The 125460-nt window shown below is 31.6% G+C and overlaps 1 protein-coding gene across 16 annotated transcripts; it reads right to left on the reverse strand.

The window, feature by feature from the left end:
* Nucleotides 1-1205: 1205 nt before the first annotated feature.
* LOC139498081 (protein argonaute-2-like) lies at nt 1206-52282 on the reverse strand. Of its 16 annotated transcripts, none has more exons than XM_071286407.1 (22): nt 52111-52282; nt 45817-45849; nt 43886-43933; nt 43093-43300; nt 41961-42081; nt 39305-39486; nt 38391-38527; nt 37694-37837; nt 34975-35062; nt 34391-34474; nt 28768-28831; nt 25517-25588; nt 23875-23922; nt 21758-21880; nt 15789-15922; nt 14662-14846; nt 13858-14017; nt 13094-13184; nt 11793-11987; nt 10901-11137; nt 9066-9265; nt 1206-8015 (listed from the first exon to the last, which is right to left on the reverse strand). In XM_071286407.1, the coding sequence occupies exons 1-22, from the start codon at nt 52124-52126 to the stop codon at nt 7907-7909; spliced, it is 2679 nt and encodes an 892-aa protein (XP_071142508.1). In that variant the 5' UTR covers nt 52127-52282; the 3' UTR covers nt 1206-7906. The 16 variants fall into 16 exon arrangements, with proteins under 16 accessions (XP_071142508.1, XP_071142510.1, XP_071142506.1 ...); XM_071286409.1 differs by lacking the exon at nt 15789-15922 and adding an exon at nt 15958-16091; XM_071286405.1 differs by lacking the exon at nt 21758-21880 and adding an exon at nt 22270-22392.
* Nucleotides 52283-125460: the final 73178 nt, after the last annotated feature.

Genomic DNA, 125460 nt, shown 5'->3' on the forward strand with positions numbered 1-125460 from the left:
ATTCAATTAAAGTTTGGAAGTATTTGGCCCAGTAGTTTCAGAGGAGAAGATTTTTGTAAAAGATTACTAAGATTTACGAAAAATGGTTAAAAATTGACTATAAAGGGCAATAACTCCAAAAGGGATCAACTGATCATTTCCGTCATGTTGACTTATTTGTAAATCTTACTTTGCTGAACATTATTCCTGTTTACAGTTTATCTCTATCTATAATAATATTCAAGATAATAACCAAAAACAGCAAAATTTCCTTAAAATTACCAATTCAGGGGCAGCAACCCAACAACAGGTTGTCTGATTCATCTGAAAATTTCAGGGCAGATAGAACTTGACCTGATAAACAATATTACCCCATGTCAGATTTGCTCTAAATGCTTTGGTTTTTGAGTTATAAGCCAAAAACTGCATTTGACCCCTATGTTCTATTTTTAGCAATGGCGACCATGTTTGTTGATAGATCAAAACTTCGGATACAATTTATAAATTAGATACCCTAAGGAACATTCAGTTAAAGTTTGAAAGTATTTGGCCCAGTAGTTTCAGAGGAGAAGATTCTTGAAATAGTTTACGACGACGACAGACGCCAAGTGATGGCATAAGCTCACTTGTCCCTTCGGGACAGGTGAGCTAAAAACTAACTTGACCTAAAACTTTAACCTGAACTTTGCACTATCATTTTCTATGTCCAGGGGACCATGAAATTGGGGTAAAACTATAATTTGGCATTAAAATTAGAAAGATCATATCATGGGGAACATGTGTATTAAGTTTCAAGTTGATTGGACTTCAGCTTCATCAAAAACTACCTCGACCAAAAACTTTAACCGGACGGACGAACGGAGGCACAGACCAGAAAACATAATGCCCCTCTTCTATCGTAGGTGGGGCATAAAAATTTCAATTTTTGCGGTCGTATAAAATTAATTGACGGTAAAGTGTGGGACATGGAAATTAGTCTTTTTCAGATATTATCTCATATACAGGATTAACAGATCAACTATGCCCATCAATTCTGTTTGCTGATGTCAACTACAATGATTGAGCTAGTATTTATACAAAGGAAGCAAGCAAGCCAACAAAGTCATACTCTACAAGAATTAGGAAATTAGCTCTAAGCCTGGAAACTTCATGAAGAGAAAACAAAAATGACGATAATGTTGAATGGCTTTTTCACATTCTAAAAGAAAATTGAAAACAAAGGCAAATTCATACGTAATATACACTTTATTAAATTAAAATACTATAGACTCTGTAAAAAGCAACAGGTACCACAAATATACATACAAAGGTGGAGCGTATCTAACGGGGGTTTATCATGGACTTGTCAAAAATAATGTGCAAGTCTCATTACAGTGGTGGTGGCATGTGACACAATTAAAAATGGTTGCATAATATGTCGTCATTCACAAGGTCAAAGGTCATGATAGTTATCAGGAATGTTAAATATTTAGAACTGCTGCTTAATACCCTTTAAGTTCTTCCAAAAACTTACTTCAACAATGAGTGACCTCCATAATTTTAATCTATTTGTTTCTTTATTATAATCCTTCTCACAAATGAACAGTTGAAACTTAGAAGATAGTTGCCTTATAAAATGAAGATTTGGAACTATTCTACAGCAGTTATATTTTTAGTTGAGGGTAGTTTCAATTTACATATCTTTTAACAATGATTAACCATGAACATAAATAGAAATATTCACTATATTTATCTAATTACAAAATTTGATTTTTTTTTTAATAAAACTGCATTGTATTCCAGTTCGTTACATACCATAAATTGTTGGTGTGCTGCACAATAAATGAATTGAATTTGATCCATGAGCAAACTATTTAACGATTGATGTAATGTTATGAATGCTTCATGAAAAATTCGTTAAACCTTTAAGAGGTTAAATTAAAATTTAAAGAATCCAGTCCAACCAATCATATAACGGCTAGCAGTTTTGTTTATTTGACTTTTAACCTTTTCAGGCCATTTGTAGGGAATAACCTTACAAAGAGTTTGTTCAACATTCTGAATGCCATACACTCCTTGAATTCTTTACATGACTACATGCAGCAGCTAGAATTCTATTTATTATCTACTTTTATGACAATTGAACTTTAAGCTATTACTCTGAAACCGAACTTTGTTCTCATATTTTGTTGTTTTTGATTTTATTGAAGTTGATCTTTACAGCTTGTTGTTCATCATATTAGCATTGATGATGATGTAAAAAAAAAAGTCTTTGTATTTTGCAGTGAATCTTCCCTTCACATTGATCAGGAAACATGTGATTAATTATTTTATTACATCTATGACCCAGAAAATGTCCTTTTCAATATCAGGTTACAACATGGGCCATAATTTTTGTAACAGGAATACCTTTACCAACTTATCCTTTCAATCAATAACTACATACATTAAGTCAATACCTAAATGTTGAAAAATTGATATTAAAACTTATAATTTCCAAGTTATTTCCAAATCTGAAAATCATTCAATATTTAATTATCTCAATCAATTTGGTGGGAGCCATAATAAGACCCTTATATTGTTTATAAAACAAAAGTAAAGTCCTAACTACTTTTTAATCAAGATAGTTACAAATAATTAGAAATCATAATATAATTTTTGTAAACATAAGTTTTGCTGCCTAATTTTGTGTGTTGGTCCTTTTAAATAAGATTTTTTTAGCAACAAACATCCAAATTTCAATCTGGTTATTTTTAGATTTCATATTTAAATTAAAAGCACAACAACTTTTTCATTGATAATTAAGGTACAAATTTTAATCATAAATCATTAGTCGTGTACAATGCAGCTAGCTGCTATAAAAAGATATGTTTACCGACTAAATAGAGAATTTTATTGATATATTTTATATGGTCATTTACTCCATTATTTACTCTCTTAGAGTGGTCAAAAATAAAATGTTCACAAGAAATGATTGTGTTAAAAGCATTCACTCAAACATTCAATTACCCTTTTAGATTATTCTGAAATGTTTTTGATGATAAGACATGGTTGGGATATGACTATTTTCTGCAGACTAGAGTTTGGTGTTTTGAGATTACATCACAGATCTTTAACCATCAGATTCAATTCATGTCATTATGATCAAAAGAAACCTAAATCAAGCATACACTTTTCAAGACTTAATTTTAAACAGATCCACAAAGTAATCTTAATAAAATCAGTAAAATATATGCACTTTTCCTTAGTAAATATGGTTTGTTTTCACCTCCAAAATTTAATAAATGCATATTGGTATATGAAACTTATCGGTTACGATTTTGAGATTTATTTTCTGTTATTGGAAATTCCAGAAAGAATTGCAATGAAGCTAAAGTACTTTTTCACATTTCCATTTGCGGAAGATCTAACCTGGATTATTTAATATCAAATTCTATAAATACTGCACGCTAAAAACTTGTGAAGCTAAACCCAAAAACATTTTTTTTCTGAAATAGTCCCTATTTTGTCTTATTTTATTTCCACCAAACTCTGTCTGATGAGATTCAATGCTGGCAAGTTTTGACACTGCTAGAGGAGGAAGCCTTACTATGGCAGCATGCATAATGCAAACTTTACAGGTCTAAAGGTCACATATTTTTAGTCGTTAAAAATCTTTGGAAATCATGTCAATTTATGAACATAAATACACAAAAAAATCCATTTTGATAAAGAGCATGATACTATGAAATATTCATGATAAACAAAATCAATATTATCAAAAATTACTCCATTGTTTTGTTTATTTTCACACAGAAAACGACTGTTTGGTACCCTTCATAATATTATTTGTTTACACACTTTAATCATTATGGAAAATATAATGAAATTTGATTATTATATACAAATACATTTATACAAAGCACCCACACAATAACATTAAATAAAACAAATATATAAAATATGCAAATCAATAGTCCTGTAGACTTGTCTTCATGCTATTGCAACCATGGAAACTCTGAAATGGTGTGATTGGTCTAAGATATGTCACATGACATGATATGTACCAATCAGATTGGACCATGGAGTTGCATGTGACAAGTTCACAAAATACCACAATTAATTACCACATTATTTTATGCTGAACAGAAAGGTTGTCATAGTTATAGCCAGCAATCTTTAATGGGACTTCCTCTGATATACTTTTGGATTTCTAATCAAACAGAATATCATGGATTATTGAAGTTCAACTTCTGATCAAAATTTGAATAGAAATTAATATTTGCGAAGAAGATTGCCTTATTTATAGACTGAAACCTTCTGCATAAACAAACTCATATGCAGGGTTTGTGAATTACTCTATCAATCAGTGAATAATTCTACCAATCTTCAAATATTGAAACAATGGGGTTAAACATGAAGAAATGTGTCAAACTTTCTGTTCAGCAGACCCTGGAATCTCAACCATGACAACAAGACTAGTTAACATTGTATCATCTTACATTATCTTAAGGGATGGTTGGTGGAATGAAACAACAAAAACATCACACATTATTTAGTGACTTAAAAAAAAACATTATTGTCATGATAAATATTTAATTTGTAATTTTTTGCTTTTTTCATGTTTGAGCAATTTTTCTTGTTCATAAACTTGTCATGCCAGGATTTTCATGAATTTGTCAAAGTTCAATAGTAGAAAAAAAAATTCAAATATAATTTCATATAGCACTCCATTATATGTGAATAAATTTTGAAGAAAAAACATTTGTCATATTTTACTCAAAAGTTAATTTATCACAATTTAAGTCTAAAAATTCTTAAAACAACCATGTAAAATTAAAAAGTTTTACATCCCTTAAAATCATGATTGCATTTTAATCACAGCCATCACATCAAAAGATTGAATTTCTTAAAACACTGGAATGCAGCTGACCTTGTATCATGACTAGACAAAAAAAACATCTCCATATATGGCACTTAAGATTATTTTTTCACCAATCAGATTCTCTGTACCATTCAACTTTTTTCAAATAAACCAATCAAAAACATATGTATAATTTTCTTTGGTGATTAGACAAGCTGAGTTTGTATGCTTTTAATTTGCAATGAAAAATAATATCAGAACATTTTACATTTTAAGTCCTGAACAAAAAAAACATAAGTACTATAAATTTTAATCTCAGTAAATTTGATGATATGATTTTTTTTTGCAATATGACCTGTAAAAAATATGAATGATCGTCTGCCATTATTCAACTATTATTGCTGATAAGAACAGGTTACTTGGCGTTATAGATTAATTTGGTGTAAATTAAGGCTTGGTAAATATTAGGCTGCTTCTAATGACTAGCTTACTTGACATTTAAATGGTATTGCATACAAGTTATAATGGTATATATCTGAATTTGGAAATTTTTGATGATTTATAATAATTTTGCAATTTATACATGCATAACTATTTTCTATTTACAAAAATTGAACATTGAGGCTCATTGGTGATACTTGCAATTCTAAGTAACTCTTGTTTTTCTTTAAACACACACAAGTTTCCAAAAAGTCAGTTATCAAACTTTTTGTCAATTCCAACTTCTATTAAATATAATTACAAATTCTGTATTCTAATCAAATTCTTTTTGTTTTTATATGCATGTCAAAATTTAAATGATTCAAGGCACAATCTACAAGATGGAAGACATCTTTGAAACCTTATAATGACTTTTTCAAAGAATGATTTTTTTAGGTTGTATGAATGACAATGTAATGCATGAAGAATGCTGGATTTTCCTAACCGCTCAAATGCATATTTAATTGAATTGATTTTTCACTGTTTCTGATACCATCTTTGAGCCTCAATGTACAATCTCCAGAGAAAATTTAGCGGGACTACAAAATGATTGGATAAAGGAAGACATACCTCCCCTGCTGGTGGTTAAATATTTGGTGGATAAAAGAATAACGACGACAAGAGGTGGGACTAAAGAACAAAATATATCTAAAAAAAACAGAATCCAATAAACGATTTAAGCAGGAAGAAATTGTCCGCAGTTTTATACTTTTATGGTTAAGACAACATGGTGGTGACATAATAACACGTAGAAACTTTTACTTTTGTTTAGTTAAAGAAATGTTTTATATTTTTCATAGAAGTTAATTTGGTGTATTTTAGAGGGGGGACTAAAAAATATTGATTGATGTTTAATTAACACCACATATTAGTTATACATAAAAAAAAACATTCAACAAAAAGATCAAAGTGGGGATAACTCTGAACTAATTTTTATAAGCTCAGTAAAAAGCAATTTTTTACTTTTTTTTTTTTACTTTTCATAGAGATTGGAAGATTTCTTAAAAGACAAAAGTAGAAAGGATAAAATCTAAAAAAAAAAAATATTATGTTCAATGAATAATAATTTCCACAAATATGATAGGAATGATTAAAATACTCTGATATGAATTCTCCATACAAACCTATAAGTCTTGTAAAAATAATTGTTAGTTTTACAAAATTTCTTCAATTTTTAATTGCAAATTTTTGCATGTAATCCAAGAATTTAAAAAAAAAAAATTTATTCTAATTTTAGTTTGAATTTTCCCAAATTACTTAACTGGTATAAAAACCAAAACTTGAATTCATATTGCAACCTATTTACTATTTCAAACAAGTTTGTGTAAAAAGACAAACATCAATTTTCTTTCTACTGAAAAAAATTCACAACAGAGTTACTATATTGAAACTAAAGTACAACAAAAATATTAAATTTTAAACATAAAAGTCAAAGGTCAATGTCAAAGGTCAATAAACTAACAATTATCTTTTTCTTACGAGTATATACAAATATATAAAATTACCACAATGATCAATCAAGATAATACATCACTATTGCTGTTTATATCAATTTTGTTAATTACAGCACCATGATATAATTAACTCAAAATTATATTTCTCAAAATCAAATATTTAAATGGTGACGAAAAATCATTTTCTAAACTTATATATGATCTCATTTTGAACCAAATTAAAAGTTAATAATTTCAAAAAGTACCTCAGCGATGTTGAAAAAAAATCTGAAGTTCATTATTTCATGATCACATCAAAAGAAAAAGAAAATCTGTCTTACAGGCAAATTTCACCTGAGGCACAAGAAAATTCTATCAACGTAATAATTTCAATACACGATTTTAAAATTTGATTCCAGGCAAAAAGTTAAACAAAATTACAACTTCAAGAAAAAGTTTAAAATCATTTGTACATTGTAATTATAATAACATTAGGTTTCCTCTAGACCATGAAGATACAACAAAAACATGTTGTCGTGTCTTTATCTTGGTCAATAATTAAATAAAAGATAAAATATAACGGGTGATTCGGTCATTATACAGACTAACATTTTCCTTAGCTAACATTTCTTTCTTTCTCAAGAAGTAATTTTTTCCATAAATTTTTTATTAGAATTGTCAACTAAGAAATAATGAAATACTGCAATAAAATCAATAAATAATTTACTAATTACAGTCAACCTTCGTTCTCTTCCTCTAAATTTATCACTTCTGTTTTCTCTTCAAAATGATAAAAACTGGGATAAAATTGTCAAAAGTAAGGAAATCAAAATGGATGCAAAAATTGACAAAATTAGAGGAATTCTACATACAACTTACAAAGAGGCTCAACCTTATATAGAAATAACATATGCACAAAATAAAATACTATATACATTCCCGGCCTTATATATGAATAACGCTAACAATATCCAACAATTAAGAGCATTTGTTCATAGGATGACAATTTCCAAAATGGCTTAGCTCCCTTTTTTGACACATAAATATAATGTGTTTATGACAATTTTCAAAATGGCATAGTTCCCATGTTTGACACATAATTATAATGTATTTAAGCACTTGTGTTGAACAATGATTCTACAACTGGGTTTGAGATCGGAATGCCCTGTGAAAACTTTAGATCTTTCTTGTTCTAGGCAAAGTACATGACTTTTGTGGTGTCTGGATGAACTGTGACTGCTCTTGCCATTGCAGATGGTGTTCTGTCTTCACTGTTATCAGAATGTCGACTGCCTTCACCGCTACAATAAGCAAATGAAAAGATATTTCATTTCCTAAACTTTAATTGTGATAATAACCTATTAAAGTAACCTATAACTTGATTTTCTCACCCAAATATTTCCAGAATAAACAAGAATGTGTCCCAAAGTACACGATTGCACCATCCACATTATCATTTTCTATGTTCAGTGGACCATGAAAATCGGATAAAATCTCTAATTTGGCATTAAAATTAAAAAGATCAAATAATATGGGAACATGTTTACTAAGTTTCAAGTAGATTGGACTTTAACTTCATCAAAAACTAACTCGACCAAAAACTTTAACCTGAAGCGGACAGATGGACAGACGAATGAACGCAGACCAGAAAACATAATGCCCATAAATGGGGTATAAAATGGGGCATAATTTTTTTTTTTTTTTTTATTGAAATTGCATTACGGAAAACAATAATCCAATAAATTCTTGATGCACAGAAGAAAATCTTCAACTTTATTCCCATTGCATACCAAGACCTAAATCCTTATTGTAGCAATTCCAATAGTTCTGAAAACTACATTTGAAAGGAAATTTCTATATGTTAATTTGTTGGTTGGAGTTTACTGCCACTTTCAAGGCCCTTGATTTTATCAAGGTGGCCATTTTTTGTAAGTTGAGTTAGCTTGAGTAAATGTAGAAAACATGGCTCAGGAAAACTGGCAATGCTGTCAATTGAGATAAAAGTAATCTCCCCACATTAAGGTTTGACCTCACAGTAGACTTATTGTTTTACCTTGTCATTTCAGGTCCTTTTGTAGGCGACTATGCAGTATGTGCTTTGCTCATTGTTGAAGGCCGTTCAGTGACCTACAGTTGTTAATTTCTGTGTCATTTTAGTCTGTTGTGGAGAGTTGTCTCATTGGCAATCATACCACATCTTCTTTTTTTATATTTATAGTATTAAAACATTGTGAAGAGACCACTAAATTATTGAAATCCCAGGCAAAGAGTTGGTACTTACACCAGTCAAACAGGGGAATAACATATTACATCCTTCAGCTACAAATGGACAAAAAAACTGAATGCCTTACCTATCGTGTTCTTTCTCGACTAGATGATAACGTGCTCTGAAGGCCACAAGATGTGCATAATAAGCAGGTGCTGGAATGGACACACTCCTTGTACATCTAACATAGGTGTGACATAACTGATAAGTTAACATCTGAAGTTCATCTGCATTGAACCTGTTGTCATCCCACAATACATGGTAATGTGAAGGTCGACTGGTACCCTGTTACGTAGAAAGAATAAAATTGTGTACCAGTAATTCAATTATAATTCAAATGTTGTATAGAAACAATACAATACAGTTGTACCTAACTGAGTTTGCTTTAAGTTGCAGTAAACATACATGTTACACCACTGTCCAAAGTTAGGGGAGAGCTTGTGCCTGCAAACTAGTTTACCCCCTGCCACATTCTGTATGTGCCTGTCCCATGACAGGAGCATTTTATTCAGTGGTTGTCATTTATTGCTGTACATTATATTTGTTTTTTAATTATTATTTTGTACATTAATTTGGCTGTTATTTTCTACTGTAAATTGTTATACATTTGTCATTTCGATGCATATTATAGCTGACTATGCTGTATGGATTTTGATTACTGTTTAACGCCATATGATTACCAATAGCTGTTAATGTTAATTTGTCTAGTCTAATTGGCAATTTGACATCTTATTTTTATATGGCGCCCAGGAATAGAAATTTAACTTAAAACTAATGATCAGAAAGAAAAGAGTAGAGAAATGTTAAAACTGATTTTAGATGGCTACTTCAATTTTAGAGACATAGAAACCAAGAACGAAAAAGAATTATATTTTCTGTAAATTTATTTCCTAGACAGCTGTAGTTTAAATCATCACAATTTGCCAGTTTATGCAGCAGTCATTTGTTTTATCTACTTTTCCAAAGAAGTGACTTTTAATCCACAACATATCAACACAATTGCTATTTTCTACATAGAGAAACTCAGTGATACTCATTTTAAGATTATATTTTTCCTTTCTAAACAGAGGAATTGTATTAGGTGATTGTGACAATTGACAGTGATGTGGAAATAAAACATGTTTGCAGCATCACAGAATATGAACTTGGAGAGTGTACTAAGTGTGAAAGGATTACAGCTTATTTCCTAATGTGTGTAGAGTAAAACTTTGGTTGGCTTGCTTGCTTTGTTTGTATAAATGTCAATTCAAGCTTTGTAATTAAAATTGTCATCTTCAAACAGTATAAATAGACATAGGTAAACCTGTATATATTATATTTAAATTTAATTGGAGGTTATCCCAATATAATTGTACAATATACAAACAAAGCAGGCAAGCTAACCAAAGTCTTGCTCTACATGCATTAGGAAACAAGTGAAACTGCGAGCTACTGCTCACTGACGATACCCCCGCCGCAAGTGGATAATATTAATAGTGTAAAAATATGCAAGTGTTCAAAAACAGGAAGTTGTCGAGTGATGAAAACGCATCACACGGTATAGCTGACTTATATAAATCCTGAAACCAAATTTCAGAAATCCTTGTATTGTAGTTCCTGAGAAAAATGTGACGAAAATTTTTAACTTGGCTATCATGTGTAAAATCATACAATGTTCGGTAAACAGGAAGTTGTCAAGTGATCAATCTGAAAACGCATCACACGGTTTATACTATATACTTAGATAAACCCTGAAACCAAATTTCAGAAATCCTTGTATTGTAGTTCCTGAAAAAAAATGCGACGAAAAATATTCATAGGACGGACGGACTGACTGACGGAAGGACAGACAGAGGTAAAACAGTTTACCCCCTCTTTTTTAAAGCGGGGGTATAATAAGCTGTAAATACCATGAATCTCTCATTTTGTTTGAAACTTTACCTGGATTCCAGCATGACTACATAAGTAGAAGTCAAACTCTGTAGGATGTGTGATGCCTACATCCACAGTGGTACCGGCTGGAATGTTCCCACTTCGTCCAATCTGATCCTTCCTGTCAGCACAGAACAATCTGGTGTGATGTCTCTTCTGTACAACAATGAAGGTAATTCCAGGCTGGTAGCCCATCTCAAGCTTCATACAGGCTTCTCTCACAGCTCGTAACTCGTGGTACAGCACCTGAAGAGGAAACACATTTTGTAGTTCAATGTCAAATATCAAATGAAGATTCAACACATTTTGATGCTAAAACTATGAAATAACTAAGTTGTTTTTTGATTTTTTGCAACATTAATGATAAAATTATTATAAAATTCAAAAACAAACAATGATACAAACTGAACATATATTAAACTGACCTCATACCCACTCCATTACTGGTATATATGTTCAAGTCCTTGTTATGCTATAGAAAATCCCAAAATTCGGTACATTTCAAAATAAAATATTTGAAAAATGAAATTAGGTAATACACAGTCTCTGAAATTCTAACTGAAATATAATCACTGATTTAGCATACAAAGAATGGACATACAATCACAGATTTAGCTAATAAAGTGTGGACAAACAAAACTGAACACATACAATAATAACTTTATAGTCCTTGTTTAGTATGGCGGGTCTACAGATATTGTAAATTCAGAAATTATTGCTATGTTTTTATTATTGCGAAAAAATTCAACAGGGTTATAATCACAATATTTTTTATATGAATTAAACAGGATTTTTCTCAATATGGCAAATATTAAAATCATATTTTGTCTAAAATGACAAAATCGCAATTATAAATGAAGGCAATAATTTCTGAATTTACAGTAATATGACAGTGCCTTACTTGTTGAAATTGTCCTTCACTGACGCCATCTCTGTAGAAGATAATTCTCGTTGGTTTGAATCGGGTTGCCTTGTAAAACTGTATGAGCAATTCTCTAACCATGGAAGACAACTCTTGGATAATTTCCTGTCTATGTTGCTGAACACGGACGGTGGCTGAGTATCGACTAGGATGGGCATCCATACTACCCACAACCTACAAATATAGTAAATTTAGAGAGTTATCATGTAACACTGGATTATAAGTTGTCAAGAGGTAAAAACAAAATTTCTTATCCTGTGTGGGACCAATAAATTATGAATCATTACCAAATAGTGCCTAATTAAGCTTTTATATAGATATAAGATATTGTATAGGTGTCAATGAGACAACTCTCTATCCTAGTCACAATTTGTAAAAGAATAACCAATCTTTTTATCTAAAAAAAAAAAAAAAAAAAGAATTGCGGAGTGCTTGGAAAATTGAATGGTTTAAATTTTAAGAAAAACTAGGATTTTTGAATCCTCCAACTCAGCGCTTAAACCCATTGGAATCAATATTTTGAAATTTCAGTACACCACTCACTCTATTTTCTACTTTGTTTAAAAGGATTTTTTATCTAATTTGCAGTGCAAACAGGTCTTAATACAACTTCTGTTAGAAATCCAACCAAAACAAGAGGCTCTCAAGAGCCTAAATCGCTCACCTGTATTTCAGAGGAGAAGATTTTTAAATGTTAGCAAACTTGATAAACAAATTGTGTAGAATTGTCTTCAAGGGCAATAACTCCTGATTGGCTGAAGGGGTCAACTGACAACTTTGGTCATTAACTTTTTTGTAGATCTTAATTTGCTGAACATTATTGCTGTTTATAGTTTATATCTATCTATAATGATATTCAAAATAATAACGAAATACTGCAAAATTTCATTTAAACTACCAATTTAGTAGCAGCAATCTAACAATGGGTTGTTCAATTGGTCTGAAAATTTCAGGGCTGATACATTTACACCTATTGAACAATTAAACCCCACAACAGATTTGCTCTTAAAGCTTTAGTTTTTGAGATATAAGCCAAAAAAAAAAAAACAGTTCTATTTTTAGCCAATGCGGCTATGTTTGTCAATGGATCAAAACTTTGGATAAAATTTATAAACTAGATACCCTAAGGAACATTTAGTTTCAGAGGAGAAGATTTTTGAAATAGTTTACCATGACAAACAACTGACACCAAGTGATAGTATAACCTCACATGGAGCCTGAAGGGCCCTCCCTGGTGAGCTAAAAAGTAATCTTATTTAAATTCCTACTAAAGAACTTACAGCTGCAATTGATGGTTTGCTGGCATCACCAGCTGGTGGGTGTGTCACATCAGCACCAAGAAATATCACAGGTTCTCTGAATACTGCTGGCCTGAAAAATTCCATCAATTATACAGAAAAAAGTTGATGATAATGATGATAATTTAGCATTTAATGTCAAATTACATGTATATCAGGATGAGAGCATATGAATTTTTCTACTATGAGTATGAAGCCTGCTTTATAATAGGCTAACATGAGCAAGATTTTTAACTAGACAACTCGTAATTTAACAATCTACTGGAAATTATGTCTTCCTACAGTAACCCAGACATTATTCTCAAATCTGAGGAGACCAGGCATTGCTCTTAATCCAAAGGCTGCTTGATTAGCAAATAAACAGCCAATACAACTTTCATGTCTCAAGTTAGATACCTGCTCTAGTAAGGACACCTACGGGTGTGGGAATTCTCGCTACTTAAAGGTAGACACTCACCTAATACTGGGCAGCAATATATTGTTGATTCCACCAAGTTTAACATTGATTTTAAGACACAGATTTGACAAGGTCTGTGGTGTGGTTTTATTTACATTCTTTGCCTGTACACACTGCGTTGCCAAACCAAACAAAAAATCTGAGCGGACCAGTCATTGCTCTTAATCCAAATGCTGCTTGCTTAGGAAATAAACAGACAATACAACTTTCATGTCTCAAGTTAGATACCTGCTCTAGTAAGGACACCTACGGGTGCGGGAATTTTCGCTACTTAAAGGTAGACACTCACCTAATACTGGGCAGCAATATATTGTTGATTCCACCGAGTTTAACATTGATTTTAAGACACAGATTTGACAAGGTCTGTGGTGTGGTTTTATTTACATTCTTTGCCTGTACACACTGGGTTGCCAAACCAAACAAAATATCACCAACTCTTTTGACTTCAGCTGTAATAATATTACTCATTAATTATGAACAGAAGGAATATCAATGTTTGTTATATAATTGTATAAATTAAATTGTGTTGGCATGGTTTTCAGGAACAATAAATTTTCTTATTCATTTTTCAAGATGAAAAAGATACATTTAAAGCATTAAAATTTCTAATGTTAATGAAGATGTTGAAGACCTCACTGTGACTTTAAGATGAAGAACAGAAATTAAAACGTGTTTCCTTAGCTTTTTCTATGTTTTACTGTACATGTATTGATTTAGTGTCATGTGTGGATACCCCATGTCAAAAAAATTTCAATTAGGATAAATGAAAGTTAAACCAAAAATAAAATTACATATATAATTTTTTGACGTTTCCTACCTAAAAACCAACCTTCCTGTAAAATTTTAAAACAAATAATTTCAATTTTTTTATATATATATTTGTTTGTGCTCTCATGTCGTTTTCTAATCTAGTGCTGTTGGTCATAAAAAAATCCCTTCCTAGTCAACCCTACAAAACATGGTAGACAACATCATACAACGAATTTGATAAAGCAGCCTAAGTATTCTACTATTTTTAAAGGGCAGATAATATATCATACAAAATTAAACTTCACAATGCAATAGTGTGCTATCCTCCATCACAAACACTTACCATAGACTGGTGTTTTACCGGGTAATACCACAACAATCAGCTGTAATCCTTGGTATGTGTTCTTCAGGTAACGGAACATTGGTTCTACTTGGTCTGGTCCTGTAGCGTATTTACAGAAACAAGGCTGACCAAGAATTGGCATGCCAGCATCGTTTGATATCCTCTGTAGTTGCTGGGTGAAATTTCTAAAAAAAAAATAAAATATACCAATGTCCACAACATTAATGAACAATTATATATACATGAGGGTGAACTGGGGATAAAATAATACTCTTCATAGTGACTGATTCAACTCCACCTTAAATATTGATTGATTGATTGTTGGTTGCTTAACGTCCAGAGGCAAATATTTCATGCATATTCAGGAAGAGAACAAGTTCACAATAAACAAAATAGGTAGGTTGATACAATTCAGGTCATCTGGGATGATGGTCGGGGAAATTTGGACAGCCACTGGAAAATGAGGTTATATTGGATAGGGACAGAAATTTTGCCTTGCAACAGGCCACCTACGGACCCCTCAAAGACTTGTTGTAAGGGTTCTTAACGTGAAGAGAGAGTGGCACTCTCTTTACACGAGGCATCAGATTTAACGTCCCCCTTCTGACCGGACGTGACTGTGAACTTGATACATCCCGCACAGCCGAACGGACGCCCTACTTCGGCAAGCGTTTTACTGTCGGTTGGGAGAAGACCAAGTGACCATATTTTTATACCCCAGTACCCTTGTGGTTCTTTAAATATTGAAAGTCTTATTACACCAGTACAAATACACTTTACTCAAATCCTTTGTGGATAGTAGCGTATTCCGTATTCAGGGGAATTCACAAATTTGAAATCCAAGTCAATTCTATAGTTTCATATGGCCACATGCAGGGTTCTTATGACCTCTCCCTAAACTTAAACCACGTTAACGTCATTTCAACAGTGTTCTATATATAAATCTCAGATAGCATGTTTCAAGATGCTATGATTTATAGATATTGAGAAACTTCTTGGGACTGACAGACTGGGCTTAAACAGTATACTTCTTTTGGAGCAGCAATATATTGAACTTTTTTTTAATAATACACAACATCGAAACATGTACAATACTCTAAATGATTTTTGTAACAATGACTGCTTACCTTAATGCATCCTCACGAACCGTCCTCTGAGGTGCAAAACAGGCTATGGCCCAAACCTTAATCTCCATACCGGAGTAGAACTGCTTGCCCCTCATATCCCAGACTCCCTGGTTGGGGACCGCAGCAGACTTAATCTATAGGTACAAAAGGGAGATAATTAAATACGTACCTCAAGCTATCTTCCCGTACTGTTCTCTGGGGAGCATAACAGGCGATGGCCCACACCTTAACCTCTATTCCTGAGAAAAACTGTTTTCCCCTCATGTCCCAAACACCTTGATTTGGCATTGCCTGGGATTTACTCTAGAAAAAGACGCAGTGAGAATGTCCAATGGTTGACAAAAAAAATATATCATTTTCTTCTGATACTAACTCTTTCCTATTTGTGACTTTTGATACTTTTGGTTGAAACATTATGGACAACAGACCATAGGCTTTGCCATTCCTTTATCATATTGTTTAATAGTTAACCATGTTAAAAGTATTGTGAATCTTGCAAAATCAAAAAAAAAATAATAACAATATCCCTGAAAATTGAATTAACACCAAACTTTTCTCATTTTCAACAAATTTTCAACAATTTTTAAAAAGTTTTTTTTAAGTTGTTACAGTGACAAATGAGTGAATTAAGATATGACTGGTTTTACACAAAATATTTCTGTAAGACATAATTGTTGTTCAAGTTGAGAGATCATCTGTTTTCCTAAAGATGACTTCATTTGGTCAGCATGTAAGCATGCACAATAATGTAACATCAGTATAAAACAGTTAATGTGACCATATTGAAGAAATTTCCTACATTGAAGATCAATGCATTTATTTCTACTGATCAAGGAAAACAGAAATAGAAAATTTATAAAGAAATCACAGTACTATATCTCTTAAAAATCATTTGCCATAAAATATTCAACCTAAAATTTGTAAGTCACAAATTAGAAAGTCGGAAAAGTATTTTAAAAGAAGAAAAATTGAATTAATTTTCCACACATAATGGTTTAATTGGTTAGAGGAAAGAAAGAATTTTAGCACTATCACTTTCCTACAGCATTAGACCAAGCAAGAAGTCAGAAATTGATCTAAATTGCCTCTAATTTTGTCTTACATAGTATCGCTTCCAATTTTGTCTTACATAGTATCAAGTAATAGTTTCGTCAGCTTCTCAAAGTAACGGCAAAAAGGAGGTAACTATTTATATTCATATTTGTAAAAAAATTTGAAGAAAAAGAACAAGGAAAATAGTCATTTTAAAATCTTTTCAGCTTTATTTTTGAAAATACTGATACTTATATAATAAGAAAAAGTTCTAGCTAAAAAGAATGGAAATCGAGAAAGTTAGTGTACTCCACAGAAGCCAACAAAAAGCTTTTGCTGAATAAGGTAAATAAAAGCAGGTGGTGGCCATTAGCACTGTGATGTTCCACACACAACTCAACAATAAACATAATATATCCTTAGATTGGGTATTCTTATTACATAGATCTTCAGTAACCAACGGTAATCATCGCCTGAGTTATTGACTATTCCACAAATAAATGTGAAGAGCTGGAAGGCACACAATGTCCATAATTTAGTGTGGACACAAAGTAATGTCTGAGCAATGGTTATTAACACCAACACCAGAAACAACATGTCTTGCTTAAGATACTTTAATCAAAAGCATGCAAGTCAAAAGTGTTCTGACAAAAATATAGAATAATCACATTAGTTTTAAAGGAAACAAATTCAACCCCTTACACCTGTACTGGTGTGCCTTCTAACCTCTTTCACAATGATTTGCAAATAAACTATTCTATTTCATTTCATTTGAAACACATTTTTATACAATGGCATTGCACATAACATTATATTCATTCTATTGACAATCAAATTGTTTAGTTCTCTGATAAATAATACTTTGACAAAATACAAAATACTTACTTCGGATAGATTATAATGTGTGGAATACCAATCTTAATGGATTTTATTGGTAAAAGTATACCACATATTTAAAAGCACACATTTTCTAACAGGTTGTGCTCAGATTTTGGCAAAACCTTGAAATCCAAAATTACGAAATTGAAATTATTCCTCAATCCACTAAAATTGGTATCTATGGAAACAATAAATCCACAGTATATATGTTTTAATAGAGGAGAGCTGTTCCTTTTTGCAAATTTCACTTACGTATGTCATATTAAAGGGTTATGGCATGAATATTGGGGAATATTGTCCAGAGTAGAATTTTCTATTGCACGAGCTTGCGAGTGCAATATGTGTTCTACGAGGGACAATATTCCCCAATATTCATGCCATAACCCTTGTATTGTATAGCAATATAATATTTGAAAGTAAAAATTGGTTTAAACTAAGATTTTGTCATTGATGACGTCATGAATTTTGAAGATTTATTGCACTAGTGCAATATTAGAATTTATTGCATGCTAACTTTTGGTTACTTTCTGTTGGAAATATTATATTGCTATACAATAAATAATAATTATTCAGTGACAAATTCATATAAGTTATGTATATATATTGTAAATACAGTAAATAAGTTTTAGTAAATTTGTGTGGTACATCCTTATTGACATCAACACACACAAGAAACACATCATGCACACATATATTGGGCTTCACTCTGACATAAAAGTAGAAAATTTGTTTCATAACTAACTTTAGTAGCTCCAATTAAAACAAAATTTATTGTTTTCATTATTAAATGTGACATTTTACTTTAAAATTCTTTAACTTCCCTATTCATAAAGGCATACAAAAAGTTTATATTAAAAATCCTCTATATGCTGGAAACTTATTAAACTGTTTAATATATAAAAATAGTCTTATAATCATCAATACATATTTTGAAATTGAAATAAAAATCATTTATATATATCAATTATAACCATAAAAGCCAAATTAAGATTTTTAAAATTTTCAAAATTTTTAGAAGAACCGCAGAACAAAGAAGTAAAATCGATACTTCTTTCTCATGCATAGCATAGTTATGAAACAAGTTTCAGCTTGACATTTTGGAAAGGAGGAGACAATATACATCACACATTTATTTATAGTTGTGACGTCCTATAAGATCAAGGCAGATAACATGATACTTCTCGGCCAATCAGAACCTTAATATTGACATGCAGTGCACAGGCCACAACTGGTTTCCTCCAGAAGAGAGACTGGTTCCCTCAATAAGTTATCACAAGGTGTTAGTCATGCAGTCACACAGCAGACATGATTACAAATTATTGGAAGCTTCAGCCACATTATTTACTATGAATATCTCATGATTTTATTCAAATCTATGTTACAGCCAATTGCATTGAGTGTGTAGGTAAAGGTAGTATCTTTGGTTAGCTTGCTTGCTTGCTGAACCGTGAAGTCATTACTAGGTTAGGTAAACTACCCTCCTTTAAGAGTTGACTAGACAGACAGATAACCAATATATCTGTCTGTAGGACTAGAGTACTTCCAAAGGACGGCATTTCACCGTAATAGACAGACAGATAACCAATATATCTGTCTGTAGGACTAGAGTACTTCCAAAGGACGGCATTTCACCGTACTAGACAGACAGATAACCAATATATCTGTCTAGGACTAGAGTACTTCCAAAGGACGGCATTTCACCGTACCTAATAATAACTTCACGGTTCAGCTAGCAACCAAGCTAACCAAAGATATTATCTTTAAAGTCATAAGAAACGAGTGACCGGTGAAAAATAATGTTCTTCCAATTCTTGAACCAATGCATACAAACATCATAAACTAAGTCTTCTGTGCTCGAATTTATCATTTTGTTCGTGTAAATTTCGTATAATTGTCAAGTTTTTTTTCAATCGGTCAGTGTTGTTGTGAAAATATGGCAGGTAATTAAAGTTCGTGTTTTGATGCCGAAGTTTAACGATTGTCACCTGTTTGTCAACAATTGACGAAAAGTAAACAAAAAAGCATGGAAATTGAGCACGTGTTTAACATGTAAATTCAGATAATAGTTTCTTTTAAGGACATTCATGCGTATTGTGGTCACCGGATTTTTACGAGATGGGTCACACTGAGGTCACCTTGCATACGGAAAATATGTCGGGGGAATTGCTTGCTGGAAGGAAGCTATTTAAATAAAGTAAACTTCTTCTAAATATGAATAAATTAAAGAATTTTCTTCAGAAAAAAGTATATGTACATAAGTTTTATAATGAAAACTATCCATTGAGTTATAAAAATCATATGCATTATTTTTTTTGATTTGAGGTTTCTTATGACTTTAACTACACTCTCAATGCAATCGGCTGTCAAGAAAAGTATTGGTAAATATAAAAAGTTAACGACAGATTTAGGATTTTACTTTTCTAAACAATGGATTCATGCATTGTTTCAAGACAGGAGGATGCATCAATCAAGTTCAAAAATGTCAGAATAATAAATTTGTTAGAAAGATTTTTACTGAACGGTACATGTTATATTTTATAGATTAAGTACACTGGTTGTAAACAAATTTGTAAGGGGTTCCGCATAACCCTGTGTTTGGCCTGCAACTACTACAAATCTTTGATGGTGATCTATAGCACTTATAATTTAAGAATCACTTAAATGAATTGTGTTTGAATAATTGAAGACGTATATCAATCTTTTACTGCTCGAAATTATTTTTCCTGTTAGATATCACTTAAATGAATTGTGTTTGAATAATTGAAGACATATATCAATCTTTTACTGCTCAAAATTAGTTTTCCTGTTAGATATTCAAACTGTATCACAACTTAATAAAATATAGTTACTTAGTAGTATCATTATATTTTTCTTTCAAAACATACAAATTATTTTTATCAATCAAGTCAGCAATTTTCATTTCATTTGAAAATGGAGTATTCATACTTCTATTCAGATGTGATTGAAACAAAGGTGTTTGAAAAATACAAGAACACAACATTAAATCCCTGCAGAAATGGATCCCTTACAAGGAACACATACATATTTTATTCTTAACTAACTATTATTCAGTTTTCTAACTAACTGTTTAAATGACAAACTTGATAAAATCATAAGATATTCATGACCCTAGACTTAGAGACATCAAAACAGAAAAGGTAATAAAAAAAAAAACAATCACTGAAAAAAATAACTTTTAAAGAAAACCAAAGTATTGCAAATTTAATTTCCTCTTTTACTATTTTTATAAGGAAGCCGTGCACATCAGCCATGACTTGTATTGCACTTTACAAGCTGTTTCTCAATTTTCTCTACAAACTTAATTACTATAAAAAATTAAAGTGTAAGTAGAATTTTTAGAAACTGAAACGAAAGTCTGTCACATTGAAATTTAAAAAAATTCTCTGATGTTTAGGAATTTAAAAAAAGTCTGAGTCTTTTTTCAAATTCATTTCAATAACACTTAACACTGAATGGAAAGTTATACTATGTTGAATTTACTGAAATGTAATTTGATTTAAAAAAATCAGATCTTTGCACTATTTTAAAATTCATTTAATTATATCTCAAAAATTCAATTTAATTGAAAAGATCATATTTAAAAGAAATAATCAAATTAACATTCTAAGGAATAGCAGATAATTTATAAAACATATTTTGTTGTATATAAAATATCGTTGTATATTCAATCAAGAAACAGCTATGGTACCATGGATACAAGTAAGAATTTAGCAGCATTATAAACTTAGGCAGTTTGTGTAAGGGTACGAGTGCAAGTCATCATTCCCACAGTTCAAAACTTCTCTGGTCACATTTACCAATAACTTGACATATTAATTATTCCAAAAACAAAATAAAATCTAAGCAATTCCAGTATAAAACTGTTTTGAAGTATCTCAAAATCATAAACTATTGTTCTTCTTTTTTCTTTATAATTTCAACCTATACCTATTACTTTCAAATTTCTTTCAAATTATTTTTCAAATTTCACTGTTTTGAACTGCAAGAATATTTCAAGTCAAGGACATCTTTTTTAGAAAAACCTGTTTTTCTCTTACCCTACCCCCATACTGGATTTTTGGGGGGTTTAATACACGACCGTGCACCTCGACCATCACTGGGTTGATCTGAACACCGAACGTTTGCAGGAAGGGATCCGCATTGAAATTTGCCTTTCGGACCTAGGTTAATGACAGACGGGCACAAAATACAAGAATTAGCACAACAAAATCTGACAAGATGCCACACAAAGTACTAGATGTACCTTTGTTGTTAATGTTAATTAATGTGCAAAATTAAAAATAATGATTACGAGAGTGTGTGTATTCAGAATTTACCTCAAAGCATCAAATGTCTACTTTCTATCATATTTGATGTTTTTATGAATCTAATAAACATTTTGTTAAAACCTTTGATCGAAGCAAAGGAATAATGCGTAGATCATTTAATAAATTATTTTTATGAAAAATAGAAGAAAGAAGGAAAACGAATTATTCTCTAAACAGCTTTGACAGCAAATTGTAATACACACATTCCCGTATTTTCTAGTGATTGATAAATATTGGCATACCCTGCCTCCATATTCGATTCTTGGTGGGGGCAGCACACGCCCTCTGACCTCGGTCATTTGGTAGGAAACACTGATACCAAACGTTTGTAGGTAAGGGTCTTTGTTGAAGTCAGCTTTTTGTACCTGGTGATAGGTGATAGTGATATGACGATAATGATATGACTAGGCAATAATGGTTAGCTTATTACATGTGCTGATATACAAACTTTTTTTCAATCTCTTAAGCAATACAATGTTCTTATCAATCTATTATTATTAACACGAGGTATATATACAAGTGAAACTTTTAAATTATTAGTCATGAATATTTAATTTATTATCAAAATTGATATAACAGTAGTAAATGACATTTTGAATTATAAACTTAAATATTGTTGATATTTGATTTTTTTTCTCTTTAAATTAAATCAGCACATGCACAAGTTAGCCACACAAACCAATTCTCACTGACAATACTGTTTTCATCAATAGTGATAACTTAGGCATTTTAAAATTATACACTAAATATTTTTTTTCTTTTTTAGAGTTCATTTTCCATTGTAAATTATGCTGGTCTCTTCAATTCATCATAGCAGTCTTTCCAATTTACAAATTGTAGGTGTTAAATATATATATATACTATTCACCCTGATACTGAGTCTGTTCTACATGATGTAAGAAATGTGAACAGCTCTTGCAATGAAGTTAATTTTCATTCAGTTTTTTTTATTAAAGAGTACAGATCATGCAAATGTAACATGTGTAAAATGCCCTCTTACTTCAGTTATGATTTTAGTATTGAACCTTTTCACAAACAGATATCTGTAGTTATGTTTGTTTACTAATGTGGTTGGATTTTATTTCAAAAATAAATATGTAAAAGATTGATTTTAATGAGAGAAATCTATATTGGATGGATGGATGAATTGGTATTAAAATTATAACATGCATTTCAGAGTCAGAGTATGTAAATGACTATGAAATAAATATGAACCCTGTTTTGTACTAGATAAACAGGCTAATCATTTAGACCTAATTTAGGTCACAAGGTAATAATTAGCAGGACTCCTAGCCCAAAAAATCTTTTCTCTTACTTTTTTATGTTGTGAGTTTGGCAGAGAAGCCTATTTTGGTAGTTTATACTTTTTTATAACAATAATCAGTAGAAACGTATGCTGTTGTCTCTATGACGCATTCCCCATTTCCATTCTCAATTTTATAAAAAAATTTGTTCCCATTTAGCTCCTTCTTTCTTTCTTTTTTTTCTGTAATATACTTTCTTTGTTGGTGTTGGTATAACATGTCATTATCTGTAAATCAATTAACATCAACAATGTTGGAAATGTTCCTTATATAAACATTGTACATGTATTTTAATTGTCAGAAAAGACATAATGATCTTGTGTCTTGTATTCCATAACTTCCTCCAATAAAAGAGCACCTCAATACGAAATAAACATCAATTAATCAATCATAATGGACGGACTTATATGTAAACAGCATTAGTATATTATTTTAAATTGAGATATGGTGCTTAAAAACTTATTCCAGCTTATTATGTCCAGATCTTATTTTTTACAACTTTTACAGTTAATAGGCCATAAGATATAAATCTTAAAAACTTACCAGGTTGTTGATTTCTTTCTCTCTGTCTGGAGCTGATCTAGCGGTGGCCTTAAAACAAACAATTTATTGGTTTAAAAATTTTGTACAAACTTTTTTCCTGGAAATTGTCTTCCATACTTACCTAATACATATGATAAACCATTTACCAGAAACAGTATCATCTTGGCAGATATGTCAGATTAAGAAATTAATGTATTAATGTTGTTATGTAACAAACTGATGTCATAACTATTCAAGTTCAATATACTGTCAGACTTTTCTTAATAATTAACCATGTTTTTTCATTTCTATCTATCATGTCTATTCATGGTTATTTAACTGTTCTTTTATAAAAAAAAAAATTTTTTTTTTAATTAAACATGAAATGAAAACAGAAGTGATATCTTAGAACTTCATAATTTTTACCCACTACTTATTCAGAGGAAAAAAATTATTTTTTACTCAGTGCTAATTCAGGAGAGCACTGATTAAAAATTAATTATCAGAGGGTTTGAAAAATAATTCAATTTTTTTTAAGAAATGATAATAATTTCAATAGGCAAAGGAAAAAACGATGCTTTTTACAAAATTCTTTAAACATATTTTTCCAAATCCCTCTGAAAATATTTCTTGAAAAAGCCTGAAATTAATAATATACATCTCATTAATTTTAAAGCTAACAGCTAGTTCTGCAAAGCAACATGAGGCAACACCACACAGCTTACACACTGACAATTCGCAAATTTAATATCTTACTGGCTTTCTACTAATTTTACTTTCAAAAAACCACAAAATTTAGCATTTTACCACAAAAATCCAAACAGTTTTGTTTTACCCTTGTACTACTAAACTCAAGTAAGTTGCATCTATCATCAGCATTGCCATGAGACATGGTTCAATCTTACAAACTGGGAGTAATTATAATTTACATCAAAAATAAAATAGCACAAAAAATAAACTTTCTAGATCTTTCATTTAACAATTACCTTTTTTATATTACTGATTTAGTTAATATTTTTTTGACAGGTTACCTACTTTGTGGTAGGACATTCCAGTACTTGATCAATTAAAAACAAACTCTGTGATATAAAAGTGACCTAGTTTAAAAAATAAATACCCTTCTTGTTTACCATCTAATTCAATTGGAATTGTCATTGGCGATTTGGCAAGGCTAAATATTTATCCCTGCTATTTTTTTTATGTACTGACTTTAAAAGGAACAGCTTAAAACATTTCAAGGAAATAACATATATATATTTTGTTTATATGTTGTATTTTTTTAAAGTATTTAATATTAAATTTTTTTTTTCCTACAATCTGTAACTTTCTATTAATTATACAAAATCATAAAAAAAATCAACGAGGTCTTAAAAAATCTTTTTCATGAAACGGTATGCAAAAAGGACTAACAATTTGAGAATCTGCAAAAAGTACTTAAAAATTTAAAAACAGAAGTACTATTCCATAAAAATGTTCTAATTTCCAGTTGTAAGTTGTTAAGTCACAAGCCATTATAAATCTAGCTGGGACCACCATGTTACCATGGTAACTACCACCTGGCAATGCTAACCCACACCCCTTAATCAACAGCTTGTGCGCCTGTGTGTATTATGTCTGCCTCATGTAAATGCTGCAGAAATAGATGTCAACTTATTTGAGAAACCTTGATCATAGTCGATGTCTGCATATCTGTCAATTTCTTTATACATCTTTGTCCTCCCACAATGTTGCACACCTGTAACAGAACAAAACATTTCACTATGTAAAAACCAGATGCTCCGCAGGGCGTAGCTTTATACGACCGCAGAGGTTGAACCCTGAACGGTTAGGGCAAGTATGGACACAACATTCAAGCTGGATTCAGCTCTAAATTTGGATTGTGATTAAATAGTTGACACAGCATAGGTTTCTGACACAGAATGAATGTGTTCTAATGAACTTAAAATTTTTGTTTCTCTTAGAGCAATTCACTATGCTGTTGAATATTAATCCTCTCAAAAAAATGTTTGAAGAAATTTTCTTTTTTATTTATGAAATTTCAAATGAGAAAAATTGAACCCAATTTTTTTAATCACATCCCCCTTTCCCTTATTCCAAAACTAATCTCAATTAAAATTTCTAATGGAGTTTGCAACAATAACTACTCATTTAAATACATCATAAAATATTAAGATGTAAAAAAACTGCTTGTTATCACTGAATGGTAAAGATTATTTTAATTTATCAGTTGGTAGTAAAAAGTGAATATACATTGTATATTGTATATAACAAAGATTTAAGTTGATTCTGGACAAAGAAAGATAACTCCAATTAAAAAAAAATCTTGCTATTGCACAATATTTTGCAATTAGATATTTCTTGCTTACTATTCTGGACAAAGAAAGATAACTCTAATTAATTTTTTTTTTGATATTTCACAATATTGTGCAATTAGATATTTCTTGCCATTGCGCAATACTGTGCAATTGAAAAGACTTGCTATTGCACAATACTTAATATAATAATTTTAGATCCTGATTTGGACCAACTTGAAAACTGGGCCCATAATAAAAAATCTAAGTACATTTTTGGATTCAGCTTATCAAAGAACCCCAAGATTTCAATTTTTGTTAAAATCAGACTAAGTTTAATTTTGGACCCTTTGGACTTTAGTGTAGACCAATTTGAAAACAGGACCAAAAATGAAGAATCTACATACACAGTTAGATTTGGTATATCAAAGAACCCCATTTATTCAATTTTTGATGAAATCAAACAAAGTTTAATTTTGGACCCCGATTTGGACCAACGTGAAAACTGGGCCAATAATCAAGAATCTAAGTACATTTTTAGATTCAGCATATCAAAGAACCGAACTGATTCATTTTTTGTCAAAATCAAACTAAGTTTAATTTTGGACCCTTTGGACCTTAATGTAGACCAATTTGAAAACGGGACCAAAAGTTAAGAATCTACATACACAGTCATGACAGTTAGATTCAGCATATCAAAGAACCCCAATTATTCAATTTTGATGAAATCAAACAAAAGTTTAATTTTGGACCCTTTGGGCCCCTTATTCTGTTGGGACCAAAACTCCCAAAATCAAACCCAACCTTTCTTTTATGGTCATAAACCTTGTGTTTAAATTTCATAGATTTCTATTTACTTATACTAACGTTATGGTGCGAAAACCAAGAAAAATGCTTATTTGGGTCCCTTTTTGGCCCCTAATTCCTAAACTGTTGGGACCTAAACTCCCAAAATCAATACCAACCTTCCTTTTGTAGTCATTAACATTGTGTTTAAATTTCATTGATTTCTATTTACTTAAACTAATGTTATTGTGCGAAAACCAAGAATAATGCTTATTTGGGCCCTTTTTTGGCCCCTAATTCCTAAACTGTTGAGACCAAAACTCCCAAAATCAATCCCAACTGTTCTTTTGTGGTCATAAACCTTGTGTCAAAATTTCATAGATTTCTATTTACTTAAACTAAAGTTATAGTGCGAAAACCAAGAAAATGCTTATTTGGGCCCTTTTTGGCCCCTAATTCCTAAAATGTTGGGACCAAAACTCCCAAAATCAATACCAACCTTCCTTTTGTGGTCATAAACCTTGTGTTAAAATTTCATAGATTTCCATTCACTTTTACTAAAGTTAGAGTGCGAAAACTAAAAGTATTCGGACGCCGGACGACGACGACGCCGACGCCAACGTGATAGCAATATACGACGAAAATTTTTTCAAAATTTGCGGTCGTATAAAAATTGTAAGGCATTTGCATCATTTTCAAATACGGATTTAACTAGAATGAATTACTGTTAGTTCAATTTTTATTTTAGGGAAATTGAGATGCCTTATAGGTTTAAAAAAATATGAAACGGACTATTCAAAATGTATTTCTGCATTGCCATAAAGCTATGGTTAACCTAAAGTATAATTATAAATATTCTACATCTGCTTAATTCTTCTATACATCTTTTTCTTGGTTTAAATCTGACTTGTTTGTGTTACTTATGTACTGTAGATTCATTATTATTTGTAGGATATTATTTTTCATGGGTAAAGTTAAACCACAAATTAAATAATTAACTAATAAAGTTTTAATTTCTGATAGGCTTGTAAAATTCCAGTGGCAAATTAAATGCATATTCAGGATAAGAACATGTTTATTTGCTATGAATATACTCTGTTTTGTACAAGACAAACACCCTGAGCCAGATTTCTTATATTCCAGTTCAGTTCACAGAAAGACATGTCACTCTACGCTGACACGTTATTCCAACTTGGAGCCAGATACTGTGGATTCATTATTATTTGTTGGATACCAATTTTCGTAGATTTCGTGGGTAAAAAGTGAACCACGAATTTAAGGAAGCTGGCTTTTAGATTTTTTGTCAGATTTTCGGAATCTTCTGGTTTTATCAATTTGAATCCCTTGAAAAAATTTGTCCAGTGACCCCCATTTTTCTTTTTGTAAATCTTTTACATGTATAATGTTTAGCCATCTGTCAACGTCTTATAAAATTTTTAACAGTTTTTGAGAACTTCAACTTGTCAATGATAAAGCTATGAAAAGTCGAGAGAAAATTTTCCCGCCAAAATTTCAATTGCTAATATCTCGAAAACAAGCACAGTGACCTATATATTTTGTTTTCTTTTTGGATTCCTTTATTAATCCCCTATCTATATAAACTAGTGTTTTGAAAAGTTAATTACTGTGCAACTGAGAAGCGAAATCCCTTAAATGTTCAACAAATGACAAATTTTCTATAGGTTGTATGTATGCAAACTTCTGTAAAAACCACGAAATTAAATATCCTCGAACATGTAAGTTTTCCTTCATACACAAAAAATTGGTGCCCACGCAAATAGATGAATCCACAGTATATAGGGTGTTCTATTCATCAGATTAATATAAAACAACCTACCTCTAATGGTAAGTATGTGTGTTTCTGTTCTTGACCTACTTGTAGACATGGTAAATGTGGATACCTGGAAATATACAATTTACAAATCAATAAAAAGAAAAAAAATTTACATTATGTCCATTCAATCTTTCTCTGTCTGACTGACAAAATGTCAGACCAAAAATCATTCGGACAGACTGAATTTTTAGGATATTTTGGTTGAATATATAGTAGAAAAATTCAAATTTCTATTTCGGTCAGACAACCCCGAAAACAGTTTGACACAGTCTGTCCTCAGTAGATAAAAGCATCAATAACAATATGTTTTTAGTGCATGGACACCTTGTATAGAAAGTGACCATTATGTTATCAAATTAAACTATTTTACCTGGTAAACCATCCTGAACAAACAAAAAGTAGTCAGTACAAGACATAACCAGGTGCTCCGCAGGGCGCAGCTTTATACGACCGCAGAGGTCGAACCCTGAACAGTTGGGGCAAGTATGGACAAAACATTCAAGCATGATACAGCTCTGAATTTGGATTGTGATCAAATTTTTGACATTACATGTTTTTTTTTTACACAAAACAAATGCCAAGATTTTACAAATCAATTAAAGATTTCTTCTTCAAACTTTTTAAATCTAAAATTAAATAGTTGACACAGCATAGGTTTCTGACACAGAATGAATGTGGTCTAATGAACTTAAAAGGTTTTTTTTTTGCCTTTGAGCAATTCACTATGCTGTTGAATATTAATCCTCTCAAAAAAATGTTTGAAGAAATTTTCTTTTTATTTATGAAATCTGAAATGAGAAAAATTTAACCCCCCCCCCCCCCCTTTTTTTTCACATCCCCGTTTCCCTTTTTCAAAACTGATATCAATTCAAATTTCTAATGGAGTTTGCAACAATAACTACTCATTTAAATACATCATAAAATATTAAGATGTAAAAAAACTGCTTGTTATCACTGAATGGTAAAGATTATTTAAATTTATCAGTTGGTAGTAAAAAGTGTATATACATTGTATATTGTATATAACAAAGATTTAAGTTGATTCTGGACAAAGAAAGATAACTCCAATTAAAAAAAATTCTTGCTATTGCACAATATTGTGCAATAGGATATTTCTTGCTTACTATTCTGGACAAAGAAAGATAACTCTAATTAAAAAAAAATTTGCTATTTCACAATATTGTGCAATTAGATATTTCTTGCCATTGCACAATACTGTGCAATTGAAAAGACTTGCTATTGCACAATACTTAATATAATAATTTTAGATCCTGATTTGGACCAACTTGAAAACTGGGCCAATAATCAAAAATCTAAGTACATGTTTAGATTCAGCATATCAAAGAGGCCCAAGAATTCAATTTTTGTTAAAATCAAACTTAGTTTAATTTTGGACCCTTTGGACTTTAATGTAGAATTTGAAATTTGAAAACAGGACCAAAAATGAAGAATCTACATACACAGTTAGATTTGGCATATCAAAGAACCCCAAGGATTCAATTTTTGATGAAATCAAACAAAGTTTAATTTTGGACCCTTTGGACCTTAATGTAGACCAATTTGAAAACTGGACCAAAAAACTTCAATTATCAAGAATCTAAGTACATTTTTAGATTCAACATATCAAAGAACCCAACCGATTCATTTTTTGTCAAAATCAAACTAAGTTTAATTTTGGACCCTTTGGACCTTAATGTAGACCAATTTGAAAACGGGACCAAAAGTTGAGAATCTACATATACAGTTAGATTCGGCATATCAAAGAACCCCAATTATTCAATTTTGATGAAATCAAACAAAGTTTAATTTTGGACCCTTTGGGCCCCTTTTTCCTAAACTGTTGGGACCAAAACTCCCAAAATCAATACCAACCTTCTTTTTATGGTCATAAGCCTTGTGTTTAAATTTCATAGATTTGTATTTACTTATACTAACGTTATGGTGCGAAAACCAAGAAAAATGCTTATTTGGGTCCCTTTTTTGCCCCTAATTCCTAAACTGTTGGGTCCTAAACTCCCAAAATCAATACCAACCTTCCTTTTGTGGTCATAAACATTGTGTTTAAATTTCATAGATTTCTATTTACTTAAACTAAAGTTATTGTGCAAAAACCAAGAAAAATGCTTATTTGGGCCCTTTATTGGCCCCTTATTCCTAAACTATTGAAACCATAACTCCCAAAATCAATCCCAATCTTTCTTTTGTGGTCATAAACCTTGTGTCAAAATTTCATAGATTTCTATTAACTTAAACTAAAGTTATGGTGCGAAAACCAAGAAAATGCTTATTTGGGCCCTTTTTGGCCCCTAATTCCTAAAATGTTGGGACCAAAACTCCCAAAATCAATACCAACCTTCCTTTTATGGTCATAAACCTTGTGTTAAAATTTCATAGATTTCTATTCACTTTTACTAAAGTTAGAGTGCGAAAACTAAAAGTATTCGGACGCCGGACGACGACGCCGACGACGACGACGACGATCCGCCGACGCCAACGTGATAGCAATATACGACGAAAATTTTTTCAAAATTTGCGGTCGTATAAAAAGAAGTCAATCAAAACCAGGTGCTCCGCAGGGCGCAGCTTTATACGACCGCAGAGGTCGAACCCTGAACAGTTGGGGCAAGTATGGACAAAACATTCTAGCGTGATACAGCTCTGAATTTGGATTGTGATCAAATTTTTGACATTACATGGTTTTTTTTTTACACAAAACAAATGTCAAGATTTTACAAATTTTACAATTAAAGATTTCTTCTTCAAACTTTTTAAATCTAAAATTAAATAGTTGACACAGCATAGGTTTCTGACACAGAATGAATGTGGTCTAATGAACTTAAAAGTTTGTTTTTGCCTTTTAGCAATTCACTATGCTGTTGAATATTAATCCTCTCAAAAAAATGTTTGAAGAAATTTTCTTTTTATTTATGAAATCTGAAATGAGAAAAATTTAAACCCCCCCCCCCCCTTTTTTCACATCCCCGTTTCCCTTTTTCCAAAACTGATATCAATTCAAATTTCTAATGGAGTTTGCAACAATAACTACTCTTTTAAATACATCATAAAATATTAAAATGTAAAATAAAGTGCTTGTTATCACTGAATGGTAAAGATTGGTTGGTAGTAAAAGTGAATATACATTGTTTATTGTATAAAACAATAAAAAAAACTTCATCAGCAACATTTTATATTGGCAAATTTCCAATGAAGTTATTTACATAAAAGTTATTGGCAAATAAAAATAGAAAATGACATCATAGTCATGTCTGGCAAATGTCCAACATACATTATCTAAAAACATTTTAGATAAGATAAGGAAATAAGATGTAAAAAAACTGCTTGTTATCACTGAATGGTAAAGATTATTTTAATTTATCAGTTGGTAGTAAAAAGTGAATATACATTGTATATTGTATATAACAAAGATTTAAGTTGATTCTGGACAAAGAAAGATAACTCCAATTAAAAAAAAATCTTGCTATTGCACAATATTTTGCAATTAGATATTTCTTGCTTACTGTTCTGGACAAAGAAAGATAACTCTAATTAAAAAAAAATTTGCTATTTCACAATATTGTGCAATTAGATATTTCTTGCCATTGCGCAATACTGTGCAATTGAAAAGACTTGCTATTGCACAATACTGTGCAATTGAAAAGACTTGCTATTGCACAATACTTAATATAATAATTTTAGATCCTGATTTGGACCAACTTGAAAACTGGGCCCATAATAAAAAATCTAAGTACATTTTTGGATTCAGCATATCAAAGAACCCCAAGATTTCAATTTTTGTTAAAATCAGACTAAGTTTAATTTTGGACCCTTTGGACTTTAGTGTAGACCAATTTGAAAACAGGACCAAAAATGAAGAATCTACATACACAGTTAGATTTGGTATATCAAAGAACCCCATTTATTCAATTTTTGATGAAATCAAACAAAGTTTAATTTTGGACCCCGATTTGGACCAACGTGAAAACTGGGCCAATAATCAAGAATCTAAGTACATTTTTAGATTCAGCATATCAAAGAACCGAACTGATTCATTTTTTGTCAAAATCAAACTAAGTTTAATTTTGGACCCTTTGGACCTTAATGTAGACCAATTTGAAAACGGGACCAAAAGTTTAGAATCTACATACACAGTCATGACAGTTAGATTCGGCATATCAAAGAACCCCAATTATTCAATTTTGATGAAATCAAACAAAGTTTAATTTTGGACCCTTTGGGCCCCTTATTCTGTTGGGACCAAAACTCCCAATATCAATACCAACCTTCCTTTTATGGTCATAAAGCTTGTGTTTAAATTTCATAGATTTCTATTTACTTATACTAACATGGTGCGAAAACCAAGAAAAATGCTTATTTGGGTCCCTTTTTGGCCCCTAATTCCTAAACTGTTGGGACCTAAACTCCCAAAATCAATACCAACCTTCCTTTTGTAGTCATTAACATTGTGTTTAAATTTCATTGATTTCTATTTACTTAAACTAAAGTTATTGTGCGAAAACCAAGAATAATGCTTATTTGGGCCCTTTTTTGGCCCCTAATTCCTAAACTGTTGAAACCAAAACTCCCAAAATCAATCCCAACCGTTCTTTTGTGGTCATAAACCTTGTGTCAAAATTTCATAGATTTCTATTCACTTAAACTAAAGTTATAGTGCGAAAACCAAGAAAATGCTTATTTGGGCCCTTTTTGGCCCCTAATTCCTAAAATGTTGGGACCAAAACTCCCAAAATCAATACCAACCTTCCTTTTGTGGTCATAAACCTTGTGTTAAAATTTCATAGATTTCCATTCACTTTTACTAAAGTTAGAGTGCGAAAACTAAAAGTATTCGGACGACGGACGACGACGACGACGCCGACGCCAACGTGATAGCAATATACGACGAAAAATTTTTCAAATTTTGCGGTCGTATAAAAAGGCATTTCTAAGTCACCAAACTGTCTTCATAGATAAACAAAGGCTCCGTGTTGAAGGCCATACATTGACCTATAAATGGTTTACTTTTATAAATTGTTATTTGGATGGAAGTTGTCTCATTGGCACTCATACCACATCTTCCTATATCTAATAAATGATACAATCATACATGGAATTGACATATTTACACATGGATGGAGAGTTGTCTCATTGGCGCTCATACCACATCTTCCTATATCTAATAAATGATACAATACATGTAATTCCCATATTTACACATGTTGTTCATTGCCATTTTTACTTGTACATTTGTATTAAGGTGGTACCCAACACTTTCTCTAAAATTAATTTGGCTCGTTTGATTTTCATCAAATTTTGTCAAATTATTTACTTTGACCTTTTAATATAAATATAAAAAAAATTTAAATTTTGAACCAACCGTTTTGTCAGAAAAATTACACTGGTTATATAGCAGTTTGAGGAACATCAATTTTGATCATTGAGAAGATTAATATTCCTTTTACAACACAACGTAATTAAAGTGTTTAGCTGACTTTACAGAGTTATCTCCCTGTAGTGTTTGGTACCACCTTAAGGTGTTGTTGGTTGATGTTGTCTGTTGTATTGTACATTATATGTTTGTGATTCCTGTTATAAATTATGTCTCATTAAATGGTATTTTCCAACTTACTGTAACTTCATTTTATATCTCTCCAGGAAATATCTAGCTACTGTACATTCCACTGTTTGTCCTGATTCTAACTGTAACGGGAATCTGAAATATAAAGTAGATAACACATAACCATTCATTCCAAATTATCTCCCTTTGGTGGAAAAATGTCATTTTTGGCTTTAAAATTGAAATATCTCTTTTAACTCATCGGTGACCTATATTATTTAATATAATTTCGATATATGCTGTACTTAAACTAAATTATTGTAAAATTTGAGCGATTTCTGTAATAAATTTCTTTTTTTATTTAAATATTACCTTTATTTCTCCTATTAGGTCAACAGAAAAAAACACTTTTACAAAGATGTATGCTTCCTTCGAAGGCAGATTGTGAGTGCAAATGAACGGTGACCCCATTTTTTAATTTTATTTTTCTATTAACTATAAGATAAAGTTCATTTATAAAAAAATATAGAGAAATCCTATATAAATGATTTAGACCTGCGAACCCCCTTAAACATTATCTTTTTTTAAATAAGTACCCTGCACATTTCGTCACATTTGCTCCCTACAACTGATCATTAGTAATTGTTTATACTTACGACTGAGTCTGCGCTGGTCGACGAGTCACGTTACATACTCTGTACTTCCTTCTCATGGTACCACAGTGAGTTATCTCTACTTTCAAACCTGTTATGTGACAGTGAAACAAATAAGAAAGTTACTATAAGGGCCATTCTAAAAGTGAAGTCTGTGCAGTGGTAAAGAGAAAGTAGCATGGTATGTAAAGAGGAAGTAAAACAAAGCATGATCATTCATTTCAGCCGACAGGCAAAATATTTACTGGGCTTAGTGTATCAAGCTTGATTGATAGATTGTTGTTTGCTTAACGTCCAGTGGCAAATATATCATGCAGTCTTAACTAGACTAATTGCATCTTATCAAAGTTGGGTCGAAAGATTATTGTTTGCGTAATGTCGGTGGCAAATATTTCATGCAAAGTCTTAACTGGACTATTTATATAGAATCTGAGCTAGACTGTTTTTCTTTTTTTGTGTGGTGTATTCCAAAATCAAGGAATTCAATGTTAATTTTTATACATAGTCGTATCATCATCACATCAAAAGCCAGAAATGGTAACCCTAAATAAGACAACTACTGTACTGCATCTAACTTTAGGACTCCAGAAAACATGTAAAAAAGTTTCACTATACCTTAAGATGTGGCCATTTACATCTTATTTCAGCATTGCTTGGCATTGGTTTAAATGAAAGTGCCCCTAATTAAGTGTAGTATTGAAGATTGAGGTTTGAATATATGTTGTAGAACTTTCATTTTAAGTGCTTTACAAGCCAACTTTCATGTGTTTTAATTTAATTTTTCATTTGAATTAATTAACATTGATTTTTAACTATACGTGGAAAATCTATTAAGAGATTGACTTTCATACTTAATGAAGTTTTCTCTGACAATGATTTTATTGTATTTCCATTAAGCTTTTTGTTATCACTGACAAGATAAATAGAAAAAGCTTATCTTTTTTTGCACATACTGGAAATTACAGGGACACATTACTTATATCTTATTTGTTCCAACTAGAGTTTTTTTATGCAAATGAAGATATATTTAGAAATAAATTTACAAGGCTATAATTTTTACTATTTTTGTTTTATAAAAAAATTCACCGATTTAATCAGAATTTTATTAGCTTGCTGGGCAAATCTAGCACAGAAAACACATAAATGCAGAGAGCAATTGTCTCTTTACAAAATGAAAATGGACTAAATGATATTTTTTTGTTGTAAAAAGCCATGCAATAAAATAAAGATAAATGTATTGCAGAAAACCAAAGGTTGAGTTTCAAACTATAATTGAGTTCAAATGCAACATTCAATTTATATTACGATAATTTTTCCACAAGATCCAAAATTTAAACAATATCATAAACAAATCTTAAGACTATGACTGTTTTTTTCCTGTGACAAGTCCTAAACGAAAATCAAAATGAAATGTTCAAATCAAATTAATCTGTGACGGATCAAGTCTCTTCCTTCTTTTAATCTTTACAGCTTTCTACTAAACAGAACAAACAACATTATAACGTCATATAAAATTCTACTAAACCTCAACACGGTATTTAAATCATAAAAGTTGCTATTATCTTTAACCACTGCACAATACAAATAAAAAGTTTTGTAATGAAATATTGTCTTTCACTTATTAATCCAATTCACTATGTTTTCAATTATTCTTTTAAATAAATTAACTTTTAACTGAAATTGTAAATATTACAAAAATAACTATAAAAAAAATTGAAAAAAAATCTATAAATAATGAACCTATAACTTAAGCTAAAACCACAACAAATATAAGCATGCCAATACAATTAAAGGGGATTATATACTTCATGTGGTCTTAAATTCTTTTTTAAGTAAAACTTATTTCCCACATATTATCATTACCTTATTTTTTCATGCAATTCCAAAAAAACCCAACTGTTTTGTTATTCTAAATCATCAATTAGCAGGGACACCACAATGACACTGACTATTAATGAAGAAGCTTATGCAGTCTGTTGAACACTTTTGGTTACTGATTTTTAAATAATTTATATTTTATCAACACCAAGATACATTATACATAAAATTTTCGTAATATTTGTTTTATCTTTCTTTTTATTTAGGCCCAAAATTAAAAAAAAAATAAATCTGTAATTTATTGTCAAACTTTGGTAAGTTTAAAGTTGTGTCATCCGACAAAAATTCAGCTTCATTCACCCATTTGAATGTATAATGTTTATAGTTAATTCTGGCACACTTCATGAGTGTTAAAAGAAGCCATTCATGTAAATCACAACAAATTCAGTGAAAGCGCACAGAAATACATTTTTCATATATAAACATAATTATGAATAATGACTATTTCTCTTAATTTCATGCTTGTAGGGGTTAGATAATATGTACTCCTGCCTGGTAATTTCAACAATAATAACCACAGATTTTGCATGTCTAAATTGGGAAGCTTAAAAGTGCAAAATTTAATTATTTATTACATGTTCATTTACAAACTGCTTCTCGAGAAAAATAAAAATAAAAAGTTTATTATTACCCTTTTTTCCTTTCAAACATCTAAATAAGTTAAAAATCAGTAACTTAATACAAGTATTTAACAGTCTGCATTTCACTCAAAACAATCTCCAATGAAAGATTGATTGATGTTTATTTAATATCTCCAAATTAAAGAAAAATACCAATTAATACACCTAGGCCCAAAACATGTAAATATTTGTTGTGGTTAGGATCTTTATAAAATTGCACATACCGTACGTACCTTTTATCTCCTTCGTGAACTTCACACGCTGGGAGTCGGTTAAAGGTCGTTTTTGTTCGTGGACATCCTTGATATCTAAAACTTCACACATGAATTCTATCACGGGTTGAGCTTTGTAAAAAGCTGTGGCTGATACTAGAAAGAGAATTTACAAAATAATGTAATGTTTAATTTAGCAAATTACGCTGGATTTAAATTGTTGTCTGCAACAACAGGGATGGGCATCCTATGATGGCAGATAGAAGAAAGAAAGAAAAAAAATCCTGCAGAATAATTGGTGTTTGATATGTATATCTAGAAATGAAATGAAACTGGAATGTATCATAAGCAATGGTTAGTGTTTGAGTGAACAAATGGATTTTTAAAATAATCAGAATAATGTTTGTCAAGTAACAGAAAAATTATTCATTGACATCCTAATTTACATAGCTCAGGACTTTGCCAGGTTTCTGTAATATTTCCACAATTTTTATCACTTTTTTTTATTTTACTATCCAGCATTATCATTGAAGTAAATTATACATTACAAAATAAGTTATCCTTTAACCTGAAGCCCAACAGACAGAAGAACGACTGAAAGGACGCACAGGTCACAAAAATTTAATGCCCAATTTTTAATGCCCATAAATTGGGCATAATAAATCTGGCATCTATTTGTAGAATTGTCTGGATAAATGTGTAAACCTACCATCAATGTTCAGCATCATCTTCCAATGTGATGGTCTGACGCTCTGATGGAAACCAAACCACACCTCTCTTCCACCACCCAGGGGATGGTCATAACCTTCTGGTGGAGAGAAAAATGATCTACCTACTGGGGTATAGCTGTAATAAAAAGGTTTCATTGTTAAATTTGGTAGACAAATTGTGGACTGAATGATTATCAACCAAAGGATATTATGGCTTCATCTTTGTAAATTTGTTCAATAAACATGCAAGACACTAAATCACACATTCAAGGCTCCATTCTTTTCTTGTTTCCCCTTCAATTCAACTTATCATAAGGAAACCACAGAGAAATTAATGCTTGAAATTGCTTCACCATAATGAATGAAATATTTAATGCAGAATGCAGATTTACAGAACTCAAGTGAATAGTTAAGAAGGTTGGTGCCTGTTAAAATGTTTAAACCTTCTGCATTTGTTTGCACCTGTCCTAAGTCAGGAACCATTTACTGACTAGTTGTCTTCTGTTGATATGGTTCACAAGTGCTCGACATTTTTCATATAGATTAGACTGCTGGATTTCCTATTTCAATGATTTTTGGGCTCTTCTATTTTAGCTCATTAACTTGTCTGTACAGTCTACCACAGTAGCTTTATAAATAGATAGAGACGAACTGTCTTCTAGTGTATTATAAAAAAAATTAATTATGATTAAATTGCAACATCTAAATGTTAAAATTTGATTTGCATTGTGATACACGATTAGACACAAAAGATTATAGAATGAAATATTTAACAACATACTCAACAACAACATCAAACAGGGTACATGTGTATATAAGTTATAAACCTGGTCTACCTACCAACATATTGAACTATCTATATAACATCAACTCTCTTTTAACGATTATTTTCCTGCAGACTTCTCTAACTTACGTAAGACTAGGTAGGTGGCGCATTATAACATCTAGGGCATTGGTAACATCAGTGGGTATTGGTCGTACACGTCCTTCAAGGGCTTCCTCAAGAGCAAACAGGCTAACCTGAGCACACCATTTTATTGCTACCTTGAATACACGATCCTTTCCCTCGCCTGGCAATGTGACCTCCAGTTCCACCTGTGACATAGACAAGACAAACGACACAATGATTGACTTCTACAACATCAATAATTACTTACTTCATGCTTGGTAAATGGCGCATGACCACATCCAAAGCTTGAATGGCTTCAAATGGAATCTGTCGGGTTTGCCCGTCCATAGCTTCCTCAAGGGAAAACAGGCTGACTTGGGCAACCCACTTTATTGCCACTTTGAAAACCCTATCTTTGCCCTCACCGGGCAGAGTGACTTCTAATTCAACCTGTAGTGTATTAGACATACAAGTGTCAGTGGGCTGCTGTAGTCCAGAAAATTTAAAGACCCTGACCCCCAAAAGTTGCATACTGTCGATTCATATATTTTTCATAGAATTTCAATTTTAGAAGATTTTTTTTAGGTTAACCATAAATTCTTATGTTCAGCAAAAAAGACATCTCTATAGGCTTCAACACAGATTTTGGTAGAATTAATTTATCAAATATCTATGAAAATACATTATTTCCAGAATCAGCGAAATTAAAACCAACAAAATATATGATTCCACAGTAATCATTAAAATTCTAATTTTTAACAAATTGTGGAGCTTGGTCTATATAACATGTACAATGTACACATCTGAGCCTATATATTCTGAAAACTTAAATTTACAAGGTAACTACAAGTCAAATAAGTTCAACTTTTTTCAATACAACTTAACGATGTTTACAAATGTAATGAATTATTTAAAACAATGAATGAAATGTCATGAAAATTCAAAACGACAGAAATATTCTGACAATCTGTAAATAGAACCAGATGCTCCGCAGGGCGCAGTTTTATACGACCACAGATTTCGCACCCTGAACATTGGGGCAAGTATGGACACAACATTCAAGCTTGATACAGCTCTGAATTTGGATTGTGATTAAATAGTTGACACAACACAGGTTTCTGACACATAATGAATGTGGTCTAAGAACTTAAACTTAAAAACTTTAAATTTTAAATTGGACATTACCTATTATGGTCCAATATCCAAAATCTAAATACAAGCGTATATCAAAGAACCCCATATACATGTATACAATTTTTGTTGAAATCAAACAAAGTTAATTTTGGACCCCAATTTGGACCAACTTGAAAACTGGGCCAATAATCAAAATTCTAAGTACATGTTTAGATTCAGCATATCAAAGAAGCCCAAGAATTCATTTTTTGTTAAAATCAAACTTAGTTTAATTTTGGACCCTTTAGACTTTAATGTAGACCAATTTGAAAATGGGACCAAAAATTAAGAATCTACTTACACAGTTAGATTCGGCATATCAAAGAAACCCATTTATTCAATTTTTGATGAATTCAAACAAAGTTTAATTTTGGACCCTTTGAGCCCCATATTCCTAAACTGTTGGGACCAAAACTCCCAAAATTAATCCCAACCTTCCTTTTATGGTCATAATCTTGTGTTGAAATTTCATAGATTTCTATTCACTTATACTAAAGTTATAGTGCGAAACCCAAAAGTCTTCAGACGCCAACAACGACGAAGACGACTATGGATGGCGACGCCAACGTGATACCAATATTCGACCAAAAAATTTTCAATTTTGCGGTCGTATAAAAATATAATATACATTTCTGTAAACATGTTTTTCCCCGAAAAATATACTGTCACAAAAACAAACTTTTTTTTCACAGATACTTCATTTAAGAATTGAATGCTTCTTTTTGTAAATTTATTGGGGTGTAAAAGCGTTGACCGAAGTACATTTTGTATGAAGCGCGGAAGCGCTTCATTCTAAAAATGTGCGCACGGTCAACGCTTTTACAACCCTATAAAGTTACAAAAAGAAGCATTCAATACTTATAATTACATTTTTTAGCTATGATCATGAAAACACGAATTTAATATATTTTTTTATTTAATTCACCTGTGCACTTTATTGTTGGACCACGTGTTATCATGAATGAAAAGTTGTAATGAGCATTGCAACTGCTTACGGAATAACATGTGATGTGCAGTTAGCCAATCAGAATAAAGTATTATAATGAAACATACATCTAATGTAATTATTAAGTAATCAACCGTTCATAACCAACTTTCTAGCAATGAATTTTCATAATTTGTTTATGCTTTTATCAGTTTATCTCAAGTTGTACATGTTAAGACAGATTTATTCATATTGTTTTTCCCCTTGCGAATATTGATTGGTTAACAGTATCCCATAAGCATGATGTTAATTTATGAACTGAATCAAACTTTTTCATCTTGAGATTTTTCAGTAGAGTTTAACATAAAGGTTTCCAGATTGATTGCTAATCATTTAAGACCTTACACAATGTATAAATTAAATGTGAATTATAAACATATGAAAAAATGAAATCATTGTAAATATCTAAGAGGCTATCAGTTTTTTTATCGGTACTGCTAAAAGGCTACAGTTTGAAAACAACTTAACTAAGATTATTGTGTATTTGACACCTTCATAGACTTTGTATAACAAGTAACATACCCTATCTCTGCCTATAGGAAGCGGGTCCCTGCTATACAGATTCTTTCTACCATCAAACACCGGTTTCTGTCCATTAAATATCTTCTGACTGTAGGCTGTTACCATAGTCTCAACAATCTCTCTGTAAAAACAAGGATCATTATAATGAATATGATTTTTTTTAATGCCACTTTTGGGCTTTTTCGTGGCAGCTAGTTTTAATTGCGGAGGAAGCTGCAGTGCCCAGCGAAAACCACCCACCTCTGATAGGATAACTGACAAACCTAGTCAATTAAGATTGGAGTCGAGTGCCCCTGCACGAGTGGGGTTTCCAACTCACAACCTCATTGTTAACTGAATAGTGATTACAGTAGTAACTAATGAGACCAATCGACCATAGAGGCCCCTATAATGAATATGTAACATATTGTTCATTTTCAATGATGATCTGCTCACCAAATCAATACTATTTTCTCCTACTGTATGTTTATTATTATTCATGTGATACCAATTTTCATTGATTTCATTAGTTCAGGTGAACCAAAAAATTTACATGTTTAATGAATTACACATTATCTATGGACTTTGTCTTAGATGGACACCACAGGGAAAGAGACCAAGAGGACACCCAAAAACAAGATGGGGGAGGACAATAGAGAATGAATTAAAAGACCTATCATGACATGGGGAGAGGCAGAAACAATGGCAAAGAACCGACCAGAGAGGCGAGGACTTGTGTTAACCTTATGCTAAAAAGTATGGGCTTTGTATTCAAAGATTGTCAAACCATGAAATCATATATCCCTGAAAATGCATGATCTTCTCATTTCACAAATTTAAATGAATCCAGGGTATTCAACAATCAGCATCAACTTAGATAAGTGTCAAAGCTCTGATAATGCCAGAAAAATAATGATGCAAATATTAACAAAAGTGATTTGTTTGTAGATTAATGCTTTCTTAACATCCAGTGGCAATTATTACATTCATATTTACGTGAAGAAACAATTAATAATCATGCAATAGACAGGATCTGTAAAGCGGAACGGTATGGGATATTTTTGATTATAGGAATGTGAATACAAAGTATTGTGTATTTTGATTCAGTAAGGCAAAACTATTCAACCTCCTGGTAACAGATTTATCTACTTACCTGTTGACCCTGCGTGGACATTTATCTGGTGTAATGGCTATATCATAATGGTGTATAACTCCTTTTGGTATGCGGACCTGGAAGTGATTGGCCCGTAGTAAGATTGGTTTGCCGTCAGTTCCATGGTTGGGTCTGGCTGGTGATATAAAATCTGCCCTTGGAACTACTGGCTGTGGTGGTGGTAATTCGTGTAATTGGTGTGGTGGTACTGAAAATTCAAAAGTAATATATACATTTGTGTACTGTAAATTCAGAAATTATTTTTCAATTTTGAGAAAAATCCTGTTTAATTCATATAAATATTTCAAAAAGGGAGTTTAAATTATTATGTTTACAACTCTGTCGCATATTTCGCAATAATAAAAACCTCGCAATAATTTCTGAATTTACAGTATCTAATATAATTCTTCTAATAAAAAAAAAAGTTGGCACAACTACATTTGTATGGCATATACATGATTATGGATGATGCTGTAACACAGACTTCTAAAACTTTCCTTATCAAATTTATTTAGTTCAAGACATTTTTAGACATAAAACTAAGTTTAAGCAATAGACAGCATGGTCTCAGAACAGAATTTCATGATATTAATTCACCCATCAATAACCACGAAACGTCAAAAGAAAACTGTATGGATTGAATGATGCTTTCTGAATATTCAAAGGCAAATATTAGATGAATATTCATAGGCAAACTAGATGAATATTCGTAGGCAAATATTTGATGAATATTCATAGGCAAATATTAGATGAATATTCATAGGCAAATATTTGATGAATATTCATGACTTACCTTCAGGTTGCTGTATTGGGAATGGTGTGAATGGTATTGATGTTTGACCTACAAGAGAGATTAACATAATGTTAATATTTTCATAATGTTCAAACTAGAGAATAACAGACTTAAAACCAATATCATATCCCTTTCATTTAATTTTTATTTAAATGAAACGTACACTGAACATGCTTTACATATTACAGAATATTTTACATTTTGTAAATTCATACTCACACCAAAGGGTTCATCAAACTGAAAATTTACATTTACGACTAACTGTAAATAAGACAAAATACATCATGTACCCGGTACATATATGCCATTTTTTTTTAGGAATTAAGCAATATCAAATATCTTCTTCATGTATCATCTTCTTGTTTCTTACCATATGAAAACAATTCTAGAGAAGTAAGAAAAATTCTGCAGAGTGATAAAGTTTTTTTAGTTGACTATCCACTTTTGCTATTAGCATGTTAGGTATATGTAATATTGTTTTCCTATGCACAGAATGAATACAGACACACTAACATTCTTGTCCAAATACCTTCTAACAATAACTGACATCAATGATTGTGCACATTTGGGGTAACTTTTATAGTGATGTGAATATTAATTGTACATGTATGTAGGATGGTGAATCATTCATAAGGGCTGTTCCAGAAAATACTATCACCCCCACCTCCATTAGGGTGGTTGTATTTGAAATACCAAAATGCAAAGGGAGCGTTGTTCCAATTTATTTTATTTCTGTGGGTGGTGGGGTTTTTTAAAATATGCCGTCCCTGAGGGGGACATTTTTAGTATTTTCTAGAACAGCCCTAAGGAATTATGGGTAATATAATACATGAAAACACAAATAGCTATCTCTTCATGGCATTCATTCCTGTATATAAATCATGTATATATATATCTACACTAAATGAACACAACACCAAATGTCTACTAAGGCAAAACAAAAACAGCCAAGCGTAAAATATGCAACCAAAATAAATAAAATCCAATTCTAAAGAGGTCCTGGTATAAAATTACACACAAACACACTATGTATAATTGTTATTGATAAAAAAAAATGTTTTGTGAATATTTATTAGTGAGAACACCTTTTTGCTGTGACTATAAAAGTAATGCTTAAGTTCTCATGACTTGAATGCGGTTTGTTGTAATTTTGTATGCATAGTTGTGACTATTATTTTCATGTGAAATAAGTCGAAATTTTGAAACATATTTTTGAGAATTTTATTAAGTATAGGCAGGGGAGGATATTACATAATTTGTTTGAGAAGTTGAAACATACAACCATGACAACTGTTTTTAACTTTATACAAAATCTTAGTATTATTAGTAAACGCAAGTATTGAATATAAATCTAGTACTTCTGTTATTCATGTTATTAGTATATGATGTATTTTGTAGTTGTGCATTCATATTAACGTTACATGATTAAAATTAATAAATAACATATTATAATACAAATGTGACAAGATCAGAAATTTGACTATTACAGAATGGGGTAACATGTTTAATCATTCTGATACATGTGGTCAATACATTTGTTTCATCAAAAGGTGATAGATGGATTTTTCATCAGATTTGAAAAAAATCTTATTTTTTCCAATTTTTACAAATTGTTTGTACACATATTGCAAACTTTAACCTACATGTATATTTCTTCAGAACCAATTTACAAAATTGTAAAAGTATAACGTACATCCATACGCTGTGCAGTTTTTTTTCTTTTAATTTATTCATTTTTAGTATGTTTTTATTTTAAGGAGCCATTTTTCTATATTTTTTGTAATAACTTCCGTTCGTTCAAAATTTAGGTTCTATGGTGACTTTATAAACTTTAACAGCACTTCCTCCTCAACTCAAATCCTTAACCCCTTTAAAATGACAACTTTGAGAAGAAACTGACAATAAGAAATACTTTTGTATACTGTACGTACCATTGAGTTGTTGGTTCATAATACTGGATATACCTTTAATAAAGAAAAAATGTCGTCAGTCGATTTGTGTTCGGCAAAATCGTGCTGGATTTTTTTATTTAAAAGTTTCATTCCATCTTACTACAAAGTTTTTTTCAAATGCTTTATTATGGTTATATAGAGAATACCAAATCTCTAAAAAAAAAAATGAATTGTCCAGGATATTTTTATTATTGGACATGGGTGTGGGCACTGTGGGGGTAGTTTAAACGTCTTTTTTGTCCTACATTTATGCTTTCAGAAAAACTTTGCCCATCATAGATAATTAAGGAAGAGACTTTCTAATTTTTTTGTATAATTGGAAGATTTTCACTTTTTGTACACCAAGGCCTAAAAATGTTCATTATCATATTTAGCCTGAAACTGTTGATATTTTGCAAATCAGCTACAGTGTACCATAATGAAATAAAATTTTGCATGTAGGTCAGTGGCTGTCTTTTGCCAGAAATTTTTCCCTAATAAGGTTTATTATAGGAAGTTTTAAGGCCCATCAATGGACGTGGAGTTTATCTAGATCTAGAGAAATATTCTGTTTTTTCTGGCAAGAAACATTTTTTTTAAAGAAAAAACAAAAATAAGTATTTCATAATCATAGTTGATAAATAATCATTGATAATCACAAAATGAATTCTTATCATGCAATTTAAAAAAAAATTGTTCTTTCTTTAACATGTCTAAGGATTAAATTTATACCAGAAGTTAGATGGAATGATTTTTTTACACTGTTGCATTCTATATACAATTCTTAGTGTCAATTTTGCTGTAACTCATTTGCAAGTCTGTATCATGGTTGTTTTATATATATTTAGTTTTCACAAGAGTGTACTATTTCCTTAATTTTTATAATGTTTAAATTGATTCCTTTATATATATTACATAAATGATGAACTTTCACACTACAGTACAGGCTAAAACACAGCTTCAACACTAAACCAAAAGTTTGAACTTTATTAAAAGGAAATTCAACTGTTGCATTCTGGGAGTTCAAACAAATCTAATTACATGCAAGTGTGAATGAATAATGAGATGAGGTTTAGAATTAAATAGTTAAGTCAAAGTGGAATTATCTTGTGCATATCGAGTCACACTCTGTGTTTGAAGTTGTACAATGATATTGGTATGAACAAGAATCAACACAAAAAGCATTCCCTTCAACTACTTAAACAGACAAAATAAATCAAATTTTATTAACTGGAGAATTAAAACTGTTTTGGGTTGCCGATTCCACTCTTACATGTATTACACAAGGCTTGAAAAAAACATTGTGTTCTGCTTACACTACTCATCTTTCTTTTCAGTCCTAGCACAAAAAAATGTCATGTTTAAACAAGTCGCTAAGTCACCTATTTGAACGAGAAAACAATTGGAATTTTTTTTTTGCTTATATACTGAACCTAATTTTTTTCCAGCAAGTAATTGATTCTTTTTAGAAACATCAGTTCATAAGTATCAAGGTGCATTTATTATCTCAGACCATGTGTACATTTTTTGGGAATATTTAAAAAAAAGTCTTTTAATACATTGGCAAATAATAATTACTTATAATGCAACAGTGTAAACGACCAGCACCTCTTTAATTATATTAGTAATAGCACTGTAAGCTTAACACCAAGCGAGATTCGTCATTGTTGTCTTAATATCATACAATTTCATACTGCAGTTTTCTTTTTCCAACTAAATAAGATAGCATTACGTGCTTTTCAAATTTTGGTTTCTATGGCTCATTTACAAGTCAAACAATAGCCAAGGACAACACAAGAAATACTTGAACATATCTTAATTTTCCGAACAAATAGATAGGTAAGAATAACATCTAATATACATTAATATACATTTAAAAAAAAAAAATAAAAAAAAATCTTATTTACAAAAAAAAAATTCTAATACATTTTTTTAAAGGTGCCTTTATCAAACATGTAGGCGAGGAGAGCTATCTTATTTAGTTTGGAAAAGAAAACTGCATTATAACACAAAATGTGACTTGGGTTTATATCCTCAAGGTGTTTTTGTTTGTATAAAAAGCAGATGCAAGTTGCAGCGCAATGTTCCTTTTCAGGTCATTTTTAAACATGCAGTAATTATCATTATAATACACATAGCTTCTTAAGAAACCTATTACATGTAATGGACTTCTTGTTTTTTGCAATTAAGGATGAAATGCATGCATCATTTTAATACCCACATATATATTGTACAGTAGTTAATTCACTTGTACAAATACAAACATCATAATAATTGCGACATACATCGTACTGTAAAAATTGTTTATCAATGCAGTTGTACAATTATAGATTTCATAGTATAAAAATATTCATTTATCATTTGATTTGTATAAACTATTCCATTGTATTCATGCTTGCAAGTAGAATTATACACGTCAGACCAAATAAAATTATATGATTGTGTGGTTCAAGGGATGTATCCTGAAAAAAAGAAGGGATGTAGGTCTGTATTTTTTGGGTGGAGATTATCAAAATCTGGGAAGAAAATCATGTTTCCACCAAAACATGGCTGTACAGGATTTTCACCATTTCCTGTATGTTTAGTTGTAAAATAAATAGGCACTTTAATTGTAAAGCTAATATTGTTAAGTCTGTTCAGAATTGGTTACATTATAAACCGTAGTGGATACTTCTATTTGAAATTCAGATGATGTCATTCAATTTAATGATTGAAATCACATTTCACAGAATCATGAGAGTGGGATTGTTCAAAATTACTTTTTTAAGAAAAAGAACAAAGGTACTATAAACTAGGGCAACGGGGCCTTTTATAGCTGACTATGCGGTATGAGCTTTGCTCTTTGTTGAAGGCCTTACAGTGACTTATACAGTGTTCCAGCTAGGTTTTCAAAAGGGCAGGGTGCCAATCCTGAAAAAGGGCATTTAACGCGCGATATGATAATATGAAAAGGGCATATTTTAATAAAAGATGTTAATCAAACATTTGTGTTTATTCGTTGAATCACAGGTTATACAAGAACAACATCTTTAGCCCATATAGAACTCTATCTTTCTACTTTTAAGGCTGAAAAACTTGTCAAGCAGCTTGTCACACAAGTTTTTTTTATCATTGCTTGGCACAGTTGAACTTTATATGCAGTATGTTTTGAAAGGAGATCTGTTTCATACTGTTTCTATGGTCTACCACATTTTACCAGTTTCACCTTTCTACCCCTGCTGTGCTTGATGGCAATACAGCACAAAACAGCTGTGCTCAGTAAATTCACAATTTTAGGATATAAAGCAACAGTGAAAAATAGTAAAGTAAAGAATACAGAAAAAGATGACCAAGGCACCCTACCAACACTGCTACTAAGACCCTCTTTAACTTTTCCCATAACTCAAAATAAATACCTAAACATATATATTCTTAAGCAAGAAGTATGGAGACACATTTTAGAATATGTAAATGGGTTACTCAATGCTAGGAAAAAAATCAGATTGAGTTATCTTTCTTTATTCGGGTGTGCTCCCTCTTTGGAGGATTATAAACAGTACGTAAATATGATGTAAATATGATCACAATATGGCGGCCGATTTTTTGTTATTTTCGTATCAAAAATGAAGGCAGTCAATGACAAATACGTCTGAATTTTCTGTTTATTTTACAGAAAACCAGTAAAACAATGTCTTCAACGAGTTTATAATGGTTTTCCAACTTTCTGTCATTACGTTTCTTCCATGAAACTACGGTAAACATCGCAAATTGTGCCCAAGTTGTTGTATGCACATTTCTTCAAAGATAATTGCCGACTGACCGATTCTATTTGAACGAATTAATGTTGATGATCATTAATGACCCATCCGATAAACGGATTACCTATAACAACAGATTATGACACCAGTTGTAACCATTGATTAGCTTGGGGTGGTAAACAAAGTCATAATCTTTTCCCCAGGTAAAATTTAGTAATTAGCGTATCATATCAATACGCAAATTAATATGCAATCGATCTTCAAAAAAGGCAGGGCGCCCAGGAAACTGTAAAAAGGGCACAGGGCGCCACTCGGAAAAGGGCGGGCGCCGCGCCCTCTGAAAACGGCCTAGCTGGAACACTGCTTATAGTTGTTAATGTCTGTGTCATTTTGGTCTTTTGTGGATAGTTGTCTCATTGGCAATCATACCACATCTTCTTTTTTATAAGTCTGGTAACTGGAACCATACATTTTTTTTTTCATTTTACAGTAATTCTTATCACAAAGAATTTTTTTTAAAAACTGTTTACATCCAAACTGAATATCCTACATTTGTACATGTAGTAGATCACTTCAAATTTCTGATTTTTTTTTTATTCACATGTATATTCATGTTAATAACATTAGTAATTTAAAAGACTAATTCTTTAAATTTGCATTTAATCTTTAAAGGAAAAATCAGTTCATGTAACAATGATAATAAATATTGATTAGCTTTTTTTCCAGGTATCAGACTCCTCTTTAGGTTCATCATAACCTTTTGGCTAACATGGACGTATTTACACCAACACTTATACTCCGAGTACAGAAAAACCTGTGCACCTGCGAAAATCGGCAGGGCTGGACCTAGACAAATTAATTTTAGATGCATTTTATGTTTCAGAAAATTATAAACTTTTCTGGATTTTGCCTTTTCTTTTTTTTTTTCATTCATGCAGAAGGTGCAAAAATAACTAAGTTGGGAAAACGTTTGAGAAGCTACCCTCAGATAATTGATGTTGTGAGTAATTGATTTAAATGGACAACAGATGGACAATAGACACCTGTAAACATTTACTAAACAATAGGTGATTTAAACTGTGTAACTGAGTGGAATGTATCAAATGAAACTTGTGTGTTTGTTTATTTTGCTATCTTATGCAGACTTGAAAAAAATGCACGTCAAAATCCAGGTTTAATATTCATTAATTTTCTGTAACATACACTTCATATAACTTTTATATACCTACATGTAGGTCCCGCCATGTCTTAAAACTTTCCTAGATGCATTAGTTTGTCTGTACTAATAGTAAATTTGTGGATGTGAAAACAGCCATATTTTTCAATTCCTTCAGATGAACCTTAAAGAATATTGTATTAAAAAGCAAGACATTTATCAAAAGCACACCAGGATCCTTGAAAATAAAACCCAGAATAAATAGTTGGTAAGAACTGACATATTATTTCAGACCAACAACGAACAATTCTTATATTTTCATAAAAAACAACATTCAGCCGATATGCTGATCAGAACAGGTAGCAGATTTAGAAAAGACTGTTCGCAAGAGTTCAAAGATATTTTTGATTTTTTCTGATTTGAAGGAAAAACAACTGTTGCTTTCGCTTGTCATAATATCAAAATCGGTAAAATTTAATGGACCAGAAATTTCTGGAACGTTCGATTTACATTCTCCGGAAATTCGGGTCTGCCAAATTTTACCGATTTTAATATTTTATATTCACCGGAAGTGACGTTTCTTCGGTAATTGTGGAAAATTTCTTTGAAACAAAATAAATACTTGCCCACTTCAAATGGAATCGTATCTTATTTTATCATTTCTTATGGATATTTCTGGAAATATTCTATATCAAATATTCAATAAGCACAAAAAAGGTAGGACTTTGTAATACCGTAAAAAAAATTGAACCAGCAATGAAAATTTCATGTCAAAAAAAGGTCTCAAAATTTGCTCTCAAACTCCAGACGTAAAAAATGGCTTCAGTATTATGACGCCTTAGGAAGGTGTCCCACAAATAAATAAAAATAGCCTTGCCATACGTCATAATTATTTGGACTAGCCCTAACCCTTACCATACACATAAAACAGGTTCAAATTATGCGAGCGTAGAATAATATACAAATCTTCAGAACAGGATCTTCTTAATACATTTCCTTTACTGTTACAGTTAATATGTGGGTTGGACATTAGAATGACAGGGGTAACACCATGCTGTGATTTTGCTTATCAAACAGAACAGTAGCCTCTTTGATCATGTTGATTTACTTCTTTTATAAATCTGATAAACACAGGATAGAAACGTTCTTAAAATCAGAAAAAAAACAGCCTTGAACTCTTGTTTAGTGGCTTTTTCGACCTGACAATCATAAAACGTCATCTTTACGAGAGCAAATTATCAAACATTTTAAAAATCCTTAATTGACCTTTTTAATTTCAACAAAAATCAACATGTTCATAACAAAAGAACATAATAATTCGTGTTTTTTAAAATGGCGTGGGGCAAAGTTCTTTGATTGCTAAACGTTACACAGTTCATTTCACGGAACAAATTGTGGTACCTGGAATTGGAAACATTTTGGCATTGGTATAATTCTCGATACTATTCAAAGCCTAAAAGGCTTTATGAAAAGTTATTTTCTATCTGGCGACTCTTCACTCGCTGTTTCCGAAAGAAAATGGCTGCCGTAGTAAAAAAATTACGCCATCTGGTGAGAATAAATTGATTAGTTTTGTTGTCTCCCCTTTTCGGGTGAGAAAAATAAACGAAGAGTTTTCAATTGCTTATTTTAGATATTAACCATTATTGATCATTATTATTACAGATCATTATATTTTATTTTACATGTACATCTTTGGACATTTTCACGGTTCATCGATTGATTGCTTGATTTACACTGAGAATAGAGATTAGGGGCAAAAATCTTGAGCAAGCAAAAATACAAGGGATAGAATCACTCGGGAGACTTAATTCACATGGACCTCAAAAGTATATATATAGAATATTATCTGACATTCTAAAATATGTAAAAAGATAACAATGGTAAAAAAGTATAAATAATTAAAATTATTATTTAGAAAATGAGTGGCATACAAACTTAAAGAATACAAAAATGAATTACCCCCCCCCCCCCCCCCCCCAAAAAAAAAGTCATTGCCAAAATAAAGATAAATCCAGATGTCTATTACACTAACTACATGTAGCATGATATTCACAGACAAGTGTCTCAGCTACAGATCTGTGACTACTATCATATGTAATAGAAATCCAGCGTAAAAGTACTTTAAATTCAGTCTGAGAATTATAAAAATCGTCACGACGAGTCTTAGAAAAAGACACTACAGTAGGCATTTTGTATTTCTATATCAAGTTTCAACGTTATATATTATTTTATAAACCCAGAAAATGATGTGCATCATCGAGTTTTATAGAGAACTAATTCAATATTAATATTTATCAATATTGATTCCAAAACGAAAGAGATGAATGCATTAATTATTTTTTTCTATTTTCAGTTATAGTTAAACGAGCCAAAGTTGTATGCCTAATTTTACAAAAATCTGTGACATAGCTCATTTGTTGTATTTGGCAACATGCCACTGGAAACCCATCTCAAAAACAGTTGTTGCAATGGAAATTTTCTTATCTATGTTTTTATTAACCGTCCGCGACTCAGTGGCGATGAAGCCCTCGCATGGTCGGAATGGTAATCTGACGCGGTACATAGCCTTGTATTTTTTTCGTATTGAACACTAATAGAATGTATGCTAAACTGACAGCACCAAATACGAAATCCATTTCCGTTTTAATGGCAAATATATGATTAATTGGTTGGTGTTGTTCAACATCCAGTGGCAACTATTTCATAGACGAGACAAGACTAACAATGCATTCAATGATATGTAGGTTCTGCAAAGTGGTTCGATGGGAATGAAAGGCGAGCATTTATACCATTACCGAAAAAATAAGGAAATAGTGGATCAGGACAGAACTTATCCGTCGCAACAGTTAACGCACAGAGAACGGTTGCGCCTATTCCAAGCGATTACTACTGATTATTTAAATCCACACAATAAATTGGACTCAAATAGGAAATAAGAAAATCAATAGAATCACCGAAAGCACTAAATTTTTGAAAAAAATCGGTATTAAAAATATCTTTGAGATTTTTAATAAAACGCCACTAACTCTGTGTTTTTGTTAGATGTATTTCTATTTGTATCTATCTGATGAGTTAAGATGTTTTCAACTGATTTTTATAGTTCGTTCCTATGTTGTACTGTTATACCACTGTCCCGGGTTAGGGGAGGATTGGGATCCCGCTAACATGTTTAAACCCCACCACATTCTGTATGTATGTGCCTGTCCCAAGTCAGGAGCCTGTTATTCAGTGGTTGTCGTTTGTTGATGTGTTATTTATTTGTTTTTCGTTCATTTTTTGTGCATAAATTAGGCCGTTAGTTTTCTGGTATAAATTGTTTTAAATTTGTCATTTCGGGGCATTTTATAGCTAACTATGCGGTATGGGGTTTGCTCATTGTTGAAGGCCGTACGGTGACCTAAAGTTGTAAATTGCTGTGTCAATTGGTCTCTTGTGGAGAGTTGTCTCATTGGCAATCATAACACACGGTTTTAAAAAAAAATATTGAATGAGCTTTACAAATGAACAAAACTTACGAAACTATTCCCCGTACGATTGAGAACAAAATCAAGATGCATCAACCTATGCTGTCTAAACTGATATCAGACCTATTTTTAAAAATCACTTTTATTAATGGAAGTTCACACAACCAAACCATGGAGAACTACCAACTTGTGTTTTGTAAATTGTTTTGTTATATTAATGAGGCTAGTTTCAAATTGTAAAATTGAGAATGGAAATGGGGAATGTGTCAAAGAGACAACAACCCGACCATTGAAAAAACAACAGCAGAAGGTCACTAACAGGTCTTCAATGTAGCGAGACATTCCCGCACCCGGAGGCGTCCTTCACTGGCCCCTAAACAAATATATACTAGTTCAGTGATAATGAACGCCATACTAATTTCCGAATTGTACACAAGAAACTAAAATTAAAAAAATACTAGACTAACAAAGGCCAGAGGCTCCTTGGGACAGGCGCAAAAATGCGGCGGGGTTAAACATGTTTATGAGATCTCAACCCTCCCCCTATACCTCTAGCCAATGTAGAAAAGTAAATGCATAACAATACGCACATTTAAAATTCAATTCAAGAGAAGTCCGAGTCTGATGTCAGAAGATGTAACCAAAGAAAATAAACAAAATGACAATAATACATAAATAACAACAGACTACTAGCAGTTAACTGACATGCCAGCTCCAGACTTCAATTAAACTGATTGAAAGATTATGATTTCATCATATGAATATCAGGCACAATCCTCCCCGTTAGAGGTTTAGTATCATACCATCATAACATATATGAGAAGAACATAACCCGTGTCATGCCAACAACTGGTTTTTTTAATAAATGTGTTTAGTTCCGATGCAAAGACCTTATAAGTGAATCAATATTAACGCCAAAATAAGCAATCTTTAGTGACCTGACAACAGTATCGTAACTATATCCCTTCTTGATAAGTCTATTTAAAGGTTTTGTTAGATTCTGAGGTGAATACTGACATTTTTGTGCTTTATAAAGAATATTTCCATAAAAAATTGGATGTGAAATACCTGAACGTATAAGAAGTCTGCATGTTGAGCTATATTTACGAATGATGTCCTTACACCGATGATAAAATTTAGTAAATGTTTTGACTAGTTTGTGATATCGAAAACCCTGGTGTAATAATTTTTCAGTAATACACAAATTTCTCTCGTTAAAATCTAAAACATTGTTACATACACGAGCGAATCGTACAAGTTGAGATATATAAACACCGTAAGATGGTGACAATGGAACGTCACCATCTAAAAATAGATAATTAACTATAGGAAATGAAAAATCATCTCTTTTATCATAAATTTTAGTATTAAGCTTTCCGTTAGTGATATAGATATCAAGATCGAGGAAAGGGCAGTGGTCATTGTTAGTTTTAGCTTTATTTAAAGTAAGTTCAACAGGATAACTTTCTTTAGTATATATACTGAAGTCGTCATTATTGAGAGCCAAAATGTCATCCAAATATCTAAAAGTATTATTAAATTTGTTTATGAGATGCTGTTTCGATGGGTCTTTGCTGATTTTTGTCATAAATTGTAACTCATAACAATACAAAAACAGGTCCGCAATAAGTGGTGCACAGTTAGTCCCCATTGGAATTCCAATAACCTGACGATATACGGAATCTCCAAAGCGAACAAAAATGTTATCTAGTAAAAATTCAAGGGCATATATAGTATCAAAGCATGTCAAATTGACATAGTTTTTTTTATTGCTACTAAAAAATGACCTAAAAGAGATTGAACATATATATTCGCATTCTGACTTTTTAAATGCCCATTTAATTAGATGGGTGATTTTTTTCTTAATGAGAATGTGAGGCAATGTGGTATACAGGGTAGAAAAATCAAAACTTTGAACAGATTCAAAATCACCAATATAAAAGCATGCAATTTATCAAGTACTTCCAACGAGTTCTTGACACTCCAAAAGTAATTAATTCCACTATTTTCGAAGGCCTTATTTGAACAATTTATAATCAGGTTTTTGATTGTACCAAGTGTACTGGTAAGAAGAATAGACGATTTAGTAGTGGAACAATGGCTTGAAGACGAAATAAATCTATATTTGTAAGGTGTTTTGTGTAGCTTCGGAAGCCAATACATAGTAGGGACTTTCATTGTATTCGGTTCTGCTTGTAAAGCGGTAGCTAAAAGTTTATGTTTGTTACAGATGTCGATTTCTGAAAATGGAGTCAGTTGGAATGTTGGTGAATTGGTAATTTCTTTTTTCAGAACCTCAATGTAAAATTTACGTCAAACAATAATAATATTATTAGCAGCTTTATCGGCCGGGACAAAAACAAATTCCTTGGCTAGTTCTTTTAGTCTATGTTTGATACAAGAAATATGTTTATTGTGGTTATTTTTAATAATAAAATGTTCTTTAAAATGTTGAATACGTATATCAACTATGTTCATTACTGAATTAAAGAAAGAGTCCAAAGATTTTTTGTCAGCTTTTTAAACTGTTTAAGCTGCTGTTGGTTGTTTGGAATCTATGAAATCGCGAATCGCGAAGATTCTGCACGTACCAAAAAGATTGTAGAAATGTGCAGGCTTGGTTCAAACCTTTGAATACAGAAATCATCTAATTACATACATTTTTATAGTAAAAAAAATTAAGGACCAAATGCAAGATCCTCATATGCAATTTTGTTGAGATCTTGTATGCGATAGGAACAGTTTTACTCGTTCTAAAATTGGTCGGTACTTTAGCAAAGAAATAACAGATATGACAACCGATTAAGCCCAGATAAAAGACCACATTCATTCAAGATGTGAAAATAGTTTGTTTTTATGGTGTACTGTTACACTTCTGTCCCTGGTTATGGGGAGGATTAGGATTTCAAACTAGTTTGACCCCGCCTCATTCTGTATGTGCCTGTCCAAAGTCAGTGTAATTCAGTGGTTGTCGATTGTTGATGTATATCATATTTTTTTTCATTCATCATAGAACATACATCGGGCCCTCGTTTGAATTCTTTTACATTTGATACTTTGGGACTTATATTGCTGACTATATGCGACAAGAGTTTTATTCGTTGTTGAAGACCGTACCATGATGATGACGTATAGTTTTTATTTCTTTGTCATTTTGTCTTTTGTGCATGGAGAGTTGTCTCATTAGCAATCATACCACATCTTCTATGCAATAAACTAGATATGAAGATACACTACGAAAATTAAACAATACCTATCGAGGATGAGGAGGACAGTTAGAAATGCACATAGATTTTACAGAGAAGACGACAAAAGATGATCATGAAAAGTTCTTTGGACGCATAAAATTAAGCAAGATCAGAGGGTTATTATTATAATCATAAACGAAATACTACAATTGAGTACATGAGTAATGTATTATGGTGTTTATAAAAGGAGATGAGGGGTTTATGCGGCAATAATAAACAACCAAACGACAAATAAATCAATCAAAAGGCATCTCTGTGCATTCCCCTAATTATATTTTAACAAGAAAAACACGACGGGTATCGTAAATTGGACATGATCTGCTGCATATCCAGGGCTAGACTTGCTACATGTCCCTTCCTAATTATTATTATTTTTTTCAATTTTGCCCCTTTAATAATTTTACTGCTATAACTAGGAGATTACAATTATACTGACATCTGCAGGTCGGTATAAAATGTTATTATACAAGTCCCTTTCTCCAAGGGCAATCAGTAGGCTGGCACTTATCAGTAAACATATCAATTAGTAAGAGAGAAATATTAGAAAGGGAATTGTAGCAAGTCTAATCCAGGGCACTTGTGATCGACCCTATAGTTAAGGTTGGGTTCGATGTTACTCAGTGTCTCTTTTGTAGTGTTTGATGAATTTATTTGTCTTCTCGTCGTCGTCAATTTTCTTTGTTTTGTCAAGACGTTAACATTTTATATCGACTTATGAGTTTCAAGTGCTCCTTGGCTTCTTTTCCCTCTTTTTTAAGATCTTTTCCAAATGGGGCATGGTTTTGTGGAGACGTCTTTTAATATTTGACAGATCAGTGAGACATACAATATATATACTTATTTTCCTGATGACGTTACAGATTTGATACACGCTTTCCTTTTTGTTGTTGTTTTGTTTCCTTCCCTTTCTGAACTATTTCAATTTACATGTATATATGTAGAATATTTAGTGATTTGTCTACCGCCAGATGTAGCTATAGGTTGTGTTTGCCGTAGTTAATACAACTTTGAGAATCTTTTGTTTTGATTCTCTGCAACTATGTCTTTAATTTAGCCTTTCAATTGTTTTGAATCGAGCGCTACTGATTTGCCTTATGTAAACGGAAAAATTGTACGACGTACGAATGTATATCTTAAATTAGTTTTTACAAACACTGAGTCGATTACACTGCTGGTGAACATCTCGACGGAAACACCAGCCAAGTAGTCAGCACTTTTGTGTTGACCATAACTATCATTGATTTGCTAATTTCTTGTTAATGTACTGTTTTTAAAATATTTAATTATTCAAAAGTCTAAGTTTTACTAGTACTACATCAGCAAAGGGTTTCTTAGTCCTACCAACAAGTAAAATAACAAGCAAAACAAAAAAACGCACTCCGAAGAAAATTCAAAAACTTTAAACAGAACTTTTCAATTTTGATTTAGCCATTTAACGGTTTTGTTTCGCACGCCACGGATAAGTCTAATGTAGACGAAAGTAAAATCACATAATTACTGATCTCTTAGGATAATTCAAATGCTAAAACACTTTAAACGAATGAATAACAACAGTCATATTCCTGACTTAGTACAGTAATTTTCTTATGTAGAAAATGGTGGATTAAACCTTGTTTTATAGCGAGCTAAACCTCTCACTTGTATGAAAGTTGCATAAAATTCCATTTTATTTACATCGACGTGTGAACAAATAGACATAATATGTTAAAATGTCAAAATAGGGGTACAACAGTCAAAATTGAGTTATAATCATAATCACTATAAAAACAAACAAATATATAATAAAGAAACACAAAATGCTATTAAGACACATCACATAATTAAAATGAAATACAACAATACAAAAATTAAATATAGCACAATAACACAATGACGGGATGCACAACTACCCAGAATCTATACTTCAAGACCATTGTGTATTATTTGTTAAGTTGATACGTAATATTTATCAACACGGTCTTGGTACCATCCGGTGAACCTTTTTTTATTAATGCATGTATGGCATACGAAATAAAAGTCTGGTATCTTTGATGATATTTCATAAATGGAATAATGTTCTTGTTATATTAAGCAATCTGATATTTTCACGCTGTCAATTGCTGCATATGGGTAGTAATAACCGACATAGGTTGCCTCAAATGTGATCTGAAAACATAAAAATGACGAAACATGCAACAACACAACTTTATTTAATATTATTATTGGATGTTAAAGAAATGTGAACACACGGAACAGTCTTAATTTGTTTACCTTTTAATTGAAAATGATAAACCATATAAAAGGACTAACCTTGTTTTCCCCACATGTATAATTAGTTATCAAAGGTACCAGGATTATAATTTAGTACGCCAGACGCGCGTTTCGTCTACATAAAACTCATCAGTGACGATCATTTCAGTATATTTATAAAGCCAAACAAGTACAAAGTTGAAGAGCATTGCGGATCCAAAATTCCAAAATATTGTGCCAAATACGGCTAAGGTAATCAATGCCTGGGATAAGAAAATCCTTAGTTTTCGAAAAATTCAAAGTTTTGTAAACAGGAAATTTATAAAAATGACCACATTAATGATATTCATGTCAACACCAAAGTGTTGACTACTGGGCTGGAGATACCCTCGGGGACGAAACGTCCACCATCAGTGCCATCGACACAGTGGTTTAAATAGTTATCAAAGGTACCATGTTTTCTCTCCACTATCGCGTATTGTGGAAATGTCACTTTTTACGTACAGTTACACAAATGTCCAGGTTAATAAAATAAGGTACTAGTAGTTACTTTATGAAATATTAGTAACTTTCTTTTATGCAGTTCTAAATATTGTACACATTTATTGTACTTTATTTTTTGAACACGGAAGATCAGATGTCGAAGTAACCCGTTTTTCTTTCAATTAGTAAATTTAGGATAGTGATATGACATTTCAGACAGTTTAAAAACATTTATTTTATCACCTTTAAATTTTCATTTTCAAATGCTATGTTTTGAAATCATACAGAAAAGAGATCTTATTAGTTCCCAATTCACATATAATCCTGCTGGCCACGTTATTACCGGTGACCTCAACATTGTTAATAAACTTCTCTACGAAATGTGTTATCGAAAGGTCCGAAATATCGTGAGCCTAAATCCATCAATTGGAAATACAACTTTAAAATTTTGATGGATTCAGTTGAGGATTATGCCAGGCAATGGGCTAAGCGCGAGAAGGAAGACGTATACACTCTTTCCGAATGGATCAAGGCAGTGAGGTCGTTGATACAAATCAGAATTAGGAAACTGAATGGGTCTATCAATGCCCATGCTACGTCAATCTTTAAAGACCCAAATGTTGCACAACACCTATCCTACCTCCATGACAAATATGTTGTTGTCCCCACAGATAAAGCCCCAAAAAACATCGTTTTTGTGTGTAAAACTCATTACATTAACTGCTTGATAAACGAATTAGGTATTGACAATTCACTTTGAAACTCAACATATACCCTCACGACACTTACCAAAGAGGAAATCCTGGATAATCATACGTCTGTTCTGTGTTCCTTTGGAATTTCAACCAAAGATGAAGAACTGCATGGATCTTCCATCACTGTATTGGATACCCAAACTACATAAGTGTCCTTACAAACAACGGTATATTGCTGGGTCTTCCAAGTGCTCCACGAAACCTCTTTCAAAATTATTAACATCTATTTTATCAGCAATCAAAGACGGACTTTAAAGTTATAGTGAAACTGCCTATTCTAGAGGGGGCGTGAATCAGATGTGGATACTTAAAAATTCCAAAGATCTTTTAGAGTACATACAATCTAACTCTCTTTCATCTTGTAACAGTATTAAAACATTTGACTTTTCTACAAGTATTCCACATTCCAAACTAAGAGACAAATTGAAAGAGTTGGTATTGCTTTGCTTCATAAAAAGAATGGCCAACGTAGATACAAGTATCTTGTCTTAGGGAGGGATAAATCCTACTCTGTAAAGGATCACTCTGATTCAAACAAACAATTCTCTGAAACTTATGTTATCAAGATGCTTGATTTCTTGATTGACAACATATTTGTTACGTTCGGAGGACGTGTTTTTCAACAGACTGTCGGCATTCCAATGGGAATAAACAGTGCCCCTCTACTTGCCGACTTGTTTCTTTATTATTATGAGGCTGACTTCATGCAGGAACTTCGTAGGAAGAAAGATAAGAAGTTAGCAATATCCTTTAACTCTACTTTCCGGTATATAGATGATGTTCTTTCACTCAATAATTCAAAACTTGGTGACTATGTAGAACGCATCTATCCCATCGAGCTAGAGATAAAGGATACTACAGATACAGTTAAGTCGGCCTCATATCTTGACTTACATCTAGAAATTGACAACGAGGGTGGGTTGAAAACAAAACTTTACGACAAAAGAGATGATTTCAGCTTTCCAATTGTGAACTTTCTATTTCTAAGTAACAACATTCCAGCAGCACCTGCATACGGGGTATATATCTCCCAATTGATACGATATTCCCGTGCTTGCATTTCCTATCATGATTTTCTTGATAGAGGGTTGCTGCTCACAAGGAAGCTATTAAACCAAGAGTTCCAAATGGTGAAGTTGAAATCATCCCTTCGTAAATTTTACGGACGCCATCACGAGTTGGTTGACCGTTATGGAATAACCGTTTCACAAATGACATCGGATATGTTCCTTACGTCGTAACTACAATCTCCTTCCCTTTCATGAATGTGACCTACTATTTACCGGATTTGTTATCACATAAACAACATGACGGGTGCCACATGTAGAGCAGGATCTGCTTACCCTTCCGGAGCACACGAGATCACCCCTAGTTTTTTGGTGGGGTTCGTGTTGTTTATTCTTTAGTTTTCTATGTTGTGTCATGTGTGCTGTTGTTTGTTTGTCTTTTTCATTTTTAGTCATGGCGTTGTCAGTTTGTTTTAGATTTATGAGTTTGACTGTCCCTTTGGTATCTTTCGTCCCTCTTTTATTACCTTTATTCACGTACTTCATATAAATTGCTGAGTTATAACTGTGAAGTAATTTTCATGTGAAGTAATTTTCAATACCATGAATGTTGAAAAGTTTATAAAAGTCTATTTACGATAACCGTTGTGTTTTTGAAATTTTATAATATAATAAAAAAAAAGATTTTTAACCGTTATCCATCAATGCAAGCTTAAGATGATTGTTTATTCTGGATTTATTTCCTTTGGTGCTTCATTTTTTTTGTATAACATAGATGATTTTGCTTGAAAAGGCTAGGTTGGATCATTATTTTCTACCTAAAATTTTGAGATACAAATCTGCTCTTTTTCAAATTTATTTGTTGAAGTTGGAGATCTATATCTACATTAAATTACTGCTTTACCTACCTTGTTAGTCTCGACAGGAACCAAAATGATAGCAAGTCGCCAATAGTTTACAGCTGTAGTATTACCAAACAAGGTAAGCGATATGTTTCTGTTTGTATAAACTTTAAGATGAAGACCATATAGATAGTACTTAAATTATAAACATTTAGCCGATTCTAGAAACAGAAATCAAAAGGTCATTGCCAAATATTTATAACAGCAGTAGTAAAATTCCTAAAAGAATTATGGATAATAAGTACTTATTCTCCCTTTTTGAATTTGTTAGTAGAGGTATTCAACTTTTTTATATGATTTTTCTAGTCATAAGAGTCGGACATTAGAATTTAAAAAATAGACATTAAAGGCTTTTTTGGTAAATATGAAATGGATCAACCGAACAGCAAGCTATAAAGTGCCCCAAAATGACTGTGTTGTAAAACCATCAGAACAAGAAAACTAACGGTATAATCTATATAAGAAAACGAGAAACAACGAGAAACAACGAGAAACACTTATGAACCACACCGACAAACGACAACGAAGGCAGATCAGGTTCCTGATTTAGGACAGATGCAAGCAAATGCCGCGGGTTGAAACGTTTGGAGCCAACCTTCACCCAACCTGACATAATAGCGTAACATCCCAACATAGAAAGACACACTATAAACTATCAATCAAAATATATATATTACATCACAACGCAATCGTATTCTTTCCAAACTTGTTTCCGAATCCCATATTTCATGTATTTGAACTTTATGTAATATTGTAATATTTATCTTGACATTTTTCATTAATAAATACTGTTTAAACTAACGCAATCGTATTCAATTAAACTAGAACACACCCGTGATATCGCGGGTCCGTGACTGAATTAAAGTATATAACTATGCGCAAGCCTTATCTTAGTATTAGTACTGTCATCTGATAAAGTCATGCCGATTATAAGATACACAATTTTCTCTGCTTTCAAATCTTTCTGTTTGAACCCGTCGAACTGGAACTTATCAATTATTGGTAATATTAATTATTTGGAAAACAAAAGGTCCTGGAATGGAGTATTTTTTAATCAACAGCATTGTCCTATATTAGTTATAAATAAAGTTGAATTCTTTGATTCGCTGTTTTACGTCATGCCCGCTAACAAATTGAAACTTATTTTTAGTCCAGCTTTTAGGATTCGTATTGTTATCCTAGAAAGTCTTACGGATTAAAATACTACAATAGGTAACAATTTGACAATTGAGTAGTGTCAACCCTGTGATTATGACCCGTTTATATAGCATATTAATCCTGAATACACCGTTTGGTGGTGCGCCTGTCAGATGCGGAACGTACAGATAAGGTAATAGGTAACACGTGATTATACTATTGGTATCGGTATCGGACTCGACCCGGAACTTTCTAATTATTGGCAATATTAATTACGTGGAAAACAAAAGGGCCTGGAGTGGTGTAATTTTTAATCTACACCTTTGTACTATATTAGTTGTATATAAAGTTGAATTCTTTGATTCGTCGTTTTTTCGTGATGACGGCTGACAAATTGGACCTCGTAATTTTAGTATTATAGATAGTAGTCGGCACATTAAGGTGTAAATTAACCACATGCATTCGATAACATTCCTTGTCCAGCAAAAAAGGCATTATTAAAACTGATAAATAATTGCTTAATAGTAATAGTTTTTGCCATCAAGATATTGGTACTCCTAGGAGGACAACATACCGATATAGTAATCATCTTCCTAGCTGTTTATTGTAAAAATATGTCTTTTGGCTACTAAAAGTTAAGTCCACTAAAAAATTGGTAATACTGTCGTTTCCTTGTCTTGACACATAGTGGTTTATAAATGCACTTTGAAAACTGTTATCTTGATGTTTACCTAAAATTATATTCCTTGAGACAAATCGTACAGGTACAGTGGACGCTGGATTATAATCCGCAAACAAAGAGTTATAATATTTTCCATCAGCAGCTCTAATCGGCGCATTTATTTTTGGAATTCTACCCTGAAAACAAATTGCTTGTGGTTAACTTTTATTGGAATTTGAAAAACTACATTGATTCCAACAAGAAAAATTAGAACACGATATCATTAAAATTCTAGATTTTTCATGGACAATATTTCTTTCTAGTTAATTGGATCTACGAGTGGATATCACAGCAAGAAGGTATTCAAATTGTAGACAACTAATAGCAGACTTGTGTTTGTATTCACATAACACACAGTCCCTGAACCAAATCTAAAAAAAAACCAATCACTATAAGCATCTTCCCGCCCTAGTTCTTTAATGTCTTTAATATCGTGCTGAGATATTGTCTCTCAGTTACTCATATGTCAGCGAGTGTTATCCTGATGGACTTAGATGTATTGGTACTTCTGCAACTAGAAAGTTTTCTTAATACATGTAATATCTATATTTGAAACAGACAAACGACGTTAATACTACGATTTATGACAGGAGAAGTATTTTAAGTATTTGAGTTTCTCCAATCTGAACTTATTCGGTGCTTTCGTACTGCTATGCTGTATAAAAAAAGTAAATATATCCACTTAAACCGGAAAGACCCTAATCAAATGGCAAAAATCAAGAGCTCAAACACATCAAACGGATGGACAACAACCGTAATATTCCTGACTTGGTACAGACATTTTGTTATGAAGAAAATGGTATATAAAACCTAACTTTATAATACATACCTTTCTTAAATTCATTTAGGTTCAAACGCCTTCCAGAAAAATCGACACAAAATGAATTTGATTAATATTTGTATGTCTATTTTTGTCATAAAGCTCCTAACTTATCCATGTGTTTATACATCATTGGCTTTAACACTGTTGGGTTTGGCCGTTACTGATTAAGGTTTATATAGAGAATAGCTTTATATGTATCCAATGAATACAGTCTTAGTTTTATTTTCTCAATTTTAAGTAGAACATACCCATTTTTCTTTCCTACAACGTATAAATAGTCATCGGTTCTTTAGCATTACTAGAACACACCCGCGAAATCGCGGGCATTCAGAGCGTAGTTTAAAGTATGTAAAGTGTTGTTGGAAGAATTTTGTAAAATATTGAATGACTGGAGAATTTCAGCAAAAGTATCATCAGTCTGGAGAATTTCAGAAAAGGTATCAAAAGTTCACATGAATTATCTTAGCGCTTATCTGTATATTATGAACATTCATTACTATATAAATAAAGTGTATTTACTTTCAATTCTAAGTTTATTAATCGATCCATGGTGGACATTGATATAGTATACAGATCCTCTATTTAATAAACTCTTTGACCGCCGTAGATAGTAAACTTGAAAATGATAGCAGATAGAATTAACTTGAAATACACTTTATTCGTAGTATATGTATGTTCAAAGAAAAACGCAAACCGGAAGTCTAATCTGACTTAAAATTTCGTCCAATGACGGGACAATATCCGGATGCTTTTTTTCTCGTTTTTCTCCCACAATAACTCAATCTGAATAATCATATGAATGGATGACAAATGCGACTATGCACTGTACATATAGGACACAGAGGCGTGTTAATTGATTTATTGTGGAAAGAAGAGAAGCGACACACAAAATGAGGTCTTCTCGTTTAATAGTATAGATACGAAATGTCCAGCTAGGTAACGAGGTACTTACAAATTCGTTGGCCGATACAATCGCCCGTGTCTTACTCAACGAGAGCGATGTTTTCGCGGTCTTAAATCTAAAGATCTTTGAATAGTGATCTCATTAGCTAATTAACGTATTTGGTCCTATTTTTTAATGCCTTTTTCAGAGAGAGAATTTCAAAGACGAGGATTGGTCACACTGTCGACTCAACTTGTCGCGGTTCATTGAATACTCTTGCGTTTCCTCAGTTTTTTCTCTCTCGAAACATCGGTATACTACTGTGGTATCTTGTCTTCTGGGCATTGGGATCCATACACAATATAGGACGAATAAATTTATGTTTTTTACATCAAAATTTAATGTACGATAGACTCACTTGTTTGTTGTGATGCTGACGCTGGGTTTCCATAATAATAATTCCAAAGATACCAGTTCAAAAATTTGTTACACTAGATATTTGACAATCGAATCAAATCGTGTAAAAGGTTAACTCAATGTCAAAGTTAAAAAAAAAACCCAAAAAATCCACAATCTAGCACACGCCAGCAGAGCTTACCGGAAGTTAAATATTTTGAATGGTTCAAAAACAAGTAAGTAAAGATATGCATAAGGTTATGTTTTTAAGTTTCCAAAAACTGTCTCTGAAAATATGTAGTTGAGATATTTCAAACAGTCGACTTACGGATATTCTTTGCCACTGGTAGTGATTAAAATATTCTTGCTCAAACACACACATCTGAGGATCGTTGAGTTCAAAGTCGCACATATAATCTGAAACATTGATGGTATTTACTTTCAAGAAGTGTACGAAAAATTAAAATTAAAAACAATTATGTTATTTTGCTAAATGAAGACTAAGAAATGATTAAAAGTATACATTCCACATTTTTAATCTAAAGCCATATAATTTGATTTTGAATGTAACACGTCTTCTAATTGGCTGACGTTATTTTGTTATCAGCCCATAGACATAATTTAGTCGTGTGACCGTGATGTCATCAGCGTTTTTTCATGGTTTTCTACGGTTTAAAATCAAATTAAGCATTTAAATTTTAAGAAATGACTGTAATATTTTTTTTTCTACGCGCGTTATTCAGTATGCACCACATTTTTTATGTTATTTCTTCATAGACAGAAAAAATATTACAGTCATTCCTTAAGTATCAAATTTCAGTTTCGAACTATAGCAAGCCTTTCAGATTTATACCGTTTATACATTCAATCACGACAAGAACTATACAAAAAAGATTCTTTCATTGATTTTGAACAAATGTGATCGCATCGAGGACAGCATTTACATGTTACTAAACCACCATTTTAGTTAGCCTCTTTGTTAGTATTATTTGTATGTTATTTGTAAGCTAGTTTTAATCAGCTGAGATGTATGTTTACACAATCCTAACTCACCATATTCTCCGGACAAAATCTATACGAAGTGAGGAATATGTCATATTATTTTTACTAGTTTCGTCAATTGATAGGGAAAAAGTAAAACCACAAAAATACTATATTATTTAAAAACCAGTTGTTGGCATGAACCGGGTTATGTTCTTCTCATATATTTTATGATGGTATAATACTAAACCCCTAACGGGAGGGAATGTGCCTGATATTCTTATGATGAAGACATAATCTTTCAATCAGTTTAATTGAGGTCTGGAGCTGGCATGTCAGTAACTGCTAGTAGTCCATTGTTCTTTATGTATTGTTGTGATTTTTTTATTTTCTTTCGTTACCTCTTCTGACATCAGGCTAGGATTTCTCTTGAACTGAATTTTACTGTGCGTTTTGTTATGCGTTTATTTTTCTACATTGGATAGAGGTATAACGGATGGAAGGGTTGAGATCTCAAAAAACATGTTTAACCCCGCTGCATTTTTGCGCCGGTCCCAAGTCAGGAGCCTCTGGCCTTTTAGTCTTGTATGATTTTTAATTTTAGTTTCTTGTACATAATTTGGAGTTTAGTATGACGTCCATTATCACTAAACTAGTATATATATACATTTGTTTAGGGGCCAGCTGAAGGACGCCTCCAGGTGCGGGAGTTTCTCGCTGCATTGAAGACCTATTGGTTACCTTCTGCAGTTGTCTGTTCGGGTCGGGTTGTTGTCTCTTTGACACATTCCCCATTTCCATTCTCAATTTTATACTGCGAGAATAGGAAGATTTGGACTTTACTCTTTTTAATTTATAACATGACTGTATGAATTATATATATCTACATTTTTCTCACTAGAGTTTGCATAGACATATTTTTGATGTTTATATACATAACATCATGCATGGTACTTTTATAGCAGTGTATAGCAGATTCGCATACTAGAGCATGCTATCATTTGTAGAATGATATACTGTCGTATAGTATCTAACAAGTTACGACTAAATGACAATCGCACTTTATGGAGTAAGTCAAAGTTACGTAAACAAATAAGCTGACAAAACAAAGCGCACTGTTATATTGTAGCGACAAACAGCACACGCCATTTTGCCAATGCATTGTCAGTTTGTATTTGACTTGGATATCTTCTTTTAATTTTATTATAGCACTTTAGAGCACAATTCCATTGCGTATAATTGTCCGACATAGATACATGAAAGAACTAAAAGAAAGTTCTATTTGACTTACCAGTACAGTTTTCTCCCGAAAACCAGTCTACACAAGTACAATTGTACCCGGATTCCAAAACATTACACTTTCCATGGTTTTGACATGGATAATTGCTGCACGGCGTAACTACAAAGAAAAAGAAATAATTGTTATTAAATGTATCAACTAATACCATTTCATGTATGTTTTTGTAATAATAGTTAATTTTATGAAGGAATACTTTCTGGTATTTGATCATCAAAGAATGACAAAAACAGAAAACATGACAAAATGTTTCTAGGGTTGTCAAACTGTAAACAAAACAAGTATCTCTTTAGGAAGTACACCACTATCCATGGCCGATTGCTTTCTATGTTTAATGCCTCTATTTAAAGCAGGCACACCTCTTTTGTTTTAAGTTGAAATAAAGTTGCAATCATTTCATGTCAAAGCAAGACTTTATGGTGTCTTGTACTGAAAAAATCAGCATACCTTTAATGGCATATAAGAAATAACTGGTCTCCGGAACTTCGGATGTACCAAAACAGGTACTTCAGATCTGACAACAGAACAGACAAAATGTACCCTCTTTTAAAAATTTGGTGCAGTTATTTTATTATTCATAATTATAAGTCAAAAAGTGTTCTACAATGATCACCAGTCCTTCAGCTTTCATTTGATACCAAAAAAGCCTAAATATTCTACATATTTTGAAAGTCACACTAATGCGTAGGAACTATTTTGTGTTAAATATGTACTACTTTCTGGTATGTACTTTTTTGCCGGGCCCTAATTAGTGGTGTTACACCTTTAACCATTTATACAAGTACAAGAAAATCATTGCAGGTTTCTGTTTCGAAATCTGAAACTTTTCGCAGAATTAATTGTTCATCCTTATATAAAATATGTCAAGACAAGCTATGTTTCTATGATTGTTTCATCGTACCAAAATCTAACAAAATAAAAAAAAAATGACAGCCAATCGTATCAAACGCTTAATACTATCTATGATCTATAAGCTCAAATATTTGTCAAAAAAGATACTGGAAAAATATCCTTGCTTTTGCGTATTAGAAAAATCAAAACACAAATGAATCATTAACAACATTTAACCATATTCTTTATATTTTGATTGGTATGGATATTTAATAGATTTTTCCAACTTTAATAGAAAAAAAACAAAGGTTATAAGTTATTAATCCATTACGCTAAATCAGTAAATGCACAATAAAAACATACAAAAAGCAAAGAAACAGCGCTTATTGCTGGCCTTCATCTCAAAGTCCAAGTGAGACATCAACCCGGAACAGAAAAACCCTCACTTCACTGCACTGATGATCCTTTTAGAGCACACATTTTACTGATATTGTTATTAAACGAAAATCTATTATAAGGAGTTGGAACCAAAGCAGTTGTTATATTATTATTTCTGTTATGACGATAAAAGCGAAGTCACAATTCCGTCGCCATTCGTTTTTTTGAAACCCAATGTAACTAATAACGAAAGTTTACATTTCGTAAGAAGCACGACAGGTGACACTTGTGGTGCAGAAATTGCTTCCATTTCAAATTGCCAGCTACGCGGATTATTCAATTTGCACCACATTTAATATGTTATTTCTTTATAGACAGAAAAAAATGTTGCAGTAATTTTTTGAATATTAATGAAATCCACAAAACACTACCAGAAGTCTTAAGACCAAGCAACACAAACTCGATAAAACCGCAAATCATTCAATGGCCAAAGTTTCATTGCTTGATACAAAAGAAGTAAGAATATGACTTGTTATTCTATGTTTTTGAGCAATTATTCTACTGTCTATATATTTATTTAAGGAATGCAGCACATGTGATTTGGAATGTTTACTGTTGTGGTGATCCATTTAAGGCATAAACCATCATTTTTAACTACAAACGCTTATAAAAAGATAAAAATGTAACATATAACAGAAATAAAAAAAAGTAAGCCCAAAAAAACCCTGAAATCTGTAAAATACAAAGTGTTCAAAATGTAGAATACTAACTCTGACACAATTCTCCAGAAACTCCATCTTGACATTCACTGATTGGTATATTAACAGTTATCAAACAGGTACCACCGTTATCACAGTTATTGTCCGTTCAAGGCAAAGCATTAAGGCAGCTGGAGAGATTTACAAATTAGTATAAGAAGTAAATTGGGATAGAACCTGCTGATGCATTCATTTACTTGATTTATTATTCAATTCCATACCTTGGCGAGGTTAACGAAACATTATTACCTTCAGTTGACAATTATTTCCAGAAAACCCATCTCTACATTTGCATGATGGTTTCGAACTGTTAATACTGTATGCAAACGTTCCAATGTTCTAACACGGGTTACTTGTGCATGGTGTTACTGTGAAAGAAATAGACAAAACCTGCTTTGTTCAAACGTTTTTAACCTTGTTCTGAAATCAGTATTAGAAAAAATGTAGGACTCTAAAGTGCGATGGTACTCTAAAGTGCAATGGTCACGCTAAAGTGCGACGGTCTTTGCTAAAGTACGATGGTGTCTCACGCTAAAGTGCGATGGTTGTTTGTTCGCTAAGGTACGATGATATATCACGCTAAAGTGCGATGGACCAAAAGGGTAAAAATCGAGGGATTAAAACATAGAGCAAAAATAGTCTATTTGTAACAGCTAATATGCTAAGGTTTAACACATGTGATAGGCTATATAATTACCGGTAGACTTAAGTAATTGTTTCTAAATTTAGAAGACCGACCACGTAATAATTGCTAAAGGGTTGTTTATGTGTCGCAAAATATTATAATTCATGTAAAATGATTTTTTAACAATTCGGAGCTTTTTGCATATTTGGATAATTAGTGTAGATTGCCGGTCACACTCATGTTACAACCTCTCTTACAGTCGTCATTGTAAATAACAAATACAAAATTCGTTCATTGTCGGAATAAGCAACATTTATTAGTATAAGATTTAATTTGAATGCGAGAGAAAGGCAATGTTCGCCGAGCTTTTTCCTTTTTCGTAGCGAGTACAAATACATGTTTTATTTTCTTACAGAACACACTTACGTTTTAACAGATAATTTATAACTCACGCATGAAAACATGTATCTCTATTTTACCGACGTTTCATTAAAGTCGACAGCAGTTTAACGGGGATCGCAAATTATACAGCCACATAAAGAATGATTCAGATGTGTCCGTTTGCTTCAATTGGAAGTAGGATAAGTATGCGTATACTATTTTGTATTTATATAGTAAAATTGTCGACTGTAGGATACAAGTCCTTCTTCCAGGACGAAAAAAATAAACATTGTGCTTCAGCCGACAAAGAATGGTTAAGGTTAAATCAATTACTAGTAAGTCATGAACATTTGATGTAAAAGTTGTTAATCAAATATTCCTAATCTATCTTCTGGCATGTTCATTTTTGGTTTGTATGTACGACTGTTAACGTCATTATCGAACTACGTTTCTAACGTCTATATTGTCGCGGACCATCGCACTTTAGCGTAGACCATCGCACTTTAGCGTGACCATCTCGTACTCTAGCGTCCTCATCGCACTTTAGAGTCCTACAAATATATGTACAAATATATTTTATAACTATCAAAACAGTTATATTTATATGTGGTTATATACAAAATTATTAAAACAAAACACACACACATCAAAATCATGAGATGTGGTATGATTGCCAATAAAACAACTATTCACCAAAGTTAAAATGGAGTGAATATAGTAAGAAATTAAAGTCAACCTCACGAGCCTTAACAATGAGAAAACCCATACCATATGGTAATCCAAAAAATGCCCTGACATGAAAATTATGAAACAATTTTGAGAGAACTAACGGCCTAATTTTTAACAAAACAGTTTACGAAAAACATATATGACCAACAAGAACCAACGACAACCCCGAAGCTACATGATCCTTACTTAGGGCAGGCACATAAAGCATGTGGTAGGGTTAAACATGTTTGTGAGCGCTAAACCATCCCCTAACCTACTACAGTTGTGTAACAGTACAGCATAGGAACAAACTCCCAAAATCAGTTGAAAACAGTTTTACTAATCAACTGAATACATATAGAAATACATCTAACAAAAACAAAAAAGTAGACTGAAACAGGTATTCAAAGAAAAATATGAACCACTACACATCCAACATCCAATAGGTTTAGTGAACAGACGTCATTAGCAACCAGAGGAAATCTAAAGCTTTGCATATTTATCGCAATTATCATTTGCTTATAGGACGCGTAACATAATAGAACGAAATGTCATAAGATGGTTGATTTGTTTTATTTCCTTTATTACAGTTCGTACTGTCTGATCATTATTTTCATACACGTGATAAGTACGATCTTGCCTGTCTTTCATTTGATTATATTCATTCGCCATCTGATATTTTATTTCAGAAGCTGTGTTATCAAGCTGCTCATAAAAGGGTTGAAGTTTTCCTTCCCATTGAACACATGAAGCCTCTGATGTGTTAACATATATTGTCTTGATAGTAATCTTTTCTGTCGTTATGTTTCTCGTTTTCAAATTTAAAGCCATGCTTACGATATTGTTCATTCGGAAATGTCGGTAAAATATAGAAAAAATATTCATCTTTCATTTTATATCCCATTTCTGCTTCCGTGCTCATATTGTTTTATGATTCAAATATGTAAATTGTACTTCCGCAACGGATGATATTCAAAATAAATACTACACAATAAAACTTTAAGATGAAATATTTATAACTTTGCTACGTGAATATGCATTTATCATTGCTAACAAAAATCACCGATAGAAGCCTAGGATGTAAATAAGGTATCTTTATATAAAAGGAATACTAACATGATCATAACGCCAAAATGAAAATGGCAATTCGAATGACCATGCATATCATCTACAATTATGTCCTATTTGGAAAAAGTCAGATAACAAAAAAACAACGCACTCTAATAAAAATTCAAAACGGAACATCCCTTATCAAATTCTCAAACGCATGAAACGATTGGAAAAAAAACCTGCATTATTTTGAACTTGATAGAATCATTTCCTGATGCAGATTGTTGATTAACCCCTTTGTATAGCTAGTTAAACCTCCAACTTCTACGATAGTGGCATACAATTCCATTATATTGCCAACGATGTGTAAATAAAAAACCCAAACATACGTGATAGGTAAAAATATAAAAAAATAGGGTACGTGTAATAATCTTAATCACTATAACATGTATAAAGACAACATAGAGTAAATAGACAATTTATTTTTGACCTTTAATTGATAACTTTTATTTTATTTAGTCTCTTGTGGAAAGTTGTCCCATTGACAAACATACCACATCTTCCTATTTGTATACTCTATAAACAAAATTAGTGAGCGAAAATGAAAGAAAGAAATACAAATAAACCTTAGCACAATAACTGACAAACATGACGAGTTTACACTTACGAGCAACGGCAAAAAGATCTTTAGAAGGTATGTTTTATTATTAAATTCTTAAATTAAGGTAACATAGTAAATAATAGTACAGGAAGAAAATACGCTTCCATATAAACAAACATCGAAATAATTTCCGTTGTTCATTTGTGAGCACACTCATGAGAAATTAATAATTCATTAGATACTAATGTTTGATAATTTTCGGACCATAGAGCTACGATATATTTCCATGTTAAAACGTTCGGAATTGCGAAGTGTTCTGAAAATTCACATGGCAGTTGATATAAATAGTAGATGTTTACCGGTTTTTTTTTACTAAACTTCAGATTGAATTATTAGTAAATTACTGTCAAAGATGCTTTTAACATGTTTAACTTGTTCATTCTTTGTGCATATCATTTGATAAAATATTATTTTGTTGCACAGTTCTATAATTAAACAGCAAAGAAGAAACTATATTGTATGGTATGAAACAGTGATGGCATCTTCATTTTGATTTTTTATGTGAATAAAACATTCCATCATCATTTGTTTCTTCTAATTTTTAGAAAGCTATTAAACCAATGGAATCAAATATTATACACTAAGTCGTCTGTGAAAGAGGTTTGCATTCATGACGAATCTATAAGGTATTATCAATATTAATATCCATTTAGTAATTGTTAATCGCAAACTAATTAACTTAATTTCGTGTTTGTTGCCGTGAAATTGCTAAATAATCAACACAGAGACATAGAAAACTAAGTGAAGTGATAGAGTGGTGTCAATTTGACTTAAAACAAATAACTCTAGTATTTCTGTAAACTTTCCATGTAATGAGGATTAATTTGAAATGTTAAACTAGTTTTTGTCGAAACAACCGCAATGAACCGCAATGTTCAAGAGTTTGAGTTTAATTTATTTTACCCTAGCTCTTTTTAAGAACTTTTCTTGAGGAAAGCATATTTTGAAATTATTGAGGTGTTTTTCCTGCTTCCTTTCCGAATTTGTTTTTATTGAATAGTGCCACATTATGAGATGTCTCCAACGTTGATACTACTAATAATAAAAAAGTTTTTATAGTCGAAAGAATTGATGCTTATATTCAAGTATTTTATGTTGATCATACTTCCTCAATTTCCGTAATGTTACATTTTTATAATGATGTGTGAATAGTATATCGTATTTATTTTGCGTTATTTATAACTTATCACAAATTACAAGCCAACACAACGCATAATAAACTATTATTTAAAAACTTTTAGCAAAAACACCGAACTTAAATACAAAATGGGGAAAATCTATAAAATCTGTCAAGAATCAAACACTCGACTGGATGAATAAATGAATATATCAATTAGCGGAACAGAAAGAAAACAACTGTACTATTCCCGACTTGTTACAGTAATGTTTAGAAGAAAATTGTAGGTTTAACCAGGTTAATCAGCTTTTGTAAACTTTTCAAATTAACCATTTTGGTGCCAAATGTTTCTGTGGCCAATTTTCAAAGAAAAAGCTAACTTTTAAATTTTGTCATGATGTTTATTAAAATGATAATATACTAGTATACGAAGGCAAAAATAGTTTACAATGCTAAAATTTCAAAAGTCCATGATTTTATAAAATAGACATATATCAATTTGTATCTGTAGAAAACATATTTAAAATGTGTTATCCTCATTTTTAAGGAGATATTGTTAACCGTACCTGGAAATTTAAAAATGACTCTTGAAAACGTATCGATCCGTTTAATAAACTTAGTCTACAAGGTTACCAATTCAACAATGTACTTCAACATCCTTGGATATTGTTTTTATTGGTATGGATATTGATTTTGTTACCAGAAAATAAAAAGCAAGCTTATGCACATTCATGGCACCACTACATAACGATACTTGAATCTTGACATTGTAGGTTTTCTGTGGCGTCTTTGCTCGAAATCCCTTGGATGTTGGATTGTACTGATTGATAATTAAGTCTAAGATGCATGATGTTTTTAATTAGTTATTATTGGCTTTGAAGTAGCTGTCGGTAACTGCGAGTACTACCAGATCTGTACTCAGTGTCTTTTTTGTTGTCGGGATGTACTAGTGCCTGGCCATATTCACTCTTTGTTTTTGTTAGATGTATGTCTGTGGGTATCCATATAATGAGTTAAACCTTTTTTCAAATGATTTTTATAGTTTGTTCTTATGTTGTACTGTTACCCCACTGTTCAAGTTAAAGTAAGAATCAGCACCTCTAACATGTTTAACATCGCCACATTCTGTATGTGCATGTCAGGAACCTGTAATTCAGTGGTTGTAGTTTGTTGCTGAGCTACATATTGGTTGTTCGTTCATTATTTCGTACATCAATAAGACGTTAGTTTTTATCGTTTAAATTGTTAACATTTGTCAATACGGGGCCTTTTATAACTGACAAGGCGGGATTGGCTTTGCTCATTGTAAAAGGCTGTATGGTGATCTTTAATATTTATTTTTTGTGTCATTCGGTCTCTTGTGAAGAGTTTTCTAGTTGGTAATCATACCACTTCTTCTGTACATTTAAACAATTTTCTTATTATGCAGTCTTTTGTGTTTTCAAATAAAAGACTTCCAGTGTACATAGCATCACACTCATGTTTTTTCCAATGTTTTAAAAAAAATAATAGTAGATTTGTCATGAACCCAGTTTAAATAAAAAAATATTTAGAGCTAAACAAATCTTTCGTTGATAATATATGAAGTAGCAGAATTTAAGCTTGGCGGAACATTTCGTTATTTCCGGTCATTTGTCGCATAATTTGGTGGATTTGTTGCATATCTGGAAAAATACGGTAACAGAAGCGTTATTATATAAATTATACAGAGCAGAGGGTGATAGAGCAGATTCTTACCCCGAGAAAACATGGTCAACCACGGGGAAGCCAAGGTTGACAATGCTTTTTCGAGGGGTACCAATCTTCTCTATCACTTTCTTATCTATGTGTAATTTAATTTATTATACTGAATGTCCTATTACTATTGTCTTTTACATATGAATATATTAAAAAGTATTTTCTATGATGTCACGTGCATAAAAACGTTACGGGTGTTAGAAAAATCAAAAGAAGTAAAGCAAGATGTTTTATTTTTATTTTACTTTTTAAATTCTGAGTCAAAACGTAGAACTTAAGCATATTCTTTAGTTACTTGATGTAAATTGAATTCATTGTCCATTAATTCATTTTGTTTTGATTGGTCTTGACGAGTGTTGACATTTAAAACAATTGTCTTCAGCTCAGCCATGGGATAGAGTAAATTGTCTCCTCCGTATTTTTCCACAAATGTATAAAAAAAAATAAATGAAGAAACAATCTGCTTATACGACGAATATACAATAAATGTAAATTCTAATCGGTTTTGGTTACATCTTCAATGTCTGTGTAGAATATTTGAGAGGATCTTCTTTTACAAATCGATGAAATAAACGTTTATATGTTACACACACCATAGCTATGAGTTATTTTCGCAGCTACACTTCAACACATCTTTTTCAGCATGCGTTTGGAGTAATTGTTATATTGTCAATTGCAATATCACTATAGACACCAAGTCCCCTTCGAGCATGAAAGGTTATCTGCAGGAGATAAATTAATTTAAGTTATAGATTATCAAAGATTGATGAACACATGTTGTGGATGCGAAATATTAAATTTCAAAGTTCAAAATCAGTACATTTTGTCATGTTTATATATACTTGATATTTGACCATTAGTTTTCCATGTTAACAGCACCCCTTTATCAAAGAAAATATAATTGGGTATGAAGGCGCTGCAATATCGTCTTTAATAACTAGAGATATATTTTCCAAATGCAGGTACTATTGGAAAGTAGAATATGCTGAGACTTTGTAAATGCCAAGGCCATATAAATTCCAAGGCTATTTAAACGCTTAGGCTATATAAGACTCATAAGTTTTATGTATTTTTAAATGTTATATGCAAGTTATATAACTTATTTATGTGAGTTCATACCTCTCCAGGGATACGTTTGTTTAATTCAAACTTAATGTCTGCCTAAATACACAAACATACAAACTTAATGTCATAAACCATGTATATACCTTTGACACAGCCGACGAAATGGTAACTGTTGTGAAATACCAATTATTGAAATGATTTCCCGATCTTCCCCAATAATGGTTCATGTCTCCATATACATGTAACGCTCCCATCGTTCTTCCATACATGTGGTAGTTAAATGACAAACATTTTGTATAACCTGTAATATAACAAATAAGTCTTTTAAATGTAACGAAAACAGTTTTCCGTCATAAATTTAATGTAGTGAAGGATTAGTAGAAGAAGTAGCCATAAATAAGCTTTGGCGAAAAACATTAAAAAATACACCCTTGACAATGATCTCTCAATATATAGCATTGGACGAAGTATAGTGAACCATAATGAATTGCAGCGTTCAAATAACCTTTTTTATTATGAAAATGCAAAACCAATAAGATATGGAGATGTTGTACTATTCATTAATGAGATAACTATTGACCGAAAAACCAAAGGAAAACGTCGTTTATTTCACCCAGAGCATTTTGCAGTCATCAATTACAAGTTTCACAAACGCACCAATCATGTTTAACGAGATGCGTTGAAGAAGAATTTGTATCATTCTGCATCTTTAACAATGGCCACTATCTAACATTGCAGACTAGAAAGTAATACTTGACAATCTGGTGACCGTGTCTTGTTGGTCTTTTTAGCTATTTTAGGCCAAAACTAATTATATGAATAGTTCTTGATGAAGAAAAGAAGGTTTTGTCATAGATGAAAACGCACAAATGACTAAGCATTTCTATTTTTATTAAACATACCTAGTTCCAAAGAAATATATTAGTTATGTTACATTTTACAATGTTTTAAGTGAGTGAGGGTTTTAAAACCTTTTCCTTTTTTTTCTCACATTCACATTTGTTTCTCTATATTAAATCAAGAATTACAAAAGAAATATGTAGAAGAAAACTTTAAGATAATCAGGGTTCGGAAACTTGATTGTGACATTTGTTGCTTTTGAAAAATTTAGAAAAAAAAATTGTATTGAAATCCAATCATTAGATACATGTAGATATAAGACTTGCATTAGTGCCAATATGAAAACTCTCCGTTCTAGTCAAAATCTACAAAAGCAAACCATTATAGGTAAAGGTACGGTCTTTAACACGAAGCCTTGGCTAACACCGACCAGCAGGCTATAAAGGGCCCAACAAATTACTGATGCAAAACCATTCAAACGGGAATACCAACGGTAATCTATATAAAAAAGAGAAACGAGAAACACTTAGGAACCACATCAACAAAGGACAACAACTGAACATCAGATTCCTGACTTAGGACAGGTGCAAACAATTGCAGCGGAGCGGGTTTAAACGTTTTGGTGAATCTAAAACCTTACCCTTATCTGCAACAATAGTGTAACATCACAACATATAAAGAATATATTTATTTGAAACTTCCGAATTCAGCTCACAATTGCTCAATATGTGTTTGAAGAGAAAAAAAGAAACAACGATACTATTAAGAGACAAGATATATATTTAAGTATCGGTTCAAATTAATTTTGTCAGTGTATTACCTTAAATTGAATAATGAACAATACGTTACCAGTTTTCATAGTTCTTGAAGTTAATCGTGCTATCGAACCAGCTGGATAGCTTCCTTTGAAATATAAGTAGTAATTACCCTCTGCAGCTTGTGATGGACCAGTAAATGATGTAGGTGTGCTACCCTTAATATGAACAAAATTGATAAACATTGATACACAATTGTATTGCATAATAATTATAATGTACAAGTCGTATCAGAAATGGCAAATTTTTTTTTTATTTATTTTCATCATAATTGTTTTGAAAGGTTTTTACAGTGTTTAAATTTCTTTTTAAATGTTATGTGTATATTTGGCTGTTCTTATTATGTTACTTTGTTGTCTTTAAGTGATGCTATTTTTTATATTTTCAAATTGAGCATTTTGTCAAAATTATGAAGATAAATAGCGAAGATCAAATTACATTTCACAATTCTATTATATAAAATAAAAGTATATCTTGATACTGATATGCAGTTCATTATATAGAGAAACATTTTTTTCGTTCAACTCCGCTAATGAAATTATAATTAATAAGCTTACGGATTTGCGAACCCAATCGACATCATCGCTTAAGCGATCTTGCTCCAATATACAGTTGAAGCCATTGTTATATTCTGCATTGCATATATAATCTAAAAAAGAATATTCATCTATTTGTTTATTGTATGATTAGAGTTTTATCGCAACCTATCGAGAGATCTATGTTATGTGTAAGTTTCGCACCTACTCAGAAATGTTTAAATGTTGAAACTCAGTCAATTGTATGTCAACATTGCAAGTTATCGGTAAATTTTGAATAGTTTGTGTAAACGAGCTTTTTGAATATTTTGAGTTTGGGATACCAAACTTCAAGCACAAATCTTTGACTCTGAGTACTGAGTAAAGTTGTATGGACTCAAGCCCTTGATTTCAACGATGACACTTTCGACATATTTACTGATTAGATTACTCATAGTTTACTTAATTGGTACACGTAGTAAATGAGTTTGTATATATACTATTTCAAATTCCCCGAACTATTATCTAGTACAAGGCAATAATTTGAGGTTTTTCGTCCATAAGACAACAACCCACAATACATGCAAATGGTATTATTTTGTGTGGCCATGTTATTTTGTTAATTAATATGTTATTTTCCTACCGGGTAATCGAGTATTGCTCGGTTAATCCAACGAATACTCGATTAGAAAATCTTTACCGAGTTGACATCCCTATCAAAAACAGAAATATTAAAAATGCTAAAACAAAAACCCATGAAATCTGTCAAATACAAAGTGGTCAAAATGTAGAATACTTACTCTGACACAGTTCTCCAGAAATCCCATCTGGACATTCACAGACCGATGTATTACCAATTATCAAACAAGTACCACTGTTATCACAGTTAATTCCCGTGCAAGGGGTCACTACAAAACAGTAAAGCAACAAATGAGATTAACAGATTAGGACAAAAAGTAAATGGGTTAAAAACTATTGATGCATTTATTAACTTGATTGTTAAAATATTCAAATGCATAGTTAAATCAGTTTAACGAAACTAAACATTTCGTTCTGATAAACGTTCATAAGTAAACTTATCTCGTTTGCATGTTCAATCAAGACGATATTAGTTAGTCGATGCTCAAATCTCAGAAAGAGACAAATAAGAAGGAGGTCAATCGCATGAAAATGTAAAAAATGAGCGACTTTATGTGCGTGAAGAGGGAAAGCGTCTCGTACTATGCAAGCACCACCCATCATCTTTTTCAAAATATCATAATCGAGAATAGGACTCAATCGGTAAAATCACAGACATATGTACCTTTATCTTATGATTGAAACCCGTCCCGCGAATACATGTTGTTAGTGGGACACTGACACATTGTATCACTTTATCAATTGATGATGGTTAACGTACACATTGTTCAGTTTCGATTTCAGTAGTTCGTCCTAATGTCTCTCTGTAAAGAGGTGTTGTGTAATGAGTGCATTCCTGTAAAGTTCGTATGGTGTAAAAAGCTCGAAAGTAACATATAAAACTGAGATAGGTAAACGCCATACAATTGAGCAGAAGCTTTGTTTATAATGACAAATGGAAAACAAACAAATATTCACGTTTGTTTTAAGTCTAGTTTGAATCGTCAATCTGTGCGAATGTCGAAGATAAAATCGACACATGAAGCAAATCGTCTTTTGGAAGTATCCTTAATGTCAAATCCATCTCGGATATATGAGATGAAAGCATTAAATGCAGGTTAATGAGTTAAAAACTATATTTCATAAACGTCTATATTGTAGTCGCCTTCCCTATTACCTTGACAATTATTTCCAGAATACCCATCTTTACATTCACATGATGGTTGCGAACTGTTAATACTGTATGTAAACTTTCCACTGTTCTGACACGGGTTACCTACGCATGGTGTTTCTGTGAAAGAAAAAGATAAAAACTGCTTTTTTGAAACGTTTTTAACCTTGTTTGGAAATCAATACTACAAAAATATTTATACAAATATATGTATTTTATCTATCAAAACAATTATTTGCGGTTATATACACATTTTATTGAAACAATGCAGACACATAAAAATAAGGTAATGTGGTACGATTGAGACAACCAATGACACAACTACCTACCAATGTTCAAATGAAACGTAGCAATTATAGCCGACCGGACGGGCCTGAACAATTAAAAATAACCGGCTATTAAATTCTCTGACACGAAAAATATAAAAGAATTTTTTTTGGAGAACTAACGGCCTAATTAATAACAAAACAGTTTACGAAAAATAAACATGACAAACAAGAACCAACGACAACCACTGAACTACATGATCCTTACTATGGACAGGCACATAAAGAATGGTGTCGGGTTTTACATGTTTGTGATCGCTAAACCATTACCTAACCTAGTACAGTTGTGTAACAGTAAAACCTAAGAACAAACTCCAAAATCAGTTAAAAAAGTTTAACTCTGGATACACAAATAAATTCAAAAATACAGAGTAGACTTGAACAGGTACTTAAACATCCATGAAGCAAAAATACACTAGAACACATCAGAATTACTCGCAGTTACTGACAGCTAGAAAAAAGCCAATAACAACTAATGGAAAAATCATATATTTAAGACAAAAATATAAATCAGTACACATCCAACATCCAATATATTTAATGTACAAACGTCATTAGCACCTCGAGGAAAACACATGTATTATATCCGCATTTTATTCTATACTAAAACTTTGCATATTTAACGTAATTATCCTTTGCTTATAAGTCGCGTAATATAACAGAACGAAATGCCAATGTAAGCAAGAAGATGTGGTATGCGTGCCAATGAAATAACTTTCAATCAAAGTCACAATGCATAAAAAACATACAATTATAAATCAAAGTACGCACTTTAACACTCTGCCTTGGCTTACAAGAAAAGCAATATATTAAGGGCCCCAAATTGAGTAATGTAAATCAATTCAAACAGGAAAACCGAAGGTCAAATGAATATAAAAAACGAGAAGCAAGAGAAACACGTATGAGCGTCACTGATGAGTCTTTTGTTGACGAAACGCGCGTCTAGCGCAAATACAAAATTTCAAATCTTGTTTCTATGATCAGTTTATTTATGAACCATACCAACAAACTACAACCACTGAACACCAACAGGCTCCTAACTTAGCACACGTGCATATAAATTACAGATATTTTCTATTAACCATATCATTAATCAAATATCGTAGACATTTTTTCTCTTACTTGTAGACGGGGTCACGGCTACAGATATTAATGCCACAACTAGTATACAACAGATCGTAGCTAAAAGACCAATTCCGATTTTGAAGTGTCTATTTGCGTCTTTTTTCGAAGATAACACGATAGGTAGTTTTGATTCAAGATGGTTGATTTGTTTCATTTCCTGTATTACATCCTGTAATGTCTGATCATTATTTTCATACATGTGATAAGTAGGATCTTGCCTGTCTTTCATTTGAGAATATTCATTCGCCTTCTGATATCTTATTTCAGAAGCTGTGTTGTCAAGCTGCTCATAATAGGGTTGAAGTTTTCCTTCCCATTGAACACATGAGGCCTCTGATGTGTTAACATATATTGTCTTGATAGTAATCTTTTCTGTCGTTATGTTTTTCGTTTTCAAATTTAAAGCCATGCTTACGATATTGTTCATTCGGAAATGTCGCTAAAATATAGAAAAAATATTCATCTTTCACTTTATATCCAATTTCTTCTTCCGTGCTCATATTGTTTTATGATTCAAATATGTAAATTACACTTCCGCAACGGATGATATTCAAAATAAATACCACACAATTAAACTTTGAGATGAAATATTTATAACTTTGCTACGTGTATATGCATTTATCATGGCTAACAAAAATCACCGATAGAAGCCTAGGATGTGAAGTATCTTTATATATTACAAAACAATATGATCAACATTCAAAAAATGAAAATGGCAATTCGAATGACCATGCATATCATCTACAACTATGTCCTATTTAGAAAAAGTCAAATAACAAAAACAAGGCATTCTAATGAAAATTTAAAACGGAAAGTCCCTTATGAAATACCCAAACGCATTAAACGATTGGAAAAAACCTTGTAATGTTCCCGAATTGGTAGAGGCCTTTCCTGATGTAGGCAATTGTTTATTGAGCATGTTTGAATATCTAGCTTAACCTCTTACTTCTATGATGGACGCATATAATTCCTTTATATTGACAACAATGTGTCTAAAAAACCAAAACATACGTAATAAGTAAAAATGTAGAAAAAAGGGAACAACTGTAAAAAATGTGTTATAATCTTAATCACTATAAAAACAAACGACTATGTGGACAAAGAAAATCAAAATGATATGGTAACCTATAGTAATGTTGTTAACTTCTATTTCATTTTTGTCTCTTGTTGAGAGTAGTCTCATCGACAATCAAAACATCTCTTTCTATATGTATACTCTATAGACAATGCACATAAGCAAAAACGAAAGAAAGGAATACACATAACACGATATCACAATAACACAATGGCGAGATGTAGAAATACCAAGCCACACCAAAAGGATTATTTTTGAATGTGAGTTTGTTTTTCATATAATTCTTAAAGTAAGATAACATGATAAAAAAATAGAACAGAAAATACGCTTTCATATAAAAAAAAGCACCTAAATAATTTCCGTTGTTGAAGGCGGAATTAGTTGAGTGTGCCATATATTAGCTGTGGAACCGTAGCTCTTATGTCCCTATACTAATTTTTGATAATTTTCGGACCATAGAGCTACGATTTATTCTTATGTTAAAACGTTCGGAATTGCAACTTTTTATTGAAATATTAGTAAATTAATGTAATTCTTTAAATCTACCATTTAATAATATATTACTATTTTATTTTGTTGCACAATTGTATAATAAACTTTGTTAAAAACAAGTGCAAAGAAGAAACTATATTGTATTATTTTGTATAAAACATTCCCTAACATTTTGTCTCTTGTAATTTTTAGAAAATTATTGAACCAATGGAATCATATATAATATCAAAAGTAGTCTGTGAAAGAGTTTTACATTTATAACGAATTATCAACTATAATATTTCAGTCAGTAATGGTTGATTGCAAACTAATTAACTTAATTTTGTGTTTGTTGCGAATTTCACCAGATCATAAAATTGCTAAATAATCAACACAGAAGCATGGAACACATACCAAGTAAGTGAAGTTATAAAAGAGGGGCGAAAGATAACAGAGGGACAGTCAAACTTATAAATCGAAAATAAGCTGTGAATTCTCTTTAAATCAAATAAATCTTGTATTTCTGTAAACTTTCCCGGTAATGGGGTTTAATATGAAATGTTATACCAGTAAATTTCGAAAGAACTGAAATGCAACGCAATTTACAAGAATCTGAGTTTAGCTAATTTTACCCAAACTCTTTTTAAGAACTTGTCATGAGGTGGACACATTTTAAAAAATGAATTAAGATAACGTTTTGAAATTATTAAGGTTCTTTTCCTGCTTCCTTTCTGACTTCGTTGTATGACATGTCTTCAACGCCGATACTGATAAGACTGTTTTATCATAGTCGTCATAATTGATACTGTTATTTAAATATTTTATGTTCATCGTGCTTCCTTACTTGAGTAATTTAACAGTTGTATTTTTTTGCGTTATTTGTAATAAAATCAAGCCAACATAACGCATATTGAACTATTATTTAAAACTTTTTTTAAATTACTGAACTCCATGGTTATCTAAAAAATGGGGGAAATTGATAAAACCTGACAAGAAGCAAACACTGAATGAATAAATATACCAACCAATTGAACGGAAGGAAAACAACTGTCATATTTTCGACTTTTCTACTTGTTACAGGAATGTTTCGATGAAAATTGTATGCTTAAACTTGTTTATTAGCTAGATTAACCTCCGACCTTAATGCCAGTATTTAATAGTTGACACCAGCTGTGCGCCCAACATAAATATTAGGTTAATGTGACACTTATAGCGGAGTCAACACTGTGTTAAAATACACCATATACATACACCAAAACCAACTTAACAATAAATAGAACAACATACAGATAAATTTAACAAATACGTCAACAAAAAAGTTTTTTCTAGTTGATAGTATAGACTATAATTACAAATAATGACATGATTATACACGATCCCGATAAAGCACAATGTAAGTAAAATATGAGTACAAGGTTTCACAAAATGAAAACAACACTATATAAACATCATGCGTTTGAATAGTATTCGCGGACCTATTTGCATTAGCAAAACTGTAATCCAAATCACCAAAGCTTGATTCATAAATAAACGAACCACGCCATGAGTCATATTATTAAAAGGAACATACTATTATAACCAGTATATTTGAGATGCAAGAATGTTAAAATGTGGAATTCAAATAATTGTTATAATTTAGTATTAGTTAAGATATTTAGCACTAGCTTAAGAAATAATTTACTTGATAAATAGTTAATATAAATCTTCACAATTTTAGATAAGAGTAAAGCAAATTATTATGTAATCCCCTGAGGCCTTAATGACAATAGAGAATTAAGGATTAGAGAAGTGTTTTATATACAAAAGGGATTTTTTACTTTTTAAGAGATTTTATTGGTTATGTCACAAAGACATGAGATTTGGGAAAATGGATAAACTAGATTTGTTATGTAAATTAGATTTATGAGTATAAATGATATATAAATTGAATTATAAAAACAATATATTAGTTGACCATGTAGTAAGGGACAGTCACGTATTGGACACTGGTGTTATAGACTTGGATTTATATCAGACATGCTGTTTTATTATGTCTCATGAACTTATGTGATTATTGTGATTATTGTGATCGATAAACTTTACTGAATGCTGATTTAATAACATATATATATATTGTACTTTGAATCTGTGTTTCGTTGACATGTATTCATATAAAAGCTACCAGCTAGTTCCCCAACCTAGCAAGATGAATAACCAGGTCAGGAACGAGCAAAGTACTGGCCTTGGTTATACGTGGCGGATCGACCCAGCTTTCCGGTACTGAGAAGGGATACATGTAGGATGCGAACCTGAAACCAAGACCAGAGTCAGCATATCTCCATATAGGAAACAGTGGATTTTCCTGAGTATGCAGAGGTGAGTCAACCTTTTTATTATGATCTTATATGACACCAAATCTTTAAATTTTATTTATTTTGTAATTAAAGTTGTCAAGATCTTTTAATAGGATTTTCCTTCTAAAAAGACTCAATATGTCTAATTCAGTTTATCCTGACCCCTCCTTAGCTCTAATAGCCCCCCTTTCAAAAAAGTATTATACATTTGCAATTAGGTAATAAAACAGTTGATTCATTAGTTGATACAGGTGCTTGAATTAAATATAGATGATTTAATTATATATCAAGAATTAACAGTGCTTGAGAATTTGACCTTTAATATAAGTTTAGGAATAGACTTTCTTAAAGCTAATAAAGCTCACATAAATTTTGAAAATAATACCTTAGCAATTCAAGAAAATCTATTGAATGTACCTTTAAATAATATAGAGACTATGAATGAACATTATGCACATGTTAAAACTATAGCAGTAGAGGTTATTCCCCCACACTGTGAAATTATTATACCTGTTAGGCTTTCTGTTAGGCATAGTAAAAACAGTGTAGTAATTCTTGAACCAAACTTTTCAAATGATATCAAAAATTTGGTTGGTTCAAAAGTTGTAGTAAATGTACAAAATGGAAAGGCTTTGTACAGAATTCTAAATCCTACTGGATTAAGCATAACATTATATAGGAATAAGAAAATAGCCAAGGCTTTTGAAGTAGACAAAAATGGTATTTTTGCCTTAAATGATAATGATTCGATAGATAAATCTATTAAAGTTAATAAGTCTCAGAATGTTGACAAAGAGTTAGGAATAAAATTGAATGAAAACTTAAATGCAAATCAAAGGAAACAGTTAATTGAACTCTTAACAAGGAATAGAAACGTTTTTGCTAAAGACATTACAGAGTTAGGTAAAACTAGTTACCACTACCACAGAATTGATACAGGTAATGCACCACCTGTACAATCAATGCCCTACAGGCAAACACCACAAATGAGGCAAGAAACAGAAAAACATATTGATATAATGTTAAAAAATGACATTATAGAGGAATCAAACTCTCCATGGTCATCCCCAATTGTATTAGTACGCAAAAAGAAAAGTAATATAGATGCGAAGCAAGAATATAGGTTCGCGGTAGACTATCGTAGGCTCAACAAATGCACATTAAGGGCAGAATTTAGTATTCCTAGGATAGATGATGTTTTCGACACAGTTGCTACTTCAAAAGCTGTAATATATTCAGTACTGGATCTCATGAGTGGATTTTTTCAGACACCCCTAGATCCAGAAACAAAACACAAATCTGCATTTGTAACACACCAAGGTATTTACCAATTCAAAATACTAGTACTGAGTTTTAAGTTAACAAATGCACCAATGGCTTTTCAAATGCTGTTGACAAAAGTTTTAAAAGAATTGAACTGGAAAGTAGCTTTAGTCTACATAGACGACATTTTGATTTGCAGTAAAAATTTTGAAGAACATTTAAAACATTTACAATTAGTTTTTGACAAATTAAAACAAGCAAATCTTACACTTAATCCAACAAAATGTCATTTTGCAAAAGAAGAAGTACATTATTTAGGTCATATTTTGTCCAAAAATGGTATTAAAGTAAACCCTGAAAAACATCTGCTGTTCAAACATACCCAATACCCAAAAATATAAAACAGCTACGCAGTTTTTTTAGGATATAATTGTAACTCAACTTACACAATTAACTCACAAAAATAAGAAATGTATCTGGACACAAGATTGTCAAGCAGCTTTTGAAACATTGAAGCACAACCTTGTCTCAGCTCCAATCTTAGTGTTCCCAGACTTTGATAAACCATTTGTGTTGTCAGTGGATGCTTCTGATTATGCTATTGGCTATGTCCTTGGACAATTAAATCCAAACACAAAACTTGAACATGTCATAGCTTATGGTGGTAGATCTTTAAACAAAAATGAACAAAAATGGCACATAAATGAAAAAGAAGGATTAGCACTTAAAGAGGGAATTAAACATTTTAATCCATATTTGGCCATACACAAATTAACAGTTCATACAGATAATATTACAGTTCGTTGGATAGATACAATTAAAAATATACAAGGGAGACTGGGTAGATGGGCACTTGAACTTCAAGGATATGACTTCGAAATAATGCATAGACCTGGGAAGAAAAACAATGCAGATACACTGTCAAGAAGAGAGTATGAAAAGATAGGCTCAGAAAATTTTCCGCAGAATTAAATTGAACAAACAGTTGCAGCCATGAGCAATAAGAAGTACGAAATCATAACATTTGATTATAAAGGAGATGACGAACAGCAACCAAGCCTTCCATTATGAAATTGATAATGGCATACCTTATCATTTTGTTAATGCAATATCAAGAAGTCTACCAAAAGGAGGCCAGAACATGGTTAAGCAACTCGCAATACCAAGAACCCTACGGAAGGAGGTACAAGAAGCTTTCCATGACAATATTGTTGGATGTCTTCAATATAGAGACTATGAATGAACATTATGCACATGTTAAAACTATAGCAGTAGAGGTTATTCCCCCACACTGTGAAATTATTATACCTGTTAGGCTTTCTGTTAGGCATAGTAAAAACAGTGTAGTAATTCTTGAACCAAACTTTTCAAATGATATCAAAAATTTGGTTGGTTCAAAAGTTGTAGTAAATGTACAAAATGGAAAGGCTTTGTACAGAATTCTAAATCCTACTGGATTAAGCATAACATTATATAGGAATAAGAAAATAGCCAAGGCTTTTGAAGTAGACAAAAATGGTATTTTTGCCTTAAATGATAATGATTCGATAGATAAATCTATTAAAGTTAATAAGTCTCAGAATGTTGACAAAGAGTTAGGAATAAAATTGAATGAAAACTTAAATGCAAATCAAAGGAAACAGTTAATTGAACTCTTAACAAGGAATAGAAACGTTTTTGCTAAAGACATTACAGAGTTAGGTAAAACTAGTTACCACTACCACAGAATTGATACAGGTAATGCACCACCTGTACAATCAATGCCCTACAGGCAAACACCACAAATGAGGCAAGAAACAGAAAAACATATTGATATAATGTTAAAAAATGACATTATAGAGGAATCAAACTCTCCATGGTCATCCCCAATTGTATTAGTACGCAAAAAGAAAAGTAATATAGATGCGAAGCAAGAATATAGGTTCGCGGTAGACTATCGTAGGCTCAACAAATGCACATTAAGGGCAGAATTTAGTATTCCTAGGATAGATGATGTTTTCGACACAGTTGCTACTTCAAAAGCTGTAATATATTCAGTACTGGATCTCATGAGTGGATTTTTTCAGACACCCCTAGATCCAGAAACAAAACACAAATCTGCATTTGTAACACACCAAGGTATTTACCAATTCAAAATACTAGTACTGAGTTTTAAGTTAACAAATGCACCAATGGCTTTTCAAATGCTGTTGACAAAAGTTTTAAAAGAATTGAACTGGAAAGTAGCTTTAGTCTACATAGACGACATTTTGATTTGCAGTAAAAATTTTGAAGAACATTTAAAACATTTACAATTAGTTTTTGACAAATTAAAACAAGCAAATCTTACACTTAATCCAACAAAATGTCATTTTGCAAAAGAAGAAGTACATTATTTAGGTCATATTTTGTCCAAAAATGGTATTAAAGTAAACCCTGAAAAACATCTGCTGTTCAAACATACCCAATACCCAAAAATATAAAACAGCTACGCAGTTTTTTTAGGATATAATTGTAACTCAACTTACACAATTAACTCACAAAAATAAGAAATGTATCTGGACACAAGATTGTCAAGCAGCTTTTGAAACATTGAAGCACAACCTTGTCTCAGCTCCAATCTTAGTGTTCCCAGACTTTGATAAACCATTTGTGTTGTCAGTGGATGCTTCTGATTATGCTATTGGCTATGTCCTTGGACAATTAAATCCAAACACAAAACTTGAACATGTCATAGCTTATGGTGGTAGATCTTTAAACAAAAATGAACAAAAATGGCACATAAATGAAAAAGAAGGATTAGCACTTAAAGAGGGAATTAAACATTTTAATCCATATTTGGCCATACACAAATTAACAGTTCATACAGATAATATTACAGTTCGTTGGATAGATACAATTAAAAATATACAAGGGAGACTGGGTAGATGGGCACTTGAACTTCAAGGATATGACTTCGAAATAATGCATAGACCTGGGAAGAAAAACAATGCAGATACACTGTCAAGAAGAGAGTATGAAAAGATAGGCTCAGAAAATTTTCCGCAGAATTAAATTGAACAAACAGTTGCAGCCATGAGCAATAAGAAGTACGAAATCATAACATTTGATTATAAAGGAGATGACGAACAGCAACCAAGCCTTCCATTATGAAATTGATAATGGCATACCTTATCATTTTGTTAATGCAATATCAAGAAGTCTACCAAAAGGAGGCCAGAACATGGTTAAGCAACTCGCAATACCAAGAACCCTACGGAAGGAGGTACAAGAAGCTTTCCATGACAATATTGTTGGATGTCTTCAAGGAGAAGAAAGGACATATGAAGCTGTACGTCAACGGTATTACTGGCCAAACATGTACACAGATATCAAGACATACATTAAGACGTGTGAAATCTGACAAAGATCTAACATAGATACACACAAGTTTTTTCAAGATGGCACATGGATATTTTAGAACTCCCAGAGACTCCAGAAAAATATCGCTATTTGCTGTTGGTGGTTGATAGTGGATCCAAATGGTGTGAAGCTTTTCCAATGAGGACACAAGAAGCAACAGAAGTAGCCAGCATCCTATTTAGGGAGATACTTGTCCGTTTCGGTGCAGCCCGCTGTATTGTGTCTGATCAAGGAGCCAATTTTCTTTCGAAGCTTGTTGCAGCTTTATGTGAGCTTCTCCAAATCAAACGCCACTATACAAGTGCATATCATCCACTAACAAATGCAGCGTGTGAACGGATGAACTCATTTATTGTCCAATCATTGAGAGCTCAACTGGAAAAACAGACAGATTGGCCAAGCTATATAGCACCTATAATGATGGCTTATAGAATGACACCAGCTACTCAGTCTACTCAGTACTCACCTTTTCACCTTCTCTTTGGATAAGAAATGAGAGCACCTATTGATGTTGTCTTAATTCCAAAGTCAACATTGCCTAAAAACCTCAATAAATTTATTAAGGACCTCCTATTAACAAGGGATGTTGCTGCAGAAAACACAAAAAGAGCACAAGCAAAATACAAAACACAGCATGACAAAAGAGCAGTTAAACCCTCATATTTACCTGGTGACAAAGTAATGCTATTTTGTAAAAAGGTTAAAAAAAGGTCAAAGTCCAAAATTAAAAGTTAGGTGGACAGGCACAATAACAAACCTTGGACCCCCCAGACTGTAATACTTTTAAGCTAAGAAGGGACAGCGATAACAAAATATCTAAGAAATTAGTTAATGCAAGTCGTCTGAAAGTATTTAACAGTAAAACAGAGCGCCCTGACTACCTCCTAGATGACACTGATGATCCATTTGAAGAAGATGAGGATGATGAAGATGAAAATCAACAAGTGCAGAATGAAGGCCCTGAAAATCAAACACAAGACACAATATCTAATTGTCAACCCCAAAATGCACCCAGGAATAATCAAAACAAAAATTGTCAATCAAAACTTTCAAAGTAAAATAAAGCATTGCCTCCTGACAATTCAATAGAAAACAAACAAAATACAAATAAAACTGCTCAACAAGCTACAACAGAAATACAAATTACACCTGATCATGCTGATGATGTTGAAAAGATTATATCATCGGCATGGGTAAACAAAAAACTATGCTACAAAATAAAAATTAAAAACATGTCAAAAACAGAATGGGTACACAAAGATAAAATTTCAGAGAATATGAGTAGAGAATTTCACGAAAACAGAACGCATACTGGTAAAAAGAGAAAAAAGACCATTACTAGAAAACAAGCATAATTTTTTTAACCTCCAAATGAACCACAAAATGTAACTGCAATAGACCAAAACAATGATATCAAATATAAACAAAGACCAAAAATAAATTGGGATAAATTTCCAGTGCAAGCTGTTAAACTGGAAAATAACAGATTTTTTTGTCAAAACCATATTGAGAAATAATAGAATATCACATTATCAACCTTTAAACAGTGTAAATGGGGAAGTTCAGCATGCTTTTACAAATTTGCTTGCTTATTTTTATGGTGACAAGTTTTATACCATTATGTTGACCCTTACAGGAAATTCACAAACAAAAGATATGGGACCATCATGTTTTGTTACAGGCTCTCACATTACACATTTTAAAATAGAAAATAATGTCTCAAAATGTTTCATACACTATGCGCAAAGACATATTTATGATCCAGAATGGGTGCCTGTTGAAGCTTGTCCCCCAGGACTTCTTGAAAATTTTCAAGATAAATATGAAGATGAGTGGATAAGATGTTATAACTTAAGATATTCAAGTAGTGGTATAAGCATTCATAAATGCAATGTGACAATGCTTATTCTTTTGTATCGTTGAAAAGTACTGATGTACTTTAAACCAAATTTACATCATATTATACAAAATGTGCTTTATCAATGATACAAATAGAACTATCAAGTGATCCCTATACATACATTGTATATAGGCATCACTTTTTTTTTGAGCTGTTGTCTTTTTTTTTTATTATGACTTAAATATTTTTAGTGGAAGAGTAACAAATAATTAGGGAGTACCTAATTAGGAAGTAAAAAATAAACTGGCATACAGTTGCTAAATATATAAATTAGAAATAAGAAGAGAAAGTATAGGAAATTAAGATAAAATATAAAGGAAAGAGAATTAGAAATTCTTACATGTAGTATGTTATTTATTTTAATATTTATAAATAGGCAATATTGGCCCGAAATTGTGGTACTCTAATGAATATTTGAGAGATAAATAAAAATCCCCCAAATTAAAATGAACTTAAGATAATAATGTATAAGGGTGTTTGGTGTCATGTATGATTATGATATTGGTTGCATTTACAATGATGAAGTAACCTACCAATGGTGGACCCACAAAATGAAGAAATGGTGGACCCACAAAGTGAAGAAATGGTGGACCCACACAATGAAAAAATGGTGGACCCACAATATGAAGAAATGGTGGACCCACAAAGTGAAGAAATGGTGGACCCACAAAAGGAAGAAATGGTGGACCATACAAGTGACCAAATTATGCATTTAAATTTAATGAAAGACTATTTATTTAATATTATAGGAACTAATTAGCAGAGATTTGTGACCCGAAGTGACATTTTATAAACCCTACATGAATATTGAAGAAGAGTAAACGACAATGTGGTATGCAATTTTTAATAATATCTGCAAAATTACTATGACGATCAAACGAAAGAAGAAACCAGGTGGACATGTATCATGATGTATAAACAATATAGTTGAAAACTAGTAACTTTTATTTGACTACCAATGGTGAAAAATGTGAAGATTGTACTGTTGGACATTAATTGTCTGTATTGGATATGTGTACAAAAGACACTTAAATTTGCTTATTTAAATGCTTGTTTGTTTTGATATAGATCATTAATATTGCTATTATGTTATTTTAATTATATATATATTTTCTTTCCAGATTATTCACCGGTTAATCATATAAAAACATATGTCTAAATATGTTTTATGTTCATTATATAATAAGATAATATGACTTTAATAATTATGTGTTTTACTTACAGATGATGACCAATATGGATAATATATTAATAATATTATATTTCAGAGACATATTGCTATTGTTATGCCCCTTTATGCATATAGAAATACTTCATGAAGTATGCAATGAGCTCATTGTCATAAATAATGTTAGAGTTGGACTTGTCAATATGACTGAACTTCAGAGAACTTCCCTGATATGGACAATCTAAACTTGACCATTTCCCAAACCAAGAATATGTACATGTATATATATTTAGTCATATTTTCTTTACAGGAATCAGTCATTTAATTGCTTACACAATATTTTTTTAATATATGATAACACTTTATTGACAGGAATCAGTGATTCAATTGGTTCACAATATATTGTAATATTTTGTTGACAGGAATCAGTAATTCAATTGTTGCTACAGTGTATATAATATGTATATAATATTATTTTTTTTATAATGCATTTTTGCATTTTGTATTTTAATTGAAGATGGCAGGAGCAATCTTGGCGACGAAGGGAAGGGTATAACCAGTATATTTTAGATGCAAGAATGTTAAAATGTGGAATTCAAATAATTGTTATAATTTAGTATTCGTTAAGATATTTAGCACTAGCTTGAGAAATAATTTACTTGATAAATAGTTAATATAAATCTTCACAAATTTAGATAAGTGTAAAGCAAATTATTATGTAATCTCCTGAGGCCTTAATGACAATAGAGAATTAAAGATTAGAGAAGTGTTATATTTACAAAAGGGATTTCTTACTTTTTAAAAGATTTTATAGGTTATGTCACAAAGACATGAGATTTGGGAAAATAGATAAACTAGCATTATTATGTAAATTAGATTTATGAGTATTAATGATATGTAAATTGAATCATAAAAACAATATATTAGTTGACAATGTAGTAAGGGCAAGTCACGTATTGGACACTGGTGTTATAGACTTGGATTTATATCAGACATGCTGTTTTATTATGTCTCATGAACTTATGTGATTATTGTAATTATTGTGATTGATAAACTATACTGAATGCTGATTTAATACACATTATATATTTAACTTTGAATATGTGTTACGTTGACATGTATTCATATAAAAGCTACCAGCTAGTTCCCCAACCTAGCAAGATGAATAACCAGGTCAGGAACGAGCATAGTACTGTCCTTGGTTATACTATTACATAGGAATGAAGAGAACATTTGAAGGGTAATTAAATTAGTCACACAGTTACAACCTGAAATCTATAATTGAGAATCATTCTGCATTATTTGTGAAGTATACACTTAATATTTATCTTCTAACTCTTCGTACTTTCTGATGAACTTGTTGATAAAAAGGGAAACGTTTTTGTTTAAAAAGAACTATTTACTTAGGCAATTTCTGTTGAGAATTTTTCTCGAAATTGTGGTATATTTTTTTGTCACTGTCTTCAACATGTACAAATAGTTATCAAAAGTACCAGGATTATAATTTAGTACGCCAGACAACATCCTGGTTTATTATATGTTTTTATGTCAAACACAAATGACGTTTTACAAAGTCTGAGTAGCTCTGAAATATCGTATGTCTTTAGAAATATTTACTCCACTATTGATTGTTGATAGAATTTTTACATTGACTATTTAAGAAAGGCGTTTATGTTTTTGTAACATGCTACTGAAATACACCTTTTTTAAATAAATGTTAACCTATGTCTTTTAAAAATCGATACTCGGATTATTGTCTTGGATATTTTTTAAATATTGTGTTGTTTTTTTTACATATATTTACATTCTATACACGAATGAACCTATATCAACATACATTCTGACCACAATTTCATTGAAATCTGAAAATGAAATGGCTCAATTGCGTGTACCCTGTCTATTTCGTGTTATTAGGTGAAACAACTTTCCCAAACAGCTTCGTCCTGGATGTAAGAGTTGTTGACCAATAATATGCCGTGAACATATAAACTAAAATATTAAGTTTTTTTTTTAAAGAATTAACTTAACTTTTAAAATTGAACAATTTTGATATCTTTTATGCCCATGTGAAAATATCAGCGTTTTTTTTCCTGATGGGTTCGTCATGCAGCTTTTGTAAACTTTTAAATTGACCATTTTCGTACCAAATGTTTTAACAGAAGTTTTTAAAGAATTAACTTGACTTTTTAGAATTGTCATGGTGTTTATTCAAATTAAGATAATACATTAAAGCATTTCATAAAACACAGTCAGAAAAAAAAATCCATTGAAAAGAAAGAAGATTTTATTGTTGATAACATATTTTTAGTAATACACATTTTTACATTTCTAGTCATTGTACGTATGATGTGCTGAACAAGTCCATTTCTGAAAAGTAAAATCACAAACAAACCGAAATCCGTGGAAAACTCTAAAGTTCCTAATGAAATTGAAAAATATAAAGCTCAAACACATCAAACTAATGGAACATTTTGTTACAGAAGTGTTATTATGTTTGATTCGTCTATTGGATGGTGAACATTTTAAATGGGTTTATTTAAAAAATCAATTCCTACAGAAATAATTACAAAAATGATTACAGAAATAATCAGCTTGAATCATCAATATGCAATAGATGTTTTCAACCTCAGTTTTTGGTAAAGACGTTTGTTTCTGTAGTGTCAGTAATGTAATGCAATAGGTATGAGTTTCTACTGCAGCTGAACATCAAGGGTGTTTTAGCATGCGTTTGGAGTAATTGTTATATTGTCAATTGCAATATCACTGTAGAAACTAGATCCCCTTTGAGCATGAAAGGTTATCTACAAAAGATAAAAAAAAAAATAATCATAAAAAATGGATTGATATTTTGTGCATGTGTAATATTAAATACCAAAGTTCAAAGTCATTTAAAGTTCAGATCTTTTTAACATCGAATATATAATATTTAATTATGATGAAACATAGTTTCTACTTTCTCAATTATAAGCAAAATATACAATATCCTAAGCAATGAGAAACCCAATTCTAATTCATATTTTACACTAAAATGAAAGAAAAAAAATATTCACTGCAGCGTAGCTTCAATTATCTACAACACTCTTTGGTATACTAAGTGAATTTAACATTTAAATTTCAATCAAAAAGAGAACATTTGGTGTTAATTTTGGGGACTATATATAGTTACAATATTTTTGCAACAATAGGTCATTATTTTCTGAGAAATCTTCGGATAGTTTTTTTTTTACATTTCAATGATGTAAAAAAAAGGTTATGTTACTTTGAACAAGCTTAGAAGAATGAATGAACTTAAATGATAAACTTTTACTATCACGCATAACTTTCTGGTTCTGAATTTGATTACAAAAAGCAGCAAATTAATTAAATTAAGAATTTTGTCACCTATTGAGACGGGATGACAATGTTTTCGTTGATAGGGTTACATGGGATAACAATTGGGGATGTTAGATATAGGGTGTAACAAAAATTGGGATCTTGCAAAAGAAGGAAAACATTGAGAAGTGAAAAAAAACTAAAACGAAAGCGGGAATCGGAAAAGAATAAGCCGTGTAGACCTCTCTACAGTTATTGCTTGGTGCATAAATCTGTCACTGACTAAATTTTATCTGTGATTGAAAAATTCCTGATCATAATTTTTCTTAGTATTGGTTTATACTGTCTATTGGGGCCGTCATACAGTTGTGTATAGGATGCATTATATTTTTGAAAAGAGTATCTTTAATACAAAACAGAGATTGAACAGTACCACTTGGAATAATTGATGCAATAGGTTTCCATGGTTACAGCAGCCCTTTATCAAGAAAATGAACTCGCTGCAATATCATATGAGATATAAACTCAAAATTCAGGCATATCTGAAATGTTGTATATAATGAAGATCTATGTATTCAAATATAAGTAGTATATCTTAGATACCTAAGTTCAGATATAACCAGGGTTGTTTTATTCAAACTCATTATCTGTTTTCCTCAATATAGAGAACTTATGTGCCTACTTTCATTAACCATGCCTTTATACCTTTGACACAGAAGACGAAATGGTAAGTGTTTGGAAATACCAAATATTGTTACGATTTCCCGATCTTCCCCAAATAAATCCATTGTCTACATATACATATAATAATCCCATGGTTGATCCATACATGTGGTAGTTAAATGACAAACACTTTGTATAACCTGCAATATAAACAATAATTCTTTGAAATGTAACGAATATTTAATCAAAAAATATTTTCATCAATTTACCGTTTAAAAAAAATTCAATCAGAAATCTAATGTAGTAAATGAAGAGTATTAGAACAATAATGCTTTGAAGAACGATAAAATAAAAAAGAAAATGGCTGGATATAAAAAAATATTTGAAGTATTGTGATCAATTACTAATAACTGCGATCAAAGAATTTGTTATTTTGAAAATGTGAAAATGCAAAACCAATAAAATATGAAGATGTTGCAATATTCGTTAATGAGATAACTATTTACCAAAATGACAAAGGAAAATGTCGATTATTTTACACAGGCATTTGACAGTCATCAATAGCAACATTCACAAGTGCATCAATTATCAACCTCTAATAAGATTCATAGAAGAGAAATTTGCTCACCTGAATGGATGTTTGTGCATCTTCAACAATGGCAACTAGGTAAACTTTGTAACATTGTAAACTAGAAATTCTTGATAAGGATATGTTTTCTGTTGACCGTGTCTTGTTGATCTTTTTATTTTTTTTACTGTGTACAGTTTCTGTTTATTATTCATAATCCCCTCGAATCTGCCCTCCCCCTCCCCCCCCAAAAAAATTGACATTTAAGGTCAATGACTTCCATAAGGAAGTCATTTGAAGATTCCGAGTATGCAATATTATTGACAATCTTGACTTGCTAATTATTGTTGCTGTTTGTAGTTTTCTTTATCGGGCACTGTTTTCGCTTAATTGCAAACATGGATAAAAACCATCATTAAAGAACAAACACTCACTTAAAGTGTTAAGTACAATTTTGTCTATCGCAACCGATCTGTTCAATTAATTTCAAAGATGTATCTTCCAATTTAAATTTAAAACCCAAATTACTCCTATGAAATGTCGACCAACGATTTCGGTAATGTTGACCCATTTGCAGATCTTATCTTGTGAATATTTTTTGCCATTGAAAGATTTACACTTTATTAAAAGGTCAGGTTGTCATATACGTTAATGTTGTTTTGTTTATTAATATTTGCCAATATTAAACGGTTATGTCAGGGTAAAGCAGATTTTCCAAGAAAAATCGACTTGCAAAATGTAGATATTAGAAATGAAATAAAGAAGAATCGGAGTAAATATTTTTTTACGCGTGAAACGTTGGTAATTAAAACTCTAGTATACAAAGCACTAGTTGACAAAGAAGACAGAAGAAATGTTTTAAAATACAGGACATAAAAACCAAAGAAAGACGCGATAAAAATTTAAAAGACATTTTATTTCGTAATACGCAGAATGCTATGTATTTCAAGAACATAAAAATGGGGAACAGAACTGTGCAATATGATGTGCTATATTATTTACTTAGTAAATTAATGTAACACTTAACAATTTTAAAGCGTCCCTTGATTTTCTCTGTATTTTCGTGGAAAGGATAAAACAAGATTAACTAAAGGCTAATAAAGGAAACATGTATAGTGGAACATGTTTCTTCCATAGTTGAATACGAACAAAAGGTTGACCATTTCTCTTTTTTTTAAACGTATATCGTTCCAAAAGAATGTACTAGCTGTGTTATATTTTACAATTCTTTAAGTGATTGAAAATTTCGAAACATTTCCATTTTTTCACATTCGCATTTTGGTTCTTTATAATATTTAAAGCATTAGAAAAGATACATCTTGAAGAAAAAATAATCACTGTTAGGACACTTTACTGTGTCAACCGTTGCTATTGAAAAAAAAAACATTTTAAAAATCAAAACTTATTCATTTGCAACTTTCGAATACAGATAATACATTACTAAAACACATGCTCAATATTTGTTTTAAGAGGGAAAAGGAAACAACGACACCAACGAGAGAAAGAGATATTTTAATGGAGTTGGCTTCTCAGTTTCAAAATAATTAACTTTTCAAAACACTAGCATATACTGATAGGGGATTAATAAAGGAATCAAAATAGCAAACAAAATATATAGGTCACCGTGCCTGTTTTTTTTCACATTCGCATTTGTTTCTTTATATTATATCAAGAATTACAAAAGAAATATGTAGAAGAAAAGATAATCAGGGTTCGGAAACTTGATTGTGATATTTGTTGCTTTTGAAAAAAAAAATTGTATTGAAATCCATCCATTAGATATTAGAGTGGCATGAGTGCCCATGGGAAAACTCTCCATCCTAGTCAAAATCTACAAAAGCAAATCATTATAGCTTAAGGTACGGTCTTCAACACGGAGCCTTGGCTCACATCGAGCAGCAAGCTATAAAGGGCCCCACAAATTACTTGTGTAAAACCAATCAAACGCGAAAACCAACGGAAATCTAAATTAAAATAAAACGAGAAACGAGAAACACTTATGAACCACATCAACAAAGGACAACAACTGACCATCAGTTTCCTGACTTAGGACAGGTGCAAACAATTGCAGCGAGTTTAAACGTTTTAATGGTACCAAACCTTTACCCCTATCTGAAACAATAGTATAACATCACAACATAGAAATAATATATTTATTTGAAACTTCCGAATACAGCTCAATATTTTTTTGAAGAGAGAAAAGGAAACAACGATACCAATAAGAGACAAAATAAATATTAAAGTATCGGTTAAATTAATTTTGTTAGTGTATTACCTTAAATTCAACAATGAACAATACGTTACCATTTTTCATAGTTCTTGAAATAAATCGTGCTGTCGAACCAGATGAATGTCCTTCGTAATAAAAGTAGTATTTACCCTCTGCAGCTTGTGATGGACCAGTTAGCGGTGTAGGTGTGCTACCCTTAATATGAACAAAGTTGATAAACATGGATACACAATTGTAATGCATAATGATCATAATGTACAAGTGGTATCAGAAATTGCCAAAAGAAATTCTATTTTCATTATAAGTGTTTGGAATTTTTTTACAGTGTTACTTTGTTGTCTTTTAGTAAATCAGATTCTATTTTTTATATATTCAAATTGAGCATTTTGTCAAAATTACATTTCACAAGATTTATGTACTATGAGTAGTCTATTATATAAAATAATAGTATATCTTGATACCGATATGCAGTTCATTATATGTAGAAATATGTTTTCGTTCAACTCCTCTAAAGAAATTATAATTAACAAGCTTACTGATCTTCGAATCCAATCTGCAGTATCACTTATGCGATCTTGCTCCAATATACAGTTGAAGTCATTGTTATATTCTGCATTGCATATGTAATCTAAAAAATAATTTTAATCTATTTATTTGTATTTATTTGTTTTTTGTATGATTAAAGTTTTATTGACGACTACCGAGAGATCTATTTTTTGTGCAAGTTCCGCACCTTATCGTAAATCTGAAAATTTTGAAAATCGCCGAAATTGTATGTCAACATTGCAAGTAGATTTTTGATAGGTTGTGTAAACGAGCTATTGATAACGTTTATACACTCGTAAATATTTTGATATTTGGGATATTATTAAGACACATTTTCTGTGTTCTGTGTTTCAAGCACAGATCTTTGACTCCGAGTACTGAGTAAAGTTTTTTTTAACTAAAGCCCTTGATTTCAACGATAACACCATGAACACGTTGTTTACTTTACTACTGTTCCATGAAATATTATCCGTTTTATGGGTTTATCATACAGTGTCCAAACAATCCGTAAAGATAAAAATTATATCCAATAAAACGGCTGATAGTTTATTTGATGCAGAGTTTATATACCATAGACTATGTAACAGAAGCGTGGGCTTACGGTCGTGATTAAAATAACTAATCCATCGACTACTTTCCCATGAACAATTAACTGTACATCATTCTTACAGCCCCGAACCAATCCAATTCATGCTCATCTTTTGTGTATTTCGTAAATGGTTGTAAGTATTTTAACACGGTTAACTTAAAATTTATATAAATATGAATACACGCATTCTTATGCTTATAATGTCATATTTTCTAAGTCGGTTTGAAAGTCATAAATTATAAAAGAAATTGTACATCAGCGTTTCATTTGTTTTTGAATGATATTTTTGTCGGTAGAATAAGTCAACAATTTATTTTTTTGATGGCAATTGTAAATATTGACATTCTTAAATCCTTAAATCCATGTTAATGACCAAATTAAAGTGTGCATGAATGCGGATTTAAATGTGTTGAATTATTGACTTGTGAGATAATAATATACCATCAATGCTTTTGAGATTTTGTTTGACAACATTGATTTAACAATGACTGCCTTAAGGTTTTCTTTTTATTCTCAATATAGCTTTCATAATTGATTGAAAAAATGTTATTTCGATTTTTTCTCAATGTCGTAGCTAATGCTAATCAAAACTTTACCTGTACAGTTTTTATTAGCGAAGCCTTCAAGACATACGCAACTGTATGTATATCCGATAACATTGCAGATTCCATTGTTTTGACAGGGAGCGATACTGCATGGTGTTACTAAAATAAAACAAAATCATAAGTATTGAAAAAGTGCAATAAAATGTTACTGTTATTGCATGAACCCAGTAAAAAAAACTACTTGTTGCGGTGTATGAACTAAAGGTTCTTATGAGCCTGTATCGCTCACCTGGGTCTAACGAAGGACATACATTTACTTGTGTCCTTTGTTTAATAAGAAAGTAGACAAAGGTGAGCGACAAAATTATGTCATGAATTATTTTCTTGTCTTTAGAATAGAACTCATGACAAAATTCTGTTTTGGTGATGGTAACGTAACGTGTTTTGTAGATCTTTTTTTACCGAACATTCTTGATTATTATAATTACCGCTATATTTAATGAACTTGACCCAGTAGTTTTAGAGGAAAATATTTACCAAAAATTACAAAAATATGTGAAAAATTTACTTTAAAGGGCAATAACTCTGGAATCCATCAACAATTTTGATCATATTGACTTATTTGAAGAGCTTTCGTTGATGAACAATTTTGCTCTTTACAGTTTATCTCCATCTATTATTATAATCAAGATAATCACTACAAACTGCGAAATGTTCACAAATCTATCATTTCAAGGCCAGCAACCAAACAAGGGATAGTTTGATGCGTCTGAAAATTTCGGTGCAAGTATATCTTGACTTGAAGAACAATTTAACTCCTGCTCAGATTTGAACTTAATGCTTTATTTTCAAAGATTTAGGCAAACAACGGCAGTTTGCCTCCATGTTCTATGATAAGCCATTGTGGCCATCTTCTTTCTGGTCTCGGATATATATTTTTTAAACAAGATACCCTAAGGAGGTTAAAGAGAAGATTAATCTGGCCAAGTAATGTTAGAAGAGAATTTGTTTTTAAAGATTATAAACTATTACAATAAATTGTGTAGATCATTTTCTCTCTATCTATTATAATATTCAAGATAAAAGTCAAAAACTATATTTTACCCCCATGTCATGGGGGTACATTTCTTTTTTTAATAGATACCCAAAGGATGATTTAGGTCAAGTTTTGTTGAATTTGGCACAGATGAAATCATGAGAATTATCATATAAAAGTTAACGAAAGACGACAGACGACGGACGACGGACGCCAAGTGATAAGAAAAGCTCTCTTGGCCCTTTTTGGCCAGGTGAGCTAATAATGTAAGTTTCATGGTATTAAAGTAATTTATTATGTAATAATCAACAATGGTGTATACTTCCGTTCCTACACATACATGTGATAAAACTGCTATGTGTTTAATTATAAGATTTATTTCACATATCACCCCCTCAGCATAGCGATAAATCAACAACACTTCAGATAATCTGTTTCCAAAATAAGAAGAAGATTATTTCTGCTTAAAACAATCAACGACAATTTTCGATTTCCTCCTCTAGAAACAAGTCTTCGATTATTAGATATGCAGTTGAAACTGTTCTTTTAAATGATCCTGATTTTAAGCGAACTCAGTGGTTTTAATTGTTTTTTAGAACTGGACATTCGTATGAAGACTTTAGCAGCGCCCAAGTTATCTGCGAAGTGTATCGTATCTTTCTGAGTATAATATATGTTTGCAAGTTAGTTATCTAGCATTGCTTCATTCATAGTAAGCATTCCCACAGGTATAATATAAGACATCATCCTACAGCTTGTGGTTCCGAGCATGCCTATAGATCGTTAGTGGTAATATTCATTAAACACTTTTAACAATTTCACAATATCTTTACGAATTCCCTTCCTTAACTACTTAGATCTCACGGATACCAGGTAAAACATGTAAATAGAACTAATGAACATTGTAAAACCACCAAGTTGAACATAAAATAAAAACAAACTAACAAACACACAAATATAACTGATAGCTTCTAAATATTTCAGTTCATTGATGAATGAGTAATTTTCTAAATTTTCTACCGCGTTACTTTTGAAGGAACATTTTCCTAATATATACTCAAGACATTGCATCTAAAAGTTACGATTGTATCTCTTTTATCAGTGTTTATACCTTGACAGTTTATACCAGAGAAACCTCTAGGACATGTACAATTGTACTGGTTGCTGTTTGTTGTGTATGTACACACTCCGTTGTTGTTGCATGGATCGCTGGAGCACGGTGTCTCTGATAAAAGATTGATATCAATGGCATTAAATGGATAAAGGATAAAGCAATATCTAAACACACATATAAGATTCCCATCCCACCTGAATAATTTCAATATGACGTCATTTCTTTAATGAAAGACGTATTCTAATTCCAATTAAAAGTCAATAGAATATTTAAAACGTCTCTTTTAGTTTGTGTACCTTAAATCATATTTGAAAGTAACAAGTTCTGAGTTAATTATAATAATCCTTTATCATGTTTATTTTCGGCTGTATGGTACAACATGTCGGCGTAAATGTACATAATCTTTAATAACCAGTTGGGCATCGACCGCTATTTTATTAATCAGAACGGTGTCTTATTCATTTAATTTCACCGCCCGGTATCTTTAGAACCGTCGGATACTGCCTGTAATTATGTATATAAGGGGATGCGAGAGAGATCAGAGAATGCATTGAGATAGTTAGTTAATAGAAGAGTTGAGAGTATATTTAGAGAATGAAAGGACAGTGAATCAGGATTATTGTTCAGCTGTGTTATTATGCTAAACTGATATTATATATTTAACAGATTACATTGTGTGATTTTAATTGAGACTTTGTGTTGTGGTTTTATTCTTATTGCCATTTGAACATGGATTTAACGTAATTTACGCAATGTGCAATTATAAAGATTCATGATCTGGTCTGACACCACAATTATTTCGTAGTGAATTTCTTTAAGAACATAAATGAAAATAAAAAAAATCACACCTGCGCTTTCTCAAAGAAATTTTTACAGTGTGTTGTACTTCTTTTGGGACAAATTATATCGAAATTATAGAAAACTTCATCGGCTCTAACTCAAAATATGAACAATGTTATGTTTGGGGTGTCTTGAAATCTTTTGACAGCTTCCGAAGTGATAATTTTTAACCTTTTTCAGCTGAACCAAAATTACTACTTTCCTTTAAAATTCTGGACCCAAATTTTTTAACAGTGTGATTTCACCCCCTACTTGCAATTGTAGGCATTAAACATGGAGAAATAAATTTGGAAGGGGTATAAAAATTAATGGCAAGTAATCCACTGTCAACACTAGGGACTATATTCTATACTATACATGAACAACGAAAATCAAGGGACGACAACTGTGGTCTCGGACCATCTGATTGAATGCAATACTTGTTATTATTACATGTATGTTAAAATTCTTACCTTGACAATTTGCACCAGTAAAACCTGCTGGACAAGAACATAAATAGTCTGACGTATTGAATCCTAGGGTACACTCCCCATTATGAAGGCAGGGATTGCTTGAGCAAGGTGTTACTAAACAGAGTTAATTAAAAATTAAGCACGATATTGCAAAATTGGTGAATGCTGTCATCTTTTTTGTTTTTGAAATGGTCCTTTCAGTTTTTTTACCTTTAAGATGTTATGCCTATGAAGTATCATAACTCCTAAACAGCAAAACAAAATGCTACAATATACTATATCATCATTTGGACATAAATTAAAATTCACTAACATCAACCTTAACTCTAATTATTCATCAGTATAATAAAGTTGAAGTATTTGTCAAACAATAATTACACATACAGGAAATAAAGTGCTAACATGAATTGTTCTTGTTTTTAATGCACTGGTATGCTTACTTCCTAATATCATACCTAAATATGTATACATATATTTATATTGTAGTGCTAAAACACGCAATAAAATGAATTGACCAACATAATAAACGTTAAAGATATTACAAAACAATTTAATAAGATGAATGCAATAAAAGCGAACCAGTAGACATTATTTTAACCTGTATTTACCAAAATGTGAGCTGTCATCAATCACATCATGTCTCATATTAGAAGCGTAACAGGAGAAAAGATATCACAGATCTTCGAATACTCGATTTACTGGTATATTTGCATACTTAAAAAGAATTTATTGTCAGGGCACTTATTTCATTATTCTCAGTTAGTTTGAAGTTGTATTCATGAATCAGTTTTATAAATATGCATTACAAATATATCTTATACACTTTTAAGTGTTAGATTTCAAACAAAAATTTGGCAACCGTTTTTGACTAAAAGTGATGCTCCCGGCGTCAAACGTAAACATTAGTGGTTTTCTGGGATCTTGGCCGTTACATTATTTAATTAAATTTGATAAAACAAAGATTTCTAGGTGCAACTAGTGAGATTTTTTGCTAATTATTGTAGAAATAACATGTCAATACATTCCGCAATTCAAAATATCGGCTTCCTTAGTTAAAGACAAGAAGATAGAAAATTTTACACTCACTCTCATCCAATCAAACCCATTTATACAAATTCATTGCATTATAATTTAAGGCGAAGTGTACGTAATTAAACTACACAATGGATGTTTTTAAAATTTTACATGTAGATTCTGCTTGTAAAAATAAATCGGAAAATAAAATAAAAAAAGGGGGTAACCGTTTTCGTTTTTGAGATACGAGCTGTTGAAGTTAACAGCATCATACACCAAAATTACAAAGGATATATAGGGAAAATCCTAAAATTCGGCAGGAATTGTTACATTTCCAAGATTTTCTATTATATTAGACAATCGATTTTTTTTTAAATTTATGAGACGATTCTAAAATGTATGAGGAATCGATTGGTGCAAAGAAAGTCCTTATCAACCGTGCTACTTTTCAAGCTATACCCTGTTAAAGTTGAATCTTGAGTGTAAAAAAAACCACAAAAAACAACGACAACGCTATTATTGACGTCGCCGCAACAGTTACGACGCTTCATATAGTCCTATAGTTGTATGAAATATATACCGTTTTGTTGGAGTTCGTGTTGCTCGGTCTTAAGTTCTTTATGTAACGTTTTGTGTACTATTGTATTGAATTTGTCTATTATATTCGGGTGCGTGCGGAGATCGCCAAGCTAGAAAACGGTTGACATTTTCTTCATTATGAACTAGAACTATTTTCGACCTCGGTGCCTTATTTTTTGTTAAAATCTAAACACTGGGACGTGTTTTCAAAATCTTTGTTCTCATAAAACTTCATAACTTCATTTTATCAAGGTCTCTTCTCAGAATATCAGCCATCTGTCTGGCACAGGATAACAAATCAATATTTAAGTAAATTTAAGTTGTGTGGCAATTCTTAGTACATTTGGGTAAATTAATCTTATCTTTGTGCCGCATAAGCATCTCTATAATTCAACACATCCCTGAGCCACGACATTATATATTTTCTGCATCGCATGCGCTTCTTTTTATCACAATCCAGACCGGCTAGTAACCGTTGTATAACTTTACACGTCTGAAGACGAATATTTACGTGAAACATTTTTGTATGATTTTTATTTCGGGAAATCAATCTGAAATCTACAACAGTCCATTTCCGAAAGTCGGGCTGGACCTTTACTTTTATGTGCATTCGGGATTTACACAAATTGTAACCCGAATAATTCAGTCGTATTTTTCAGCTGGTGTACGAATGCTACATTTCTCGTGTGGGAGAAAATCGGACATGGAAAGGGCTTGAATTATTCGAGTTACTCAAATTGAAACTCGGGAATTTCTAGCTGTTCGGAATTCGCGGAAACAAATTTTCGGCATTACGGTATTGAATCAATAGAGATACCAATTATTTCTTTTAACAAATTCGAATACCAGTCAGTTTATAGGACTTCAGTTTGAAATAGGGGCGGCAATCCATTCGTTTTATCCAATCAATTGAAAAGGGGGGGGGGGGTCAACATTGATAGTCAAAAAGCCTTGAAATATTCAATAAAAAACGTTGAATGTAAATTATATGAACTTAAAAATCTCATATTATAAGACTAGTAAACCACAGGCTTCTCAATTCTTGTATGATAAGGAACTACATTGTAGGTGAAAACCTAGAGCTGACCGAGTGCGAGATACTAATGGATAATCATCGAGGTCGTTAAACACCCATTGCAGTAAACTTTGGTTAAAATTTTAAAAAATCGAAATGTAATAGTCTGAACACATTTCACCGTTCATTCCACTAAATATTAAATTGCAGTTACAAGATTAAAAAAGATTACAATTAAAAAAAATCAAATCCCGACTACCGATAAAGGTCCTACCCCCCCCCCCCCCCCCCCCCCTCGTAATTCTATATTCTATTCATTCTTAATCTTGAATTGAGACTTGATACTTCAAAATTACATTCTCTAATTTTGAATGATGCACACAGGCACAATAAAAGAAAACAGATTTCGCTATATATCTCTTCGAAATTGGAATTTGTGAAAGAAGAAATGACATGTTATATTTTATCTTACATGTGTACTTTCAATTTCAATATGGTTCTAAATTTAGATTTAGTTTTCCCATAAATTGCGGACGGAATAGAAGACATCTGTTTATTTTCTGCACATGTAGAAAAAGTTGAAAACTGGAAGTTAAATGACATAATGTTTACTTATTTTAAGATAAATGTTAGAACTTTTAAGTTACTGAGTAATTTTTGGGGCATAATTTGTTTATTTTTTGTTTGTTTTCCGTCTTTGTTCTTCCGACTTGTAAGTGTTGCACTAGTGTTAGCAGTGATCAAATTATTCTCTTGGTATCGTCTGATTTCTTATATGAATATAAGTCATGTCCTTAAATTTTCAATTGCACAAAATACGAACATTTCAACGTCTTTTTGATTAAACAATTAAATTCATAAGTCTTTCATTAATTATTTGTAACCTAATTATAAAACTTTACGTTGAGTACTGTGTTTTTGGTTCAAGACTACGGCTTTTTAAAACGATATTGTTGGGTCAATTCAGGTTTCATTTTAATTAATTTGATATCAATAGAAGAAAATTTGTTACATATTTATTTGTTTATTTGTTTATAATTTTGTTGTGAGGCGTTTTTTCTTTCTGTTGATATCATAAACACGAAATGCCTTCTCCTATAGAGTCCTACGCGTCAAACAAAAAAAAACCAGTGTTTTTAAGTCAGGCTGCACACAGAACAACGTACAGAATGCTGTGATTTCTAATTGGAGTTATTTAGATAATTTCTATGAGGTTTAAGACAGCACAGGCGTGCTTCTTGGATTCATTATAGACCGCAGAAAGTAGTTTCTCTTTCGTGTGTCCTTTCTTGGAGTAAGGGAGATAACTTGCGTAACTAACGACGAACGTTTTTAATCCCGTATTCCGCTAGAGGCGTGCAATTACGTACACTTCGCCTTAAATTCTTATCTCACTTTTTATCACAAATAAATAGCATAGTGCTATTTAGAAAAATATACATAAATTTGCCAAATATAAAAATGAGATGTAGTATGATTGCTAAAGCGACAACTCTTCACAGGAGACCAAATGACACAAAAATTAACAACTATAGGTTACCGTACGTCCTTCAACAATGAGTAAAGCCTATACCGCATAGTCAGCTACACATTTGCCCGAAATGACATATGTAAAACAATTCAAGTGAGAAAATTATCGACCATGTACAAAAAATTAACAAATAACAAATACATAACACATCAACAAACGACATTCATTGAATTAAAGGCTCTTGAATTGGGACAGGCACACTCATCCATTGTTTAAAGTAATCCAACTCGAACGATAGGCATCCCAAAATGTAGTCATAGTTATCTTTTTGGGGTGGATATTTTGTCTTTCACCATTTGATGTTTGGTTTTAACGACTGACTTGTGCAAGGCAAAATATAAAATATCGACTAACAATGCTGGTAGTTCATGCAGAGAATGAAGCACATTTTATGGAAACAGGACTTGTAGTCAGAATTAGCTGTTTATCGATGGATAATTCATTTTTCACCATTAAATGTTTGGTTTAAACGATTGACATTTGCTAGGAAAGTTATAAAATATAACTTAACAATGCTGATATTCCATGCAGAAGATGAGGCACATTTCATGATAATTAAAATTTAAATATCTTGTATATACTCACAGGTACAGTTTTCTCCATCAAATCCGAGTCGGCATGAACACTTTGGCTGAAAATCATTCAGATAGCACTCCCCTCCGTATTCACAAAGTTTGGTGTCACATGGGGTAACTAGGTAAAACATATATTCAATGAATAAATGTAAAGTCAAGAAAATGAAGTAATTAACATACATATACCATGGTATTAATCAACATCTTTTTGTAAAGATTACTTTTTACATGCCTGTTAAATTCATTAGTGACATGTTTTCAAGATCTTTAGAGACCAGTTGTCTGATATGTATTTTTACCAATTATTTCAGATTACCGAGTTACTGAATGTGAATTCGCATGGCGGTTTGCATATCAGGAGAGATTTGTTCTATTGACGATCACAGTCCGGTGTCTTTATAGTCCATGCCATTCTTTACTCTCTGGGTGTACTTTATTTGTCTGAATTTAAGTTGAAACATTTTTTGTATTCTTGTTTTTTAAAACTTAACTAAAACATGACGATATATATAGATTGTTAATAAATATTGTTGTCAACGATGATCACTAATAGTAGCTAAAATTTTGTTTTTGTATGCTAATACGAGTTTTTACTACACTTTTCAGCTGTAACAAACATTATAGAGCCATTGAACAATTGTGAGTTGTGAAAAATATACCACACCTCCTTATGTTTACAATACTTGTAAAAAATAAAAAAAAACCTGCATACCCCCTACTAGCATCAGAGAAATAATGAAATTATAGTCTTTTTAGAAATAAAGTTAAGTAGAATAATTTTTGTCTTATAAAACACATTTTATTTTGTCTCTAACAACTAACTCATTGGTGATCTCAATGTAGCGTTGATCATGGCCGGTTCAAACCAAGACTTTAAAATTAGCATGTGGTTCTTCCTTGCTAAGCAGACATAATTATTAAGTAAGGCAAAAGACTGACCAGCCCAGGGAATATAATTATGATTTCAAGTATTGTAATACGTCTTCCTGTAGACTATTAACTTATGAACAAGCAAGATTAAAACAGGGCTCAGCGTTTCGGTAAAAACAAAAAAATAATATTCATATCAAACTAACAGGGTCTCATCCTGAATATGTTTCAAAAGATGGAAACTGGACGTTCATCTATCTTCTAGCATCATCAGCATTTTTATCAATAGATTGATACCATTTATCGTCATGTACATGTATTTACACAGGACAATTATTGATCAATATAGAAAAAAGAAGACTGGAACAGGACTGATACCAGGATGATATGTTATTAATTTCCAACAACCTCCAAAATGAAAAAGATGCACCTCAACATCATTTTCATGTTAATTATTTGCTATTTTTCCAAATACTTTCATTGGTCTCGTTCACACTTTGTTCACTTTTTCTCATTTGACGATTTGACTTTAAGTTATGTTTAAGTCATTATGATTGGTTTTGCATCATCTTGACTTTTTGTATCGATAGCATATGAAGGATAAAGTAAAGAAAACATAAAATAAAGTGACATGTACTAATTGAAAACCTCTTCTTTTATGGTGATTGTTTAAGAATTTTAGTAGTTTGATCTAAATCATGTTCAATTGTGTTTGTATTAAATAAGTACAGAACCTTAAACTAAATGACGTTGACGGACAAAACATACCACATCTTATATATAAATACCGGTTTTTCTTATGAAAATTAAACTTCAGCTTAATATTATATGGTATATCAATTTTGTTAATGTTCCATCCAATTATTCTAAGCACGGTTCATACTTCTGTATGCTTCTGTTTAAAGTATGGAAGATCCAGTGTAACATTTGAAATAACATGACCCAATCTTGGTTTGTCACTCGGACTGAATGTGTTGTCATTGATACATATAACATGAAATCAATCAAGTACTTTACCTTCACATCTTAAACCAGCAAAACCCTCCAGGCATTCACAATAAAAGTCACCGTCGACTACTTTGCATATTCCATTATTTAAGCATCCTCGACAATCACACGGGGATCATGTAGATATAAATATTATTCTACTATGATAGATTAGTTCCAATATTATTTGTGTTTCATTTTAGTGTACATTATACGTGTTTATATTACAAAATGAGTACTTGTAAATGATAGTAAAAGTAACTCATAATGTTGTGAATATACGAGTTTAAAACCATTGATAATTAATGTCGAAAAGAAATGTTATAGCACCTTAAATAATGTGGCCGTTCACCTATAGATAATGATTAGTAATTTGATGGTGAAAATGATCACGAACTGGTACAAACAGAGCACCAAATTGTTATGAACATGGAACATGCAAAACAGACATCCATATATTATAGAGCAAATAACATTACTATGTGAGTCAACAATGGTGTATACTTAATTTCTTTAATAATTCCTTCACATAAATATGGTAAAACTGTTATGTTTTGAATTATTAAATTTATTTCACATATCGTCCCTGTTAGCGTAGCGAAAAATCAACAACACTTCAGATTATTTGTTTCGAAAATTAGGAAAGGATGATTTCTGCTTAAAACATTCAACGACAATGTTCAATTTTCCTCCTCTGGAAATTAGTCTAGAAATGCAGTCAAAATAATGATTATTCTTTTTAAATGATCCTGCTTTGAAAAAAGTTCAGGGGATTTTATCTCTTGTTTTTATTTGAAACTGTACATTCGTATGGAGACTATAGCCGTGCCTAAGTTACCTGCAAAGTTTATCGTATTTTTTGGAGTATAACAATATTTTCGCAAGTCAGAATTTTAGAATTGCTTAATTCATACAGGTAGCATTCATACATTTACATTATAAGACTTGCATCCTACAGCTTGTGGCTTCGTACTACCATTGATCGCCACGGGAAATATACTTAAACAATCGAACCTTGAGACAATACAATGATGAATGCCCTCTTTTAACTACTTAAAACATGTATCTAGGACTAATGCACATTATTAAACCATCAAAATAAAACTAATAAAAAATAAATTTAACTGATGTTTTCTTAATATTTCAATTTATTGATGAATGAGTAAAAATCTGAAGTTTTATTCCACGTTACTTTTGACATTTTCTCAATAGTTACTGAAACAATCAGGACATTACATCTATAACATACGATTGCAGCTCCTTTATAAGTTTTTATACCTTGACAATTTATACCAGAAAAACCTCTCTGACATGTACAATTGTACTGGTTGCTGTTTGTAGTGTATGTACACACTCCTTTGTTTTGGCATGGATCACTTGAGCAGGGGGTTTCTGAAATCAGATTGATATTAATTGCATTACAAATGCTAAAGCAAATTCTAAATATACAACTACAATAACACATACACAAACGCCTCCCCCTAAATAATTTCATTATGACGTTCTTCCTTTGCTTTTTAAAGAAATTTGTTTTATAATTCTAATAAAACAGTTGTGTACTCGTTTACAACGTCCTTCAATTATAAACGACGCTGGAGATATAAATGGATATATGTACACGGGTATTAGTAGCCGCAAAAGTCAATAGAATATTAAAAAGGTCTCTTTTTATTGCTAACCTAAAATCATATTTGAAAGAAACAAGTTCTGAGTTCATTATTATAAAATTTATTTCATTACAATCCTTTATCATGTTTATTAAGGCTGAATGATACCAAAATTTCGGCGCCAACGATGAGAGCGTACCTTATCTTCATTAACTAGAAGTTAAACCATGATACGTATAATAATATAATAATATGCTAAAAATTAAACATAATTTACTGTAAAAAAAATTTATGAGCAAAAAAAAAATAAAAAAAATAAAAATACAGTGTACTAGTATACTAGTTTTTAAGCAAGTTGAAAATTTAGACAGTATGTGGAATTGTTATTCACAATAAAATGTATCATTTTATATTCACACTATTAATTACTTGCATCATTATACATGTTATAAGTATGCAATTATAAAGCTTTATGGTCTGATTGAATGCAATAATTGTTATTATTTGTTAAAGTTCTTACCTTGACAATTTGCTCCTGTAAAACCTGGTGGACAAGAACATAAATAGTCTGATGTATTAAGTCCTAGGGTACACTGTCCAGTATGAAGACAGGGATTGCTTGAGCAAGGTGTTACTAAACAGAGATAATAAAAAGTTGAGTAAGATATTGCAAAATTGGCAAATGCTGTCAGATTTTCTGTTTTTTAAAAGGCACTTCTAGGTGTTTGACCTGTCGCATTTTGTGCCCATCAGGGACCATAACTCCTAAACGGTAAAATAAAAATCTACAATATGTATATACCTTACCACCATTTGGACACAAAGTAAAATTAATCAACATCAAAATTAACTTTAATCATTGATCAGTAAAAGAAAGTTTAAGCATATTTCATATAGTTCATAAGTAATTGCACGTATTTTCAAATAGATCATGAACCTTAATTCCTGAAAAAAAAAAATTCGTCGATATTTAACATTACCTTCATATTAGTACCAACGTATTAAATTTTAAAAACTATTGGTGGAAAGGTTTATAAGTAATTGAACAGATTATATAAAATGCAAAATTCCAATATGTCAATGACCATAACTCATTAAAGCTAAAATTAAAATTGTTAATATCAAACTGGACCTCCATTCTGAAAAGCACGCTATTGAAACGGTTAATAAGTCATTGCACGGAAACCATTGGTAATCAAAGCTCTCCCGTCCACCCGCCTTTCAACTTCATGAAGTTGCAAAGTAGCTAAACCTAGAAAAAATTAAAACATAATTTTCTGTCAATATTCACATCTACAAACTATTTGCTGGACATAATGAGATCAACAACGTTCATGGGAAGATAAGACTCTTTCTGAAAAGATTCTTAAGATTATTAAAACTTAAGCTGTATTTGCTATTAGGATAACACATCTGTATTCGTTACATACAGAGAAGTTGCAAGATACAGGATTATTCAAGAAGTCTTTTTAAACCTTTCAGAATAGTATATAACTTATTTTCATGACTTCTTACTGCATGTAGAAATACAACATACAGTTCTTGTCTTTTTATCTGGTTATGTCTCTTTTACATGAGTTTGTATGCGTTATACATTTGCTTAAAGGCATATAAAAGCACATGCGTTAGAAAGACCTTAACTTGCAGGAACGAAAATAAACTGAACGAAAATTCATAATAAAGGAGCACTATTAAGACGTGAACGTTACGCCAAGTCAAATATGACGACAAAAAATAACATAACTTTGCTTTCATAATGATTTGATTTCTAACTATATGGCATAACTACTTTTGGTATAAAAACAAGCAATCTTTATTATTTTTTACCCAGAAGATTTTTATAATATATTCTCAAATTGAAGCAGGATTAATGATGGTAAACCTTTTAGATTCAATGTTGGATTTTCCACCGTTTTTGTCTATAATTGATTTTTTGTGATGTTCCCTTTCTGTGATTTTAATTTACATTCGTATCTAACTTTTAATCACAAATAACGAACAAGTACTTTTTTGAAAAAAATAATATAGATAAATCTGCCAAAACAATGATTAAATTACCCTAACTTGAACGATAATCATCCGAAAATGTAGTCATAGTCAGTTATTTAGCGTTGAATATTTCGTCTTTCACCATTAATAGTTTGGTATTAACGACGTTAAAAACCTCCGTATATATATATATATATATATATATATATATATAACTCGTCTAAACATCAACCCAACAATGTTAGATCTGTAAATTTGCTTTCGCAAATTTTTGGTTCTTCCCTGACCGGGATTCGAACCCATGCTACTGTGATATCGTGACACCAAATCGCCTGCACTGCAGCCGTCCCGCTAGACCACACGACCACCTGGGCTCTCAAAAAAAGAGCTTTCGGTGGGCATGTGTTACCTTTCCACGTCAGTTTTAATCTAGCGGCGTACTACAGTACATGATATATAAGGCATGAAGATGTTATTGTTACAGATCAGCTAAATATATATATATATATATATATATATATATATATATATATATATATATATATATTCAATGCAGAGAATGAGGCACATGTTATGATAATAGGACTTTACATATCCTGGATATACTCACCGGTACAGTTTTCACCACCAAATCCGAGTTGGCATGAACACTTAGGCTGAAAATCATGCAGATAGCACTCCCCTCCGTATTCACAAATTTTGAAGTCACATGGGGTAACTGGATAAAAACACATATTGAATGAAGAAATTTTTAGTCAAGAAAATGAAGACATTCACATACATATACCATTCAGAGAACAGTAAAGTTGTCTGATTTGTAACTTTATCGATTATATGAGATTACCGATTTTTAGACTTTTACTGAGTATGAATACGCATGCATCGCGGTTTTATAGCAGGAAGAGTTTTTCCCATTGATGCACGCAGTCTTGCTACTTTTATAAATCAGTTTGTATCTATGATTTGTCTGTTCATAATCAATTTACCAGATTTGGACATTAGTAAATTAATGTCGTTCGAATTTAAGTGATACCCTCGAAAATTTAATAAAGCCGGGTGATTTAATTGACTGTTAATACAATATAGGGAAATAAGTTCGTAGACAAGAACATGCCTGATGCAAGGATGAAATTTTATTATTTCCAACAATCTTCATGAATTACAATTGCACTTTAACACACTGTTCATGTTAATTATTGGCTATGTTTCCTAGTACATTTATTGGTCCCGTGCACACTTTGTTCCCATTTCTCATTTGGCTTTTAGTTATGTTTTAAGTCTATTTGGTTGGTTTTGTATCATCTTAATTTTTTGTACCGAGAGCATATGAAAGTTAAATAAAGAAAGCTATAGGACAAATTGAAAACAGTCATGTGTGTCAATATCAGAAAATAAAATAAATAAACAGAACTTTATCAAATAGACATAGGAAGATTGGCATGAAATACATACTACATGTATTTCAAAACATTTTCTTCTATGTTTTATGTTAAATCATGTTAATAGTTTGATCTCTATCTTTTTCAATTGTGTTTTTATAAAATAAAAAACAGCTTAAAACAAATAGACATTGACGAACATTATCGATGTGTCCTGATGGAAATTAAATATCAGCTAAATCCATCAATCTAATTTGAAACAAGGTATACACTTCTGTATGTTTCTTGTTAAAGAATGAAGTCGCATTTTAAAATCCAATATGGCTTTGTCACTCAGACTGTATGTCATTGGAATTGATAATATGATATTATTACCTTCACAACTTGAACCACCAAAACCTTGTAGGCATTCACATTCAATGTTCCCGTCGACTACATTGCATATTCCAGTATTCAGACATCCTCGACTCTCACACGGGGATCCTGTATATGAAAATATTTTTCTGCTATGATAGATTATCTCCAATATGAATTGATTTTATTGACTATTATACGCGTTTATATTACAAAATGAATACTTTTATATGATCGTGTAAGAAGCACATAATGTTGTAAATATGCGAGTTAAAAAATATTGAAAATCAAGGGGTAAGAGCATTTCGCAAAGGGTTTAATCGAATTCTGATTTTTAAAGGTTTTGGTTCAAATAATGCCGGTGTATTATGTCGCTCTGCCCAAAACTTTGCTAGTTTTTTGATAGGAATCATAAGATTTAAAATTTAATTTTATCAATGTCGTTTCTACAGCATTGAATAGATTTACTTGTGGCATGAGATTGTTTTAAACTGACAACAGTGTAACTGATCACAACACATTCAAAAAATGTCTAGTAATAGTAATCGTTTTAATATATAAGTGTAAGATCGTAGAGAAATTGAGATAGCAAGAAGTGTAAATTACAATATGTAAAATCTTTATACCCTCTTATATATTTGTTTAAGAACTTTTAAATAGTATGTCTTACTTGCAGACGGGATCACCGTAACATATACTAATGCCACAACCAGTATACAACAACTCGCAGCTAAAAGACCAATTCCAATTTTGAACTGTCTATTACTGGTTTTCTTTGATGATAAAACAATAGGCAATTTTGATTCCAGATGATTAATTTCCATTTCCTGTAATACATCATAAACTGACTGATTATTAGGATCTTTATTAGGTCTGTCTTTCAATTGAGAATATTCATTCGCTTTTTGATTTTCTATATCAGAATTTGTGTTATCAAGCTGATCATCACTCGGTTGAGGTTTTCGTTCCCATTTAACACTTGAAGCATCTGCTGTGTTAACATATATTGTCCTAATATTTATCTTTTCTGTCATTATGTTTTTCGTTTTCAAATTTAAAGGCAATTATAACGATATGTTATTCATTCGGGAATTTCGGTAAAATATAAAAAAGATTGTCATCTTTCACCTAATACCCTCTTTCGTCTTCCGTGTTTATATGGTTTTATGATTTAATGATGTGAATTACTCTTCCATAACTGATAATATTTAGAATAAATACCAAACAATAAAACTTGAAAAGATGAAACATTTATAACTTTGCTACTTGAAATATATAATATACATTTATTATCAGAAATAAAAATCCCCGATAGAAGCCTAGGATGTAAAGTATCTTTATATAAGAATATAGTACTAACATAAACAAAACTCGAAAAAACATAAACTTAATGATCAATTCGAATGACCATACACGTTGCAATATGTCATAACATTTACAACGGTTACCGTATGCTATATGAAAAATTAAAATAACAAAACAGCACGCCAAGAAAAATTTAAAACGGAAAGTCATTTATCAAATACCAAAACGTGTCAAACGATTGAAAAACAAAATCGGTAATGTTCCGGAATAGGTAGAGGCCTATCCTGATGTAGACAATGGTTTATTTAGCATGTTTGTATAGCTAGCTAAACATTTAACTTGTATGATAGTTGCATATCAATTCAACCAAGAATCTATGACAAACTAGACGATATTAATTTTGAAATTATCAAGTTCCCCCATTTTAGTAACAATGAACCAACTTCACCTGAATATGGGATATACATTTCCCAAATTATTCGGTATTCAAATTCTTGCAACTGCTACTCAGAACTTGTAAAACATCACAAGCGTCTGAGCAGAAAGTTGATGAACCAGGGGTATGTCAAAGGACGTTTCGTCTGTTTTCTCAAAAAGATCACGAGAAGATACCCAGACCTTGTTGATAAATATGTCGTATTAACTTCACAAATAATACATGATGGTCTTGATGTGTATAGATTATCGGTACTGACGTTGTTTATTATCTTAATAACGTGCCATAGTAATAGTATTCATCTTATTGTTTTTGTGAATATTGCTTTTATTATTAAGTCTATTTTTGTAGTATTGGCGAGTGTCGGTGCTAGTGCGTCCCGTCGTTGTGTTATTATATTAAGGTGCATTTTTGTATTCTTGTTTTTCATATTTTTAATGTTTTTTGTACCTTTTTTCCCCCTAATATGTCTTTTTGTTTTGTTCCCCATATCGTTGTCAATATAAATTGAAATGTTTATCCTGCTATAAAACCAGGCTTAATCCGTAATTTTCTACATTTGAAAATGCCTGTACTAATTCAGTTATATGTCATTTTGTAATCATTCGTTTGATGTGTTTGAGCTTTTGATTTTGTCATTTAATTAGGGACTTTCCGTTTTGAGATTTCCCTTAAAGTTCTGTATTTTTGTTATTTTACTTTTTGACAACAATGTATGAGTATATTACATGTACGTAGGTTAAAATGTCAAAAATTAGGGATTTGATTTTTGGTGTTTGAAGGTGGCTCTGGGGTCTAAATCAATATTTTTATTTAATATAGGATTTCGCAATATTTTTGTATAAATGAAATTTATCTAATTCTTAATAGAAAAATAAAATCAAAAAATGGGGTCACCGTTCATTTACGCTCACAATCTGTCTTTGAAAGAAGCATACATTTTGCAAAGATACCTTATTTCTGTTGATCTAATAGGAGAAATATAAGTGATATCGAAATGAAAAAAGAACTTTATTACATAAATCGCTTAAATTTTACAAAAGTTTAGTTTCAGTACAGCTCATTTGAAAATTATAATAAAATATATAGGTCACCGATGAGTAAAAAAAGATCTATCAATTTCAATACCAAAAAATGGCATTTTTTTCAGTGATATCTACATTTTAAAAGTCATGAGGCCGGGGCCAACATGAATCGTTTTTTTTTTTTTAATAATTCTTGTACCATGTGATAGAGTAATATCTACTAAAGTTAAAAAAATAAAATTTGTATTGAAAAATAAATGTTTAATTTTTTCGGAAATTTGTATACCCTCGAGCCTCCTTAACGCCACTTTTATACACCACATTTAGGCTATTTCGTGGCGGCCAATTTTTATTTGTCAAGAAAACCGGAGTGCCCGGAGAAAACCACCGACCTTCGATAGGAAAACTGACAAAAAATTAGGGAACAACGGTAAACATTGGGTTATAATCTTAATACTTATATAAAGACAAAACTGATACATGTGATAATATGTAGACAAAGCACATTAAAATGATATGGTAACCACTAGTTGGTAACTGCTATTTCATTTTGGTCTCTTATGTAGAGTTCTCTCATCCACAATCGAACCAAAACTTCTTGTTTGTATTCGTATTGACCAAATACGTCAGTAAAAGTGACCGAAAGGAATTTAAAAACTATAGCAAAATAACACAATGTCTAGATGTATAAATACCGAACTACGTAAAAAAATCTTTTGGGTGTGGTTTTGCATTCCATATAATTCTTAAACTAAAGTAACATAAAATCTAAATAGTATAGAAAATACGCTTTCATATAGAATAATATCTAGTAAATAATCGTCGATGTTGACTTGAAAACATTATACTGAGGAATTAATTGAGTATACTATAGATTGCCATATATGACTATGAACCGTAGCTCTAAGGTCCTTATATTAATTTTACTAAAGAACAGTTGTCTTATTGTCTATTGTCATTTGTATATTTATCTAGTATATACTTTTAGTAAATTTTGTCAAAAAACATACTGATATAAATTCAAAACTCCACGTTGGTATATATGATTTAGCTGATATACTCGCGTATTGTAAATGAGGGTTACTTGTGCATAGTATACTTTAATTATGACAAATAATTCTATGCCAAAGTTTTCTACACCACAAAACAAAGTCATAGCTAGCTCTAGGGGTGATTTTGATGATGTGTTGATCCGAAAACAGCATTTAAGCTAGCTCCACTCAATTACAATGTGTTGTCGCAGTCTTAAATCTTTAGATACTATTAAAGTCGTCTGATATGTAACTTTCCGATTGTGTTCCTTTTTAAATGGTAAAATATCGACTGAGTGTGAATTTTGCATGGCAGGTAAGATAAGCTAAAGTCAACAAAGACCCGTCGTGATTCCATTTAACAGATACATTCAACGGCACAAATCATTATTTGATTTTTTTCTTGTTTACTAGTCATGAATCTTTGACGAAATTTCAGAAAAGGAATTTCTTTCAGTAAATCAATGCTAACATAGATTACTGTCCGTTTCCCTTGGTATGTGTTACATAACTTTCTGTAGCTAGCAGTCGTAAGGCCCCATGGTCAAACTCATGTTCTAGTTGAAGCACCCATGAATACGATATTTGGTCGTATAGTAAGAATATTATATTTTATGAGTCCAGCCAGAGATTGCTGCTTTTAGGTCCCATATCCGTTCGATTTACCTTTTAAACAGCACGAAAATGGCAACGATACTTTAAAACGCTATGTCATGTATGTGTACCAATGCCTTTCTATATATGTGTGTAACTAAATATTCGTCGACAATTATGTTTACATTTTGTTGCAACCTAAGGGGTAATTTCCATCAATGTTTATCAATGTCGTTTTTTAAAATATAAAACATACGAAAAAATAAAACTTTAAGTCTATCAAATGACACAGGGAACTATTTTTAATTCTTAGGGATTTTTCTAAAAGACATGCACTTTTTTTGCCAATTTAACTAACCTATGTACGTTTGGTTTGAAGCTTAGATGCTAGCCATTTAATATGTAAAAGTAGATTATGATAACAATAGATAATTCCGGAATAATTTGCAAGTCAAATAGACAGTTCATATCAGCGTCTATGATTGTTCCATTGATTTCTAAACTGCACAATTATAACATCAATTTTTAAACGTTATAAGATCACTCAAAACATATAACGCCAAGATAAGTCAACATGATAATTACAATATCACAACACAGATAAATGCTAAAGGAAGTCCCAGTAAATGAATCCATCTTTTCAGTAAAATTTTCAGAAGTATCATGCTGGTAATCAGTTATCTCTTAAATACATACCACGTCTCCTTATGTGTACACCCACAAACCACCACCGTAACCCACCCATTCTAACCCTTCACACACACATACACACATAAATTAATTGATGAAATACTGATTTAATAAATATATGTTTGATATCATAGGAAACTATTTAATGCTAAAAGTTTCAGTAGCATTTAAATTCCTACATACCTTTGTTTTGACGCTAAGATGAAAGCCATTTAAAATGTAAAGTTTAAACGTTGTTCAAATATTGAACATAACTTTGAAAAATGTTTGATTTACTTTTGTTTACAATAAAAATTTTCTATCTTTTACCCCCTCCATCTCCCGATAGGTAGTGCATCATCCATGAATTCAAAGATACCACAAATGCAGAGATGAGGTCGTTGAAAGGCCCTTTTATGTTAAGAAAACCTACAAAGATTGTATCGTCGTTGGCCATTTAATTTTTTTTAAACAAATGTTGTCTTATATATGTCATTCTTTAACATAGGAATTTGGAAAACCGGTGCAAGTGTAAGGATTGAGAACCTAAAATCTGTTTTACTTGGATCCTTTGTATCACAATAACAGTTCTTTAGATTTGTTGCAGTATCGGCTTCTGATTGAGACCTCACCGGGAGAAGATTACTTTGGATAAACTTTGAAGATTGGACTTTGTTTTATGATGACATTAATTTTAATGGTTTGAGAAGAAATTATTGGGGCTCATGACAGACCTAGCAAATTAACGTTGTTTTCGAGGACAACAATGTAACGTTGGTATTGTAAATGATTAACAAGAAATAATATTACAAATAAAAAACACTATAAGACAAATTTAGTCCATGCTAATGATATTAAGAGCTTGTAGCATCGAATCAAGATAACATTTGACTCGGTTATGTATTGGCTTCCATTATTGTGATACAACGGAATTAGTTAGAGCTTTTCGTTTTATTTAACACACAGATTGGTGAATCCTATACTTGCAGATTGTTCTATACACATTGTAACATTAAACAAAATTATTCGGTCGAATACCTCTTTATGGTTTGATCTGTATGAGATAAATAAAAGCAACAGTGGTATACTGCTGTTTAAAAGTCATAAACCGACTGAGAAAAAAAAACAAATCCGGGTTACAAACTTAAACTGAGGGAAACACATCAAATATAACACAAAAACATATTATACGAAGAAAGTTCGAAGCTTTTTTTGACTAATCACTTATTGCAATGTATCTCAAAACCTATTCACG

This window comes from Mytilus edulis, chromosome 12 (genome assembly GCF_963676685.1).
Source record: "Mytilus edulis chromosome 12, xbMytEdul2.2, whole genome shotgun sequence".
Classification (NCBI taxonomy): Eukaryota; Metazoa; Mollusca; class Bivalvia; order Mytilida; family Mytilidae; genus Mytilus; species Mytilus edulis.

Coding starts and splice junctions, on each gene's coding strand:
- LOC139498081 (XM_071286407.1), bottom strand. Junction 38,528..39,304: donor CGCCACCTACCTAGTCTTAC/GTAAGTTAGAGA, acceptor TTTTTATTACAG/CTATACCCCAGTAGGTAGAT. Junction 11,138..11,792: donor GTGAAGGACAATTTCAACAA/GTAAGGCACTGT, acceptor TTTCCTCTTCAG/GTGCTGTACCACGAGTTACG.